Source organism: Passer domesticus, chromosome 2 (genome assembly GCF_036417665.1).
Source record: "Passer domesticus isolate bPasDom1 chromosome 2, bPasDom1.hap1, whole genome shotgun sequence".
In the NCBI taxonomy this organism is placed as follows: Eukaryota; Metazoa; Chordata; class Aves; order Passeriformes; family Passeridae; genus Passer; species Passer domesticus.
In genome coordinates, this window is record NC_087475.1 from 26238928 (window position 1) to 26383106 (window position 144179).

The 144179-nt window shown below is 42.7% G+C and overlaps 1 protein-coding gene and 3 long non-coding RNA genes across 7 annotated transcripts; 2 read left to right on the forward strand and 2 right to left on the reverse strand.

The window, feature by feature from the left end:
- Window positions 1-42571: 42571 nt before the first annotated feature.
- Window positions 42572-43792, reverse strand: LOC135293546 (uncharacterized). The gene is made up of 3 exons (XR_010355653.1): window positions 43668-43792; window positions 43164-43282; window positions 42572-43080 (listed from the first exon to the last, which is right to left on the reverse strand). It is a non-coding gene; the product is annotated as an uncharacterized LOC135293546 (long non-coding RNA).
- Window positions 43793-44302: 510 nt separating this feature from the next.
- On the forward strand, window positions 44303-100629 carry LOC135293542 (uncharacterized). Of its 4 annotated transcripts, XR_010355648.1 has the most exons (6): window positions 44303-45020; window positions 73002-74982; window positions 85797-85879; window positions 92489-92613; window positions 93932-94339; window positions 98300-100629. It is a non-coding gene; the product is annotated as an uncharacterized LOC135293542 (long non-coding RNA). The 4 variants fall into 4 exon arrangements; XR_010355646.1 differs by lacking the exon at window positions 98300-100629 and having other exon boundaries at window positions 93932-95412; XR_010355647.1 differs by lacking the exon at window positions 98300-100629 and having other exon boundaries at window positions 92492-92613; window positions 93932-95412.
- SOX1 (SRY-box transcription factor 1) lies at window positions 53527-59434 on the forward strand. The gene has a single exon (XM_064407831.1). It carries the CDS (start codon window positions 53543-53545, stop codon window positions 54659-54661), a length of 1119 nt encoding a protein of 372 aa, XP_064263901.1. The 5' UTR covers window positions 53527-53542; the 3' UTR covers window positions 54662-59434.
- LOC135293543 (uncharacterized) lies at window positions 82382-86636 on the reverse strand. Its single transcript, XR_010355650.1, has 2 exons — window positions 86498-86636; window positions 82382-84523 (listed from the first exon to the last, which is right to left on the reverse strand). It is a non-coding gene; the product is annotated as an uncharacterized LOC135293543 (long non-coding RNA).
- Window positions 100630-144179: the final 43550 nt, after the last annotated feature.

Consider the following 144179-nt stretch of genomic DNA (forward strand, 5'->3'; position numbering starts at 1 on the left):
TGTGCTGTGAGAAGCTGCAATGAAGCAGAATTTAATCCCCTCCTCACCATCTTGCAACACAGTCAGGATCTCATTCAGCTTTAGGGCGTGCATTTCTTAACCTTGTAGTCCATTACTTTACAAATTTGTGTGAAAGTGATGTCAGAAGGAAGGCCTCACCTCTTAAAAGTCTTGGTCTTCTATCACATCATGGCACTGAATTGATATCCTAGGTCACAGAGATCTTACAGAGTTATCAGATTCAGTTCTAAAGGTAAAGGAGTTATTTGGTCAGATCCATAATATAAAATGCCTTTGCCTTCAGGCATTTTTGACGTGCATACACTTTTCTGTGGGCAAAGAAAATGTGAAAACTTGGATTAAAAATGATGAAGTTAATTTTTACTTAAAAATCAAAAATTATTAAATTCAGTACAATTGCTGTTAGCACTTACTTTCCTTCAGTTTCTATTAGGTACCAGGTGACATTCAAATAATGCATGACAACTCTTTTTTTTTTTTTTTTTTCCCTATCAAGATCCTTTTCTAATTATTAGCTTCTCTTCAGTGTTTTTTTGGGATGGACTATGCCATTAATATTCCTACAAACCCTCTGCAGGTTAAAGCTTGATGTATTTAAGCCCCTACAGATAGACATTTTTCTTGCCCAATGCAGCAGCAGCAACCTGAAAATCTATGTTGATGGAGGGCATCTCTTGTGCTGTATGCATTTTCTCTACTTCAGTATTTAAATATATTCATTTATTTCCTGTTGTCTGCCACAATTTTTATACTTGCAGAATATTATGGGGGCTGACAATGAATACTTCTCTTCCCCACTGTGTGCTATATGGAAAACAAACAGGAGGGTTAAGACTGTATTTCTCACTTCCAGTAACTGTGTCCTGGATTCTGTTGCCAAAACTGAATATAACAGGGTACATGGTGAGTTTATTTCCGAGCACACAGCTGCAGTAACTACATCTTGATTAAGAAATGCCACTAAAAGCCAGAAGATTAGATTTTATTCCAGGCTCTAATTCTTATTTCCCCTTTAACCTGGACAGGAGTTCTGAAATATGACTGCTTGTTTGTTTAGAAGTCTTACCAACGCTTGAATGGGTGTTCCGGGATGGATGTCCTGTTGAGTTGTGTTGCAAAGCTCCCTGAGTATAGCCACTGCTTAGCCAGTGTTAGCCAGTGTTCATAAACCAATTCCCAACAAAAATATACTTTAATAAACATGGGTTTGTTGGTATTAATGTGCATATGCATAGAAACAAAATCCTATTCCAGAGCAAAATTTAGTATCAGCTATTTACAATGTCTGGTAGCATCCATCTTCTAGGTAGTCTCTATCCTATGACCCAATGCAAGCATGTGGGGACCTGTGGGCTTCACTTTGGAAAGTGTCAAATGTCTACCAGTAAAACACTATTTGTTTCATCAGCCTGTTCTGAAATTAAATTAATTGTTTTTAACATAACATGCAAGTGTTTAAGAGTCTCTGTATAACTATTGGTCAACATTTCCCCAAATTCACAATTTTCAAAAGTTTGCAGTTAAAACCCTATTTTTGTTACAAGCCTTCTAAAATTTGATGATGAATACAATGAATGTACAATGAATACAATGTACAATGAATACAATGAATACAATGAATGATGAATACAATGATTTTGTCACACTTGTGATTGGAGCATTTTCATGATGAAAAAATGGGACACACTGGCATTTTTGAAAATAAGAGGGTAATAGAAAGTTTTCTGTGGCATATTTTTAACATATTTTAGTAATTGTTGTTTCAGGTACCTCATGTTGTTAAATATATTGTGGCCATTTTTTCTTTAATAAAACTGGATTTATGAAAATCAGATTCCAGATAAATTATTAGAAGGTACAGGAAGTCAAATGTTGAGAAGGTACAGGAAGTCAAATGTTGATATATACAGATGTAGGTATGTAGGGCAGTATAGAGGGAACAGATACAGTGAACAGATATGGTAAAAAAAATTGGACAGATGGAGTAAAAGTGTAGAGTTTGGTTGGACTAAAGTCATTGAGAAGAAGAAAATTACCCAGGTAAAGCACAAAAGGACAGAAAGGATGCTTTGGAAAATGGTTGGGCAATGGAAAGTAGTATGACTGGGAGCTGATGGGATGGAAAAAAGATAAAGATCAGAAAACACTATGCCTTGTGCAAGAGGAAAGAAACAGAAATCTGTATTTCATAGGTTGAATCTCAACTATGTTGCATTCTGTTGTATCACCATAACTCAATCATCTTCACGTAAGTCAACATCAGGAAACTTAATTACTGAAGCATCTGCTGCTTATGTGGGGAGGAAGATTGTTGGACTTGGCATTCCTTGGGGTCTTTTGGCACATCAAAAGATGTTGGAGCAAGTCCAGAGGAGGGCCGTGAAGATAATTAGACAGATGGAGCAACTCTCCTAGAGGAAAGGCTGAGTGAATTAGGATTGTTCATCCTGGAAGAGAGAAGGTTTTGGGATGACCTATTTACAGTCTTCCAGTATCTGAAGGGAGCCTACAAGAAAGATGAAGAGGGCCTTTTTACAGGACATGTAGTGACAGGACAAAGAGGAATCAAGTAAAAATTGAAAGAGAGCGGGTTTAGATTAGATATTAAGAAATAATTCCTTACTGTGAGGGTGGTAAGTCAATGGAACAGGTTGCCCAGAGAAGCTGTGGATGCTCCATCTCTGGAAGTATTCAAGGTCAGGCTGGATGGAGCACTGAGGAACGTGAAAGGTGTCCCTGCCCCTGGCTGGGTTGTTGGAACTAGATGGCCTTTAAGGCCCCTTCCAACCCAAACCATTTGATGTTCTACAATACGTAACATAACAAACAGAAATACGGTTCTCACTGACATTTGCTTCAGTAGCTGTCCTTGGTCATTGTGAAGAAGAAACCGCAGAAGTCTGAGGAGTTCTGTGGCTTCCTGTTGAGACCGAACCTGAATCCTGCTATGAAGAAGGTAGAACAAGGAAAGGCCATTAAACCTTACAGTGAATTGTACTACATCTTTATCATCAGATTCTGAAGTGTTCTCCATTCTTGGATTTCATCTTCATGCTGGTTGTGTCTAGACCCTGTCTGAAGGAAAGCCAGGCATGCGTCAAACTCAGCCTTTACATCTCTGCATCCAGATGTCCATTCATGTGTAGAAGACATGAATGGACATCTGGGAAGTCTTTTCTACGTATTAAGACACTGGAAAGTCTTTTCTACTTGTTAAGACACAGTAATTCCAGGATTTATGTCAATCACACGTAGATAGGTCCATCACATGTAGACTTAAGCAAAGAAAATGAGATCCCTTCAACTGTAAGAGTTGCTTGTGTGGTTTTTTTTGTTGTTGGTGGTGGGGTTTTTCTTGGTTTTGTATTTTTGTTGGCTTTTTGGGTGGTTTTTTGTTGTTGTTGTTGGTTTGGGTTTTATGTTTTTTTCTGGCAGGAATCCGAAGTATTAGTGATTTCTCAGAGTTGTCTGATGTCTCTTTGGACATTCTTCTGCTTTCACTGCCAGCAGACAATAAATTCAGCTTACCTACATATGTTTAAATTTCAAGTAGTAATGTAATAGCAAGAGTTGGTGCACTTTTCAAGTTAATAGGCACAAGGTCCTGATTTCATTAATTTATGTGAGTACCTTATGACAAAAATTACAGTATGCTACCTGTTTTTCCCTGCTTTGCATATGATTTATATGTAAGACCACAGCAGGGTCCAGTGGTAAACAAATGTAGTCTGGACATTTTTTTAGGTATCAGTAGGATTGGGGTACAGGGACCTTCTGAATGACACCAACCACAAAACCTCTCTAGCAATCACTGGTTTCATTCTAGTAACATACTGAATCCCCTATACACATATAAATATATATACATATAAATTATATATATATATATATATATATATATATATAATGAAGTTACCCAGTATTGAATTTAAAACTTCAGGCAGTTTCTTGAAGTGAGGTAGCATGTGTAGCATGATCACTGGGTCACATAATGAATCTCTGACTCAATTATTGATGATAATAATGAGAGTAAATATTATGTTTTATTAGGTGTGTAGGCCTAACAGAAACAACACCACTCAGCCTCTACTTGTGTTTGCCATTTTCAGTCCCCAGAAAGAGAAAACGTGAATTAAAACTGATGAGAAGTGCATTCATTGGGGTATATGTCACACAGCTGCAATAGGGATAATTGGAAGCTTAAACCCTAATCCTGCAAACACTTAAGCGGTGCTTAACTTCAGTGCATGCAGGTTGACTTAAATGCAATTACTCATTTTTTTCAAAAGTGCACCTGCTAAATCATGTGATAGAGAGGGGCAGAAACAGGGCTTTATTTAGCATGAACTGCTGAAACTCTGTGCAAGCAAACAGACCTGTGGAATTGCAGTTGACTCATACAACATTTTCACATAGCACACAAGCCTGTGCATACATTATTCATTTCTCTAATATTCTTCAAGATGTTGAAATTTTTTGATGGAGTAATATACTTACATTCAAAAAGAACAAAATAAGTATAAATCCTCTAGCAAAAAGAAGTATGCTTAAATTAATCTATGTGTATCCATGTGTAGAGGCATGTGTCTTTGGTATAATGATTTCTCAGTGAAGAATGTTGGGTAGACGTAGTTATTAGTGTTTGTGCCTGTCATGAGCTCATTCTCAGCAAGCTCTGAGATATTTCATGTTATGATATTATTTAATTTTACTCTTTTAATCCGAAAGAGCAACCTCAGATCAGTAAGGGGATGGTTTTATCGTAATCATCACTCCTTTCTTCATAAACATGCAGATGTTCAGCCTTCTAGTAACTCCAGTGATTACTTTTTGATGCATGAGGACAATAGAATTAAGTAGTTTCACCTTAAACACTGTTAAAGCTGGTAGTCTGGATATATTAATACCAGAAGGAAATACTGCTTGTGCCTTTTTGGAAGTTGGAAAAATATCACAGTAGAATTTGGAGTGAGGTTGCTTTTTCCTCCTTTTACTCCCTAGGGACAGGGCATGGCATTGACACATTGCTGTGCTTTTTTAGAAGGATATGTTTGAAAATACTGTTCTTAGCTCAACTGTGATCAATAGAATTGGCAGTTTGAGATATCCTCGTTTTGCCTAGTGGGAAGTTCTTAACCAATACTGCTTCTTCCAGGAAAACACTGATGGAATTTTTTAGGTGTTTATCCTCCATGTATGTAAAACGTTTTCAGTTATGGGTTGCATATTTAATGTATGTAAAACATTTTAGTAGTCAAAAGATATTCTAATTCAGTGAGCTTTTGACTACATCTGATAGAAAACACAGACTTTATATCCTCTTGGAATATGGGGGAAACTGTCTTATGTTTGTTTTCTTAATTTCCTTATCTGGGGTGCCAGAGGAGATGAGTATGTCAGCAGTAAGAATAAGTGGCAGAGGAAGCTTGTTGATTGAGGGATGAACAGCTGGAAAAAGCAGTTTCTCCCAGCCTGTATTTGACACCTGGAAGTGTTTCTCTGTTTCTGCATCTGGATGCATCCTCTGGCTGTATCTCACTCTTAGGGGTAGATGAGAAGGTGCCACGTTTCTTGTCAAGTCACCTGAAATTGTTCTGGTGATCTCAGAGGGCAAAGTGTGACATTGGCCCTAATGTTACAGTTGGTTTGGGGTTTTTTTGTAAAACTGGTATTAAAAGAGATTTGTCTTCACCCATACCAGTAACTCATCTCCGTAATTTTCTGGGTTTCACTGGAAGGAAGGACATGCATGCATCTGGCTGGATACTACTGAATAATCTGGCCAGGCCTCCATCTGGATGGTGTGAGGGCACTAGAACTGTATGGTACAATGTGAGCATACATCCAACAGCTAGACAAAGCCTGTGCATGCGCAGGTGAGACACTGCCATTTTACGATATCCTAGACAAAGGCATGTCATTCATTATGTACTGCCATCTGATTGGGATATAGGCTACCAAAACACTTTCTGAGGTACACGTGAGCTAGGCCAAAATAAAGTAAGGGCCTTCGTAGAGTGAACTGCATGAAAAAAGTTGCCATTCTTGTCCTTTGTAATTAACATTATCCAGACTCTTGTGTTTTGCACTGGCTTTGGCAGTTCTACTGTGCATTGTCTACTATTTCAGACAAACATAGGTTTTTGACATATCTGTTCCTGTTCCTAAGTCATTCAAAAAGACCATTAAGAGCTATGTGAACCATTTCCAGACCATGAAAGCTTCTCTGTATGTCTAGGGAACTTTGTGGTCCTGAAACACAGGCAGTGCTTGACTTTGCAGAGTCACCTAGTAGGAGATGTTTGAGGGCAGGCAGAGGGGCAGCATCAGGAGCTCTCCTCATCAGTGAGCTCTCTTCATTATCTCCTCACTCTTTGTACTGCCAGTGGACAGGGACAGGCATGCTTGTAGCACACAAACTATCCAAACAGATCAAAACATCCAGTCAAGTTTTGAGTATCTCCAAGCAAGTAAACAGGCTCCATAACTTCTCTGGGCTATCCACCAAGGGTGAGCTAAGTTGTGCCTTTAGAAGTAACTGTTCCACTCTAGTGAACATGAACAAAACCTAGATGATCATTTAGATGGAGGCATCTGATTGAGGTGTAATGAGACCTGCCCCTATGATCACTTAAACTAAGACTTAGCACGAAGATGGCATAGATTTGGCTCTCTTTCATCATATTCCTTTTCCTTGCCTTTACTTGTCCTTTATTTGGAGGTAATTTTAACAATGTCTGTAATATGAATTATACAATTACTACAATTATTTTCTATCCATATGATACAAAATCAAAAATTTAATTAACCAGTCTAGGTCAACCATGAGCCTTTACCCAAAATACAAAATAACTTTTTTTAAAGTTGAAAATGAGTCTGAACTGCTATTCCTTTTGAGGGAGACATTTTTCGGTTCCTCTATGACAGTATGTGTACAGGTATACTTTGTTCAGCTTGTTCATCTAAGATTGACATATTTGTAAATATTGCATGGAGTAGTTTGAATTAGTTGTTGTTTGTGTTGCAGTACAAGTAGCTTTGGGCTCCTGAAATTATCTTGGCATCGTTTCATATGATCTAAAATCTAATACCTTTTGTCTTGTAGTTTAAGAATACAGCAGTAGAATTTCTGTCATGACTGCTCTGAAATTTAATGGAAGAGATTTGTAGCCAAATGGCTACTAACAATTTCTGAAAACTTTTAGGAATGTGCAAGCAAAATATTTGGCACTAGTGTCACTATAATTTGTGTGAATTGTACGTGTCTATGTAAGTATATATGCACATACACTGTGTGTGAACACATAGATATGTGTATGATCTAAAAATCTTGCTGATCTAAAAATCTTTAAGAGTGCTTTAATATTGGTATTTTTTAATCCTGGAATTTTGTCTTGTAGTCAACAGGAAATATGATCACTCTTAACTGGAATTCTTTCCTTGATGAGATTGTATTTGTATCTGAAGGATCTAGTACTATTTCAGGTCAAAGCAGACAAAGGTAGTACTCTTATAATTACTTTGTTTTCACTGAAAAGGGACACAAAGAAGCAAAGATACTTGCCAACCTAATATCGAAAGTCTGTAGAAATTAAATCTGATTTGACCATGAGCACATTATATATTTACCTGATGAGGGAGGGAAATGTTCATACCTGTTGGTCAAGTGGATACATGAGTTTGGGATTTGTTTTCCTTTTTTTTTTTTTATTTTTTACCTAGATTTTAATTTAGATGAAGAGGAATGAGAGTGTCTTTGTGGTGTCTGTGTAGTGTATTGATTTCAATGTTGTACCTTAAAGGGCTAATTTACCATGTGTATCTTATCTATATGAGTATGTCCTTCATGTCCAGTCTAATAAATGTTAAGTTCCTGGGTGTTTTTAGTGGGACTGGGATAAATCAATCTTTTTTTTAATCCCCAGGGCATTCTTCTCTGCATCACAGACTTGCCCTTTTACCTGTTCAGTGTAATTTAACCTGAGTCAGGAAATCAGTTAAATCTGTGCCTGGAAAATAAACAAATCTAAGACATAAATGCTCCTCCAATCTCTGAGGATTTAATATTTTCCATCACAGTCATATAATGCAGTATAATAAAGCTCTGAAAACCAAAGTAAATAAGAGAAGTCATTCAGTCACCAGTCCTCAGGGAAAACCTAGATTATTAAAATCAGTTTGGTGAAAGTCTGTCCAATGAAGTTGACTTTTTTTCCTATCTACCTGTATTTAATGATTCTCCAAACCTTTTTTGTTCTCCAATTCATAAATCTTGGTGAATTTGAGTATGGAAGTAGAGTAAATCCTGAGTTCTCCACTCTCCTGTGAATGAAGTCTTAAGCCTCAAAGTGTAGCATGGCCAAAGAACAGGCCTTTATCTCTGAATTAATTTCAAATAAGTAAGGAGGAATCTTTGACTCTTATTCTTCATAGAAGACTTGGTTTCAATCTATGTCAGAAGTCTTTAGAAAAAAACGTACTTGAAAAGGTGATTCTAGCCTTATATCTTGGCAAAATAGCGGCAAATCCCAGTTGCTTTCCTTTAGACTTTAACCTAGTTGTAGTTACCCTTCTGAATTATGCATGCGTAATGAAAAAAATGTGTCATCTTAAACTTTGCAAATCCTAACCATTGTTGATTTGTAGGTTTGGGAATGGGGAAGAATTATCTATGGATTTCTTTGAATATCAGTCACGTTTGACATTCAAGTTTATGTTGCTATTTGTAGCAATAGTAACAACAGCAATTCGAGTTCAACAGATTTCATCCATAGGTGCCATATTTGCATTTCAAGTGCAGTGTGGGGTGAGTGCCTTTAATACAGTCACTCCTCAGTGAAAACAGCAGCGGTGGTGGCAGTATTAAAGTGGTTAGTAAGGATGCCTCAGCCCAGGCCACCACATAGCAACCACTAGGTTTCTAAGGACAAATAGCTCTTGCCTGCCCTAAGCAACTCAGTGAGAACATCAAAACATGCCTTGTGAGAGACCTCTAATACCCATTAGTGGTAGCAACTGTTACCTCAATCATGAATGACACAGCCCTAATTATTAAGGTAATTAGAAGTTATAACACTGGCAATATTAAAGGGAGAACTTCTAAAGCCCATTAACAATGTTACTTTAAGTGATCTGGCTGTGAACTGTTCAAATCTCTAATTACATTATATGTCTGTCTTAAAGGGTGATGTAATTAAGTGATGGGAGAGCGAATGAATATATAGGGACAACTATACTATACTTTGTAAGTACTATTTTCACAGAAACCAGCCTCAGTAATGTCATTATGTCATTTAGGGGTAGGGTTTTTTGTTCAACTCTATACCACATGTTGCTAAAAAATACTTCGAATATATAAAAATTATATATCATGGTTTGGTATAGTGATATTATCAAAATGAATTTGGATTGGATACATTATTCAGGCATGACAAAACCATCAATGCAATGGCTTTGTTCAGACCACCTCAAACAGCACTACATTTCAACATCACCCATGTAAGTGGGTAAACACCCATGTCCTTTATATCCTACATAGAGGAAACCATTTTACATATTTTAGAAGAAAATATATTAAATGTTACAAAAATGAGTCAAGTTTATCAAAAGTTAATCAAGTTTATCAACAGTTATGCCTGCGTAAGAACTGATGACAGACTTCTGTATTTTGACCTTTATGTATTCACAAATTTAAATTCAGGACCGGAGAACAGAGGAAGCTTAGCACCAGTCCCTTCTTTTCAGATTGGAAGGTTAAAAAAATGGGGAATATAGTGGAAAACAGAGTTGGATGTAGAGAGGACACTGTAATTCTCGAGTCTTTGGTGAGTTTTCAGATTGCTTTCCATGAATTACAAGAAGTAGAGGATTAGTGCTTTCCCACGTTCAGTAAAATATTCATTATCTCAGCAAAGAGAAACAAAATCAAGTAATTCCCTCTTCCCAGTTCTTTTTATTCAGAAATTGGCTATTTTTCTGTGCATGAAACCTCCAAGTTTACAAAAACAGTGGGATCCAAGTGCTTCTGCCTTTGCCAAAACTTCATCATATGCATGCATATCAGCCATAGTAGCAAAATTCATTGTCTAGTTACATGGTTACATTTTTGAAATGTTTCTTCTAAATTCAGTGAAAGTAGAAAGGTCCATATACAACAAAGCAATTAAAATCTATGCTCTTTTATTCTGCTTATCTTTTTACATTTGATACCCCATCATGAACTGACAACTCTATTAATCATCATTTTAGAGGTGATTAGTAGATGACCCTTATACCCTTCCTCCAAATTCTGTGGGGTGTCTGAAGTGAGGAAAATTTGTCAGCATACTTAGGCATAAGAAGGTCTGGCTGTCACTTGTGTGTGGGGACACTGGCCCACATTCAGCCATCTGTGAATGCCCCCTGCTTGTACCAGAAGAATCACAGAATACTAGAAGGGTTTGGGTTGAAAGCCCAAGCAATTTTTGCAAAGACTTGGAACATAATCAAATGTAGTTCCAAGATCAGGCTAGAGTTGGATGTAGAGCCCAATCAGAGCAAGGCAAGTCAAAGTCAGGCAATAGAAGAGTAAAGATACACAAAGTAAGCATGTAGGCAAGACCTGGGATCAGAAGCCAAGCCAAAGGACAGGAAACTCGATATGGTTGTACCAAGTTGAAGGGCAAAACTAGAGAGAGGTCAGAGGCAACACTCAGAAAGCCAAGGAATTACAATGCAAAGCAGAGCATGGGAAGGGGAGCAAGACACAAGGGGAGCCAGAGGCAGATTAAGCAGTTAGGATGTGATTATTCCTTTGACACCCAGGCCAAAGAAGCAGCCAAGTTCAGCTGGTTGTGTTTTTCAGGGCCTCAAGGGTCAGCAAAGACTGGAAAAGAGGGGCCTGACAGGTGCCTGGAGCTAGAACAAGCTGGAAGTTTCTTTCTGCTTTCTAATACCCAGTCAAACATAAGGCTTAAACATGTCAGCCTGCAAATAACCATTATTAAACAACTCTTTTGAGATGAGCAACAAAAGGATTGAAATCAATGCTTTGCATATATGCCTGATTTACTCAGGGACATGTGTGGAGACATGGATATTGAAATAGGCAATGACCTCACCTTGGTCCTCAGACTTCACAGGACATGGCACTCAAGTTGTTTGTGTCACTGGTAAGCATAAGTTAAGTATTTCTATGAAAATATACTACAACAGTAGGGATAAAAGAGAGAAAATGAGGTGTGATACCTTGTTGTGGTTGATTTGATGATTATGAAAGTAGGTTTTTAACATTAAAGAAAAGGAGATACCTTCAGCAGATGGTATAATGTTACATAGGAAGGTGTATGTTCATGAAGTCTATTCAGATTTTTCTGTATTTTAGAATACATTTTGAAAGAAAAGTAACACTATGAAGTTATGTTACAGAAGTATTATGGTGATGCTTAAATTGTACTCAAATTGATGCTGAAAGTCTGAAAATTATATAGTGAAGGATTTTTCTTAGAGAAAGACATCCAGGCTCCCAGATGTCAGAGAGGAATTGAGCCTTTCATTCTGAGTTGTATCTTAATCCCACTGTCTTTTCTAATTCTGAGGTACTGATTCTGAGTGGAGCTCCATGACCTCACAATTTAAGGTTTTTCTTATCTTCCATGCACATTATAGTACAGTCCTTAATTTCACGATTGCTTATCTAGTCTCAAATCTCACAACATAAACTATATTATTTCTATGAACACCTTTAATAACAGTTGAAATGTTCAGTCATTCTGTTCTCCCTTTTGCTTCCACATGGAGAGAAATATGAACATTACTATTGATGTGTGGGTTTTGGGTTTTTTTTAACTGAAGCTTCTCAAAGATTATGACAACATTGTCTACGAGTTCAAAATGCTCTACTAAAATAAAATACATACAACACAGGTGGTTTTGATCATATGACTAATCAAGAGTTGTATAATCAATTCAAGTCATATCTCTCTGCTCTTTAGAGAAGAAAGGGGGGAAAGTGGCAGAGTGAAGTTCTGGTACAAAGATATGAAGTGTTGTTAACCAAATTCCACATTATATGAAGTAGAGGCTACTCAGTGAAAACAGTAGGAAATTGAGTTAAAACAAAGAAGTAGCCAATCCTTTTATCTACTGTATAGTGAATTTCCAGAGCTTGCTACCTCAAGAGATTGCAAATTAAACTATCAGAGGGTCTCCAAAACAGGAGTTAGAAAAATTCATGGACAAGTCCATAAAATGATTACAAGGACCAGACAGGGAGGTGCCCTCTCAAATCCCTGGTGTAATTATTTGTGTGCTAGGGGAATACACAAGAAATGGAGTACAAATAATGACTAGGCTCACATACTGTCCATAAATGACATCTCCTTTTGCCGTTGAGACAAAATATTGGGCTACAACACAGTAGCTTCATATTCTCATGCATTTTGCTGCTTGTGACTTTGGGTGACCTTCCCAGCATACTATCTGCTAATTCATTCCTTTTGAAGTAGTTTCAGCAGCTCTTTTCCACCATACACTAAGAATTTCTCTGTTGACTGGCCATAAGGTATCTTTAGTAAAACCGTTGTTTGGATGTAGGTGATGAGGTGTCTATTTGACTAAACTAATATGGGAAGACAGAGTGCACATCAAGACTGAATGGTGCTCTGTACAAATTAAGTGTGAGCAGCTTGTCAGAGAAAGAGAGAGGAAAAGACCATTTACTCAGCCTTGGGATAACTACATTAAACCTGGTTTTATTCTGTCTTCAAGGGTCTCCATTATCCTTTGTAAATATGTGGTCAAGTTGGAATTTTGTAACCAAAAAAAAAGAGAAAAAAAAGAAAATTGTGATTGTTTCTACACTAGCCAAACTTGCAGTAAGGGTAATATACAGACCAACTGGTACACAGCAAAGCACAACATTCCTAAGGGTGAGATAGTAAAAAAAGCTGAAATACTGGAGTAATTCTGAAGTTCCCAGCAATGGGGACCATTTTTTGCACAGGCTGGCTTGAGCACTAATGCTGCCAGCATCTCACTGACAGAGGCACCTTCCTGAAAACATATTTAGACAAATAAACTCATTTAGCTGTGGTAGAATAATGGAACTGAGACTTTGTGGGGTTTGTAATTGCACTGTGCAAAATCAGCATAAGTGTTGTCCTTAACTGACTGCTTGGTCCCAGTTTAAGTTTTCTCATGTTTTCACATTGATCATACATTCCTAGTTGGGAATTTATATTGCATCAGTTAACTAGGAGAATTCAATCACAGGTCTTCTCTAACCTGAACAAACTATAGGAGTGAGCAGTAAATGCAACTCACTGCAGATGGTGCTTGAGTGGGAATCTGGGACTCTTAATCCTTGTTTTTCTATCAGTCTGGCAAGTTACTTCACTACCAGCTTCAGTCCTGCTTGTTTTCTCTAGACTAGAAGAGGGAGATCATAACTTAGGAAGTGTGACTAGATGTTACCTTTTATTCTTTGGAGTTTGGCTCAGACTGTTTTCTGATTCAGAATTCAAATTCTTGTGTTAAGATACATGGTTCACATGCTATGTTTCTGTCTCCTGCTAGGAAGAGGGAAGTACTTAGGAATTAGGTGAACTTCTTCTTGCTGAGAACTTATTTTAGGGAATATTTTTCAATATATATTTAATTATATTTTATTTATTTGATTATATTCTTACCAATAAATTTTATTATTTGAGCATTTTTAGAAGAAAAAGTATATAGGCCTAAAAACATATGAAAAGAAGAGCCACTTAAAATATGAATGTTCATGGGTATCTTCTGTAGCTATAGTGTTTCATTTTCATTATTATCCCATTCCTGGCAAGCATAAAAAATTTGGGACTACAAACTTCAAAATTATAAAACCTTTCAGTTAAAGCTATGTCTCTTTGATGAAGCCCATGGTCTGGTGCACACTGACAGACCAGTCTGCACAATGTATTATGACCAGTTTCATCTGGTGAGTGAGAATACTATTATTATTATTAATAATAATAATAATAATAATAATATAATAATAATAATAATAATGATAATGATAATAATAATAATAATGTAACAGAGACTCCCACTTTTTGATCCATGTGACTCCAACTCCTGGTTCTTTTTGTTAAACAGGCTTCTGTGATAGCAAACACAATATGAACTGTTTCTTAGAGCTATGGTAAAAGCAACTTGAACTACTTCATGTAGATGTTGTTCTTGTATGTTTTATTTTATTAGAATTTTAGATAAGTTTAATATTAAACATTTATCAGAAGACTATATAGTTTACATAAAAAGTATATCCTCTTACTAAAACCTCGATTCACCTGAAGAGTCTGATAACACATATAAACCACTCAAGTTCCATTTTTGTTTGGTTATTACAATATCAGATCCCTGGTTGAACCAATCCTGCTTCTGCATTATCCCATATTAAATTTTTAAGCGTCCAGCTTAGTATTGTTCCTCTTTACTGTTCATCAAGTAGATAACTGGAAAAATGTTCCCTTTTTTTATTGTGATTTATATGTACTGTGAATACTTCAATCCATTTTCTCTCAAAGTTTCCTGAGATACTAAGTTGAAAGCCAATTGAATTTCACTCACTGAAGGTTCTATGTTGAAGTGCCTCAGCTTTTTCCCTAAACCATGTGTTGCTTCTCTTTTAAATCACTTCAACAAACTTTTTAGGGCTCATCTGCCAGTGCTACATGCAATAAACTGGCAAATCCCAGAAAAGTAAGGGAAGGAATTTCATATCCTCTGATGGGGTATAGCGATTTCTCTTCCTGGTCAGAGATCACTTTAACAATTCTCCTTAGTACTGTACAAAAAATGTGGTAGCCTTGGCTCTGACCTTCTGTCCCTCTTTTTCCCTCCCTTACCATGTCAGGTTCTTTGTTGGCTTTTGTTTTTTGTGGGGTAATTAGTAGTTGCAGACATTTTCTGTAGTCATTGGTTATGATGCAAAGGTGTAATTTGGTGGAGGGGCATTTGCACTAAAGAGAAAATGGAAGGCTGATTTCAGTAGTAGGGTGCTGAGTGATTATGAGGCAGAAAGAGTTTATGTTAGTTCCAAAGCAGTGTAAGGTCTACCAAAAAAAATCAAAATACAGTCTTGTATTCCAGGATACTGTCTGTGTAGGAACATAGAGATTTACACAAGCAGTAGCTGCTGCAGCATTATAATTTTACAGCTGTAGTTCTGCTGTAGTTAATTACCCCACATGGACAAACCCTCAAATTTTTACTTGCAGTCTCACCGAGAATTCTTATTCTGGATTACCTTCATGAATACCTGGCTTCTTTTTAAACTTTGTTTAAATGTATTGCTTTTTAAAACGTCAGTTGTTGTAAGAGCTACAAATTCTCCCCAAGGCATCACAATGTGCGGATTGTGCAGATTTGAAGCACTGTGCAGATTTTTAAATGCCAAAAATGCACTATTCCATTTTGTTACTTAAATGCTATGCAGATATTATAAACCCCTTAGATGAATGGACCTGACAGCATTAATAATAACAGCAAGTCCACTTTGCAAAAATTAGTATGGCTGCTAATTGCTCTTTAGACATTAGGCCTATCAAAGTAAGAGAGTAAGGAGTGTGCCACCAAAATGAAGGTGTTAGGTTAAGAACAGGAGTCTGATAGCCAGGCTGGCAGTTCCTTGGATAAACATCTTAATGACCTGTGTGATGAATGTTGCATGAATGTCTTTCTCAACCAAAAGCTGTGGAAGAGAAGAAATAGGAGAACACCACATTGCCACTGTTTTAGCTACACAGGTATCTACTTCTCTTCTAGACTGAGCAATACACACACACGCAAACCACTGGCTAAGAAGCTGGCAATATTTATGTAGTTATCCAAATCAGTTAGTTTGACCTAGGTAGTGGTAGGCTATGACTGGAATTATTGGAGGAGACCACCTTTGTAGGAGTGTATGCAAACTGCACTGAATCTCTGCATTCACTTATGCTGTACAGCTGGGGCACCCTCGTCCCCTTGTTGTTGTTGGACATTTTGTTTTCTTGCATATGGTGAGTGTTTTGTTCTGTTGGTGATAGGAAGACAGAGTATGGCCTTGCTAAAAGCACACTTATTTTGAAATATGTAATTTACTATTGAAGACAGTTGTTAACAACCTGGAGCCAAGAGGGAAAGCCATGAGACTCTATTGTAAACATCCTAAATAAACAAGAGTAAATGCCCACATAACCCTGATAGTACAACTGGAAAAAGTGTTTTCACAGTATTCTCAGGCGACTTCTCAGGCTCTTCAAAGAGCCTCCCTTTTTTCTGCTGTGCTGGATTTTGTTACGGTTCAAGGGCAAATGCGTATTTGCTTCGCTTAAAGCTCTGATACATTCTCCTGTTACATTAGGACCAAATTTTCAAAAGGGAACAGCCTTTGTATGAGAGATAACCAGCTTGAGAGCCTTCAGGGATCTTCACTGTCAGAAGGTGGGTTCTCAGGCCCTTTCAGATACCCCACCTACTAGCATCAGCTACCATCATCAAGTGTCACTGCAAATGGAAGCTATTCTTGAGCTTTTAGACTTATTTTTCAGTAATACTTATCTTTATAAAAACTTCCTGCTTCAAGCCAGCTCCATTGGTGAGAACATTCATTGTATTAGTAATCACTTACCCTATCCTGATCCACGGGTTATTATTGTGGATCTGAGCACAGCAGAAAAATGAGCTATTTCCTTGAAATTGTGTATCCTTATGTTTATGAATAGGATCATGTGTGTGGAGGCAGCTATACAGAGTAATAAACCTAATGATAAACTAAAAGGTCATTTCAAGTGCTGTTACTACCAAGAGAATAAAAAGATACATCAAGAACCATGCTAGTTTCAAACCATGATCCCCAAAGAAAGGTTGAGGACAAACTAGTCTGTAAGGATAATGGTCTGTCTCAATGGCATTGCTTTCATTAGGCTGAAACTTGCTCTGTAAGGTGCACTGACTTTGAAGTCTGTTTTGCTTACCTTAGTTAAAATGTTCTGCACTGTATCTCCTCTGCTGGGTGAACAGTGTTGCCCCCACTGTTTTATCTGATTATTCTGGGTAAAATTCAGAACATTTAAAGTTATTTTATAAGTTGTGAGTCACAAAATAGAAGCTGGGAATTTGGCAGGGGGAAATATAATTTTCCATTATAAATTCCTGGACAACAAAGTCAGAGTTACCACTGCAGTTGCTTGGTGCCCTGGAGAAATAGACTACAGAGTGTCTTGGAATTATTCTATATGTAATCAACATGCACTCTATTTAAAATTGCCAGTCTCAAACAACCCATCACAGTCGTTTGGCCAGTAAAATACCCTCATCCACTTTACCTCATTGAAATAAGGAGATCAAAATGGCCTTAATTTTGTGATTTTTAGACCTGCTAAAAATAAATGGGTTTTCCATCTTTAACAGCATTCCTGGGAGGGAGGTTGATTTTTCTTTCTTGTGGCTTTATAGGGGAGGAGGGAGATACAGTTACATAAACTATGCAAATAGGAAGCTGCTTATTTGTTAAATTCTGGTTTCAGATCCACAACTTACTGATGTGGTGGGAGTTGTAGTACCAGAGCTAAAGTTCGAGTTTGACAGTTCACGTTTATTTCACTTCCAGTGTTCCAGATAAAGACTATTTTACTTGCAGCCAGTGTTCCAGATAAAGACTTCTGGGAAGACAACAAAAATCCCACAGTGTGGTGTAAAGCTGACAAAACAGGAGAAAATTAGAGGAGAATAATATCAGAGCTCATAGGCCTCTAGTTTTAACAGTTCCACTCATAATGCTTTCTTCCTTTATTTAAGCTTCCAGTAGTCTCCCTGTGTTTACCTCTAATTTAAGAAACTGTCCCTTAATCCCATCCCTTCCTATTCTCTGTCATCCTGTTGTTACTTCCTTCCTCTTATCTTTTAAAAGCTTGCTCACTCGCTCTCCACCCCCAACCCTGGCTTATTCCTTCCATATTAATAATAATCTTAGTACTGAGCACTTATATCGCTCTCTACATGTTCAAAGTGCTGTACAAACCTTAGCTAATTAATCCTCACAACACACTCCCCTCCCTCTGTAAGATAGGTAAGTATTATTATCTCAGTTTTACAGATGGGGAAATTGTCGCAATGACTCAGTGGCAGAGACACAAGCACGGTAACCTTGTTCTTGCAACCTCTATTTTGAAAATACCTTCTCCAACCCAGCTTGCCTCTATAAATACATTCCCATCTCCTTTGTCTCCTAAATCATCAAGACAAATCCTCTGCCTACTCCTGCTGCCACAGCTCCCTTAATTGTTGCCATCTTTTGCTCCCTCAGACACCTCCAGCAGGAGCTTTGCCAATGCATTGCTCTGGTGCCTCTTTGAATGTCTTCCTATTATATATGCAGTTTTCATCTCACTTCCACCATGCAAGATGAAAGTAACCCCTTGCCAGCCTCACTGGTTTATGGCTCTTCTTTGTTTCTGTCCCTGGATTCCATCAAAATCAAGGTATAAGTGCCTGACTCAAGGCTGCGCATTAGGGATCTGGATCAAGATGACCTGAATTCCTTCTACATCTTTTCCTAGTACCTTGGCATTTCTGAAGGCATCCTGTACAAGCAGGAAAACAGCAGATCTAATTTTTTCAGTAGACTTTATTCCCTCTGTATATGTTCAGCTCCAAAACAGGTCTCAGGACCATATGTTGCTTGAGGTGCAGTCCACTGCTTTGTGGTTTCTCTCAGTGAGCTGCAAGTTCACCCCGTAGGCAAAGACCCCACTTGACCATTGAAGATGCTCGACCTCTCCCAGATGACAGCTTTGTGTGGCCTGAACCACCTTCCTAGAATCTGGCATTTTGATGCTTAAGTAACCTTCTTGAAGTAGATGTGCTGAATCTGGCCCTGAGAACAAGTGGATTTATAAGTAAGCCTATCCAGGATTTAACTGCCTCTATGGTTACCTGTAGCTGTTGTGATGCTTCCTTGTTCTGGTACATTGTAAATGGGTTGTAAAAGGGTGTAAATGGTTGTCATGTTTGTGTGGTCACAGAATATGTATGACACAGTGGACCTAACTACTAATTACTTAGATATTATCCCTGATTTGCTCTCTCTTGTAGTGGTGCTGGTGGTCTTATCTGTCCGAGTAACAATAAATCCTGACACTGTATTTCACTGAGGATCTTGCTTAACTGCAACCGTAAGCTTTGTCAGTCTCTTGTTTCAGACTAATTAATTAGACATGACTACATGAATTTGCTCTTTAAAAGATTCTGCCCTAGTGTCATGCCCTGTCAGGAACAATCTTTTTAATGGATCAGTGCTCATTTTGTTATTTTGTGTTCATGTGACAAAGTATCATACTTTTGCAGGTGAGCTATCAGTATCTATGGTACCATAGTGAAGATGGGTTTTTTTAAGATACCTTTGAAGGCTTGTAATAAGACTCCACAGCAAGTTCTTACTCATGCTTATACTAATGAAAGCCTAATAATGATGAACTGAACATGAAGGCACATCTGTTTTTTTAATCAGGTTTATGCATTAGTGTCATGGAGGTCAGAGACTTGGACAAAGAAATTGCTGGAATTTTACAGCTAAGTTTTGTTGACCCATATCCACTTCTTCTGCTACCCTTTTTCATTACTTTATGTCAACTTAGGTTATACACATACTGTCAGTCCATTACTTTGTCATGCATTGGGTCCTCACCTTCTGCAAAGAGTGAGCAAGGAAATTGGCCAGCCTTGGCAAACGTTCTTTGGGATTTCAGTCTCTGTGTCAAATGTTATTTACTTAGTGTTTGGCTTGGTACCCACAGTTCAAGTGATGGACCCATGTGTAGCTGGATGGGCTGCTTACATGTTAGTTTAGGTTTAAAGAGGTCTCTGTTATGCGAGGTTTCAGGGACAGAAGATATGGCATCACTGCACAATTTGCATAAGTGTTTGTTCTCAGAAACATTTGCAATTTTTGTTACCCCCTTCCTGCATTGTGCCTGCCTCCTTCTGCTAAAAATTTATGCTAGAGGGCATAACCCACAAACCTCTCATCTCTCCAGAGCTCATTCACTTTGGTTAGGGTTGGCATCACTTTCAGACATAAATATTCTTCCCAATTTCCCACCTGTACCTCTGTGCCTCACAGTACCTCTGAGACCAAGTGACCTTGAGTACTAGCTCTGACTTCATCTCTTTTGCTCTTCCCCCAACCTAACCTTCTTTCTGACTCTAACTTTTTTTAGGGAAAGTAGAAAACAGCTGTTTAGGTTGCCAAATACCTGGGTTGTTTGCCTGAGGGGTGGGAGAGACTGTTTTTCCTAAGGGCTAATATTGGGTCTGCATGGCAAGGTTTTAATACTGGGGAGGCTAGAGGGGTGACTTCTATGACAAGCTCCTAAAATCTTCCCCCATGTCTGATAGAGCAAATGTCACATGACTCCAAGTCAAAGCCAAGCAATGACAGCTGTAGCATCTCTGTGATAAATGTATTTAAGAAGGGGCAAAAGTTACTGCAAATGCAGCTGAGTGAGAATATGTGAGACAAACTGTCCTGCTGACCCCAAGATCATTGAAGGAGGAGGAGGAGGAAGAAGAAGAAGTCCAGGTGCTGAAAAGATTCCCCTGCAGCCTGTGGTGAAGACCATGGTGAAGTAGGCTGTCACCTTGCAGCCCATGGAGTTCCAGAGTGGAGAGATACCTGCAGCTCCTGGACAACCCCACACCAGTGCAGCTAGATGACCAAAGGAGGTTGTGACTCTGTGGGAAGCCTACCCTGAAGCAAGCTCCTGGCAAGACATGTGGATTCATAGAGAGAGAAGCCCACATTGGAGCAGGTGGTCAGGACCTATGACCCCGTGGAGCAAGCTGTTCCTGAAGAACTGCATCACTCGGGAGGACCCACACTGGAACAGTTTGTGAAGAATTGAAACCTGTTGAAGGACTCCATGTTGGAAAAGTTAATGGAGGACTTGACTCCCCTTGGAGGGACCCCATGCTTAAGCAGGGAAGCATGTGAGGAGTCCTCCTCTTGAGGAGAAAGGAGCAGCAGAGACAGCATGTGATGAACTGACCACAGCCCCTGCATCACTGGGAGGATGATGCAGAGGAACTGGGCGTGAAGCTGAGTCTGGGAAGAAAGGAGAGGACAGGAGGAGTTGTTTTTAAGATCTGTTTTTATTTCTCATTATTCTATTCTGATTGGTTGGTAATTTTTTTTGTTCACAAGCCTAGTCTGTTTTGCCCATGACAGTAACTGGTGAATTATCTTTCCCTGCTCTTATCTCTACTCACAAGGCTTTCATTATATTTTCTCTCTCCTAACTCCCAGCTTTCTCTCTCTCTCTAACTCCACAGGAGGGTGGTGATAGAGCAGCTTTGGTGGGCATCTGGCAGTCTGCCAGGGTCAACCCACAACAGTTTATTCAGTGGCCTTAGAGCCTTTTAAGCCTGCAGATGGAAAACTGCATTATTTTCTGGGAGCTAAGTCAATCATTTGTGGCTCTGGAAAGTTGTTCTGCCCAGTGGCAAGTGCAATGATCCTTAGTCTTTTCTAAGGCTGGTTCTGACCTCAACATTCAGTATATTCATTGTGCTGTATGACTACTCTGTGGAAAACCTAATTATGAGAAGAGCAGTCAGGAACCAAATGAGCTCAGCACAAGGCCCAGGGAAAGAATACTTCAGGAATTTGAATGCTCGTCCCGCCCCCGTGCCTTCAGCCATTTTAATTGAATATTTTTTTTCTGCCTTTCTTTCCTGCCTAACAGAGAATAATTAAAGGAATTGTGGTTTTAGTGCATGTGTATATGCTTACCCATATCTATTAGCCATGAGTGTAACGACTGCTGCCTGGTAGAGTGGGTCCAGGACCTTCTAGATGCTCATTCAGCAAGGTGGCTGTAAATCCCATTGGAAAACAGTGACTGAGTGAAACCTGTTCATTGCTGGACTTTTTCGATTCTGTTCTCACAGGGAGTTGTGTGTGGTATTTCACTGAAAAGCTTTGTTCTCTGGACTAGAATTAGTGGGAAATATAGATTATCTCTAAAATTTGTCCTTTTTTCTATTTGCAGTGAATATTTTCCTTTTTAATTTTTCTAAATTCAAATGTAGTAAGTATATTGCTGAAACCAAGCTAAATGTTTATTAAAGTCAAATGTGAAGTAGCAGGGAGAATCACATGCTTTCAGGGCTACTAGAAATACTTTCTTTTGAAGAATAATGACAATAGCTACATCTCCTTATTCCACCTATATTCTTCATGGGTGTCTAAAAGTGCCCTATGCACTGGTGCTTGTGTTTTTACTGATTTCTTTACAGCCAAAAACACTGGTTGGTGCTTTTACTGATTTCTTATCAGCAGTATTTACCTCTCAAAGTACTGAATGTTTCATTCCAAAAAGGTGCAGTGGTAAAGGATTTTGGTCTTTGCCACTTCTTTCGTAGCAGAAATAATTTCTTACATTATTTGCTAGCAAAGTAGAGAGTCTTTACGTTTTTTAAACAGTAAAATTTCTCTAAAAGGTTGTATATTATGACCAGCACACTAACATTTCATTCTGTTAATTTGTTAGCCAACATAAGCTGTCTTTCAGGCTACAAACTGATACTTAAATGGCAAACAAAGGAAAAAGAAAACAGTCTAGAGAGGTCAGTGCTTTGTATCTAATATGCTTTTGCAGTTTACTTTTGTTCTCGTAAGCAGATGCTTTGAAAACTGTTCAGCTGCGGTTCAGGCAAAGGTCAATCAGGCCAGTCAATATATAATGCAAATATCCAAATCAATAGTCTATGAAAGGAGGCTCAGCACCTTCTACCTAAAAAAATGTCTGGAATAGAACTTACTTCTCAGACTCATGCTGTCCTGGGGGATTTCCTTCTTGTTCCCACTGGAGAAGCCCATCATCATATTGCAGTAATAGGTAATATTTTAACCACCTAGCCATGCGGTGAATTTCATGATGTAAGGAAGCATATTGATAGCCAGCCTTTGCTTTTTAGTACATAAATGCTAGGGTGCCAGGCTTATATTTTCCACATAAAAGTTCAGCAACTATTACCTGCAAAAGGTGGTTATTAGGGACTAAGACTAGAATTCATCATAGTAAGTATGGTTATTTACTTTATACATTTATGCAGTGTATCAGCCACAGCTTTGACAGTGCTCTGCAATTTTTTTTTTCACATGAAGGCATTCAAAGCTAAGAAATATATTCATACCTGCTGTCAACAAGTGTAACTCCCTTGGAAAGCTCTGAGCCAATTTCAGCAGTGACGTGAACGGCAGCATAAATTTTAGTTCTAAATTAGTCAGAAAATAAGTGAAAGTGGGCATAATTTGCATGCTGAGGACTGAAAAGGGAAGAGTAGCTAGCAAAAAAAGTGTGCAATTAAGTGGGGGGGGAGAGGAAATGGAGGATCTACTGGCATGAGTGTAGTGCGTCAAATTTGCTTCTGAATTCAGACAACTACAAGCAAATGTAAATGTTATACTTAATGCAACTAGCCATTTATAGTGAAGTGAACACACTTTCACTACCTCATTGCTCATTGCTATGCTAATGGATGGCCTGGAGAATGTCATGTCTAGGCTGGCATTCAGCACATGTATGTGCTGAATACATTTCTCAGTTCTCCAGTGAGCTCAGTAGTATGATTGCAAATATACTGACTCATTATGGAAGGGAAATCTTGAGAAATTAAAACAAGTTACCTTGAATCAGGGGTCTTTTGCTTAAAGCAGCCTTTCCTGTATTCCAGCCTACTTAGACAGATCATGGAAGGCGAGGGAGAGATGTCACTGAAGCACCACTTCTTTGGTACCTGCTCAAAGGAAATGGCCAAGAACTGTGTCATAAAGTGAAGGCAGTATTTGAACTGTCAACAGGAACTGCTCAGCTTGGGTACTGTCATGCTTCTAGGCAGCCCCTGGCCCAGCAGGATGATTCAGAGCCTCTGAGATAGGCATCTCCATTCCAAATACAATGGGTGGGGAAAGGTGGCCACTTCTGAAATAATTCAAAGCAGCTAGGAACCTTTCTTTCTCCACTGTCTGAGCAGGTCACTGAAACTCCCACCTACCAATCACCTGGGAAACCTCTCAGTTTTGATCTGAACAAGTGTTGAACCTCAATCACCTTCCTCCACTTGAAATGCAGAGCACTGAGTCGTCTCTTGAGAGCAAGCAGCTGATGATGGGGGGGAGGAAGAGGTAGCAACCACTTCAGAATAACTTCATTGTTTGAACACTCTTACAAGAAGTGGGAAACATGGATTTTAAGCCTTTCTTGGACTGAAGGGGTTTGAACTGCAATTCCTTTTTCCTCAGAGTTTATCCTATCCATCAGGCTAGAGAAGTTCTTCATTCTGCTCACTGCGTGAGGCTATGGAGCACAGAAAGAATAGGTAAGAGGGAGCTTGATTTTTCAGCCCATTGGTGAGGGCAGGCATGAGAGAGTCCTAAGTCTTGGTCCCAGCTGTCACTGCAGTTTAAGTATTCTTTACTGTTAATTTGTAATACAGGCACTCATACAGTCAAGTAGACATGGTTGACAGACTGTAGAGACTGTAGTGTTTAATTCTGCCTGAATTTGTACTAAGCACCAAAAACATGAACATATTTCCTGACTTTTCACACCCAGTGATAAGCACCTGAGACTAGCAGCAGAGTTGCCTAGTTAGGAGTAGAGTTGTTCAAGGCCTTCTGCAAAGGTAGTTGAGAGAGAAAGGAAATTGATGAAGGAAAAGTGAGACCATTCTTCATTCAAATCATATCCTGGAAGTGCCTGTTCTTCTCTGTTGATTACAAAGTGAGCCTAGAATGATAATGTTCCCCAAATAAACCTCTTGGTTGGATTTAGTATTCCTATATCAAGGAATGTGATTTTTTTTCTCTGTTGTTTTTCAGTTTATTGCTGCTGGTTTCCTTTGTGTTCACCTCAGAATGGTGTACACCTCAGAGTGGTGTACACCTTTGGAGAAAGATACAATTGATTTGTCTAAATGCAACCTAAGTGTCAAGACTGCTATCTAGCACCAACCTTTCAGGGTGAAGTGTGGGAGATTTTAAACCTTCCCTTTGCCCCAGGGAATTTGTGTACAGCAAAGCCTTCACTCTCACAAAACTGGCACACAAAAACCAGACCCCATTGGAAAGATACCCTCAGTAATCAGTCCTGAAATGTTACATCAGCAGTTCTACCTTCTTTATGTCATTAAGTGCATCTTCTCCATCAAAGCAATATGCAGTTTCAAAATATAAAATGAGTTCATTATGTTGGGATTTTTTTCACCTCACAACATTTTCCTTATTCCAAACAGTGGCTCTCCCAAAAGAAAAAGCCCTAAAAAGGTAGTGACAAGATATGCAACACTACTGTACTGCTGATGTAGTTTGTGGAGGGATCTGTAGTGAAGAATTCCAGAAATCCCTTTTGAGGTTCCATCTTACTTATTTTCAGTATTTCATGGTCTATCAGGAACACACCTTTTCTTATTAATGTGCTTCTGTAAGAAAGGTTGTTCACACAAGAGAGGAAGAAACTCATTGCTGTGAGAGTTTAAACTGGTAGAGTACCATTTAGCTAAAGATTTCTTCAAGTACAAGTATTTCAAAGTGACCTCTGTATTGCAGACTTGGGCCAAATAGGGAATTCTGTGACCATAAGGTCTTTGGTGGCAAGTAGTGAATCTTCTTACATGTTTCCAAAAGGTGTTATTTACATCTGGGGCGTCATGTTGTTATTGTAATAGTAATCACAGCAAAATCAAAATTAGGCCACTATAGATTATTTTCAATTTTTCTGAGATATACCTCCTAGGAGCTTTGAGTGGAGGAACAATGTTTTGTAACTGTAATCCAAAATATACACAATTAAACCCTGTCCCAGACAAAAGATTTTTCTAAATCAGATGTCTTCATTCCTCTCCAGTGGTCTAAATGGCCTGTCTTTCCAGCAGTAGAGCTGAAGGGAAAATATGGCTCTATAGGGACATTTGCAGGGGAAATGGTGGCTGGTGATGAAGACTCTATTAACTTTGGGATAGCCAGTTTCAGCAAACTAGCAGAAAAAGTGCAAACACTTGCCATTTTTGTTTGGAAAAGTCTTTAGTAATAATGTCACTGAAATGACTCACCAGTGTTTTTAACATTTTTCATTCTAAGGGCATGTTAATTTGTTAGTGAAAATCAGATAAAGGTCATATAACGTGAGTTCTGTGATGGTCTTCACATATTCATCACCATCCTTCATAACCATAATGATCCAGAGTAAATTATACACTCCTTAATTGGCCCAGGGAAGCTTCTGGAAGAGCAGGTTACAACACAGCTAACATCTTCCTGTAAGTAGTCTGCCATGTACCAGCACTTCTACTACAGTCTGAAAACAAAATTTGAGCCTTTTCATCTCTAGTGCCTTTAGGATTTAGGAGTTGTGCTTTCAACAGATATTCCTAGGATGATATATATCTTTGTAACTTTAGACTGACTGTGTATTTTCCCCAAAACTATTCCAATTCTTGAAGTATCTTTTTTTTGGTGATCAGCTCAAGAGATATGGTCAGGGTATTTCCCTGCTCATTTCACTGTATTAGTTGACTTTAGTCCAAAATTAAGTAGCACTGACTGGAGAGGAAGTACTAGGGAAGAAGCAAGAATATACTTATTTAATCTGTAACATAGCTCTTGTTGTAGACAAAGAAAACACAGATGCTCTCTTTGATTTACCTTAAACCACCTCCTTCTGTGTTACCTTTAAAAGCCTTCATGTGGATCATATGGATAAAAACTAGGGCTAATATCTTCCCTCCTATCTAACTATCTAATTTAAATATGAGTTTGAACAATTATTTACATTAATAACTGCAAGTTAAATCTACCAACCTTGCCAGAAAAGTCAGAGAAGCAGCAAAGGCACCAGCTGAACACGATTGTGAATAGGCAGCTTCTCCCACAGCTTTCACCTCATTTGAGATCTCTTTCATACTGGCAGCTTCCCTTCTGACTGGCTTTTTTCTTTGTGCCAGTGTGTTATGGAAATGTTTAATTTCATTTAGCAGGTCTTGTTTCCTGTTTCCTATACAGTAAGTAACATAGCAATTCCTGTGCAGAGTGTTGAAAAGTTTACATTGTAACTGCTAGGATCAAATCAGAAGGAGACTTTCTAAGAATAGCTATTCCAAAAAGGTACACTGAATTTATCAATAATTTAGTAGCTTGTGTGCTAATTCAGACTGTGCTTTCATCTCAGTTATTGCTGTCACTTTGCTATTAAGCACTACAGTTGCTTTCTGCTGCTTTCTTTATGGTACTTAGGTGTCATAGCCTTTGGCATCTCTGTGAATAAGCTTTGCTCTTCCAATCCCATAAAATTTGATATCTCTTCCTACTCTGTCCTAAACTGTCCTGGCACTGCACCTCCTGCCAGAGTTCCATCCCTACAGCTGCTCCACTCATATCCTGGGGACGCCGGCAGGGCTGTGCCTGCCGGGATGCGCTCAGGCAAGGAGGGTCTGTGAAGAACTGGGAGCCTGCTCCTGCTCAACGAGGGCTGCTCTTGCAGGTTCAGCCGTCAGGGAGCAGGCAGGGTTATCCCAGCAGCCTCAGGGTCACTGTAAAGGCAGTAAAATCCTGAAGCCAGTCGTGTGCTCGTTGGTGTCAGGATTTAATCCAAAGGCTTTCTCTGGCTGGCTTCCACACAGTGGTCCTGAAGGCAGAGGTCTGTACTGAGGCAAGGTCTGACATGTGATCTTTCCTCTTCAGAAAGTTTGTGTTAATTAAATCTATGGGGTTTTTTTCCAGGTGCAAGGTCACTCCCACACCATTTCTGTCAGTCTGATCTCTCCATATGGCTACATGTCTCACAAAAAATGTCCCATTGTTTTGTGATGCCATCGTGCAATACAGATTATAGGCTCTCCAATGCCTGGCAAATTGATTTGGATTTTAGGCCTCCCAGTGCATGGACATTTACATGAATTTTATCTTTATCTACATACCAGTGTTTATTTAGTGTTTTTATTTGATATTATTATTTTTTACAACCTTGCCCCATTACCTTATTCACATCACTTGCTCTTTAGTATTTGTATGAGCTTCAAAGGATTACTTTTGTATTCCTCAGTCTATCTGTGATTGTTACAGCTTTTATCCTTCAGTATTACCCATTCTAAAAAATGCTGCTAACTTCGAATGTCAAACAGATGTCTTAATAGAACCTCAGTGCTTCTCAGAGCCTATTTCTTCCCACTCCGTGTTTAAGTACACATAGTAAGTCAGTAATAAGTCCAAGCCAGTAATCTGGGTTTATTTTTGTTAGGCAAAAATCTAACCTTGCTGTACAGGTATTCTCTCTTAAAGGGAAGCCCTTAAGAAATGCCTTACAATATAGTCCTATTTTCTTTCTACCACATTCACTCTTTAAGTGAGGATTTTGACACCTGTCCTTTTCATCCCGTTATATGGTCCTTTGTAGAGAACTGTTGGAGAAAACTGCCTGAAGGTCTGCAGCATCACTGTACGATAATATAAGCTTAACCCCTAGATCCCTGAATTCCTGTCATTAACATCAATCTATATCTAAGAGCAAAGATACCTGCTCTGTCTATAAATGTAGACATTAACTGAGATCCATAGCCTGCATAATCACAGAAATACTGATATTTCTACTAAGGTCACTATTTTAAAAACTCTTCTTTAGCAAGACACTTTCTTGGAAAGTCCATCTAAGGATAGAAGCACACTTGCTTTCTTTTCTCTGTCCTTTGAAGTAGCTTGTTTCTTGTGTATGCCTATGGCCCTCTTTCACCATGGAGAAAAGGGGATCTTTGGGATCAGCAAATTGAGAGCCCTGGTTTTACAAGCAGCATGCAAAAACCTTTCAGGGACTGTTTACAAACAGGACTTTTAGACCATGTGGGAATAAATGCCTAGAGTGTGAAGATTCAGTAAATTAAAGAGTAAATTCAGTATATCAAGAAGAGATATAATTTAGTAGTTTTTATACAGAAGACTTTTTTAAAGATTATTTGGCCCAAAGAGAGTGTCAAATCAGTTCAAATTTCTTAGACTTGACTGGAAGAATTTCAATGCCTGTATCAACAGTATTTTCCCAATCCAGTTAAATTTGTAACAGCATTATAACCATTCTGTGACATTTGGTCATATCACAGCATTAGTATATGATAAAGGTAACAAATTAACACAACTAAGTTAGACAGTAAACAAGCTAGATTAAATAAATAATCAAAATCTGGGCTGCAATTCTTAGGTATCTTCAACAATGACATATAATTAAGATACCATAGCACAGATGAGACATATGCCAGATTCTGTGTGCTTAAGTAGAAACAGAAGGGGGAACTTTACCTGACACAACTGCCAGCATATGAAATTATGACCTTTTAAAGCATTTGTTCACTAGAGAAAATAAAGAATAAGAAGTGTTCTTGCCCCAAGATAGCACCGGAGAACTGATAGAAAAAAAGGTAAGAGTTGGGTTTTACTGCCCAGTGGAGAAAAATCTTTGTGCATGTTGGTGGTTTGATGAGGAACAAGATGCTGAAGGGAGGAGAATATGTTGTTCAGCTGAAGAGAGGCCTAACCTTCTATTTTGTACTTGTGAAAGAGCCTTTTCAATTTCATGATCACAGTATAAATACATGAATATTTATCTGAATACTTGCACTTTCACCTACCTGTTTGCTCATGGCCATGGCCTGGGAACGCAGGCTGGTGCTCAAGAGTGAATTGTGAGTGCAAAGCATTAACATTTCAAATACCCAAAGAAATGAAAATCACAGTGGAAAAATATGTTGGTAATACTGTAGAATACAAAGCACTGTATTACAGTGCATTCCCCAGATCAAAAGAAGCGCAATAAAATCAGCAGGACATGTAAACTTCTAAATAAACACCTCCAAAGCCTAACTTGAAAACAGCTGAAGGTCTTTGGGAGTCTCTGAATTAGATTTGTCTTCAAGGAAGCTTATGACCATCCCTATCTACAGACAATGGCTTCATCTCAGCATATACTTTTGAGGCAACAATAAAAGCAAGACTAATGCTTCTTAGGAGCAAAGATTTGTGGTCCTAGTCCAACTGCTTCATCCATCACTAACCAGTGTGAGAGCATATGTTGCTTCCTGAGAGTTTCTCCTTTCAAGACTACTTTGATGCAGACTGCCAATTTAGTACTTCACACAGGAAGTTTGATCTAGAAACAGAATCATGAAACAAGGATCTTCTTTCTAACTTCAAAACCACAGTATATAGTCTGTATATATTCTATGAAACCAAGGACTAGAAAAATTGCTAAGTTTATGTAGTGTCACTGGACAGTGGTGAAGTTCCCTGCTGAAGATCTGGTGTGGCAGCGGTTGGTAGGTGTCCAAGGCTGTTACTCTCTGGTCTTCCCTTGTCCTGCCTACACTGCTAATGGTTTTCCAGCATCAGACATGCCTTTGGTAGGATTTCTGTCATCTAGTTTAGATGTTCACATCTGAACTTGTTACCTCGAGGTCTCTTAATTTCCAGTGAAGAAAAACACATGTAGTTCTAGGTAAATACATTTTAGACAAGTGCCTTAGTAAGAAACCATTTGTTTCCACTGACTTTAGAGGGTGTTCAGATGACCAGCTCAGGTACAGACTTTGAGAACACAGGCTTCTGGCAAAATACATCTCACTCACTTTTTCTGTATGAATTGTCAATCATAGAATCATCTGCTACTTCAATTACCTGAAAATAAGAAAATGGTATGCTATTTTTCATTTTCTTCAATGCAGGTCACCCATATGTCCGTTCTTTGGCAGCTATTTCACTTCCTAGTGTTGCCTGCCCTGGTTCTGTTAAATTGAGCACAATCCTTTTCATTGACCTTCTAGCAATTAACTGGCTCTCTTTATTACACCCTATTTTAATGTCAACAGTTTTATACTAGAGTTCAATCACTTGGACACTCAAATGACTTCACAGGAGACTAAGAATGATAAAGAAGTCCTTTTCATATATTTAGATTAGAATTATAGTAGATAATTAACTTTAAAATACATTTGTATAAGTGAGATTTACTAAGTGCAACCAAACCAAACACAATTGAAGTTATTCCATTCATTACTTGAACTGTGTTTTTACTTTCTGTGTTTTCTAAGATATACAACTGATTTTCATAAGATAACTTTTTTGCCTTTATTTCCAAGCCAAGCCAACAGGAAAAAAAAAGGCATGGAGTTTGAAGGTCTCTCAATTCCTAAAGATTCTCCATGTACTCCCATGTCTTTAGGAAATACCTAGTTTCACTTTGAGGATCAGAGCTTAACACATAAACTGTCTTGGAAGTGTAGACAGAAATGGAAGAAGCAGAAATGGAGGTTAAGAATTTACCTATTTTGAATAAGATTCCTTTCTCATTACTGGATATCAGCCACTTCTGGCTGCTCAAAGGAATCATAAACTTTTTGTTATCACAAAGCTTTAGATAAGTAAAATGCAAAGATGCCTCTCACTTACTTTGGTGTCTTTAAATAAATACTATGAAAATCATGAACAAGCACTGTGTTCCCCGTAATTAACCTAGTGTCCTTGCATGCTTTTGTAATTTTTTTTCTAGTATTTGTTGGGCATAGATGGAGTGAGGAGAATCTTTATGAATTTTTCATGGACTTCGCCTGAAATAAAGCACCCAAAGAGAAGTGCATTTAAAAAAAAATCTTACACTCTTATTGTGGACCAGGAGTATATTACACTATCTGTAGTACTGGCTTTCACCTTCTCCTCAAGAGAACATTAATTTAATTCTAGATTTATTCTAGTATATTCCACTTCATCCACTCATGCCTTCGTTTTCCCCCATTGAACTCTCTTTTGCAGCCAGCAGGAGTTCTGAGAGAAAAAAAAGACTGATAAATCAGGACCATAAAAGCCATTTCAGGATTTGGGAAATATCTTTTCTTCTGAGATATCCATCTCAGTTCCTGTCCACAGGTAACACTGGCCAGCAGCATTTTGCAGGTACAGCCAGGAGTGGTATTTAATGCAGAGGTAGTCTTGAGGACATTAATACCTCTTGGTCTTGTTGGAAGTTCAGTTAATTGATCACCTGTGTAGCAGCTTTCATTGCTGATCTTCAGAAAGAAGTAGGCTGTCCTTAATTTACAGATGAACAGCATAAAAGCTTTGGTGGGTTTGTTTGTAGTCTTGGCTCAGCAATGTCTATGTTGATATGAATTTATGTTGGTGCTTCCTTTTATTATTAAGTCATAGTGCATTCACAAAACAGACTTCCTTATAAAAATCAAGCATGAAATTATATATCTGTTCTTCTACCACTGACAAGAGATAGAATATTGTCCCTTGTTGTTCCTGAACAATGCACTGTGGCTTTTTGTAACTTCATGCTGGCCACAGAAAGAAACCCTTTGGTTTTAAGACAAACCCAGTGCAAGCTATTTTTTTTTAAATCATATGTTACCATGTCACTGAGATCTGTACATTCTATCATCCAATAAAGATTTTAATAAACAGAAATACGTACCCTCCCCTTAAAAATTTTAAAATAGTTATTAAAATGCACAGAAAGCTGCACAACAGATGTTTTAGAATTTTGTAATAAAATATATTCTGGGAGAGATAAGATAAAACATAACATAATTAGTTTTCTTTATGGTAGTTTTAGGTTTGTTTTTTTTTAAGAGACGAACTGAACTGAGATAATAAAATCATTAAAATCTTGTTTAATAACTTTGAATTTTTATCATGATCATTTCTACATTTTGAAACATTTAAAGATTATTTTTATGTAAATTTTAATTTGTCTAACTAAATGCATGTAAGTTCTCTACCAATGCTCATGCCCCTGTTGAGCAAATGGCAGGTTGTTTTTCTCATGTGAAGAAGCAGTTAAGCATCTTAAAATATATATCCTAACATGGCAAAGCAAGCACTTAAAGCTCTACCCTTTTACATGAACACTAAACAAAGTACTCTTTGAGCATTACCACTCAAATAAGAAACCAGCAGTGAGATGCCAATGCTGTCTCTTATTTCTCATAGCCTCAATTAAAACAGCAGGGTTGTGTGGAGGGGGGAAAAAAAAGCACAGGAAAAATAAAAAGGTTAGGTAGGGTAGAACTGTCACTGTTTGTGACTCCAAAAACCTTAAATGACAAGAATTTAATTAATGTGATTTGTGTTGCACACCGGTATGTGAGGAGCTTGTTAGCCACCATAATTAGCAGGACTGGAGAGCTGGTGCTTTGTGGCAAGCAGAGTGTGAGGCAGCAGCAGTGGGAGCAGGAGCAGGGGCACAGCCCTCCTGCACTTGGGGCCCAGCACTCAGCCAGGTGGGCTGCAAGCTCCACACCTGCCCTCCCTTCCCTCCCATAAATCTGCCTCCAGGGGAAACCTGGCCAAGGCAGCCTGCTGCACAGAAAGGGTTAGCTGCAGACAGCTGTTCAGAGAATTCCTGAATCTTTGATTTACTGTGATCAATTGCATGATTAGGCTGCATGTCATTGAGGGTGGTGATTATCTAATGGGGGCACTGTGATCTCTGTTGTAAAGAAACTCTGCTGGGGGGGAAAAATTCAGTGAAGACATCAATATGCATTTATACAAAATACCTTGGGGCATCTTTGCAACCAACAGACTATAAATTAAAAGACCTTTTTCTATGTTAAACCAGTGGAGAAGACATGCTTGCATTAGATTTATGTCAGAAAGTGAATCTTAGTGTTGGTGATTTTCTTTCAGCTAATGCATTTAGCCACACTAAGGTATGAATTCAATCACTGAGCTATTTGGGAGGTATCAAGCACAGACATTAAATAGGATTATGCAACAGCCGTCTGCAGTTGCTAATTAAAAAGTGGAAAACAGCCAGTATCAAATTATTTTGTTTAGACAATTCATGGCTGGGTTAAGTAGTTCAGCTTGTATGCAGTGGTATCGCTCTTTGGTAAGACTTTTACAATTTCACAATGACCTGTATCATTCTAATATACAGGCTCTAAGTACAGCAAATGTCATTGTGCCCAAAAAGAAATTTTAAATTTTTGTACTGAAGTAGTATTTCTAATAAATAAATGTCCTTTTATTTGTGTGGTTTGGGAAATATATTGAACACAATTTATAGAGTCTGCACACTATAAATTATGTTCTCCAGTAGCTTCAGCTACCAATTTCACCTACATTTCAACAATGTATTAGGGTCAATTCTTGCTTTTAGAATATTTTCCTTTAGTTTAAAAGAAAAATAGTGAGCTATGATTTTGCTTTTAAATCGGCTCACATGAATCCTAGAGAATTTGCTTTCTAATGGTACCTTATTCCAGCAAAATTTCCTTTTGCAAGACTGAGTTCTAGTCACAAGTTGCATTGATGTGCTTTGCATGTATGCAGACAGCAAGATCCAGAAAAACATTCATTCAATCCTGCAGCCTATTCCCTGTGATCCACCAGCTTGCCCCAACCAGGGAGCTGTAATCCAGATAAGTTGTTCTGGCAGTCTGTGTCCTGTAACTCTTTCCCTGGTGCCCCAGTGCACACTCTTGCTGCCCTGATACCATGACCAAAAATTCATCCCTCACCAGACATGCTGCCTGCAGCCCCTGCTAAATGCCACATACATGTGGGAATGCAACATGCTACAGGGACCACCTTCCTTTGTGCTTTTTTGTTGCACATTGTCCCACATCCTTGCGTGGCTGGAGCTGTATCCTTTGTTGTAGGATGCCCAAAAGCCATTAATCTCAGTATTTTAGATGAGGAGACTCACTGCCATATATGCCACAGCTCTTTGCCAGTACATCTGAAACAAAAGCTGAACACAGGGGTTGCATGGTGTGCACCTCAATCTACCCCTGTCGTGGAGCTAGGCCATGTTTGAGTTGTCTCACCAAAGCAAAGGGGTAGGAAAGCACTCCTACATGTGCAAGAGCACGTGTGACCACAGCTAGGGTTATGATGACCACTGTGGCTGCTTCAGTGACCAGCATAGGAGCTCTGGTCCATCGGTTCTTCTCACAGTTGTTTTGTTGGGTTCCAAAAAGAAAATATCCATTGCAGTTAGTTTTCTTCTGAAGCCATCCTTTGTCCAACTCAGAATTCAAGTAAGATTGGTAGGTTTTTTTCATTAGGAACACCACTGAAATGATCAGCACAGGAGCACAGCTTAAAAAATTACCTTTCCATTGTGACCATTATCCTTTAGAGCCAACACCTGCTACAGAGGAAGAACTTCTGCCCATCCATCTGCACTTCCCTTGCACTCTCATGAACAGATGATTTTGCATCCTTCTAACATTTTGACAGTTACCACTAGCAAACCCAAGTGTTAAAAACTTTTTAAACTAAACCTTGAATTTCACTTCACTGTTTTGTGGCAAAATCAATTCAGTGATAAAATTGCAGCCTCTGCAAAGGAGTAAAAGGAAGCTGGACTTCTTCAAACTTATGAGTTAGAAGAAAAGATGGTTTCAATAACTCTTCTGACAAAACAATCTCAGTTTTAAGCAACATAGATTCAAAAGAGAATCTTAAAATCGATGAGCACCATGCTTTAGGAACTTCCACAACTACTGTTTTTCTCCTTGCATGAAAATGACTCATTAAAAGGACACATCAAATTGCTTTCCATGTCTGTGAAAGCAAACACGAACACAATCAGAGAATTTGCTAAACTGTTGCATTGAATGTGATATATAACAAGAGGGTTAGGAAGCTGCTCCATTTACATGTGGGAGATGGTAAGAGAAAAACACAAATGTCGATGTAAGAATAGGCAGGAAATTCCAATTTGCAATTATGCTTTAGTTTTTCTTAACAGACATTGCAGTTTGTAAAACAGAAAGAAGCCTAGTTTTGTAGTTCATGCTCCCAATTTTCAATATAATTTTCATGTAAGTGTACAAAATGGTTGGTTTCATGCCTTAGGTTTGTTTAGGTTTTGTTGTAGTATTTTTGCCCTGCTTCCTACACAGAGCACTCATGACATTCATCTGTCTCAGCTGGAAACCGAACCTCATTTTTAGGCCCACATATAGACACAAAGTGAGAGCTGATGTTTATATTTAGTGATTACAGACTGCTAAATGTAGAGATTTCATAGTAAAGAAGTCTTTTAAATGAAGTGTCATATTAATCAAAGAAGATGACTTCTACCCATCCTTCTGTAGGTAAACCCCTAATAAGGCCAAGTGTCTGGACTGTAAAAAATAGGAAAACTGGACTGTAAAAAGAAGAAAACAAAAAAATCTGACTCTGTCTTCCAAATTCACAAAGTCCCAAAGGGACAAGGGGATTTTTTTGGCTGAATAAGAAGTTGTACTGTGCTTGGATTTGGGACATTGGCAGGAGCATGGCAAGCACATCAAAGAATGCCATTGCTTGATAGTCAAACACTATCAGAGCATGCACATCAGCTGCACTCATGAAGCTTCTCTGTCCTTCAAAATAGCCATCTAAATCATCTAGCTGAGGATCAAGCTGAGGCTTCCCTTTCCCAAGCCAAAAACGTTTCTGCTTCAAGCATGCAGAATTCATATAAAATACAGTGTGATTTCTTTGAAAAAGCCACAAAGTATTCATATTGCTCTACAGACTAGTAGGAAGAAAAGCCCTTAGGGTCTTGCTCCACACATTGTGGAAGGAGACTTCTCCAGTCCTTCCTCTCACCATTAGTCCACTTGGCAACATTTGTTTCAGGCTGTTGGTCAGTGAAAAGGGAGTGAGCTCACAAGGACCTGAAGACAAATGGAATCAATAGGAAGTCCTGGAAGGGTGTCACCTCTTGAAAACATTGAAAGTGTGTATTTATGGCCATGATTTCACACTCCATTTGGAAGTTGTAAACCTTTTGAGATTCGGGGCAGTTGTTCCTTATTATTATGTCTAGCTGAAAGCAGCAGATGAATCGATGTTTTAGCAGAAAAGGCTGTTCACACTGGTAATTAAGGGAACTCAAAGGGTTAACCTATCAATAAGGGCTGTGCCAGTCAATTCAATAGCTCTCATTTTCATAAGGAATTCAGATGGAATACTCCACATGCTATTCTCTTCCAGAATAAGATCTAGTAATTCTGCATTAAAAATACATATGTCTTGAAGAAAATATTTTATTATAATGACCTATATCTGACCACATTTGTGATAATATTTTTCATAACACAATAATACCAGTGAATTTTACAACTTGCCAAGGGACACATGTTACTATCAGGATGCATCCCAAACATGTTCAGCTAGTTCAGCTCAGAGGAAACAATGGAGCTCACAGACATGGTAGGCTACCATTCAAGTTGGCAAGGTTCCCATTACAAATATTCCTTCTTTTGAATATCTCTTGCCATCCAAGTCCTACATGATGCATATAATTTGAGCATTCTCCTTAATGAATGACAAATGAAGAGCAATGTCTACAAGGGAGTTTCAGGGGAGCTGTGGGTAGGATCCTGCCTTACCCTGGGTGAGCATCTTCAGAGCAGGCAGTGAGAGTAGAGGCCCTGATCCAGAGATTCTTTGTGGGAATATGACCATAGAAAGTTTTGGTTCTAGGCCAAGAAAGGCACAACACCTCTCCAGAGGTGTTTAACTGCCAGCAGGATAAACCCTCAGATAAGTGTAGATAAAACTAGAAACTTTCTGCAGTTTTTGACATTTAAGGATAGTACTGTAGAGCTTGACAAGACAAGCTTTGTCAGATTAAAGAGAATGGCATGGCACCCTAAATTACCAAAAATAAAATATGTATTGTTATATATTACTACTATATGTTTTCTACAGTTTGTATATGAGAAAGTATGATTAAAAGTCGATGAGAGACTGTTTATAAATTTTGATTGCTTCATAATTTTAACTCTGAGCAACATTTTTATCATAATTATAGGCTTTCTTAAAGCATTTATGCAGATTGTTTTATTCAAAAGGGGTTTATTCCATATAAACTCCACTCTTTTATCTCTCCATAAAATCAGTGTGTGAATTCCCAGCAACCACAACTCCACTAGACAGTCATCACATTAGTAGCAGAGATATTTTCAAACAAGACAATATTCCTCAGATTTTTCTAAACATTATCTCCTGCTTTCCCAGCCAGTGAGTGTCATGGTGATAAATAGTAATGATAATCCTGAGTAGATTTGTTACCTCTCTATGTCTCTTTAAAAGTGTGAGGAAGTTTGTTCTCATAATTCCCCTGTGATGTTCCTGTGTGCTACAGTAGCCAGTAGAGGCTGTGTGAACTGTGCTACAGTTCAGTGGAGGCTTGGGGAGATTAAGCCAGATATCCCACATCTTCAGATCAAGGATATGTAAGACCAGGAATTTAGATGCAGAGTTTGTGTTCATTTCAGTGACGATTTTGTGTCTAAATATTCTGGAGCCCTACAAATGCTGAAATCTAAAGGACTTAGCAGGGACCTCAGGCTGTTTCTTAATCATTATTAATAGCCAGTTGATTGCAGTGTTTCAATGCATGTGAACAGCTTTTGAGAGCTGAAGCAGGGTCTGAGTCCATGACTCCCAGCTCAGATTGGCTCATATCCATATTTTGCCTTTGAGAAGAGGGCTCCAGAGAAAACCATCCTCTCTCCTTCCTCCAGGTTTTCTCACAAAGGATATGAGATGTCCAGCCAAGCCAAAAGCCCAGGATTTCTGCAGTAGTGACAATCAGAGCATCGGGACACTTTGGAGGAACGTAAGGCAACAAACTGACAGCACGGCTGGACTTAATGCAACAGAAAAGCAATTGAACCCCCTGGGTGACCCAGGGGCAGTCCTGGTAAAGCAGCAAAAGTAAATCATCCTCACTGGAGGAAGAGCTGAAAGATTTGAATAGTTTCATAGAAGTCACTGTCTCAGCAAGCTATGCCTGATTGTGATCTACTCATCCCAATGATTTGAGAAGGAGCTTCTCCAGCACTGGAACATCTACAAAGTAAACAGAAGAAAATATATACCCCCATTTTGCATATACTGCTGGAGTACCAAATGGAAAATATACTGTCACCTTCCCCAGGAAATACAAATATATGATGTTAAATATATACAAAATATATGAAACCATTTCTGCCAATGACATAAAAATATGATCTTTTGGTACATGTGCTTGGATACTCAGAAAGAAACTGATTTCTTAAAGCTGTAACATGTTCTGGTGGGTTCATGACAATGATGACAGTCTCCAAACACTTCAGTGAGCAGTGTTAGGTTGCCTCAGTCTCTTTGAAGCTAAGCCTGATGCTAAGCTGTGCTCCATTTTAAAGCACTACCTTCAATTTTATGATTTCATCAAATGACTGGATTGCATTGCAGTGGGATAACCTAATCTTCGCTCCATACTTTCTACTCATAAGCCATTTGAAAAACTGTTTTGCACTTTGGTCTTGGAGTGTATATTCTGCACTTGAATTGGTTTCAACTTCGGACCCGATTGAAAGGGGAAAGAAATCTAAGACCTAACCATGTCCACTCCCGCTCCAAAAAAAAAAAAAAAAAAAAATTTTTAAAAAATCCACACCACACTGAGAAAATAATTCCATTGCTGTCTATTGCTCTAAAATTGAATGACAGAAGCAACACTAAAACACAAACAATTAGATTTCCCCTGTTGATTTTTATAGCTTGCATGTTACAGAAGTCATAGCTTCCCTCTGATTTCACTCCAGTATGGATCAGGCATCATTCCACAGCAATCACAGGAACCAAACCCATGGGAGACACAATTCTGGCCAACTTTGTTTTTCCTGTCTACAACACAAACCCCATTTAATCCTGAAACACTAAAATTAGAATCATCTTTGTTTACATTTCCAATGTAGTTTTAGTAATTTTCCAGCTCTATCACTTGAATTTGTTCAATGATATTTCCACCATGAAAACGTGCTAATATTAACATTTGAAGTATTGGAATAAGTACAAGTTGAGTGCCTGGATTTCCCATGACACTGCTGTTGGAGAGGGTGCTGGTTTGTATTCCAGAGCAATTGTAGGACAGGCAGGTTGTCACTGGACTTAATTTCAAGACTTGATAAAACTGCTGCATTTGGGAAAAAATATTTAGCTTGGCAACTACATTTTGACTTCTGAGGCTTGCAACTGTTTCATGGCAGAATGCTGAAAACAGACAGCTGTGTCTATGATGGAAAGCATTCATATAAATATATTGGTAAAAAAGCAAACACATTAGAGGTAACAGAATGTCCATTTTTAAGCAGAAATAGAAGACTTAATATCTATCAAGGATGGCAATACTTTCTTTTCTAGATTTGTTGATCACTTGTTTGAAAATAAAGGTGACGTTCTGCCATAGCCTTTCTTTGCAGGCAAATGGGCTGGATAACAGCTACAGGCATTTTTCTACATGAGGAAATTGAATAAAGACAGTGCAGGCTCCTCTCTGGAGCCAGGGACCAGCCGCAGAGCCAGCCGCGCTGCCCATCAAAGTCGCAGCTACAATTGATTCAAAATAACTCAGCGGCAATTATTGCGGAATAAAACCTTATTTCTTCTTTGTCGATGTGATCTGACGCTAAGCTGTAGTCAGTGTTGCCAAGGCATGGAAGAGACCTTACCTCGGGGCTGGTGCTTGGAACCCGAGGAGTCCCCAGGGCCCCCAGCGTGGGGCACTCCAGGCGAACCGCTGGGGGCTTTTCTTCTTTTTTTTTTTTTTTTTTTTTTTTTTTAAATCTGAGGTTTCTGAAGCGGCAACTTTCAGGTCAGAGCCAGCAGCACAGTGTCTACTGTAGTGACCCAAGAGCCCTGGTAGGGGCTGGGGAAGGCTCCGAGCCCCGCTCCGACAGCCGGGGGTGCGGCCGGGGCCGCTGCCCGCCGCGCTCGGAGCGGGGGCAGCTCCCACCGGGAGCGGGGCTCCGGACATCCCCTTCTCCCCGAGCTTCCCTACACCTGCGGCAGGATTAGCCAGGCTCAGGCATTCATTGTGCTTCTGCAAACTAAGTGTCGAAAGCCCCCGCAAAGCAACAAACAAAAACCTGCAAAGGGGAAAACGCTGTAATCAAGCAGCAGAGCTCTGGGGATTTGGAGAGGAGCGTGGAGAGAGTTCGGATCAAATGGGATTTAAATGTAAACAGCAGTAACTGCATATGATCAATAATCACCCCGTGTGCATTCCTCTACTCATTTAACATCAGCTAGGACACTGCAAATATTGCAAGTGAGTACTCGACAAGGAAATCAGCTGAGCGACTGTTTAAACTGTGGTTAATTATTAATATGAACAATTATTTTCAATTAAATGTTTCGTTTAATCCCCTCATATCGACTTGTCTAGGAAGCTGCATGTCTAGTTTCCAAAACGATAATGTGGGTGCAGACTTATTCTGAGGAATTTGATATAATCCATATCATATCATATCATTCGTGCAATGAATTATCTTTACTCTTCTTGCTTTGTCCTAACCAGCTGAGGCAACAAACAATTTTTTGCGTAAATACGTGTGACAGTTTTTTGGTGCTAAAAGGAATTTTGTCAGGAAGTACAAAGTACAGGGGAAAACCACATCTCGGTGAAGATACGAGTCTTGGAAATGTGAGTTCAAAAGGAAAAGCGGCTCATGTTTCTAACAGTAACTTCCGAAGAAATCAATTGTGACTGATCTTTTCCTGCTACCGCTCATAATATTTTGCCATGTCCTGGAGAGTGCCCTCCACCCTTTGCAGTGGCTCTGGGCACTTCATTGCATGGTCCGTCGTTCACCCTACGGAGTCTGTGCTTCTGCAGCTGCCTGATCCCTGCATGTGCGGTCTTTCCTTCCCCTGCCTCCTTCTCCTAAATCAAATCCCTCGGGTCCCACTGTAAAAAACAGTCCCTGAAACCTCTGAACCTGCAAAGCCCTTTCCTTCCTTCCTTCCTTCCTTCCTTCCTTCCTTCCTTCCTTCCTTCCTTCCTTCCTTCCTTCCTTCCTTCCTTCCTTCCTTCCTTCCTTCCTTCCTTCCTTCCTTCCTGATTTGGAAGAGTGACGACAAGTTTAATGAATTAAGAGCCTTGGTTTCTCTGTACACACGGCAATCAGACCCTTTCAAAAGCCGTCATATTTGTCCTTAATTTCGACTTTCCCAAGCACTGTTCTCATATTCCACATGTTTGAAATGTAGGAAGATTTAGCATAATTTGGAGGTCAGATTTCTAAATAAGCCTACTTTAAATAACAAGCCCACACGGGAGATTGTCAGTATCTTTATTTTGTATACAGTTTACACACTGGCACCGCTTTTTAAAACCCTATATGTGGGTTAAAACTCAATTTTACAACCCCCATTTATATGAGATGTAGGTTTGACATCTGTTTGCCAGAGTGTTTTGCACTTAGCCTAACACCCACTATTAAATGACAAAATTGTGGCAGGCTGTCAAAGCCAGCTGACTGACAGCTGCTCTACTTTACAAAAAAGCCCCATTCAAATATTTGCAGGGTTGAAGCTTTCTGTAACGCTGTCGCCATTCTCCCCGTTATTTAGCATGTAAAATATAAGTCAAAGTTTTAAAGCTGCTTTCCAAAATGTTGCCATTTTTCCATATAAAAAGAGCGAGCGGTGGCTGCTGGCGGGGATCCAGCGCCAAACGCATTGGGTGGATATTTCGCCGGGTCCCCGCGTTCCTCCTATCTGCACAAACCCGATAAAACTGTCATTTAGCAGCGTTTCTTAATATTGCAGCTAATTAGAGCCGGCGTGTTATTGAAGTGAGAGCAAAAATCCACTTAAAAGAGAGGGGAGGGAGGGGGGTGGAAAAAGAAGGGAGGGGAATTTTCCGTGCAGGCAGAGGTACGCAGCCGGGCACGGCTCACAGCGAGACCCCCCCGGGAAAAGGGACGGGCTCTGGGGAGGGGACACCGCGGGCATCCCGGCACTCCCACAGAGGTCGTCCCCCGCTTTTTGCCCTCACCTCCAGGGGTCCCTCTGGGCAGCTCTGGAAGGACGTGCAAGGATCGGCTCTAGCGGAGGGTGAGCGCTGAGCCTTGGCCGAGATGTCTCCCACTTCCAGCGCCACGGATGAGGATGTAACATTTAATTCAGGTCCTTAATACACGCCCGTCCGTTGCCCTGTTCCCCCTCCGAGCGTCAGTACGAGTCTGTAAAGGGCAACGGTGGTTGAAACTTAAAAGCAATCTGCTTTTTATTCCAACATCTCTAATGATTGTATGTGACTGAGCACCTCAGAATAGCTGACGAGGTAATAATCCGTGCATGCCAAGGAGTCTTTGCAGCAGTTGCTGGGGTTTATTTGAAACTCGGGTACTTCCCGCAGGTTTTGCGAGACAAGCAAGGCTCTGGCTGGCAACAGAATCGGAGGTTAATGTTGGGGTGGGAGGGGTGGGGGGGTATGTATTAATTTATTTTTGAATGAGGACTAGATCCACCCCCTAATAAAAGAGGGAGACGGTCCAGCTGTAGGAAGGCGGCTGCCCGCCGTGGCCGTTCCCCGCGCTCCGGCCCCGGCTCCGCTGGTCCCCCCGCCGGTTCAGCCCCGGCAGCCACGACCCGCCTGGGTGCTGCAGCCGGCTCCAGCGGCGGCCAAAGCCATCCCTCTGCTCCCCTCCTCCCTCCCTCTCTCCCTCCCTCCCTCCCTCCCTCCCCGCCGCACATCCTCGGCACAGACGGGCAGGCACACACCCGCACAGCCGGAGCAGAACGGAAAACGGGGCACTCTCAGCTTTACCTGAAAATCTTTAGCTGACTTGTGTCCATTTTAATAACCTCTATCGACTTGCTTTCCTAGAGAGGTTGTCATATTGGCAGAAAGGGACTGGAAAAGAGTGTTTTAGGGAGGAAAGAAAAAAAAATGCAAGAAAACTCACGGCGCTGTCTAGGAAAGGGGAGGTGATGGCAATGAGCGGTACAGGGCGGAGGAGGAGAGGACCCTCCGCAGCGATCCTGAGCGGAGAGGGGGAGGCTGACAAAGCCCGGCTCCATCCCGAGGGAAGGCCGGGAGAGGGGGAGCGAGAGGGTGGAGGGGAGCTCTGAGCCTCCCTGTGAAATCCAAGTTTATTGTCAACAAAGGAGGGTCTGGCCGGGCTCGCAGCCTCCGCGGTCCCGAGCTGTCGGAGGCAGAGTACGGCCGGGGGGCGCGGAGGGGGTCCCGGGCGGTCGGGGACCTCCAGGGTACGGGGGAGGGCAGGAGCGGGGTCCCGGGAGGACGCGGTGGGGGTCGGGAGAGGCGCGGGGAGCCCCGCGGTGCCACACAGGTGCGGGAAGGAGCACCTAGGGGAGGCTGTGCCCTTTCGGGAGGCATCTCTCCCAGAGAAAGGGACAGGGGACAGTGGCCCAGCAGGAGCAGAGAGGCAGAAATGCAAGGTTAGAGGAGAAACTGCGTGTGAGAAAAGGAAAGGGGAAGAGAAAGAGGACGGAGGCTACGGGCTCCACCTCCCCGCTCGGTGCGGCGCTCCAGCTGCTCTCAAACCAACTGCTCAATTCTATTCACTGCCGCGACGGAACAAAAAAGTGGCTATTTATTAGAATACTTGTTTGGTATTGTTCGGTGCCACACAAAAGGCGTTTCATTATGTTGGGGTGGGGAGAAAAGCCCCTTTCCTTTTTTTTTTTCCCTTTCCTTTTCTTTTTTTTTTTCTTTTCTCTGCAGACCGAAACAATGACTTGAAATTGTCTTTAAAGTCTTTTCTATCAATAATAAATTTCATTTTCTCCTCTGTCTCCCGCTCTCCCTCTCTCCCCCTCTCCTGTGCGGTGTGTATGTGTGTGCGTGCGCGTGTGTGTGTGAGGGGGAGAGAGAGAGAGCGAGTGAGCGACAGAGCGCGGATGGTGAGTGTGCGTGTGTCGCCGGGCACTCGTGGCTCGGGCACAGCCGCCTGGGAGCTGCGGCTGGGCGAGGGGCGAGGAGGAGACCGCCGGCTCCGTGTCGCGCTGCCCTGCACCCGCGGGCACGGTCGGAGGAAGGTGTGAGCTAGGCTAGAGCAGAGGAAAAAAACAAACAAACAAACAAACAAAAGTAATAATAATAAGGCTGCCCCTTCAGATGATATGTTGGGAGGAGGCTGGAGCTGGAAGAGCAACTGTAAGTGTGCCTCTAACTTTTGAGGGGGTCTTCACCCTGTCTCGGGAATGGAGGAGGGGAAGCCGGCGAGGGGAGGGCTTCCAAGTTACTTTTGCTTCAAGGAGGGAAGAGCCGGTTGCAGTCACTGGGTTATCGGCTGTGACACGGATTTGGGGGGTGTGCGGGTGTGGTGTGACAGCGTTTTGGGCTGCCCCCCTCCGCCTTCTGGGGAAGACGCCTCACTGGGTTTGGAGGGGGGAGGAAAGCGGCGGCCGGGCAGGGGCAGGGGGCTGCGGGCGGGCTGGGGCGGGGAGGACGCGGGGGCGGCGGCGCTGCCTCCCGAGCGCGCAGCGCCCGCTCCGCTCGCACGCTCCAAAATTAACATGTCGGTGCGCGGGTGCCATTTAGTGAAAGGTGTCTTGGGCAAAGAATCAATTTCGCTGTGACTGACCGGCGGGCTTGGCTGTATTAATACTGCCAAAAAAGGGGGAAATCAATAGGCAGAGCAGCCCTCAGCTATTACAACTAATGCCTGCTTAATCTCTCCCCCTGGGAGAGAGAATTCACATGGGCTCCCAGCACTGCTACTGCGGCCGGGCTGAGGCCGGCTCGATCTTCCCAAGGAAAGGGGATCCCCGGATCCGGTCCTCTGTTGAAGTGACAGCCGGGACCTCTCGACAGGAAGGTTGTGCCCAGCCTCTCGAAGCCAAGCCCCAGCCCGGAGGTTAACGCTATCTGGCGTGGTCCCACCCAGGGTCTTACTCTCCCTCCCCAGCTTCAAAGTGTAGAGTTTCTCCCTATTGCTATAAAGTATTGGGATATTAAAAAGGAAAAAAAAAGAAAAAAAAAAAAAGGTGAAATGGATTTTCCCTCTCGTAATTGAGGGTGGTATTTGAGGTCGATCAACAGGCAATGCAGCAAGGTTGTACATCTATCGATCAGGGAGGGGACGCGTTTTGGCTGAATCTCTTTTCAGAAACAGGTGTTTAAACATGATAGCGGCTCCAGTCAATTAACCCATTAAAACCCCGTTTTATCGCATTGATTCCACAGACTGCCATAAAAGGTTATGTTTTGAAAGCCTCTTTGTTAAGGGGGGGTGGGAGTTTGGATGGATGGATGGATGGATGGATGGATGGATGGATGGATGGATGGATGGATGGATATAGGGAGAGTAAATTGTTCCCAAACGCACAGTAGCGGCAGGCAGTGAGTGGCCGAACTACCGTTTCTTCCCAGCAAGCCAGGCTGCCCCAGCTCTCCCCGTCTTCCCCCGCCGCTCCCGGGCCCGGCTCCATGGAGGGGCAGAACGGCCGCTGCGGGCCGGGGGGCTGACGCCATCCCCTCCCCGCCGTGAGCCGCCCGGTTGCGCTGACCCTAGAGCAAAAATTGACATATCCACCTCGGAAAAGGCATCTCCCGTGGGGGCTGCACTTCCCATCCGGGGAGGAGGGGTCCGGCCGGGGGCGGGGGCTACGGCCCTGCACCGGCTGCGGGCTGGGTCAGGCTGTGGGTGCTGCTAAAACTGTAGCCCCAGCTATTTGCAAGCGCTGTTGTTCCTAAAACAGGACAGTCCATGAATAGCCTGCCTCCTTCCCCCACCCCCGCTCCGCTCCAGCACCTTTTTCAGGTTTGCCGGTCTTTGCTGTAAATGACATATTTGCTAAAGGTGTCAGTAGCGGTTTGTTTACTACCCCGCTTTACGATGACTACTAGGGAATCCGTTTAAGGACAGTGTGAAGTAACAGTCAGTAATTTGCTGAGAAACAGATGACAAACACACCTTTTCCAAAAGGCAAATAAAGACGGGACTCCAGCACCGACCAAGTAACCGGGATTTCCCTTTGGTGGGAAAGAAACTGGGTTTTTCTCTTCCCTTCACTGGGGTTCGCTGTCTGCCTTCCCATGTCCAGAATGCTGCACTGGATGGAGCAAGAGGATCATGTATTTCCTCTGGGTACCTTTAATTTCCAGACCAGCGGTCTGAGATTATTTAGATGTTTCTAGTTTTGCCCTTGTTTGCTGTTTTCCTAAGTAAGCACTGAATGAGCGACCGAAAAGGTTTGAAACCGTGTCAAAGTGATGTTTTAATCTCATTGAAAGGTGTATTAAACGAGAAGATGTAATTTGTGTGGGATGTTTCGATGAAAGGAGAGATTGGAGTGGATGATACTTTCGCTCTCCTCTGAACCTCATGTCATGTTTATATTGAAGCCTGTGTAGCTAATCTAATTTACAATAACAGGCTGGCCTGCAAAAAAGAATCTTCTATATTATTTAGGGTTTTTTCTTTCCTCGTTTATTTTTTTACACAAATTCATTCTGACTTGCCCTGAATAATACCTTTGCAGTTTGGGGATAACTGACGAGGATGCAAACCAGAAATACTACCTTTATGGTGTTCTGAGCGACACGCCACAGCCATAACCATCCAGGTTGCCCTGCTGTAAATGGGATGCCGCATTTGGGCTTGAGAAGCTCTTTTCCCGTGACTGACATTTCAGCAGTTCAATTTTAAAGATTAACTACGTAATAACTCCGCATGTCGTTCTAGTCCGACAGACTCTCCACCCCCACAGCTCTTCCTTTTCCTTTACAAGTTTACAATTATAAAACTAAACTCTTTTAAAATATTTTTCTTTTGGTTGAAAGTAAATCGCTGGCTATGTTTTCTGTTCGTGGGGTTTTTTGTTTTTTTGATGTGAGGTATTTTTGTCTAAAGGACCACTCGATAACTCGGCTGTAAAAAGTAAATGGTTTGGCTATCCCTTTAGGTAGAAACCCCAAAAACTGTGAAAAATAGGATAGTGCAAACCCTCATCTCCCGCGAGATGCTGTGCCATCTGATCAGCACATATTCCCGGTGTGTGCCTTATAATAATATTTAAAGACAGTAATTCAAAGACAATAATAATTTTTAAAGACAATTTTAAATTTGAACAGACTTGAAAAGTACGACTTTTGTGTAATGTTGGAAGGTGTATTCAGCCTGTTAATCAGAGGGAGTTGTGTCATTGGAATGTTATCAATTACTTGTTCCATTTAACTGTAATTACTAACAAAATTAGACGAGGATGGATCACAATACAGGATATTCGTCTTTCGGAACAATATTGTGCTGGGAGTCGAACTGATGCGTAGCACAAACATTTTAGAAAATGCTCCTGCTGGCAAAACTTCGTAAAGAGACGGTTCTGGTTTTTCTACCGACTGGAAAGTCCCACCGCGGGAAGGATCGGGGCCGTTCCAAGGCGAGGGGACACGCAGGATGTCCTGACGGGAAAAGGAGGGGGGAAGACAATCTCTGTTTAGGCGCGGTGTGACCGTCCCTTGGCAATGCCGGACACCCCCGGCACACCCGCCCGCCGGGACCCGCTGTCGCCTTGGGGCGGCCGGCGGCTGCTGCGGAGATCAGACGTGCGGGAGATCGATACTACTTCTTTTAGGAGCAACGGAAATATAAAGCTTATTTTCAAAGCCAGTGAAAACTAGAAAGGAAGGAGAAAAAATAGAAAGGCTGGGATATACAAACTCTTCGGGAAGGCGCAATTTATCGACACTGTGGAGAGAGCGGTGATGCAGAATTCCTTTAGAAAAGTGGCTTCAGCCGCCCTTTTATCTGGCACAATAAATACATAAATAAATGGCAGTACCCACAGGGAGCGGCAGCTGCCCTCCGGCCGCTTTGATTTTGCCCGGAGCGGGCTGGCCCTGAGCACGCCCTTGTGCTCCGTGTCGCGCCTCCTGCCCAGCACCCGGCCCCGCAGGGCGGGCGGCTCCCGCCAGCCGAGCCGAGCCGAGCCGAGCCGAGCCCGCCCGGCTGTGCGGGACAGCTGCCTGCTCCCATTAGAACTTCAGAAACCTTTCGGCCCCGTCCCGTACCACCCCCGGCGTTTCCCCGCCGTGCTCCCGACTTTGCCCAGGGGCACCCCCGCGGGATTGTCTCAGTGTTGGTGGCCCTGGCTGCCCCCTACCCGCGTGCTCCCAGCGTGGCGGTGGGCGACCCGTTGGGTGGGGTGAAGACAGAGGGAGAGCGGCCTGTGAGCCACTGACCCCCGCCCAGGGCGCTGCGGGAGCCGCAGCGAGGTCCCGCAGCGAGGTCCCGCAGCGAGGTCCCGCAGCGGGGCCGCCTCTCGCGTCCCGCGGGTGCCGCAGCAGTCCGGGCTGTCTGGGAGCGGGGCGCGCCGTGGCGGACAGCCCTCACTCTCCTCACGCTTCCAGTTGGTTGGCACGGCTCTCCTGGGCGAAGGGGGGAGACATTTCTCGTCAGGGAATTTTAGCCCTTTCCTCCCCCCCCCCCCCCTTTTCTTTTTCTCCCTTCCCTTTCATTCATAAACCTGGTGGCTATAGACGCAGCTTGAATATTGACGTCTCTTCCCCCAACTGCTCCTCCGTTAACCCAATTACAGAATTCATCAAGAACTGTGTTGAATTATCTCTTTCCATACAGTATCAGCATTAGCCTAATTAAAAGCTATAATGTCTGATATAATGATTAAATCGTTAGCTCTGCTGTAGGGAAGCAATATTTTGTTTTCCCTTCAATTAGAAGCTGATTGAGGTTTTCAGAGCAGGTCAGCTGTGAAATTTGAATTATATGTGTGAGTACCGTTCACAGGGTGAGCCCCTACTCGAAAGCTCCAGAGATTCTCCATACGCTTTTACCCAGCAAGCTGAGAAAAGACAACAAAACACAGAGAGAGCCTGTAGCTGATTTGGGGCTGATGCTGTAGGATGGCACAGAACAGTTGCTAACGCTGCAAAAGAAAGCGGGACTTTATTCAGGCGCCCTTTTTCCAACCATTCCATCTCGACTGGGTAGCAAGCAGGTCACGTTGAAAGCTGTGATCCCCGAGTCGCCAAGTCACCGAGGCAGGAAGATGCTTCCTCTCTCTCCTTTGCCTGCCCTTTCTGCTCCCTCCCGGTTCGCTCGCTTTGGCCCAGTAATGGCACCCCTGTAGCGAGGGAGTGTTTTGCATTTCTTTCTGGATAGTGGGTTTCGGAGTGAAGTGCCAGAGGAGCTGCAAGCGATCCCCTCCCTCCCCGCCTCACGTTTCAGACAGGGCTGGCGAGGGATCAGCATCTCCTCGACCCGGGCCGAGGGCAAGGGAGGCCGGCGGCAGCCAGCAGACGGCGATCGCCGCCTGCTCCGGGCGCCCGGCCCGGCCCCGCGCCCGCTCCCGCCCTGCGGGGGCGCCGGGGGCGCAGCGCCGGCCGGGCCCGCGGCGGGAGACCCCGGCCCCGAGGGGGCGGCCTCCGGGAGCGGCAGCGGCACGGCCCGCCGAGCCCCGCAGCGCGGAGGTTGAGGGGGAGCCGTGGCCGGGAGAAGCGCTGGCCGCTACTTGTCCCCTCCGCGGGCACGGCGGGCGGCGGGGCCGCGGCCAGACCTCTCGCCCGCCCCGGTCCTGCTCCCGGTGCGCGACCTCCTCTCCGCCTCCCCTCTGACTTCCCTGCAGCGTTTACCCAGCACACACCACACCCCCGGCCGTCCCCAGCTATTCCTTCCACCACCCGACTCCTGGGTCTTTGCAACCCCGCTTTCTGCAGGGGAAAGTCCAAGGAGCGCTCATCTCCGGCTGCAGCCCCGGCCTGCTGTGCCCCAGCCCCGCAGCCCTGTCCAAGGACACTCGCCAAAGTGCTTGGCCTCGTTCCCAGTCCCGTGAATCGGGATCTGCACTGCCTTTACCAGGGAAGAAGAGCCCCTGGCTGCCCCCTCGAACTGGCTTTTAGACCTTCCTCCCATCCCTTCAGTCCATAGACACCCCCCGGCCGAAGGTGACACCTGGGCTGCACCTGGGCCAGGGGCACTCACGGCAGCAGCATAGCCTCGCTCCCTGCCCCCTGCCCGCCCACCGTGCTCCTGGTAGTTCGGCTGCTTCTCGGGAAATGAATGTGTTTATTTGCCGGGGGTCAGGGGAAAGGGGGTAAACCCCACAGCGGGAAAAGTCCAGAAGGGGGCAGGCCCCGGGAGGGTGTGGATTAGCAGCTGCCTCTGCACCAGGGAAGGGAAAATTCAGCCTCCGGCACAGTTTCCCTGAACGTGAGGGGGAGGGAAGCTGGTGTGCATCCCCAATTCCCAGGGATAAGGGTGTGTTCCCACGGGATCCACTGCCTGGCAGGATGCATAGGACTCATCCGGAAAAGACTGCCCCACAACGATTCGACACATTTATTTGTCAAGGAGGCCTTTAGGTGCCTTTCTATCAAATTTCTGGGGAAAATACCATACAGCCTTGGGTGGATAATTTGCAAGCCATGCCATCTTATCTCGCAGTTTTTACTCCTCATACCTTCATTTGCCCATCCAAATGGAAACGCGCTTTTCTGTGGTAACCTTCTCCCCCACTCATATCTCCCTCTCCCTCTCCTCCTATTCCAACCAGTTGTATTTTTAATACATAACCTAGCAATCACAAGGGCCTCCCTTGTTTTGCCATGGCAAATATGGCATCTTAAGAAACCATCAGCTGGAGAAGCGCGGGTCTGTTCCTGCAACGTCTCCCCTGCCCTCTCTGCACCCTTAGGGCTGGCTGGCAGAGAATAATGTCCTCCCAAAAGGAGGCACTGAGTTAACAGCATCACTCAGACTAAGCTCAAAGGCTGGAAGCAGGCTGAGCCTTCGGCCGTCAGAAGTGGAGAGGCACTCTCCTCCCCCCAGCAAACCCATACTATCATGACGAGTCATTGGAAATGAGAAAAAAAAAGTCTAATCCTAGCCGAGTGCCTAGGACCGGTGCTTTGTGCACAGTGCATGCTTCTCCTGCAGAAAACTTCTGGTGGTAATAACAGTAATTGGGGGGGTTGCAGCGTGATTCCAGCCTTGGATGGCCACTGGGGTCAGGAAAATTAACACGGACCGTGAAAAGAGCAGGCACGCTGAGCGTGCCTTTCTCACCTGGCAAAAGATGATGGGGTGGCCGTTTATACATGCGTGGGCATTTGTGCAACGGGCTTGCCTTTCCTATGGCTGCAATCAAAGCCTGCAGCATGAATTTCCATGTGGACTATTTTCTCCCCCCTATAAAAATAACTATAATCTCACAGGACAGCCAGAGCACAAAGGTAGTCTTTTAATGTTTTCAAGGGGAAAAAAAAATTCATACACCTGTACTTACTATATACAAAGATAACATGTTTCCGTGTGCCTTCTTGAGTCGCAGGTGCTTTTACCTCCCCTAGGACTAAGTGAAAAACGACTGCGTCCAGCCTCTTCCGCATGCCTGGGCCTGGCAGCAGTGCTAACACCTGGCAGAGACGTCTGAGGGGGCTCCGGAGAAATCTCCAGAACGAAGTCCCGCGGCAAAGGCACGTTCACCTGCCGCTCGCACGGCTGCGGCAGCGGGGCGGACAGCCTGGGCGCCTCAGCCCCCGCAGTACTGCCCGACGGTCGGCTCAGCGATGGGCGCGCCCAGCGGGGACGGGGCGGCCCGCGGCTCCAGGGCTCCCTGCGGCGGTGCCCGGGGGCGGAGGGCTGCCCGGGGGCGGAGGTGTGCCCGGGGCTGCCCGGGGCTGCGGGGTGTCCCCGCCTCGGGGGCGCCGTCGGGGGACGCGGCCCCTCCGCCCGTCCTCCCCCCCCCACCCCTCACACCGAGCGCGGCGCGCCCCGGCGCACGTCACCGCTCGGCGCGCGCCATATGCAAATGAGCGCCCGCCGGCGCGCCCCCATTGGCCGCCGTCAGGCGATTTAAGGCGGGCTCGGCGCGCGCCGTATGGCTGCGGCGCCGCTCGCCCGCGCGCCCGGCGGCTCCTCCTCCTCCTGCGCCGGCCCCGTCCCGGCCCTGCCCGGCCCGGCCCGCCCGGGCCGCGGGAGGGAGACCACCGCCAGCAAATTACCGTGCCGCCGGCCCCGGCCGCCGGGCTCGGCGCGTGTTTTGGTTGGGCTCCTTCCCCCCCACCCCCTCCCTCCCCCGATCCTCCTCCTGCCTTTTTTTTTTTTTTTCAGTTAACGTTGAAATACTTTTTTTTTTTTTTTCCGCCTCCTTTTCGCGTGGCGGTGGGTTCTCCTCTCTTCTTCTCCGTTCACCTGCGATCAGCGGATGCAAGTCACACACGCTCCCTCCCCTCCCTCCCTCTCTCTCTCCAAGTTAGCAGCAAAGAACAAAAAAAAAATAGCTCCGTTAAGGATAAGAGCGGGAGCGGAGGGGTGTGCGCGCGTCTGCCGGGGAGCGCCGGCGAGCGGAGGACACCGCCGACGGCTCCGCACACTCCTCCCGCCGCGCCAAGTGAAGCAGCAAGTTTGCCGTGCACCTGTTTGAGCAGCTCGAACCCCCGTCGCCGCCGAGCCCCGAAAGTGATTTGCGAAAGGGAGAAAGTTTTTCGCCGGCAGGGTCGCCGATCGCTCTCCTCCTCGCGGTTTTCTTCTCCTCCTTTTTTTTTTTTTTTTTTTTTTTTTTTTTTTTTTTTTTTTTTTTTCCCCGCACGGCGGTCGCTGCCTAGATACAAACGGGTTTCGCCTCCTCGCTCGCTCCCCGGCCTCCCGGGCTCCTCTATGTTTGATTCATTTTTCACGTCTGGCACCGGTGGAAAATAAAAAAGCTATTTGAATGTACAGCATGATGATGGAGACGGACTTGCACTCCCCTGGCGGAGCCCAGGCCCCCACGAACCTCTCGGGGCAGACCGGAGCGGGAGGCGGCGGAGGAGGCGGCGGCGGCGGGGGAAACAAAGCGAACCAGGACCGGGTCAAGAGACCCATGAACGCCTTCATGGTGTGGTCGCGGGGCCAGCGGCGGAAGATGGCCCAGGAGAACCCCAAAATGCACAACTCGGAGATCAGCAAGCGCCTGGGGGCCGAGTGGAAAGTCATGTCGGAGGCCGAGAAGAGACCGTTCATCGACGAGGCGAAGCGGCTGCGAGCGCTGCACATGAAGGAGCACCCGGATTATAAATACCGGCCCCGGCGGAAGACCAAGACCCTGCTCAAGAAGGACAAGTACTCGCTGGCCGGGGGGCTGCTGAGCGCCGGCTCGGCCGGGGGCGGCCCGGCCGGCGTCGGCGTGGGCATGGGCGTCGGCGTCAGCCCGGGCGGCGTCGGGCAGCGGCTGGAGAGCCCCGGCGGCACGGCCAGCGGCGGCTACGCGCACATGAACGGCTGGGCCAACGGCGCCTACCCGGGCTCGGTGGCGGCGGCGGCGGCGGCGGCGGCGATGATGCAGGAGGCGCAGCTCGCCTACAGCCAGCACCCCGGCAGCGGGGGGCACCCGCACCACCCGCACCCGCACCACCCGCACCACCCGCACAACCCGCAGCCCATGCACCGCTACGACATGGGTGCCCTGCAGTACAGCCCCATCTCCAACTCGCAGGGCTACATGAGCGCCTCGCCCTCGGGCTACGGCGCCCTGCCCTACGGCTCCCAGCCCCACCAGAACTCGGCGGCGGCGGCGGCGGCGGCGGCAGCGGCGGCGGCCGCCTCCTCGGGCGCGCTGGGCGCCCTGGGCTCGCTGGTGAAGTCGGAGCCCAGCGTGAGCCCGCCCGTCACCTCTCACTCGCGGGCCCCGTGCCCCGGGGACCTGCGGGAGATGATCAGCATGTACTTACCGGCCGGGGAAGGCGGGGATCCGGCGGCCGCTGCCGCCCAGAGCCGGCTCCACTCCCTGCCCCAGCACTACCAGAGCGCCAGCACGGGGGTGAACGGCACCGTTCCCTTGACGCATATCTGAGCCCCGCCAGCACCGGAGCGCCGGAGCAGGCACGGACGCGGGCACCGGCTCGGCCGCCGCCCCGGCCCCGGGCCGGCCTGCAGGACTGCGCGCCCCGCCGCTGCCGCCGCACGCTCAGCCCCGGCCCCGCGCCGCTCCTGCCCCGCTCCCAGGTTCCCCCCTCTTATTTTTGCCTCTCGCGCCCCTTCCCTCCCGCCCTCCCCGCCTCTCTCCTTTTTTTTTTTTCTTCCTTCCTTTTTGTACAGAAATGTTTTGATGTTCTTGTAATAATAATAATAAATAATAATAATAATAACGAGAGAGAAAAAAGGTAACGGTTGCTTTACTTACCTTTTTTTTTAGAAGGACTAGTTTATGAAACTAGTTTTAGACTGAACTTCTGCGTTTTATCGAGACTTTTTGTACAGTATTTATCATTCACCCAAGAGACATAGAGCGTTTATTTGCAAAAGAGGAGAAAGAGAGCAAGGGGGGAAAGTGCGGCGAAAAGAAAAAATATCAATAATAAACACACAAAGTTGTAGGTGATGCCAACTTTTATACCGCGCGGAACCGCTACGATTTCAGTCACGGATCGCTTCTTGCGAAGATTTTTTTATTGACTAATTAACTCGAAGTTGATGAGGAAACAGTTCTCATTTATTACTCATGTACTAAGACAAATCCAAAAGAACACTTAAAAGTTTTTGTAGATATTCTCGAGGGCTTTTCGGGTTGGGTTTTTTTTTAGTTACTTGTTTGTTTATTTATAATTTTTTGTTATTGTTGTTTTGTTTTGGAAGCTCCATTTTTTTTTCCGGGGTTCGTAAAACTTTATTGTATCTGGATATTTTTGTTTGTTTGTTTCTCTTTGATTTTTGTTTTCTTTTTGTATCATTTCTTGTAAATGCATTGTGAAATAATTTTTATTTAGGCGGCACGAAGGAAATCAGATTGTGTATATAGTTTACTAAAAAGCCTTTCTGCTAAACAGAAATCCTAAGGATGCGGTCCTCTTTTTTTCTGTTTTGATTAAATAAATTTCAAAGCGGAAAAAGTCACCTATATAAAAAGAAAAGCTAACTGGCAAACATAGTGATGTTTACCCTGGTAAGCCTGGAAACACAGCAGGGAAACAGATTTTGGGAAGGAAGTTTTAAGCAGCAGCGGCAAACAGAATGAAGTGCAATCTGCAGTAAATGTCGATGTTCCCTAACCTGTGTAAATCAGAAGGGGTGAAGGTAGATTTATTTTAATACTCGTTCCTTGCTCCAAGGGAAGGCAGTTTATTGCGTTACTCTTCTAGCCGTGACCGTTCATTTTGTGGATTTTAGGGCTGGGCTGGTGGTCCGGACCTTGCCGGAGCCTTGACTTTTCCCCTGGGGGGTGACCGGGCGCTGCCCGCCCCTCTCGGCCGGGCCCCCCCTCGGCCGGGAATTCCCGGCGGCCCGGGGACAGCCGCGGCCCCGGGAGCCGGGAGGACACCGGCCAGCGCGGCGCTTCCCCCTAACTAACACCATGGAAAGTGAAAGGGCTTCTTTTTGCGCGTCCCGAAAAGAGAAGCGACCTCTAAAGCTCACGCCCTAGAAGCAGTCCCATCCGCCCGGAGCATTCCGGGGGGCGAGCGGCAGCGGCGGGGTCACACCTTTCTCCCCCTTCCCCATCCCCCGCCCCCCGTTTTTAGCGACTGGTGCGAAAGCTGTCGAGCAAAACGATGCGTGTCATTTCATTGCAGAATGTTGTTTATTGCTTCGAGATCTAATTTAATTTTTTTTTCTAGCTGTTGAGAGATACTTTTCTATATGTTAGAATTAAAAGTTTGCTGTAAACTACTGTAGCAAATGAATTTTTAAAGTAGTCATAACTGCTTAAACGAAAGGAAAAATAATTAACTTTCAGGACTTCAATGTCGATCCCAGCAGGCTGTAGGACTGTTCGTCTTTTAGCTCTGGTGAATAAGTACTGCATCCGTCCAGGAGTGGGGAAGTTTTAGTTAGCTAATGAGGAGCGGGTTTGGTCCGTCTTAGCGATTGCACTTCTATAATGCTGACATGTCAATTGACATACATAACTCTTCGGACTCCTGTCGATAATTTTGTATGAATCTCATACTGAACGCAAAATTTTCATAGAGGCTGTCCATTGATTTCAGCCCAAAGTTTTGGGGTTTTTTTTCCCCTTTTCTTAACTATTCGAGCCTTTATTAAAATGGAGGAGTGTGAGGGTTCAGACAGTCAGCAGACGACTTTTGGAAATGCTCAGCGACCAAAGAGTGCATACAGAAAACAGGAACCTGTAGGAAACTTTCTGTGGTGTTGATCGCCTCCAGCCACCGTCCTAGATGAGATTTTAAAAATACCTTTAGGTATGCAGATTAAGTTGGGTACCTGTTGAATTGTTTCTTGAAACGTGTTGTCCTTCATGTGCATATACTCGCAAATACCTGTACACACCATAGATAGCATCGTGACAGAAGAGAAGTGTGTGTGTGCGTGCACATGCAGACACATACACGTCTGATGAACCCTTGTTACGTTCCTTTTTCTTTAAGGGTCATAGCTTTTGAAAATCACATTTAATGACAATGTAGAATAGAAAAATCCCAGCGAGACGATTCTGTATCGCTGAACGCGACTGATGGAACAGGATTGGAGCGGTCAAGGGAGAAAAGCAAGTAAATATCTGTTCATTTGTGTCCAAACAGCAGAAATACTATGGGGAAGTGCTTTAAAAAATTATAGCTCTCTGAATTAGCTCCTTTTAATGAGTTTTCCCTCCTACCATCACAATTTAGCGGCTCAATGGCGTTATGCCTAGAATAATAGGAATACCTGCACTTTCAACACAAGGGGATTAAAGAGACCCAATGTCGGCTATATTCAAATAAGCTTCAAACACCCTCAGCCCGCCTTTCAATGTAATGAAGTTCGTTCTGCAAATGTCCACCCCCCCAAAAAAAAAAAAAAAAAGCCCAAAAAAGCAAACCTTCGCCAAAAACAAAACAAAACAAAAACAAAACAAAACCAAACAAAAGAAAAAGAAAACAAAAAAATCCGAGCAACCAAAAAAAAAAGTAAAAAACCCCATCTCCTCGAAATACCAAAAAACTATCCACCCACCCCATTCCCTTGAGAAACCATCGGGGTAGAATTTTTTTTACTGTTCATGGTCTATTGGTTGGTTTGGCAGTTCAATTTAATTTGAGTTAAACTTCACATTTGGGTATTTAAACAAAACAACTTTCCTAGGCAGATGAGTTGGGGTTAGGTGCAGTAACATAATTATGTCTTCGGGCTTTTTGCTATGAGAGTTATATATAAGAGAATAATTGAATATGCAAAACTAAGAATAGGTTTAAGCGATTTATGGTTTAAGTACATTACATCTAAAATTGTATGAAATGTTCCTCCTATAGCATGATTGACAGAGCTATTAAAATCACATATGTGGAAGAATTAAAGCAAAAAGTCATCTCGTTTTCAGTAAAAGGAAGGAAAATCCAGGGAGTGAGGCGAACGGGAGCGGGGCCGAGGTGCCTTCTTTGCAGTTAGGCTGCGGGTAGCGTGGGGAGCTTGGGGTCAAGGCCCCCCGTGGGCCAGAGCGCAGCGCCGCGGTCACCGCGCTGCCGCGGATCCCTGTGCCCCGGGAGGCAGGAGGGGCAGGAGGCACACAGAGATAACAGGTTTGATCCGCTCCAAACTTCGAGCCGAAACACAAACTTGGCCTGAACTCCACAGCTCTTTTCCCAACGGCTTTTCTGTTTTAAAAAACATTTCGCCCCCCCCCCCCCCTTCCTCTCCAGCGTGCGTGGCTCACTGAGCTCGTGGGAGTGGCGCTGGGCCCCGGGGAAAAGCCGCTCCCTCCAGCTCCACTCCCCCGCGCCCTCAGCCGGAGTCACATCGCAACAAGCCCCGGGGGGAGCACCGGTGGGACGGCTCCGAGCCGGGAGGAGGGCACACGAAATTGTCCATGAAGATAAAAAGAGGGACGATTCCAGAAATCAGACCCAAGGCGCCCGTAGGGCTACAGCGGGACAAGAAGCTCCGCGAAATGCTCCTTGGTAGGGCGGGGTGGGGGGTGGGGAGGACCCTCCCTCCCAGCTGCGCCACATGCAGGCGACATCAGGCCGGGTCACCTGCACGTCTGACGCGATTACAGCATTTTATTATTACGTGTAAACTGCCACGGAAGGGGGAAAAATCTATAAAAGAAAAAAAAAAAGCACCACAGCATCACACAGACACGCTCCCCCGCGCCGAAAACCAAACCAAAAGGCTGATCTCAGCATTGCTGTAAAGTAAAACGGAGCTAAAAGACGCGAACTGGCAGGTGTCTGCGGGTTTGATGGGTTATCTGGACGGGATGCTCTCCCGGGGCTGGCGCCGACGCTCTCCCACGCCCCACGGTTTCCCCGCCTTTCCCGGGCACTCACCGACTCTCCCGAGCCCCTTTCTGCCCCTCCCTCCCCCTTCCAGCACACTTTCTGTCAGCTCGCCCCAGTGATCTCCAGATCTCCCCTTCCCTCCCACACTCAGCATCACGTGGGGAGCGCCGGGACGGGGCAGTCCCGTGGGGGCGGACAGCGGCAGTGTGTCCCCGTGTCCGTGTGTCCGTGTCAGCGTGCAGAGGGCTGATCTCCCAGGAAGGGCCCTCCTTGCTAAGCCAATCCCCCCGGAGTCGTGGAGCAGTGGGCCTGGGGGATGTTGTTTGTGGGTGCGAGCGGCGGCCCGGGAAGCGAGGTGCCCCCGGTGCCGTCAGAGAGGCTGCGGATGAATGATGCAAGAGGAAAACGGGGGTGGCAGGAGGGGAGAGGGGTGAGAGAAAGGGAGGGAGAGCGTGGGGAGGAGGCGGGGGGTCGGTGTTTGGAGAGCGAGGGATTAGCGAGGAGAGCCCTGACCCCGAGATCAACGGCCAGTCAAACCCGTTTACAATCACCCGGCGGAAAACCGACGGCTCCCGCTGCCAGCCAGCGGCCGGCCGGGCAGACAGCGAGACCCGACCCCCCCGCGGAGCGAGTGGGGTCTGGTGGGGGAGGCCCGGCCCCGCTGAGGGGAGAAGGGAGACGCCGCAGTCGGGAAGGAGTGAGAGGAGAGGCCCCAGCGGGAGGCCGGAAGGCTGCCCGGGGGGCGGCGGCGGGAATGCTGCGGTGCGCCCCGTCTCCCGACCGCAGCCTTCGAGTAGCCATGGACGAGTAGGAGAGGAAGGGAAGGAGGGAGAGTTCCAGGCGTGAGGGGCGGGCCGAGTTATCTGGGAAAAACAAGAGCATTGCCGTCGGCCGGGAAAGGCCGCTCTTGAACTCCACACGGGACCCTCCGGGCTGGGCGGCACCAAAGCCCGGCTCCAGCCGTGCGTTCAGCAGCGGGCGGGCGCCCTCCCGGACCGCGAGCCATCTGCTGCGGGGCGGGGGGTGGCACCGGGCGGGGGACAGGGCCCCCGACGTGCCGCCGAGCGGGGCCAGCCCTGGGCACCTCGGCTGCCGCTCCGCGCCCCGCGGGAAGCGGCGCCGCCGCTGCGCCGTGCTGCGCACACCCCACGCACACAGACACTGCACGGCGCGGGAGGCGACACAAGCGATCTTCCCCTTCTTTGGTGGGGGGTGGGGTGATGGAGAGTGAAGCAAACTGTCCCTCCACCTCACGGCGTTTTGGCTCCTCCCCTTCCAGAAAACTCAGCACCCCAAAAAGCGAGGGTGCTGGGTGGTTCGGCGCTACCCCACGAGAAGCACCGAGCTTCTCTGTGCACATCGTCCGAACCGAAGGGGATCGGAAGCCAATGGTGCTTGCCCGGTTCAGAGACACCCCGTGTGAAAGTGCCGAGAAACCTGCGGCCCCACTCTGCAAAACGCGGCTCTGTCGTGCCCCGCTGCCCTTCCGTGTCCCCAGTGCCACGGGATCACGCAGCTCCGCAGAGGGCTGGCAGGCGGGACAGCCAGGCTGGGACCGGAGGGTGCTGGTCAAAACTAAGCGGCTCTCTGTTTGTTCTGAGGTTAGGGATGGATGCTGCTTTCCGTGGGGAAACTGAAGTTTGAGGCAAAAGGTTTCACACGGCCGAGAGGAGTCAGACAGCCAAGCTTGGCTGAAAAGTCACTTCTGAAGACGCAAGGGCAAAAGAAAGACAGAGGAGACAAAACAGAAAATGTGGCAGGACATGGTCTTGCAGAGCTCCGGGCCGGGAGGCTGGTGTGAACGGAGTACCTGCAGCGAGGGGCGTGGGGGAGCAGTGGGAGCCGGCCCGCTGCCCGGGTGTAGGAAGGATAGCAGGTTGTGGGTGCGGAGCGGACACGGCCTTGCCTGCCTGCCTGCTGGCTCCAGCCCCGCAGTGCCTCTGCTTAATGATGTCAGGAAAAGCTGGAACACTGGGGTGGCCCCGAGTAGCATGACAGCTGGCAGAAGAGCTGGGGAACTTGGTGTGCAGGTACAGATGTAATGGGAGGCTTTCTTTGGAGGCTGAAGCGAAAGCCCATTGACTTTTGCATGCACTGAACCATTCTACTGTTGGAGGAAACTTTGCAAAAGTAAAGATTAACAAACTAAATTTTGGAGGATCTTGAGGATCTTTGATGTAACAGCAGTGTGATGTATGGGGCCCACTCTTGTAGCTGCATGGCCAAAATGCTAGCAGGAAACCTGGAAGTCCTTCCCAGTCTTTATGTCTAAAACCAGGAGATGCCTCTGTAGGACAGGCAAGAAATTAGTAGCTGACTGAGGTGAACCACACCGCTATATGTGCCATCAAAAAGTCTGGAAGTTCTAAAGTGAAAACCCCATCCCTTAACATGTCCGGAGCTTGTGGTGAGTGAGCAGCAACCCCCAAGGTAAAGCACACTGGTGCCTGGCTTTGGGGTGGAAGCAGCCGTGCTTTGTGACAAAGGACACACACCCCACCCCCAATTTACAAAGCCTTGGGTGCCCCCGTGCAGTTTCATGCCTATCTTTCCTAGATGGTGTATTTCTCTGAAGGGAGGAGCCTTCAGAAAGGTCTCGTTTCAAGAAAGTAATTCAAATGCTTTAGCACGGCCTGTCAGGACGGGTTTGGGGGTAATATGCTTCATGCTTGGTAAAATCCCATTGTCCACGCTTTCAGCCCGGACACCTCTCATTGATTGGGAGAAGACGTGTGCCACGGTTAGCTGCGGCTCTCAGATAGAGGGACTGTCCCTCAGAAACCTTAAAAAAAAAAAAAAAGTGAAGGACAATAAACCCGAGGAGAAGCAGGAGAGCATCTGTCCGTGGTCAAACAATTGGGCAAGTGCTAGAGGGTGAGCTGAGATCCGAGTGGGAAAAGGCGGCTTTAGCCCGGGGCAGAGCAGCGTGGGCTGAGGAAGTGCGACCGACACGGGGGGAAGGACAGGAGTCTGCAAAGTGTGCATTTAGGGAAAGAATAGCTTTCACCGGGAGGAGGTGAAATATAGTTTACCAAGGCGTAAAACTCCATAGCAACTAGGAACTAGTGGTGAACAAAGGCACCATACATCCAAGGAGGGGAGTGAAGTTGCAGGAGGGGTGCAGAGGGAGTAGGGAGAAGTTTATTTCCTACCCAAAAATTGTCTGGCACAGATTTCAGAAGAGTTTGTTTTGGTGTGGTGGTTTTTGTTGTTGTTGTTGGTTTGGGGAGTTTTTAAAAAATCGCTCCAATGCCGAAAAATTCTATGGGAAGATTGTCTTGCTAAAACCACTGGTGAGTGGATAGTTCAATCCTAATCAGATTAGAAGAATGAATGGCTGTGCAGTTTTGGAGCTACAAACACAGGAAAGACCTAAAACCCCAAGCACGAGAGTTCAAAATGAAGTATAGACACGAAAACACAATTCCCATCTGGTGAGGAAAGTTCTGAAACCATCTACATTTCAAACATGGTCTCTCCTTCTTTCCTTGTTCACTGGCTATCTTTACCTTTTGGAAAAATCTCGAGTAATTCCTTGATCAAGTGATCAGATTAACGTTCCATATTACCTTTTATTTTACCTGTAGGTAGCAGAAGAAAGAAAGAGGGTTTGCTTTTGTTAAGGGTTTGTTTGTTTGGGTTTTTAAATTATCTGTGCATTATCAGTCTTACCTTCCCTTAAATGGCTTTTCAGTCACAGGGCAGGCGAAAGCTTCGTGGTTTGTCATGGTCTCCCTCCCTCCCTCCCCGATGACAGAATGTAGGAAATAATGCAAGCCCCAAGAGGTTGTGCAATCGAGTCACTGTGAACATGGGCATTTTCTACCTTGAAAAACCATAAAAAGGAAAACTAAGCCGGAAACGTCTTTTAAAATATACAGCTGTAGGTGAGCTCAAACCTACATGTTTTAGGACAGAGTACAAATAAGGGAAGCATGGAGTTTAGCCTAAAAAACTCCTCAGCGGTGTTTTGAACAGCCATAAGAGTGAAGAGGGATACGGGCATGGATTGCATTTTCCAAACGGGAAGTTTCTGTGCTCTTGTGCCAAACAATTACTTACGTGTCGTATGGAACAGTCGAGAACGAGGTAATGGGAGCAGAAGATGCATTTCTCCCTCCAAAAGCACTTCTTCCATTCATCTTCCTCTCAGTTTCTAACTTTCCAGCAAGGCTGAGGAAGTTTCTGCTATGCCTCCAACCAAAATGTGCGTTTAGCCGACTAAGTTTGGGTGACAACATAGGAACAAATAATCTCCTATTCGTTTTGCTTGAACTAAGCAGCTGCAGGGAAAAGTTCTGCCTGATTTTCCCGAATATAGCAACATCCCAGTTTTAGGGGCCACAGAGCAAAGCTGACTGGATAAGTGAGACAAGCTGATCATGATGAATGTGCCACATATCCACATATTTAAGAACAGGAAAGCAATGAAGTGGCATTATTGCAAAAGGCATCCTTGTGTGACCAAACGAGCCCAGTTTTGTACAATTTGGTAGAAGAGTGCTATGTAGCTTTGCTATTCAGTGGGCAGTTTCAGGTAGATAAAGTAGATGTGTCTGTGCGTCTCAGACATGTTTTATATATTTTATAACGTCTAAACGATGTGTTCATGTTTTCACGGTTAAGTGTTCCTATTTAGACGTCTGGATTTATCATCTGTCTTAAGGGAGCCTTAGATGCTCAATAAGAGAAAATACTGCATTTGAAAGGTAAGCCTATTGTCATGAAAATGGACGAACTCAGAGTCCGTTGTTTAAAACACAGTCTCTGCTCCTTAGGATACTCTTGTTGATCTCCTTTAACAAGGAGACACATTAAAAAATAAAAAATGTGTAATAAAAATCAGTGTCTGCTTCACAAATATATGCAATGACGTCATGTCCCTGGGAGCATCCCATCATACTTTCCGGAGGTTTGCTGCAGAATGCAAGTCCCTCTCCATACATACATGGCTGCACACCAGATTCAGGTGTGCACCGTCGAGCCGAGGTGTCTTGTCGCACCTGCTAGTTTTATTATAACATTCTCATTGCCTAACAGGAAGAGGACTCTCTACAGGCACGAAAATTGAGTGGAAGTATGGAGAAAATCAGAGCTAAAATTCGCATAGGATCGTGTTTTTCTTTCGTGGTGCACGACATAATTTCTAAACAAATGAAGAACGGGCAGAAAAAAGTATTAGAGAAGTTCCGTTTCTATTCTCTGAAAGAGGTGGACAACATCTGGAACGGAGCTCTTTCCCTCCATGAGCATCAGATTGTAAGCGCAGCCGCAAAACCCTTGACAGGGAAACTTGGGCATTCCCTCCGCCGGTGCGCACGCCTCGCTCAGCGAGAGCACCAGGCTCACAGGGATCTCCAGTGTCTCTGGAGACGACAAACGGAACTCTGAAATGCTGATTTTAACAAAACTCTGAGAGTTTGCCGTGGAAGACGTTTGCCTTTTCCCTACGAAGAGGGAGAAAAAGATCTTTCTTGCGGAAAGGAGGGTTGGAGGCAGCTGCAGCAGAGCTCCCTGCCGCTCTGCCTCCAGCCAGAGGGGCTGCAGATCCCAGCCGGGCCGGATTTCAGAGGCCATTACTGCCAAAATCCACCCGATTAGACAAGCCAGGTGCCAAAAGTCATTTACCGAAGCCCAGGACCCGGCTATCCCGTGCACAGCCCCTCTCACCCCCCCGATATGGCCAAATAGTTTGTCACAGAAGGCGGTGTGACACCCGGGGGCAGCGGCCGCTGCCCCGGCGCTCCTGCTGGGCCGGCTCAGGGCTCCCCCTGCCCGCATTCCCGTGGGGAGCGGCATTCTGCCCTCCGCGGGGACAGGCGGCCGGCTGTGGGACAGGCGGGAGAGCAGGAGGTGGGGAGCGGCGGCCAGGACGGGAACGGGAGCCCCCCGTCCCCGGGGAGCGGCTCCGCGGCCGGGCTGTGGCGTTGCCGAGGAGATGAACGCCTCTTGTCCCTGGAGAGGGGACACGGCACAAAGGTTCACCTGGCGTGGGTCAGGGAGCCGGCGGCACTCCGTGCTCCCCGAGCGGGACAGGCGGGACTGGCCCCTGGTGGATTTCAGCGGGGGGTGAATCCCAGAGAGCCCCGGAGCATCTCACGGGCCAGCAGCGACTGACCCGCAGCCAGGCTCGTCCCCAGGCTTGTCCCGATGCCCTTCATTTTTGTCCACTAGTGACCAAAAGGCAACTTCTATGACCTAAGTTGCAGTCTGCCTGCTTGCCTACCTTCCTTCCCTAAATGTTTCAGGTCATTTTGAGGGAAGTCAGCTATTTATGGGAATTTAAAAAAGTGTTACTGCCCTTAGAAATATTTTTTAGGAAACCTGTGAAAATGTTCTTGGTACTGCAGTATTTTTGCCCCAGCACAAAACACAAAATACAAACCAATTGAAAGGAATACCTCAGAGGGGAAGAGAAACAAATCCGCAGTCATTCAAGAATAAAACAAAAAGTCAGAAAATTTTATCCTCTTAAATGAGTAGTCACGGAAGAAATGTCTTTTCAGATATCAAAAAATAGATATTTTTAAGAGTGCTCCTAATGGAAGGGCCTTGGTATTTTCTACTCCAACGGCGGGGTTCTGTACTTTGCAGAGTATCCTCCTACCACCAACACAGGAAAAATACCATTCAAGAAGCCAGGAGTGCTGGCACGCAATTCAAGAGTGAATTTCTTAAAGAACAGTTTACCTCCACCTGACAATAAGATGCTAATAGAAACAACATTTAGAATTTTGCCACTGTACAGAATACTTTCTGAACTTGTAAATAAAATTAAACTCAAATATTATTCTCATTTTGGAATCTTTACAATACAATTACTGCAGACTGCTAAGATCACTCCACTGACCCTCAACCATACTACACAGATACTGCCAAACTGAATTCCCTTATTATTTCTCAGCGCCAACACTTGTTAAAAAGGGGAATGCAGAGTCACTAATTTAAATGTTAGCTTTCAAGAAAAAAAAAAAAAGAAAAAAGAAATGAGAGGGAAAGAGGAAGCGAGGAAAATGGTGGTAAGCTGTTTTTTAAAATTAAACAAATTTGAGAAGTCTGTAGGAAAATGGCCTAAGGGTGACTAGACTAGTGTTGTCTCTTCTTCAGCCTACTAGTCTTCTGCAGGTTATTTTTCCAGTATAAATGTAATTTAATAGCCGAGATGGATATTGTTTCACTTTCAGTTATCTGCTCTATACTCCGGTCTCATTCTACATTAGATGATTACCTTACTGTCCTATATGCACAATTTAAAGGGAATTACCTATTACTTCAATTATTTGTTTCTTATCAACTGATGTTACACTACAAGGATTTGCATTGAAAGGACACAAAGAAAGAGCAAGTCATGGCACATTGCCAAATAAAAGAGTAATGTTCTGGTGAATTTAGCCCAAATAATTTACTGCTATATAAAAGTGGAAAAGTGGAAGGTGAACCCTTTGACCAATAAATCTCTTCTGCATGTGAAACCCTTATCTTGTCCCCTCCAATATATTCCACACTAGGAAGCCATCATCATTGGCTCTGGTTTGTTATTTGTAAACCTTGATCTTCTGCACTCGGTGTCCTAAATATGGATAATTAGCATCAGTTTATCACGCCTCTGCATATTTTCTCTTCTCTCCAAACATGCATGCTTCTATTGGCTGCCATTCTGTCACAGAAGATTATGGAGACAGATTGCAGAGAATGAATGTGCTAAACGAGATTAGGAAGGAATAGAAATAGCAACTTGGCCAATAAATTCCTCGTGAGAGCCTTATCATACAATTACACGTTGACTTGTTTCACACTCTCCCAGCCTCTTAATCCAACGCCCCCACCAAGAATAAAATTTCACTAATTTCTGAATTACTGCATATCCTCATGACTTGTCACTGAGAATGGTTGGAAGGAGCAACACGGTCGAAAATAGCACATCAAACTTCCAAAAAAGAAAAGAAACTTTACAGACAGAAAGAGATGTGGCTTTAAACCGTTTGTGGCCGTATGTAGAAGTTTTTGTGCAGCAGCTGTTGGAAGGGTCAGGACTTAATATCCAGACCTGGTCGTCTGCGCTTTTGCTCCCTAACTCTTTACATCAGAGGTTACCTTATCCTTAGAGTGACTTGGGGGCCAGGATACAGTGCGTTGATGCAGCTAAACTACTCACCTACTGTGCAAGAGACTGTCCAATGAGCTCTACAAACTCGTCAGAAAGCAATGGCAAAAACACCTACTGCCGTCATCAATTTCCGGGGCATTCCTGAAAACTGCGGTAATTGAGAAGATGCCAAAAGCTTGACAGCAATGCAAGACAGAATTCTGCTGAACCCACAAAAAAAATCTACCAGCTCTAGTGCAGGTAGTTTTGCCCCTTCTGCCACAGTTATTTCAATGTGGACGACAAGAAAACATGATTTCCATGACGTAATTCAGAGGCATGGCTAAAACCTTCAGGAGACATCATCTCTGGAAATGTTGGAAGTCTCCATTTCCCCCCATATAATAGCCCAAGAGGAAGGCTTGCAAAAAAGATTAATGTTGTCATAATGTTGGTTTCATTGTTTTAGATACATGTGGAAGAGGAAGGACATAAATGGAGTTAAAAGTCCCAAGACCGGAAGATAAAGCCTTGCTCAGTTGGCCTATGCTCATAGACTTGATGATACAGTGCATTTGTCTTAACATTTTAGATTTAAGAACATTTCACAGCACTTATGAACTTGCTTTAAAAAGGAATGGGTTTTTATAACTCGAGTAATTGTTTCCCCTAATAAATGTGAATCTTCAACCCCATACAGAACCTGGATGAAAAGTGTGATGAAGTTGTGCTACCTATCCCCGGGTTGTTTAGCGTCACTTCTGCCTGTGCAATTAGATGCTGGGAGTAGGAGTGAAGGGATACATGTCACAAGTGTTAAGGATGTTAAAAATAAAGGGGATTCCCTCGAGTGGGACATTTCCTGAACACTTTTCCCCAGTAGGGAAGTGACGCGGGCTGCAGTGGAGAATTCCCTCTTCCCCCAAGCTGGGTACCATGGGGTGGCCCTGAACCTTGGGCAAGGGACACCCGTCCTGCGAGTACCCCAGAGCCTTGTTCCTCTTGAGTTATCCTGAAGTGGGTTTAGTGATGGTGGGGTTGGTAATTTCTTTTTTAATCTGCCCGTTATTTTCTTTGCACTCCTCCAGAGTTTTGTTTGCTACTAAACCCCTCCAGATGGAAAACCTGACTGAAGATGAGAGTCACACTCATCCAGAGTCTTGAAACCACATGGTTGAAGAAAAGACTGAGATGAGAATAGCGTGACCCTGTGGGATAGTAAAACAGCCTGCTACCTGTTTGCTGCCATAAGAACTTCTATGGTCACATAAAATTTTAATAACTCTCCCTTATTTCCATTTTAATGTTATAGCCATAGGCTTGCATACATATTCATATGCACGTATATCTATATGCATACACACACACAGACGCACACAAACACACATACATATATATATAAGTACATATATGTGTGTGTGTGTATGTATATATATATGTACACACACATCACCCGAATGAATTGGTTAGCACCGGGCAGAGAGGCGTTTGCCATTAATCTGGGAACAAACCGCTAACCTCGGTGACTGGTATTTTAGCTTTTCTTTTCTCGCTTCTCTCAGTGTGGGGAGAGCAGTAAAGCTTGTGTGGACTGATTGTGAGGGGCTCTGCTGGAATTTGGCAGGCCAGGGGCTTGGAGAGAAGCCCCATGCTGACTCCTATTCAGCGGGCCAGTTTTCTGCGAGCTTTGGAAGTTTCACTCAGCCGTGCACTCAATGGCTTCACAAAGCTGATTACAAGCTTCAGCGCATTCCTGAAGGAGCCAAAAGCGACGCAGGTGCAAACGAGCCGAGGGAGCCCCTTATCCCGGTGACAGAATGGGACAAGCTGGGAAAGGCTTGGACCACACAAATCCAAGGCTCACCAGGCAGCAGCAAGCCTGCCTTGGGAACCGGGGATCATTATCCGCTCCATTCAGCGGGGACCCAGCGGCGGCAGCGGCACGTCCCAAGGCTGGGGACGGGCTTTCCGTCCCGGGTGGGAGCAGAGCCCTTTCACCTGGCATCCCCTCTCCTCTGCCTTCGCGGCTGCCTCAGGCACGAACCGGAGGTGCCCCCGCTCCCCCGAAATGATTTGTGTCCCAGCATCTGTCAGGCTCCAGCCTGCCGCCTGAAGCACCTTGCCGTTTTGTCCCCCGTTGCCCCATCCCGCACGAAAAGCCTCCCTCCTGCTCCTCTTCCCTTCCCCAGATAAACACGATGCTAAAGGTCTGCCTGGAAACCCGGCACAGAAAACGCACTGATCCGAAATGGCAGGTTTCCTCCCAGCTGAAGTTCTCTAACAAACACCCTATTTTGAAGACTGCCTTTAATTCCAGAGAGAAGCCAGCCGGGAGTGCACCCTCCTCCCCTCCCAATTACTCGAGCCACCCGATTCCCACAGAAACCTCCCGCAACACAAACGCCTGGTGAATGCTTTCTGACTCGGTGAAAGCAGCCCACGGTCCCTGCCCTTCCTGCCTCCCCGGCGAGCGAGGGGGTGGCGAGGAGTCGAGGGGGGTCTTGGTGCCGGAGAGGGTGAAGCGTGATTACTTTTAATTAGGGGTTCTCTCGGAAGGAGTTCCTCTCGCCTCCGCTCCCTCGCCCCCTTTCCTCGCTGCCAGCCCTTCCCCTCCAGCCGAGAGAAGAAGCTGCACTTTACTTCCCTGAAAAATTAATTACGGCCCTTCCCCGCTATCAATTACGGAGGAATCAGCCTTTCCTAGGGAGAGGAGAAATAATCAAAAGGCTTTTCAGTCTTGCTGTGGGGGGGGACGACCTCGGACCGCCGAGCACATAATGCGGCAAGGGGCTGCCGCGCTTCTGGCCGCTGGTTTCATATGCAAATGGCGAGCTGCCTCCAAGTTATCATTATGGTTTTATTTTTTTTCCCCCCCTTAATGTTATTATTGTGTCGGGGTTTTAATAGCCACATGCTCTACCCTTCCCTTTCAGCGAGGTTTCCTTGGCGATCAGCCACGCCGCTTCTTCCCCGGGCGCGCTGCCCCCGCCCCAGCGCCTGCCCCACGTCCATGTTAATTTCGCCCTATGGAAATGAAAGCGGCCGGGCCGGGCAGCTGATATTAAAGCGATCCCCCGGGCCGGGGCTCGCCCTCCCCGCTCGGGCAGCGGCCGTGCCTCGGCGGGAGCGCGGCGTGTCGGAGCCGCGGCCCCCGGCCCCAGCCCCTTTCATGCCTGCGAGATGCTGGGGAGGCAGCGGTGCGTTTGCTTGTGCGGAGCACACCGCCTGCAAGCGGTTGCCTTGGCAGAAAGGTGCAGCTTTCTGATGTTCTTTTGTCTGATAACTAATTCAAGTTAATGCGATCTTTATGTAAAGCTAACAGCGGATAATTGTCTATTTTCTCGCCAACAATCTCCATCACAATCACTTATCTGGAAACCTGCGGTTGTATTAATCGTTATATTCCCCGAGATAAGCGTCTCTCGAATTATCAGTAAACACTGGAGGGAAATTAAACAAACTCCAGAGCCACTTAAGTTTCCTCTGCAGCTTTTAGCCACCTTCTCGGGAGGAGGGGGAGCGGGGACGACGGCACCCCTCAAACCAACCTGGGACCGGAGCACAACGTGAAAGGGGGGTGTGTGTCAAACAGGGAAGAAGGGCCTGAAATTTTGGATAATTTTGAAGAGCCGATTCCCGCTGAAGGCGGCTTCCCTTCGAGGTGCCCGTGCAGCCAGGCACGCACCTTACGGTGCGCCGCTCGCCGGGCGGCGGTCGGTCTTCAGCGGCCCCTGGGACCTTGTCGGCAATTCTTGTAAATCATGTAATTAAGTGTATTAGTCCCTGCAGGGGAAAGACGAGCAGCTAGGAGAGAATACACCCAGAGATTAAGCAGGAGTCGCATCAGTCTTTAGGTCTGATACACGAGGAGAAGAGAGTTCTGCTGCCTTCCGAGAATCACCGTATTAGCACAATTATTGGCAATATTTATGCTAGAGAGTGAGCTGAACCCCAGGAGGGTAACAGAGAGTGCGAGAGAGCGAAACTACTGTGGGAATATGTTTTACTGCTCAGATCCCATCAGTTCCGTTAGGTGTAAAGAAATTATAGCAAATTGTGCTGGAAACCCCTCCAGGGAAAACATACTTGTACGACAAAGATTTTGTCTTTTTGAAATGAAGTCAAAACATCGGTGTCAAATGAAACTCATTTTAGGGGCGCTACCGTGTGTGTGTGTTTACTTGAGAACCTTAGTATGGGGGGGGGGGGGAAGAAAAAAAGCGAAAAAGCAGCCGAAACCATGAAGTTTCAGTAGTGAATCTGTGCCAGCAGAGAGTTTGCAACTTCTTGGGGAAGCCGAGGCGTCCTCCAGCCTCCCGTCGCTGCCCGCCCGGAGCCCGGCTGAGCCGCGGGGCTGCGGACAGCGCCAGGCGCGCCGCGCCTGCAGGAGGGCTGGCCACGTCCAAAGCGTTCATGGACCTTAACTGGGTAATCCCAAACTGGCCTCTAGTTACGGAGCAGGCATCAAAGAATTTAAAAACTCGCCTCTATGATGAGCTTTATTTATATTCGACTTAAGATTTTTTTTTTTTTTTGTAAACAAACTTTTATTCACGAAGGTTTCCAGTGGCACGGTTCGCCTTCTAGCTTGAGAAAGGTGAGGTCTTGGACGGAAAATACCAAAAAAGAAAAAAAAATATATATATACCAGACCAAAAAACAAAACAGAAAATAAATTCCCCCCAACACAACCGAACACAAATAAAACACCTCAGCGAAACACACAAACCTCCTATTACTTATTTGTGTGTTATGACAGCGCATTTCCAAATATGATCGTTTTCTTGAAAAAAAGAAAATTAACTGCTTAAATTCTCGAATTATTTCACTTGAGCTCAAAGTTCCCAGGGTAGCTTTTTCTTATGGCATTTGAGAATCATCCCACTTCATCTCTCACCTGAATCTTGTCATCTGTGCCATCTTGAAGTGATCTGTGAACAATGCTGGTCCCTTGGACAGCCCAAGCTGGTCAATCAGGCAGAACAGACTATGCAAATGGAATGGAAAGGCGAAGCGATGAAGAACAGTGGCCCCCATTGTCTTGGGCATTTCAAAGCGAAGCCCAGCTGCAGCAGGCGTTGCTGTCTCGGACCCTTGGTTGCTACTCTAATGTCATCATTGCAAAACATCACATTTTGAAAACACTACAGTCTGAATGCATGATCAGCCCTCCACAAAGATTTCACTTTGCCGTGACATCTTTCGAAGTCACCAAAAAAAAAAAAAAAAAGAAAAAAAGAAAAAAAAAGAAAAAAAGTATGGAGGGGAAAAAAAGCAAAAAAAGTACCACCACAACTGGGGACTGGGATCCCAGCCACACTGGCCGCTCCGTCCCGCAATCCCGCTCCCTCCACTCCTAACTGCGGTGCAGCTGACGCCTTTTGCAACCTTTTGGTGAACGCCTCGCCTTTCGTGTTGCTTTTAGCGTCGAATGGGATGCTGATTTAAGTTGCATTTAACTTATTTTCTGTCGGGTCTCTTTCAGGCACTCTAATGAGCTAACGCCGGGGAAACGTCGCTGTGAGCAGGCAGTGAAGTATTTATTCACAATTCCTTCCAAAACTTCAGATACGCGCGGCTTTAAAAGAGTCAGGCAATGTCTTTGCGAGTGATTAAACCAACAACTAAGCTGGGTTTTATGGGTCCGTTAGGAGTTTTTGTGAACACTCTGTTTCTTAATACACTCATGCAGTTGTCGCTCCTGAATATTGCTGCCAGCCGTGCTCCAGCTTCGCCTCCCGGCACTGGTCCCAAAGTTAACTCTGCCATGAGAAACGAACTTTCAGTTCAGGAAAGCTGAGGGCTGTCAGATGATTAATGTGCATTTTCAAGAGACTAAATCATTGCCCGTGTTTCACTTATTGTTCCTTCTCATTTTCTTTTGTCTGTAGGTGACATTTGTGATCACCATGTGGTGAGCAGAGGAAACTCCCCTTTCTTCCACCCTCATGTCAGGAGCCTGTGCTCAAGAAGCAAAGGTCTGTGCCATCGATATCTAAAAATGCTGGGGGTTGTGTTTCCTCTTCCCAATCTCTTATCTCACAGGAGTCAGTGAATCCAAAACTTCTCCAAGGATAGTCTTACTCCAGTGAGCCTACAGAGATGGATACTGCCCAGCCTCTGACACTGCCTATGACACAGACACAGCGGTCACACATGAGAGTGCAGACTTCACTGCAGACTGTTCAGTGTTCATGAAGAAGCCGAGAAGAAAATGTCATTGGTCTGAGAGAGCTGGGCTAAGAAACTCTTAAATGCATTCTTTGCAGGACCAAGAATAATTCAGCGCTTCTTTCCTACCCCTTAAAGTGGCTCTTTCCCTTTAGCTTGGTTAGTGCATTCTGTAACAACACCACATAAATTACAAAGGAAGAAAAGGATGGAATTATCTAAAACTAAATAATTATTCACTGTGATTTGTTTGATTTCCCAAAATTAAAGTTGCTCCTTTCAGAATGCAGTGGTGGATAAGAAGGAAAAGAGGAGAGTAACAAAACCAAAGACAGATGGAAGTGAATGGGGAAAACAACCAAATGAGCAGCCACCATTTCATCTTCTGGCTGGAAGATCTTTCCCCTCACCTGAGAGAGTTTTCCAAGGATAAATACTATGTCAAAAGAAAGCCTGTTTTCAACTACATCAGCCCTGTGGTCAAATGAGTAATGCAAGAACTCAGACTGCTATCTGCCTCATGCAAATATTTCAGTAGTGATGATATGCACTGTAAGCACCCTTCTCTGCCAGGTATTTGTTCACTCAGCACCTCAAAACTTTACCTCTTAGACAAATGGATCCCCCAAAACCTATGTTCTAGGAAGTGTTGGACATGCTTCAGGTCTGGGTAAGTCACTTACTGGCTTGAATGCAGAAACCCAGAGGAAAAACAATCTTTTGCAGCCAGTGCCTACACAGAGGACAGCAGCAATGCACACAGCCAGGGGCCAAATGTCCTGTTCCTGTAACTGGGTGCATCTCTTCCAGAAAGGAGGAACTCCAGAGAGGAGCAGCTTCTTGTCATGCCTTCCACATAGGTGTTGCCATGGGGCTATGCAGAGGGTGTGGCCACCACAATTCCCAGCAGATGGTGAGATGGACGATGTACTCAGGGTGCAGAACAAGGGTGGGAAACGGGGGCCCACAAGGTCATGTCAACACTCTCCACTCAGACATTCCCCCTCCTACAAGAGCCCTGTTCTAAGCTCATGGTGCCAGCTGGACCTTACCCCTTCCCAGCAGCCTGCCAGCCTCACATGCCAGGGATGTCAGCCCAAAGGTGGGTCAGCCACCTCCACTCAGGCTTTTTGTCCCTTCATGGAACCAAACCAGTTCCCATCAACCCAGCTGAATGCCCTTGGCTCTCCTGGGAGGGAAATAGCCCCAGATCTGTTCTTCAGGCAGGGTGCCCAGATAAGCAGGGACCACCTCATTTCCCACTGCCCAACATTGAGCGGGGGAACTAACTGGAAACAGGATCAGCTCCTCCCTTGAGAAGCTGAACTTTGCTTTTCCCTCACAGCTGGAACTTCTGCCCCATCCCTCCACCAGCCCTAGTCCTGGTACATTCAGACACAGATATCCCTGCTCATGCACTGACTGTATTTTTTCATGTTTATTATCATCCAGCCCAGTGTAGTGCTATCTGGCACACACTGGAGGAAGAAAACCATGTATTCAGCAAATGGAGCATACAGGGTTTAGGTTTTGTTTTGTCTTGTTTTTCTTATTCCAGTTTCAATATAAAACTATTTGGAAAAAGATAGCCAAGTAACTCTCTGTCATGAAAAATGATCCAAACTCCAAGTTATGAGATTAAAAATTACTGGAGAGCAGAGATGCCAGGAAGAGACAAGAGCCCTCTCTGCTGAAATACAGGTTCTTCTTTTCCTCCTTCTGTTTCATTTCACTTCATGCTCAGATAAGGAATAGAATTACTTAAAAATGTTTACATTAACTCTTTTTATTCAGGATTTGTTCTGGCCTTTCAAAGAATTATTTTACAGTAAGACATGTGTGAGTGATACCACGCATAACTAATCACACTTCTCCAAAGCAGCAGAGAACTACAAGACATCCTGCAGTCCTCAAAACCTTTGCTTTGCTATGTTTTTATCGCCACAATAAAAACTGATGCAAAATGCATCTTCAAGGTAGTATAAAAACCCACACAAACTATTTTCAGTGATCACACCCATTGCATTCCCACCTTAATGCAAAGACAGTTTTGTAACAGAGTTGTACAATCAGAGCAGATTTCTTCCCTGATAATTAATGAACTGTAAGATTACCAGTTGAGTTGCCCATGGAAAAAGTACTGCACCACGTATTGTATTACTGGATTCATTTTCTTTCAAATTTTACTTTAATTTTAACTTTGGGTAATTACTGTATTGTGATCTAAGTCAGTAATCTCAAGTTAACTATCAACATAACTTTTGAAGAAACTCTATAAATGCATGATAATGATGAAATTTAGGTTCTGTCAGTTATTGTGTAATGCCTACACTATGGAAAAGCAAACCTTCTGGTATTTTAATTATATTTGCATATATAGTATCGTGTTTTTCCTACTTCATTTTTCAGAGTAGAATTCTGAGCTACAAAAAAACTACTGAAAATATGTTTGGGGCATTTATTTATTTTCTTTTCCTAAATTGAATTATAGATTGGATGAAAATGTGAAAGGAAATAGTTTTGGGGAGCAAATTGTCAGCTACTCAGATTTCTTTGGAAAAGCAACTTGTTTTGCAGGTACTGATACACACAGTTAGAATTGTTCTCTGATCCTACTAAAATGGAGAAACACATTTCAGTGCAGTTGATATTGATATATTGAACTTGATTCTGGTCTCGCATCTGTTTAAAATTCAAAATATCTTTTGCTCAAGCCTTAATCCAACCCTGAGTGATGTCACTGTACAATGACTTCTGGTGGACTGTGGCTCAAGGGCTTTCACACCACTGTGCCTCTTGCCACTAGGCTGAAAAAGGTTATTTTTGCTACATCTTTCTTTTCCTGTGAAACCAGATTAACTTGGAAAGAATTAGCAATGCTTGAACAGAGATGCTCAAGGTTATTTTTTATGGCAATACTTTAATTTTAAATGTTTCATACAAATAAGTGTAATTTGATGGCAACACAAATATTTGCATTTGCTGGTATATTTCCACTAATTTTTTATTTTTTTGGTGAATCGCAATTTTACATGTATGCATTTATTGCCTTATATCTATCAACACAGCATTGAAATTATAATGTAAATAACAGGTGAAAAAAGAATCTATTGTAAAATACAATGTATTAAAAATTCATTGACACAAGCAAAAAATTTAAATAATAGTTATTCAATAAATGCAATCATATCTTTACTGATCAAGACTTCTGTGTAACTTGAAAGAAAGTGATGAAGGAGGACTTTTTATGCAATAATATATGGAGTTTGTTCCAGTTGTTAAGCACATAAATAGAAATTCAACAAGTCTTACCAAAGAGGGTCATGAACAACCACAGCTGAAAACTCAGATCTCCCTCTGTTTTGTACTGCAACATGTACAGGGGGAAAAAAAGATTTTTTTTTTTTTGGTGATGACTCAGATTAGGTTGTATTAAACTTAGCTTTGACTCTGGGAGCTGCAAAGCAACCAGAACTTTGCTGCTCACTGTTAGAGGTTGTTTCACTTACAGACTGGCAGAGTTCCTTTAAAGCATCTTCAGAAAAGGAGATACAAAAAAGAAATCAAAGTGGAAGAAGCAGTCAGAATGCTACTGCATTCTGAAAATATAGTGCAGAGTCCTTTTGTGTTGGTTAGCATCAATAAGCAATAAAGCAAACTTGAATCTATCCATCATTTTTCTTCATCCTGTATGCACTGAACAGGTGAAATTATAAAAAAAATAATCTTGTCACAGATGACAGCTTTCAGATTTTACAGTGTTTGCATAAATATTATGAATTTGAATATCCAGAATCAATGTATCTTGGTTAAGCATTTTATAATCTATAAAATTTTGTCAGTGATTAGACAGAATGGCAGAAAGATCTTTCACTGTGTTGAAACCATCTTTTGCCACGTACATGGACTGAAATGGCTGAGCAGGCTTGCCTCATTAAACTCCATCTGGGAAGAAAACCTGTGGGGAAGGCAACCCCATGGTGATTTAACATCCCATCTAGTTTACCCTATTAGTGTTAGGTCATCATAAATGGTGGGTAAGTGAAACAAAGCTTCTTTTCTGTGGTAAGTGCTTCTAAAATATTACAGAATTAAAATTCTTGGAGATGTTTCCCAGCTCACCTACTTTCATCAACAACTTTAGCCCTCAATATCCTTATTTATTCCTCTAACTCTCCTGAAGTGGCCTTCAAAATGCATAAGCATGGATTTATCATAAACTTCACTATTGCAGCTCCACTGTGGTTGTTCTGATCATTTCAGGACAAATGCGACAGTTTAAACTAATGACTGAACATCTATTGTGCTACTGCTGTTTCCTGGTTATCTGGTTATTATTTATTTCCTGCTTGTTCTATTGTTTCTTGCCTCATGAAGACTCCTGTTTGCTCTGATAAAATTCCTTATAACATGGCAGCAACACCAAGGGTTGGGTAAAAGGGCTCCTCTGAATGATAACACAAAGAGCATATAAAGAATCCATCACAGCAGTCAGTAGTATAATGTAATTTATTTTCAGCAGACATTCTCTTCACTACTGGATTAGTCACTTTGTTAATGAGCAAATGACCCATAACTCACAGGAGTGGGAACTTTATGTGCAGGTCTTGCCTTTACCAGAGCAGATGAACTGCAGCCACTTAATATTATGGCTCCTTCCAATCTTTCTTGTGCATTCCATACATTGTGGGAGTTTCAGGTGGGTGAAAAATGCAGGACCCAGTGGTAAAACAGACTTATATGGGATTTATATTTTGTATTGTACTAGAAAGCATTAATAAAAGATGCCTCTTGCATCTAGAACTCATCATGATCCCGTAAGCAGACAATGAACCAGTTTTAAAAAGCGAGCTTTGTACGTGCTAATACATTCAAGATGCTATTTGCTGCCACTATATACTAAGCATCTTTGGAATTTATTGTCCAGATTTCACTTCAGCATGACTTTAAAGAGAATTCATCAGGTCATTCTCTGTGTGAATGCAGCTTGTCTCACTGTGCTAGGAGAAGTTGACACTGTGAAATCGAAAAAAAATCAGTTTGTCAGTAAAAAGAGAGTTTACAGTTCCAGTAGAATCTAAGAGCCTGTGAGATTTTGCTTTTAAATGTATTTTTACCCCTTTCTTTAATTTCACATATAGAAAACATTTGTTTGCAGAGCCCTGTGACATCCCACCTTTAAAGGTGGGATGACCTGAGATTCATAGACGTCTGTGGTCAAAAACAAACTACAAAAGTCAAAGGGTCTGCAAAAACTTACTAAGTTTTATTGGTAAATTATACACATGGCCTGGAAATCAATATCTAAGTCTCTTATCCTACTGCATAAACACACAGTGATTCATTTTGCATAATGGGTAGGGTCAAAGAAAAGAGAGGATTAAACAGTGAGAGAGAGAAAGAAGGGAAGAAAGGAAAAAAAGAAAGATCACAAGTCCTGGCTCCAGCACTGATCCAGCTGATGGCTTGCCCGGGCTCCTGAGGGGATGCTGCCCAGGCTTAACAGGGCCACCTTTTTACAGACAAGTTTTCCCAGCCTGGAGTTAAGTTTCTCACTTTTGACACAAATCAGTTGTCATGGGTGTTTCTTCTGCTAGACCTTTCTGGAAATGGGTAAGAGGGCTTTGGGGTTTTTGTGGCCTTGATCCTCCCTTACTGGGTCGGCCTTTGCTTCTTGACCTTATCCTTGCACTTGCTTGTTGTGTTTTTCTCCAGGGGCCAGGACAAGATTATTTGTTCAAGACAAGTGCTGCCCTACCTTCATATGGTTCATTTCTCCAGCCATATCCTGCTCCTTCTCACAGACTGTTCTTACCAAAAATCCTTGGTTGGCTCCATAGCCATCCAGCTATCAGTGTTTGAGGCATACACATTGGCCCCTTATCTTCTGGGCTTTACAGGACCAAAAATTTGAGTCCATGGCTCTGTTAAAACCTCAGATTTCAGAACCACATTCAGTCAAAAATATGTAACATTCAAAATTTTAAGTTAGTGGATTACCCTATGAGGTCAGGGAAGCAGAAATGGAAGCAGAAGTACATTCTCTGTCTCATCTGGTAAAAAACAATGAGAAGATTTCCATACCTGGCATTATTTTTAGCATATAAAAGTAAATTCTAGGACTCATCTTATACACTTTTAATACATTTAAATGAAATAATTTGCTACAGACAAAATAACTTTTAGCTTTGATGATAGGGCTGAATCTCTTCTTCTGAAATACCCAAGTTTATTCCTAACTTTATACCTGAGAGATCACAGAAAATTTATCTGCCTGACACAATAAACCCCATGGTAATTAGAAGGATTCTAAGCCTTTATAAATATTCTAAACCTTTACCCATTTACACATGAGGCCAGAATAAAAATGTTTCTGTTTTCTCAAATCCTCAGTAAGACCTTGGACCAACTCCCACTGAAGTCAATTACACTCTTTTCTGTAGATCTGAAATCAGGATGTACCTCCAATTCCCTTCTCTTGCTCTGCATCAGTGACAGTTTTGCACAAAACCTTGGACAAAATGTTGCCAACGGCTCTCTGGATAGAATTAACTGAACAGTAAAATGGAATGATTGGCCCACTGCTGTGTTTTGCATTGCATTTTATTGATGTAGCAAATATTATAGATGTTAGGTCTATGAATACCTCTGATCTTTCCTGAATTAATTCTGCTTTCAAATCAAAAGCCTGTGGTTAAAATGAAGTATACTTTGGAAACATGTTTTATTTGGAGAATTTTCAAGGAAGAACATTTCACCACAACTTTCAGTAGACAATTTCATTGGTTAATTGCAATCATCATTGACCATTTTGACCTTTCTTTAAGCAAAATTATTTCTACCTGGAACTTCTAGGTGCAGTGCAACATGAATACCCTTTCCTGATAGACTGAAGAGTCCTCTATAGCCATCCCTTTGCTCCCATACAGACATGACATGGCCAAGTCATCCATCAACATGGGCTTTAATATGATTTATCTAGGCTGAACACTTTCCCTTTCTTCTACATACTCTGCCAATAGAGCTTTCCAGTCTTTTAACCATGCTACTTTTTCTCCTCTGAAATATTTCCTCTAGGTCCATAGCCAGATGTTCTCGAGCAGCTGTACAGAATTAGGACCATTTTAAATCCAGAGCAGTGGCTTCTGTTAAGTTTCATTAGAATTATATTAGTCATGAAGTCATTAGAAATAACTAGCAAAAACTGTAAAAAACCAAAAAAGAGTCATATCAGCTGTTACTTCAGGGCTAGAGTTTTAGATACAGGGCCTTAATGGGAAAATAAAAGGTGTTTGTGCCTTCAGTGCTTACAGCATCAACCTCCTCACTGGGGTTTCTAAACAGAGATGTAGCACCCTGGAAAGAGGCACCATTTGAAAATCTAAAAATCTTCTCCTTTCATTTATTTGCATGTGTGCTTTAATACACTGGAATTTTCCATCTTGCTTTGGGTGAGGGCACTGTTCTCCATCTTTCTCTTGGAAGGTTGCCTAGTGTTTATGTCCAATGCCAAGATCCAGCAGCATGGCTGGAGGACTGATGTTGGGCAAAGAAATGGTAGACTAAAGTTTGCAAAGCACTTTGCTTGGGGGTAAAAAGAACACATTAAAATTAACCAAATTTTCATTCTCTTTGAGTAATTATACTGTTATAATTCATACATGCTGTATGAATTATCTCCACTGCAACTCTTTCATGAAAATGTTGCAGCAACATGTAAGGAGACTTATAAAACTTTAGGTATTTCAGCCTGTGATTGACGACTGGTAGACTGGTTGATGGCACAGATATTTCATGCAATGAATAAGCAATATGCATTTCTCACCTAATCATGCTTGTATTTTATGAAGTTGCTTAATAAAAAAAATTGGAAGAATGACATATTCTGCTTTGCTGAAACACATTTTACTAGTAAAACAAGCAGTACCTTGTAAAACTGTTTATCTGTCAAAGCAATCAAGCAAGCAAGCAAACAAACAAAGTAGTTCAATGTGTTACTTAGTCAAAAATGCTTAGTTGCTCAGTATTTCCCATGATTGAATTTTTGTTCTAGCTTTTCTGTCAGACTTTTTACTTCTGCTTCTGTTGGTTTTATGCATGCTTTCAGTCTGTCACTGTTTTTTACACTCCTTCAGTTTTCCTCTGTCCTCTATTTTGTTCTGCCTTATCATCCATGCAGGATGAGCAGAAATACAGGCTCTTCTGACCACCCCAGTTTTCAAATGTTGGAGTTTTGGGCTCTAAATACAGGTGAGATAGCTGAAATCAGGGCTAAGTTGTTTAGAGAATTAAATATACGATACACAGGGAAAGAGGACAGGACTGAAAAATAAATCTAAGCAGAGGAGGTTTAAGAAAACTCTACGGTCAGTATCTGAGACAAGACTACTAAGCAGTCCTACTAAGCCCTGGTCCTGTCAGGGCAATTTATCCCATTTTATAACTTCAACACCACATTAAAATTTCACTGTGTTCAGTGCACAGCCATTTCACTTTCCCTCATCCCCCCTCACTCCTGCAAGATGAGTCTTAAGGTGCAGCAACAGCCATGAGTCAATCAGGGATGGTTCTGATTATAAACGCCTGCAATGGTATAAATGACGGCGCCGAAGGAGATCGTATTCAGAGCCACATACATGCTGCAGAGGTCCCACCTCGAGATTAGCCTAAAATACCACCCAGATCTCAGGTCCCTCCCAATTAGCGCAGCCAGGCAATCTTCCTGGCACTACAGAGGCAAAGACGTATTTTTAGCTCAGTGCTGTGCTCTCTCCCCTGACTCCGGGAGCCCCGCTGAGCCGATGGAGTCCCAATCAGTGGGCTAGCTCTGATGCTGCCCCTTCACAAAATTGCCTGTAAAGCCAGTTCAGTGAAGGGATCTGTAATGAGCTCAGCAGCTTGGGGCTCTCAGTAAACCGCAGCGGTGAAGTGAGTTCATGGCTGAAATGCCAGCCCTTTTATTCATCAGTAGCACATCAATTAGTAGTTTAACAGGCAGAGGAAAGATACAGTGAGTGTTCCTTTAATATTAGGCTGATTGTAGTCTGTGTTTGTGATAATTCTGACAAATTTTCCACATTTCAGTTCTTGAGCAGAGCTATTTTCTTCTTTTTTTTTTTTTTTTTTTCACCATTACCCATACTACAAAGAACCAGCCAGCTAGGTTCCGTTGTAAGGTATAGAATCAAAATTTAAAGATTAGTAAATAAGAAGTTAAAGACATTATTTTTACAGATTGAACCATTTTCTTTTCAGGAAAGAAAAAAGATCCTGTAGGATTCACATATGATTTGTGATATTGTTGTTATGTTTATGGTTCTGGTTTATTAGTCTCAGAGACCACTAAGCCTTAATGATTTGCATTATACAGAAAACACTTGTGAGTTAATCAGTGCCTCATGTTCTTCAGTGGTTCTACCCTTTCTTCCCATCTTACAAAGAGCTGATTTTACTACTTAATTAGTTCCTCTGGTCAAGGACCATGGACCCAAGTGTTGTCAGAGTTAGCAGGAAAAAACATCTGTCCACTCAGCCAGAGCTCTCTTCCACCAGCAGGAGGGATGGACAAACAGTTGATGGCAAACAGTATGTTCACCAAATGATGGGCTATTATCGTTAACAAACCGATTGGAACAGTTTAGGGGTTCTTGTATTTTTTTGTTACTTATAAGTATTCAAGAAATACTTGCTGGGAACATATTTCAGCCAATTTCAGCCCACTGCATGTTGGATCTGTGCCTTCACTATTCATGCTTAATGCTCTCCCACAGTAACCAGTCCCCCAAGTCACACGGATTTGTTTCTTGTCCATTACTGGTGAGTGGAACTAATAAATAGGGGTTTGGAATTATGAATTAATTTCTGCTTTCCCACTGGGAAATAGAAACTCTTTTTCTTTGTAGGCAAGGACAAGCCTAGCTAGCTCAATCTTCAAGATTCCTGGGCCTTCAATTCTGTCAGAAATATAGAAGAGTTCTTTGAAAGTCAGCAGGAATAACAAATAATTTTTCTGATATGCTGTTCCTGGGAGTCTGTGATGCGAAGTCACAAGCTTAGGACAAATTTAATGCTCATTTTCATTCATTAGTATTACAAAAAGGTCTAATTCTCAAATGATTCTATGCTCTGCTCTCAAGCACAAGAAGAACAAAACAGTTCAGAACTTTCTGCTATCCCCGTTCTTTAATGTAACTACATAATCACTGCTTTTTCTGTTATCTTAAAATGTATTCTGGGGATCAACTGCAGTTCTCCTGACATCTGCTGCATGACAGAATGCTGACACCTTTTTCTGCTAAGTAACCCTCACTCCCCAGCAGTCTTTAATATTATCCTTCAGTCAGTTTTACTGGGCTGTACAAGCATCTCTGTGTCTCTGCCATGCACTGAGGCTCCCTAGAAATGTGGCTTTGTCTCTTCACCTGGTTCACCTTTGATGTCTCTGATTTTCAACAAACCCTGACATATGTCTTATGGTCCCATTTATGTGTGTTTTATGAGACTGAAATAATCCTTTCCAATAATGATATCATATTCCATACTGTGATATTTTCATTTTTTACACGCCTGTTACTCTGATAGTTACATATTTTCTACTTTCTGAAAGTAATTTCTCACAGTTGCTTCACCTATTTGACTCATTCTTCAGTCCACATGTCTTGACCTGTGTCTGTCATCTATGAATTAGAAGTTTTTTCTCTTTGTCATTTGTCTTTGTCGCTTTCAGATCGGCATCACTTGGCTATCACCTCCCTGATGAGGTTGGTCAGAATGATCATCAGACAGTGTTTTTTTCCTCAAAACAAGCTCCTTTTTTTTTCCCTTTGGTGAAGATGGCTGAGTTGTTGCCAGTGAGAATAAAACTGAGTGTTGTAACATCGGAAATTATCAAAATACAAATCTGTTGCCAATCACCACGTCTTCTTCCACCTTTTTCGTTTGTTGTCTACTTCTTTTTCTGCTCTCCAGCGGACATCAGATCCAATATTCACTATATTTTTCTTTTTCATAAACACTTACATTCAGTCTCTGAGATGAGATTTTATATCAGGAACATTATTTCCCGTAATTTCTGCATATTTGGGTTCCTTTCTTAATTCTCATCCATTTGAAGAAGAACACGTAAGGAGGGACAGCTGAGGAAGATGTCAATGTCTTACTGATGGAACTCATTATATGATTTTTTTCTTAGATCCATGGTCCCAATGCTCTTTTTCGCCTTCAGTTCAGTCTTCATGCTATTCTGGGAAAGGAACATACTGTGATTCTTTGGGCTTTTTCTGGCACGTCTTTCACATTTTTGAGTCATTAAATTATTAATAAACGTTATAAATTATATAATAAAAAGTATAAAATATAATTATATAAACACATGTCAATAGCATCTACTAATATGAGCAGTTACATGTGACACTTCTATGTAAATTTTCTGAAAATTTATTTTATGTAAATCCTCCTTCTGAATGGTATGACCAGGCCTTTGCCCTTCAGGCCTTCTGGGAGAGGCTCTGAGGGAATTCGTGGTTATGAAAATGATGCCCACACAGTCTTGTCACTTTTGCATAAATGCAGAGCTACCAAGTCTTTGATGGGTGCTCAGCAGGATCTTTGCTCAGTGGTCCTGTTCCTCGCTGCGCTCCCTCACAAACTGCAACTCGGTAGCAATGTAAAGCCATGCAGAAATGTGCACACAAACTGAGTTATGTTTGGTCCAGTCTCCAATCTATGGACAGACAATAGGAACAACTACGCGGAATCCCACACCAAGGAAGGAAAAAGATGTTGTGGGGACCACACCAAAATTAATCCTATTTTGTAAGGACCTGCCTTGCACCCTCAGAAAGCTGATGCTGGCTGCACTCTTGAGATTGCCACAAACATTTGCCACATGCTGTGGATCCCTCTGTATCTTTTGATAGGGGAAGGACACAGCTAGCTCCCTGCAAGGGCTGCCCATCCAGTTCCAGCTGCGACCATGGGGCTTGTTTTCTGCTGTACTATTGACAAGTGAACAAGAAGCAGCAGAAAATTAAGGACATGAAGAGAGGTGCAAAGTTCTCTTGCAGGTGCTGCTGGCTCAGCTTTATGTTCCTCTGCTGCCCAGATATGAAGGCTTTAGATGAGTTTTCTGAGGGAGGAATGGTCAGAGAGAGGAAAGTTTCTTTAAGTAAACAAGATACTGTAAGATTTGTTGAGTAATTAAAGGAATCTAGTGGAGACAAGTTCAACTTAACAGGAGAAAAGTAATTTATGTGTAGATGACAATTCTAATGTGAGTCTTTCTGAGGGAGAACATCATTAGTAGGAGATACATATCTGGGAAAACTTCTTATCAACACTATAACACACATGTAAAATTATCAAAACTTTTGAAATTATGATACCACTTTCACCTTGATACAGGGTGCAATTGTCTTGCCTTATTTATTCTTATAAGTTTGTCAGCACTTTGTCTGGGATAGAAATGTAATACATCTTTTTAAATTAATAAATAAGAAACCTCTCTCTTTATACAGCAATGAAGATGAGGAACTGTGCAGCATAATTCTAATACAAATGGTATATCCCACTTCAAGAAGAATTAAGTGAAAAATATAAAGTAAGTCTGTCAAATGTATTTGGATAATATGAGTAAAAATACTTGACATCAGATTGTTATATATTAAGATAAGAAGCTGCTACCTCATTTTGACATTGCCAGTGCTTCTTTACACATCAGAGGTCTGTTGCCAGTTTTCAGAACATGTATCATAATGGCAACTGCCCTGTAATGGCATCCTCAGTGCTGTGTGAATGTGGCACAAGTACTGGTATAAATGCAATACTCAATGACATTCTTCAAGCCACCAAATAATCACGAGGGATATCTTTGTTTTAGATTGAGAAACAATCAGAGTTTAACCAATCAATCACAGCTCTGCTCACCAGTGAGTAGCCTAATGCTTTAGACAAAGTTTTGGGGTGTCCAAGGCTATTTTTTCTCTATTCTTTGGTAACTACCCAAAACTGTTCAGCCTCAGTTTGTTAGGTACCCAGAGTTAGCTTTCAACAATCTTTAAAAATCCTGAGTCTGGAAATTCTGGTGACTAACCTCTTGCCTGAGCTACCTAATGATCTGAATGCATTCAAAGTAATCTAAACACCACCTAATTGTGGGATAGAGGATAAATTGTCTTTCTCTCTCAAAAGTAAACAAAACAATTAATGCCAGAAATACCTGCTCCTCAAAGAGAGCCTAATCATTAACTTGAAGTTGCAGAAGTTGCTGCTTGCAGAAGTGTTGAGGAGCTCAGGCAAATCTCTTCTCCTGTGGCATCTCTAGGCAGCTGCCTTTGCAGTATGCAGTCTTTGGAGATCAGCTCTCTTCCCTCCACTGAATTCACAGAAATCTCCAACAGTACCCAGCTGGGTGGGCTCTTGTCTCTTTGTCAGTGCCAGGTGCTTTCAATCACAGTGCTCCACAGTAGGGAGCTTGCCTCTTGAATACCTACAGGAAAATGTGTGAGGTTTCTTTGGTGATGTTTTATTTTCATTCTTCTTCCTCCAGTTATATTTATTGCCAATTAGGAAAACAGTATAAACTAAAATGCACAGACACAGTCTGTGTTTTACACTGTATCCACATCTTCTGGGGAGTGCACTGGGAAGGGATCTTGGGACCCTTGTAAAATGTGAGGCTGGCTGGTGACTCCCCTGCCCTAGCCTAATCCAGATGTCTGCTGGTAGCCTGTGACTTTGAGATATCACTCTTCACAGAATTTTGTGGACTTTGGTGCAAAGTGACTTTTCAGTGTAAAGCAGGTCAGAGCCTACAGCAGAGGGGCTGACAATAAGTGATGTGTGACATGGGAGGGGGCATGATGGCATGGGGATGCCAGGTTGTGCAAGGACATGTGGGAGACTTTACAGGATTGCTCAAGACAGAATTAGCAACAGCCAGGTGGTTTGTTTGTCATGTGTCCTTCAGAAAACTGGCCTATCAGCTACACTAAGATTTCCCTCCACAGGGAGACAAGTAACTTACTGGAGAAGGGATTTGGGTGTGAAATATCGTGGATACAGTAAAGATGTCAGGGTGACCATGTATGTTATGGGAGTAAAACTAGACTAATAGTGTCTAGTGTCACAGCCTTCATTACTTAAACAGACTTAAACACAGCTGCCACACTCTCAATATCCAACCCATCTATCCCAACAAGATCTTGTCTGAGTTCAATGGTGTTTTCAACCAAGGCTGACAATCCTGTCACAGTGCTTGGTAGCAGCACTAGCAGTACCTTCCCTTCAACTGATGCTTCTCCAGGTCTGCAGTTAGACATGATGACAGGGAATACCATCCTCTGGGTCTTGATATGCTTTTCACTTCATCACAGTTATCCCCCGGGCTACAGAAACACAATGTGGTAGCCCAGCGTTCAGTGGAAAAAAAGTTACAGTCAGATTTACCAGAACTGAATGTGATAAGGGATGGCAAAGGCAGCAGAATGGATTCTACAAGTACATGGGTAAAAAAAGGAAGGCTAACGAAATTGTGGGCCCACTGCTGAGGGAGATCAGGGACCTGGTTATGCAGGACATGAGGTACTTCATGTCTTCTTTGCCTCAGTTGTTACTAGCAAGAACAGCCTTCAAGAATCCCAGGTCTGAGAGACCAGAGGAAAAGCTGAAGCAAGAAAAATGTACCCTTGGTGGAAGAGGATCAGATCTTGGGGCACTTAAACAAACCAGGCATATGTAAGTCCTTGGGACCTGATGAGATACACACTCAAGGGCTGAGGAACCAGCAGCTGTCACTATGAATTGTGAGGCCACTCTCAATGATCTTAGATCAGTCATGGTGTTTGGGAGAACTTCCCAAAGGCTGGAGAGCAGCAAATACCACTTCAATCACCAAGAAGGGAAGAAGGACTCAGGGAAGTAGGTGCTGCTCAGTCTCACTTTGATCCTTCGGAAGGTGTTGGAACCATTCTGAAAATAAATTCCAGACACCTGAAGGAGAATAAAATTATCAAGGCGTAGTCAGCATGGCTTCATCAAAGGGAAGTCATATTTGACCAACTCAGTAACTCCATGCTGAAATGACTGTCAGCATATATAAGAGGAGAACAGTGAATATTTTTTTAGCTGGACTTAATAAAGGCTTTTGTCACTGTTGAATTTGAGTTTGATGAGCAAACAGTGAGGTGGATTCAAAACTGGATGAAATGGCTGGCCCCAGAGGGTGGTGGTCAGTCTCATGACATCTAGTTGGAGGCTTCTCACTAGCAGTGTACCCCAGAGATCCAATCCTGTTTAACATCATCATTAATGATCTGGATGACAGGGCAGAGTGCACCCTTAGCAAATTTGTAGATGACAAAAAATTGGGAAGATTGACTGATATGCCAGGGTTGTGCTGCCATCCAGAGGGACCTTGACAGGCTGAAGAAATAAGCTGTCAAAAACCTCATGAAGTTCAAGAAGGGGAAGTGAAAAGTTCTGCACCTGGGCAGGAAATACCTCAGGTACTAGTGCATGCTGGGGGCTGCCCAGCTGCAGAGCAAGTATTGCTGTCCAGTGGGTCAGGGGAGGTGATCATTCTCCTCAGCACTTGTGGCACTGTCCTCAGCACAAGGGGATGGCTGTGTCAGGCTCTGGGTTCTCCAAGAGAGAGTACAAGAGGACGCAGACATATTGGAGGAATTCCAATGAATGCCCATGCAGATTGTTAAGGGGCTGGAGCACCTCTGATATGAAAACAGGCTGAGAGAACTGGAACTACCCATCCTGGAGAAGAGAAGGCTCAGTGGCATCATATCAATGTGTAAAAATACCTGAATGGAAAGTGCAAAGAGGACAGAGATGGGCTCTTTTCAGTGGTGACAAGACAAGTGGCAAAGTGCGCAACCTGAAGCTCAGGAGGCTCCTTTTATATATAAAAAAATGCTTTACTGTGAGGATGATCAAGCAAATGCACAGGATGTCCAGAGGATTTGTGGAGTCTCTGTCCTTGGAGATATGTCAGTTTTCCAGGCGTGGTCCTGGCCAACTGGCTCTAGGTGTCCCTGCTTAAGCAGGAGCATTGGACCAATTTCTGGAGGTCCCTTAGAACCATAAACACTTTGTGATTCTGTGAAGTTTATGCACCTAAAAGAAGCATGTTCCTAATGGTTTGAGGAGCTCCAAGCCAATGAAGATGACATGTCACAAGTGCAGCAGTTTGCACATGCTGGGTCAGCTCATTGGCTACACTGTAAGGGAGCCTTGGACCTTCAAATGAGGGCAAATCTCACAGCCAAGGAGGGTTATGTTTGTCACAGCAAAGACAAAAAACACTGTTTCTGAGGTCTATTAGCAGAGTTAATGTTTACAGTAACATGATTTTTCATAAAGGAAGGGGTCAAATTAAGAGCATCGGCTACTGTATTTTCTTTGTTCAGCAGCTGAGGATCAAAACACACTCTTATGTAAACAAGGGGTGAAATTACAGACCCTGTTTCACTCATTTTTGAGCAGACAGAATTACAGCACAGATTGTGTTGTGAAACAAAGAATAGCTCCACAGGAGCCATGACTCTTTCTATGAATCATTCTGTCCCCCCTCTCGCCTTCCCATATATCCATTTTTTCTGTAATTTTTCTTAAGGGTAAATATCTTCTAGATGGGAATGCCATGCTAACTGAATGGCTAGACTAAAAATGGCTAAAGTTGGCCGTTTACTAGCTACAATTTTATTTAATAAGTAGCAACTGAAAATGGTTATTTGCCTTCCTACTTGGAGACAGAAAATATCCTTTAACCATAAGCATATGCATTATCAAAATTATAAACATATCCTTCCCCTAAAGTGGCAAATAGAAATAGAAGTCATAATACACCTTCAATATCAGGGGACAAATTAGGGTGGAGAGCCTGGAGAGATGGGGTATATGTTTTTCTGCATAATGTTAAGTCAACAACAGCTTTGTGTGAAGAGAAATGATGTATGGAGCCATGGTGAAATTTACAGGAACTGTTGTGGAGAACCTGAAATGCGTAACAGAACAAAGAAAAGATTTGGAGTTTAAAGCTTACATCAGATTTAGAAATCAAAGGAAACAAGCCAATGCAGTTAATTCGTGCTAATACTGGTGGAGAAAGGATAACAGGTGTATCTAAGGACTGCTTGGTGGGCATTAATGGACATGGTTTCTCTCTAACTTTCAAGGGGCTGTTTGTCAAATACTCCCTGACATGCTTTGAACTGAGTGTTTCTTTTTGTGCATCTGAGGTGCTCAGTTCACATTTCCAAGGGCCAGTTTTGCTCCTCAGAGCAAAGCAGGAGAAGTTATGAGTCTGCCCTGACTGGAGTGGCTTTTTTGGTCTTAGCCTAACATCCAGTGGTTTACAAAATCTTCTTTTTCCTACCTTCTCTCCTGAGGACACAGCAGTCAGATAGCATGGAAAGATAACTTCAAGAAAGAAAAATGCTATTTTTCTGCTTTCTGTAGCCTGCTCCTTCTCTTCTGAAATTCTCAGTGGTTGGCCACAATCTGGCCCAAAGCACATTCACTTGCAGTAACACTGACAGATATTATGTGTCACATATTACTTTGCAGTAATTTCCTGGATACGGCAATTACTTCTCTAATGCTTTGTTTCATCTCTTAAAAATGTCTAAGTGAAAAAATTAAATTTTTCATGCATAAAAGTAGTTTTAGGAAGCTCTGGCCCTTTTGTACTGAGATGATGCTTCCTGAGCTCATTGCAGGATGAATATCTGCTACAAATATTATTTCTGTGTTTGTGGTCATTAAAATGTGAAAAGGTAATATTTGAATGCATAGACATACCTCAAGTATTTTTCTGCAAAGTGTTTTTCCAAATTATTCTCACTGACTTACTGAATGACAGAATCATTTAGGTTGGAAGAGATGTTCAAGGTCATCAAGTGCAACTGTTAACCCAGAACTGCCAAGTCCATGATTAAACTGCGTCCCCAAGTGCCACATTTACATCCCTTTTCAACACCTCCAGTGGTGGGGCTCCACCACTTCCCTGAGCAGCCTCTTCCAGTGACTCACAACCCTTTCCATGAGGATATTTTTCCTAATATCCAGCCTAGACCCTGGAACAACTTGGGGCCCTTTCCTCTTGTCCTGTTGCTTGTTTCTTGGGAGAAGAGAGCAACACCCAGCTCATCACTGCTTCCTTTCAGGTACTTGCAGAGAGGGATCAGGTTGCCCCTGAACCTCCTTTTGTCCAGGCTAAACAACCCCAGCTCCCTCAGGCATCCTCCAGCACTGGTGCTGCAGACCCTCCACCATCTCCATGGCCCTTCTCTGGACACGCTCCAGCACCTCAGTGTCTTTGAGGTGCTGCTGGTTTACAGATCAGCAAAGAACAAGGGCAGATTCTTATGTGTATGGAAAAAGAAAAAGGGAAAGAAGGAAGGAGAGGAGAGGTGAAGAGAAGAAAAGAAAATGGAGAAGAGATCTAACACAGTGATCAGTGAATGCAAGCCTTAAAAGAACCTGAGGACTGGTCACAAGAAAAACACAAAGCAGGTACAGCTTTATGTAGGAGATACAGTCACAAACAAGACACTCAACTCATCAAAAGACATTTCTGCATTTCTATGTGCTCACATTTCTGAAGTACCATCTCCAGAAGAAAACAAGGTTTTCCTTTTAGTAAGTACACAGCACACCAAGGCTGAACAATTTGTTGATGTGAACATTGGAGAGAAGAGTGATTACAGCAATCAAGGTTCTGACACATCAATTAAAGTAGTTGGGTTAGACTAAAAGAATCTTGTAAAACACCCATGTGCCCAACTTTGTAGACAAAATTCATATGACTGGGGGGAACATGTGGCTTTGTGATCACATAATCAAGGACAGTGAGGGTGGCAGCACACCTGGGTTAGTGTGAGTTTTGTTGCTGGCTTTGTGAATTCAGATTTAAGTGCACACGCAGCCCCAGGAAGCCCCTGTTCCCGGGGAGACTGGAGACAGAAGCTTCACTGTTATGTAGGTTTTAACAGTTTTGCTAAGAAAATCTAGTGAGGGTTTTTGGACAGGAAAATTGCAGGATTTAGCTGGAATATGAGGGATCTTTGAGTCCCTAGTTTATTATGATTTGCTTTATTAGAGTAACAGAAATATTACTAGATAAAGGGAGATGGTTCTTGTCTTAAAGAGTATGCACTGCTATTATTGTCTTATTTGTACTCTTTCTCCTTAAAAGTAGCTACTATTTACAAAGTATCCACAGTAAATCCAAACAGTGGGATGGAAACTGAGATTGACTAAGTGAAACCTGCCCTAAGTGTGCACCCAAGAGATCAACAGAAATCAATTTGTCCGGCAGAGGTAGGTGGTTATACATCAAAGCTGAGAAAAATCATACTGCAAGCCATGGGAACACTTTCAAGCTTGAAAACTGTGGGTTGCCTACAGAATACGCCCTTATTACTAAAGAGTGTGTGCATGTGTGTGCTTGCCTGAGTCATGGAGAGACAGAGTGGAGGAGAGAGAACAAGAGAAAGGGGGAAAGAAAAAAAAGGAGGAAAAAAGAAATCACTAGAGACACGCAGATGCGAAAGCACAGTGGTTGTATGAAATTATTTTGAGCTTTTCGTACAACTTACATAATTCTCAAGTAGAAGGAAATAAAGCTGTAATTTATGCAGTTCTCCCTAGCATGTAAAAAAAAGTTATTTTTACAACTCCCTATATTGATTTTATTTTTAGAACACTTTCTAAAACAAGTGGAGAATTCAATCCTACTCTCTGAGGCATGTCAATTTTTGCCCACATAGTCGATGGAAAGATTGAGCCCTAAGTGCAGATCATGACATTCTGCTGTGATAAAAGCTGTTTCTGTTTGCTTTAACTCTCATGCATAGTGGCAAATGCCACCTGTGACATAGTGGTATAAGAACAACTATCTCTATTGCATCCAATAATGGCAACACACTGGAAGTTGTCTCTAGAAGTTACCTGACTCTCTCTACTCAGATAAATTAATTTTCTCTAAGTGTTTTAATACAAGAGAAAATAGTCAAGTTATAGACACAAACAAATTTTGCCTGCCAGGGCTTTTTTCCAGAACATGATACCTATTAACAAAAAATAATACATATCAAGAGGAAACCAGTTTGTGATCTGCTGTGGAATGTGTTTCTTTCTAACCCTCTTCAGGAAAAGCCTTGAATTTTTGCTTAGATCCTCCCTAATCATGCCTGTAGGCATTGCTTAATCAGTGCTAAACAGCCATTCTTCCAATCTCTGCCCTCCATGTTTTTGTGCATTTAAGGACAAGTGCTCATCAATAATGAAGACCTGGCCAGAAAAGCGTCCTTTAGTCTACTCTTTTCATTGCCTCCCACACAAAGGCATTTTCTTGTACTCTCAAATGATCTTGTTTCCACTACTACTTAAGTTGCTGTGGCTATTAAAGCAGAACCAGAAATTGCCAGAGCCATCTAAATCAATAAAAATCTATTGCTTCATAAACCTGAATATCTTATTATGTTATCTTTCCAGAGATATGGGTTACAAGATTGCTACGCTGCTAGTAGCTAATTTCTTTTTGCATGGTGTGAGAGCCCAGAGAGGGCAGCAGGACAGCAGACTGCCTTCCCATGACAGCTTGAGCAACATTTCCATCTGTCTCTTTGTCTTCCAGATGCCTCCTGCTTCAGAGAGCTCTTCACAGCCTTGGTTCTCCCAAGGAAGCCTGCATACCTGGTTTTTATTGACTTTGGTTGCTACTACAGCTATTATTTATTGGTCAGCTTTTCGGATGGGGAACCAACTGTCTTGCTTGCCTGGCTGAGGTTCTGGTCTCCATGCCTGCTGATCCTCAGCATGGTGCCAGCTCATGTATTGGGAATTACATGGCAGGAGCAAATTCTTTTCTTCTCCAGCCATGCTGGCTGTCCAGGTCCTTGTCTGCCATAAGAATGAACAACTGTCAGGTTCCAGCTCCAAAAATCCTTCCTGCTCCCTCCTCTGTGCTGCAGCCCACGCTGGCCTAGTTTTGAATCATGCTGGAAAATGGATATAAGCAGCTAAAATTTCTTTCCTCTGCAAGGTAATATGCCCTTTCTAATATTAATATCTAGAAGACCTCTAGATCTTTAGTAATTTAATAAATCCAGATGAGTACTGAAAAATTGTGAAGATTGACAGACCCTCTAATAATGACAATGAAAAATAAGTGAAAATGTCTGTTAAAATTTTGCCAAGAAACTATTTTTGTCCTCATGCAACATTTTGTTACTCTGCTTGCATTCTTCAGTGTGTTTCCTTCCAAGCTGGCTATATAGTTCTATAGATATAAAAATACATATGCATGTGAGCATTATCTATATACCTCTTGTTTCCCAAACCTGAAGTAATTTATGTAATTATACACATAATGTATTTTATCCAAATACACAAAGAATATTTTTTTCTAAATGCCACTTAGTATCTAGATTTAACTTAAACCACTACTTAGTCTATCTTCCTTAATAGGATACTAAAAGGGAATTTTATGACAACATTATCAGTAGCATTTTGCTGATAATTAGAATAACAATAATAATACTGAGATATTTCTTCAGTAATAATGGTGTTATTAATGAGATTTTTATGAAAGACAGACTTCTTTAGTATAATTATGAAAATTGATCTTTTTCATTTTACTTATTCACTGAAATCAGATAAGTGGCTTAACTACATGTATTATTTCTAATAAATATTCAAAAGAATGCATTTAAACAAGGCACCTCATTCTATTCTTGCTCATATTCCTTGCATTTAAATAAAAGTGTAATTGCTCTGCTTTTTTAAACTGCTAGTTTGGATTAGCTGTCTAACCTGTACAGTGTAGCTGTTTTCTGTTTGCATTTTTAATAGCTTTATTACCATTTGGTGAAGCCTTAATTTCTCACTCCCTTGAAGAGTCCTGCCTTTAAGTCAGCTCTACAATTTAACCAACAATAATCTGTCAAGATAAGATAAAGACCTGCACCAGATGAAATGCAGTATTTTTGTGTAGCATTCTGTCATTGTTAAAGGAAAGATCTGAGTATGTCAAAATGTAACACCTGAAAGTTTAATAAACTTTGTAGCATAATTTTACAGTTCACATTTTAAAATAAATTGTTCTCGAATACATTAGCTTGCTCACTAGTGAAATCAGTTAAATATCTATATAAATATGTTTGGGTGAAGGGAGCCAGCAGTTTCTCAACAAGGATTAAAGTTCTTTCAGATTTCAAGCCTCAGATTAAGTCACTTCTGAAAATCCTTGCTTCAATTCAGTTCTATTAACTCTGCAGTTTCCCCGTAGTTCCTTCATAATATTTGGCCTTAACATCACTGCAGAGGTTCATTCAATATTACAAACATTCTTTTTTTTCAGAGTTGCTAATACTGAGGCAATTGAAGTGAAGCATACTTAAGTCCTCGCTTTCAGGGCTTGTACTGGTCTTCAAGTATTCCTGTTTCTTTTCACATTTCTCTTTCATTTACTCATGCAAGTAATTTCTTTTTTAATATATGAAGATGAGATCCTAATCCACATTAGTGTTAAACAGTAACTGAATTGTGTCAGGTATATATGAACTAATATACTTCCAGGACAGAAGAGTGAAGAGTGAGTTTCTCAGTTATCTTAGCCAAAGTTGCTGTTCCCTGGGCAAAGGAGCATAAATGCTTTTCATTTTAGCAGGCATAGTCAATGCAAATGGCAGAAGCAGGGGGTCTGTGGGTTACTTCTGAGTCCATGACAGCAGATACAGGGTCAGGTACACGGCTGGGGAGGGAAAGCCAGAGCACTGTGTGTGGAACACTTTGGGCACCTCTCTGTTCTCTGGACAGTTTAGACTGTGCTGTGATCTTTCTCTGCTCAGCCTTAGAAGGGAGGTTCCTCAGGAAAGGACTGTTCTGCAGTGCTCACATGAGAAAGGCCCATACAATATGGCCTTTCCAGGAAGCCTTAGGATTTTACACCCAATATTTTAAATACATATCTATTTTTAGTAACCGAACTCTTAGGAATACTTTTTCCTTTTTCTTTCCCCCTGAAATAAAATCTGCAGTAAACTAAAAAGCCATTACTAGTATCTGTTTGCAGACGTTGAGCTCAGCTCACTTCTTGGCCTCAAGCTGCTGTCTCTTTCCACAATGACCAGTCCTCCTCTCTGAGGTTGGGTTAAACTCTCCCAGGGCAGCTTTGCTAAAACATAGACTTCCATAAAATGGTTCCATTTTGATGAATCATAATTTTGAAGTGGAGAATATCTTATTGGATGCCAAATTTGCCAGTCTGTTTAACTGCAGTGTTCCATCTTCCTGAGCTGGTGCTTGGAGGGCTCTGAAGGTTTGGCACCATAGATCCTGTATTAATTGCAAATACCATAGTACAGTGTATTTTTATTTCTCACAGCTAGTGATTCAGGTACTGCAAGGTATCATTGAATAGACTTTGACTTATGAGAAACAGGCCTGAGGCTGCAAAGGCTGTTCATAATTTAGCTCTGCTTTGACATAAACTTGGCGATTCTGAGGGCCTTGCTTACTAGTTATGAGACAAAGAATCTGATTTTCTGAACAAACAGGGAAGATAGTTCTGCAATAAAAACATTTAGTGGGTGGTTCATGAAACACACTGCTGCCAGAAATTCTCTCTGTTTTAAGGTTAAAGCCATAGGACTGTTCTGTATTGCTCACATGAGAAAGGCCCATACAATGTGGCTTTTCCAGAAAAAGTACTGAGATAAAAACCTTACATTTAAAAAATAGGAGCACTGAAAATTAGGCTCCAACATCTGTTGTTAAGGTCTTAAAAATATTTGTGACTTAAGAAGTATTTACCAGTGGTTGCTAATTCATGGCAACCATGGAAGGTAGCTCAGTGATAGTCATTATCCTTATTCAACAAACAGTAATTCTTTTTGTGCCTGCATATTTGGGAGTTGAAAATGGGAATACAGGCAGCTTATGAACAATGTCACAACCCGATAGCCTATAAAAAATCATGGGAGAGCCTGCAGTGGGTGCAACCCTTAACACATGCTGGGTGTCTGTCTGAAACACACTTGCTCCAAGCACAATCTCCACTGAACAAAGCATGCAATCATATTTCTAAGTCCATACTTGTGCTTAGGGCTTGATCTGTGTCTGAAGGACTTTTTGGAACTGCAAACTAACATGTGCTCTGACTCCCTCTGGGAGATACAGTTTAGAGCAGGGGAAAGGGTTCTTTGGCAACTCAGTTTGATCAGCTCAGAAGACCACAAAACATACGAGGCAAAAGAGCTTTTCTGCCAGCATCAGGGGCCAGGAGATCAGCACCTCTTGCATGGAGGCTTGAAGCTGTGTAAGATGTCCCCTCTTACTGCCACGCTAAGTGACAGCAGTACTGTGTGGAGGTGCTGATCCCTGACCATGCTGGGAGGTTACTGCTCCAGCAGCTCTGGTTGTGTGAACAATCCTGTAAAGCACTTTGGCAGAAAGCAGCCAGGTTAATGCCAGCTGCCCAGCTCATCCAGGCTAACCCAGCCAGCTGTGCCCATGCAACAGCAACAATGGTGACCTCCAGGAACAAGTTGGTGACACCCTTCTCTGACACAGCTCTTTCCACAGTAATTAATGACTTTTAACCTGATTATCTTTTCACAGTCTGAAGTGAGTCACAGATGTGCATATCTCTTCCGACTAGGAGCCCAAGCCTTTATTGACCTGGAAAAGCATTTATATGAGTATAAACCAAGACAGAAGGAAGGGCAGGTAGATGCTCCCTCTGAGCAGGAGAAATGGTGCAACTGACAGAGCTGAAGCCCTCAAGGTTCAAAATGTGCCTGAAGGCCTTCCTGGACTACAGCCTTACAGATACTATCTCAAACTGGCCTCAAAACAAGATCTCATATCCCATGTTTGTGACAACTCTCCACAACAGATCAACCTGAATTTAAAACTAGTCCATGCTGGAAACAGGTGTTCCTTTGAGGCTAGCATAAGGGACTCTGAGTTTCTGTCTCTCAGGTAGTTTTTTATTTTTTAGGACGCAGAAGCAATACACCACGTGTGTGCGAGACTGTGTATCAATGAAAGGTACAAAAAATTATTTCAGCAAAAGGCTCTGACTGGAAGAGCAACGGAGAAGCCAAGGGCCTCGCGGTTCTATAACAAGTTCATTCAGAAAATCACAAGGCAATGTGACAGCTGGAGTGAGGAAAGACTTGTGGCAATATTTTTTTAAGAATTGCATGATGAAAAAATAATAATAAACATTAACAATGTTTTTTGGTTGGTTTTTTTCCCCCTTTTTTCTTTCCCATGACATAAACAATAGTACTCTGGTCATAAGCCAAAACCTGACAAAGGTCCAAGGTTGAAAAGGGTTTCTTTGAGCCTGTCTTCCTGGTATAATTATTATAGGTTCAGAGGAACCAGATCTGGAGTGTTGTAAAACTCAACACAATGAACTTGACAGACAGCCAGATTTCTGTTTTCAGCCAGTTTAGGGTTACTATAATCTCATTATTATGCTTGAAAGACGACAAGTAATAGAATCTCAGGTAGCTGTTCTGTCTTTACTCAGCCGCATCTTCTCTTTTATGCCAATTTCCCTTGATTACCTGAACTAGTGAGGCTCGGTTTTCAACCACTTATCTTCCAGCAATAATCATCTGATCAGCCTTACAAGGTTCTCACTGCACTCAACGGTTTTAATGGGTCAAGCGTTAAATTAACCCTTTAACCATACCCCAGGAGAATACAAAACTTATTAAAAAACAATTTACTATTCAGTCATTGTTAACTTTGCAGAGGAGGAGTTCTTTAAACATATTTGCTTGTTGTTCCATCCACTCATACCTTGTTTTGCTGTACCTTTACCCTTACTAACACATGAAATTTTTTTAAAGCTTCTTAAGGAAACATTTTTCTGGGTTCTTACTTCCAAGGAAACACAAAATGAAGCCACAGAAAAGCTGTGTGTATCTTATGTTCTATTTCAAGGCAACTTCTCACAAAGGTTAAATTAATTTTTCCATGTATGGAAAAACATCTGCAAAAACATGATTAATGTCAGTCAATGTTGCATCTCGGGCAGAATGGCAAGGGTGGTGGAACTTTTATGGACCTATCTATACAAAGGGAAGGGGAGAGTATTTGTACCAGCTACAGCAGGGAAACAGCCAAGCAGGAGGTAATTTACTCATGGAGATCCATGTTGGTGTGTAGGGCAGCCAGCAGCTGTGATGCCACTCCCAGCTTCCACAGAAAACTCTGGAGTCCCCTCTGGAAGGAACCTGGAGGCAGGAGTCTGAAAATGTTTTCTGGCTTTATACTTCCCAAGGATGGTGCACAGCCAACAGAAATATGTCTTCTGCCTTAACTCACCCCAAAGTTGGGGAAACCAAGGGGTGTGTCTCTGCAGGAGGAGCTCTGCCAAAGCTGCTGCTCAGAGTAGGTTTGCAGGTCAGGGAACGACGCCGTCAGGAGGGGCTTGAACAGGAGGCAAAGGGCATCAGAGGCTTTATCAGACCTCAGTTCTCTTGGAGAAGCAGGGATCCCTGCAGGCAAGAATGGACTTAGCAGAGCAGGCTATCCATTCCACAGTAGGACAAACTCTCCCTTTCAGCAAAGATCCAACAGCAAAAAAAAGAGATAAGAATAGAAATATTTCATGTAAACCAAGGTGAGAAAATGCCTCAATTTACTAGTTGTTATGAATTAAGGATGTCATACATCCCAGTGCTACTTCTTACAACAATACACAGTAGAGATGCCCAGGGTGTAGATCTATCTTTGCTATCTTCAGCCAATTCTTACTCACACAAAATTCTCACTGCTGATCACAGTGGTATTGCCAGGAAATGACTTGAATGAAAGACATAATTTTTTACAGAGACATCTCATACAACACTTTCATCACCTGTAGTTTGTACAATCCCATCTGATCTTTGAAGACAATTGGAACTGCTTAAGGGACTTTACTAGCTCAGGTCAGTAGTCATCAAAGGAATATTATGACTGTAAAATCTGCTGTGCATGTTAGTCATTATATGTCTGTATCAAAATAATGTGGTGATTTCAGTCTGCTTATAATATATTGGTCTTTTGCAGTGGATGTATGGAAAGAAAGAAGGCACAGTGCTTAAACATTAGATGATGTGATGATTTTGGGTACATGGGCTTTCAAGAGGAGTCTAAAAGGAGAGCAAGTGTCAGAGTTCAGTGACTCCTTTAGCCTGAAAGTGTTTAGTCTCTGATCTCCTTTCTACAAATTTTTGATCACTAGTCCACAAACAAATACTCTTCAAGCAGAAAAAGTTCTATCAAGAGATATTTTCCCCCAGTAATTACTAAAAAGACATGTATGTCTGGTACTTTACATGTGAGTGATGTTTGGGAGTTGCATCTTCAGTCACTTTCTGTGCAACCTCTACTGAGAAGTGCCTGAGACCAACCAATACTGTATATATATCAAAGACAGAGAAAACCAACAATGGAAATAGAGAATTAGATTAAAAAAAAAAAGACACAATGGCAAATTGCCAGAAATGAAACAAATAAGACAAGGCGAGATTCACTTTCCAAACACAGGCACACAATGGCACTTGAAGGCATTTTCCCTAGACTTTAATCAACTACTTCAGATGCCAGTGTCAGATGCTGGCAGACATGTTAGAAAGCCTCTGAGTGGAGGAGTAGATGGAGGCAACCAAATAGGTACCATGCATGCCTAAAATAACACTAAACATTTCTGTATGAGCAACTGAGTCCCACACCTTGATTGTTTTGCCTTTGATACCAGAGATCTATTTTTAAAAACTATTAAATTAATAGCTTTTTCCCCCCCATCAGTTTCCATTTGAGAAAAAAAACAAGCTGTTTCCTCTTCATCATCCTCTACATTCAGTTGTATTTCTGCAGATCCTCCTAGCAAAAAATGAACATGTTCTTGTAAGAAAAGCAGAGAGGAGATGTTTTTGTGGAGTCTGAGTCTGTATATGAAAAAAAGGAAGAGTAATGTGAAATTCAAACTAGTTCTGAAGGCAAGTAGAATCTGTTTAAATGTAAAAGGAAAACCAGATAATTTCCATTTTGAAAAAGGACATATAAATTATTAATAAAGGAAAAGGGCATATTTGGGACAAAAGAAAGCAAAAGAGAAAAATGCTGCAGTTTACAGACCTTTATCAATGGATGTTTAGCCCTGGGGAAGATGGAGTGAGACCAGCCCTGGGGTAAAGGTCTTGGGGGAGTTTGTGGAAGAGAAGCTCAACATGACTTGGCAGTATATGCTCACATATCACGAAATAATAAATCAGCTTTCTGAGAACATGGAGTCAGATTCACTCATCTCTCACCTCATCCTGGGGACCCCTACAAACTCAGTGCTTGGGAGTGTTCAGCCTGGAGAAAAGAAGGCCCTAGGGAGATGTTGTAGGACCTCCATCCAGGAAAGCCCTAAAGAGACCTTACAAGAAGGGCAGAGAGAGACTTTTTGCAAGGGCATGTAGTGATAGGACAAGGGGGGATGGCTTTAAACTGAAGAAGGGTTTAGGTTTAGATTAGGTATTATGAAGAAGTTGTTTAATATGAGGGTGACAACACACTGGAACAAGTTGTCCAGAGTGGGTGTGGATGCTCCATCCCTTGATGTGTTCAAGGCCAGGCTGGATGAGGCTCCAGGCAACCTGGTCTAGTGGAATATTCCCTGTCCACAGCAGGAAGGTTGAACTAGACAACCTTTAAGGTCCCTTATAACCCAAACCATTCTGGAATATTCTTGGGAGCATCTTACCCAACGCACATACCAGGTATTCATTTGACCTAAAGACTCCCTTGGTAGACAATGGGAAAAGACATATCTAGGGACTATTTTCTCTAAACAATTTTAAATACATATTTTGAAGATGTACTTTTGAGATAACCTGTGCACATGGAGATTGTGGAAAAGGGAGAATGTCACAAAATATTTGTAGGCCCTCGGTCATGTTAAATTGCATAATTAGCAACATGTCACCTCCATTCAAATCACCCTTTCATTTGTAGAATCAAAGAACAGTTTTGGTTGGAAGTGATCTCTACTGTCCAATCATTTGCAATGAGCAGGAACATCTTCATGTTGATCAGGCTTCTCAGAGACCCATCCATCTTGACCTTGGGTGTTTCCAGGGATAGGGCATCCACTATCCCTCTGGGCAACCTCTGTCTATGCTTTCCATCCTCAGAGTCAGAGTCTGTTTTTCAGGAACGTTTCTATGTAGACCTAATGCTCTCTTGGAAGACCATTAAGTCCATTCAGTTCTCCAAAAGGCATAAGGTCCTTGAAACTCAAATACAAGATTCTTCTCCAAAGAATACCTCAGTATAGCTCTGCACCAGCTTGGGGTTAAAGGCCAGTATATCTTATTTCCTTTAGCTCAAACAAAGTTCTCAGTAATTTAAGGGAAATAGCCAGTAGTTAAAGGATAAAAAAAAAGGCAGTAAACAGTGCCCAAAAACTACACTAACAAGTGCTCCTGAAGAAGCAGTGATTTTCTAGTATACATAGTGGTTACATTATAATACCTAACATGGAATCAGTGCAAAATCTTAGCAATTTTAAAGTGTTCTAAAAAAAAATACATTACAGTAGACAGTCTGCAACTCAGGCATTGTATTTCTGCTTTTTAAAACTAATTGTCTGCTTTATGCATGCACGGAACTTTATCAAACTGAAAAGGTCTTCTATAAGTCAACAGTGTTTCTTATGTTTTCAAATGGGGTACAACCACTTACCTACATAAATATATTGTAATTCACTTTGAAAAGCAAAAATGGATTAAAGGAAGTTTTTTTTTTCAGTTTTATTAAATCCTTCCATTGTTAAAGCTTTTAAGGATGAATAACCTGAAAATAAACAAAACATAGACAGAAAAATAATTTTTATGAGTGAGGCTGATGACAAACTCCATTCTAATTACTGGGCTCCCACAAAGTTCAAGTCTTCAAAAACTTGCATGAATTTTTGAGTGAGAAGACAGATTTTAACCTATTGTGTGATGTATTTGTGTGCTGAATATAGAGATATTGTATAAACAGGAATATTAAAGGAGTGAAACCTGGCCTTACTGAAGTTAGAGCATTATTCTCAAAGCATAACTTCTCATATCAAATGTAAACTGTCTAAAAGTTGGCTTTCCAGACTAAAGTACTTTATAACAAAGGGGCAACTCAAGTCTTCCCTAGATTGGTGTCTAAACTAGGTAGCTCTGTTTCTCTCCATTGGTTCTAGTAGAGACATAGACCTCTGGCTTAGGTTGTCCATCTAGATGGCTGAAGACAGATGAGACAAAGCCTGCTGCCCATCAGGGTACCATTTGCTACTGAGGTAGTGTAAGTAGACAACAATTTCAAAAGCTTGCAGTGCAAGTTGGTTCTTCTTTGGATGATGTTGGATTCTTTCTGTGTGTTTGGTAGTTTATCACAAGCTTTAATGAATCAAGGAAAACCCTACACAACATTCCCATGTTCTCCCAGACAAAAATACCCAGTGACTCTGCCCACAGAGATTTGGCACTGGAGAAAATAGATGGAGTTTTGCCTAGACTTTAAAGATACTGTTCCTTAGTGAAACCCCAGCAGACAGTGAACTCAGGAGATGAATCATTGTGGAACACAGGGATGCCTGCTCCACTCTCGCTTCTCCTGCTGACCTCCTGTGTGGCCTTGGGCAAACTGCTCCACCATCTGTTTCTCCACCCTCCTTTGTGAAGGGGATGGCTACAGGCCATTTTGCAGTCAGATGGGAACCAGCTGTCTCTACGCCCTGACCCAAAATGGCATGACCAAGATGATGTGGTGCCAAGGTAACATACCTAGGACCTTGGAAACACTCTCTAGCTCCAGCTTTTTGCTGTGTTAGACGCAGTAAAACTCTTCCTGCTCAGCTCGTGGCACCAGCAGTACACAAATCCAGGTAGGCATATCTGTAGACTGAAAGCACCTGCTCACTTGTGTCTTTTCTTCTGTGAGTGCAGAACAGGCAGCACAAAGGGAGCTGTAAACTCTGCCCTAGAGATTTACAGCACTGACTGCATGTGTATCTGCTGGTCTGGCCAGACACTCAGTTCATGCACCCAGGGGTAAAGAGGTGGGATGGTGGAATGCCTCACTTCCACACAGAACAAAAGAAGATTTTAAGTAATTATAGAGATAAAATTTGAAGTAATAATATGAGTGGAACTGTTGTGTGTGTGTATGGATCTTTGTGCATTTATACAATGTATTTAACCCTGTTTCCTGAAGTGATAAAAGAGGAAATTTCCTTGCCCCATCTTTACCACTGCTTTCACTTAGAGGTTTTGATTCATTCAAGGAATACAAGCCTCTAGTCTTTGAAATTAGTGAGTTACTTACTTATTACCCAGAATGAAAAGGTCACAGGGGTACGGGAGTCTGAAGCACTGCTATGAATACATAGTGCACAGGAATCCTGTGCTTCTTAGCTAGTTATTCAACTAGCTGGAAATGTTCTTAGAAATAAAGAACGAGTTTAACCTAAAATCCACTAATCACAGAAGAGCAGCCAGCCATTTTACTGCAATGGCTGCACTCTCACTCCACAGTCCAGGCTTGGAGTCTTTCAACATGTTTTCAACATGTTTCATTTAGAAGAGTGTGAATTCTGCTGGGGAAGATTCACAAGCATTGCATAAACTGGTCCTTAAACCTTAACAAAACTTCCCATGGGATAGATGCTCTGTACCTCTTTCTGTCAGAGCATAATGCATTACCCTATCACATTACCAAGAAGATGCCCTTAGGTGTGACCTCCCAACAACAGGTTTCTCTTTGGGGCATGAGGGAGATTTTAGGTAGGAAAGCTGGTCCAGCTCTCTGAGCAGAGAAAGACCTCACTGGTCTCTTTTATCAGCCTGCCCTGATTCTGGTGGTTCACACAGTTGGAGCATGATTGATAAAAGCCAAAGTGGGTTCCTCTTGTGTGTGGTATGCCAGAGTGGTTGTTGGTGTGGCAGGCTTAGAACTGAGATGAGAGTTTGTGGAGAAAAGGACAGGACTTTCTTAGCTTGAGATACAGGGTGAAATTTTGAAAATCCATATTCTGGATCTGCAAAAAGACCTGTTCAGTTTTGAATATTATACTATTATGAATATTCATAATATCCAAAACCATACTTGTTTAATAACTGGGCTTGAATCTAGGGCCTGTAAAAGCAAGTACGTGCCACAGCTTGAACTGAGGCTCCATGCTGGCAGATGTACCAAGTGCATGTAATTTATGTTGCTGTCATTGGTCTAAATGCCAAACTCTAATGCTGCTCATTCTTTCTCTTGAAAATATCTGCAGAGGAAGTATTGAAAGCAAGGAATGAATCACTCTTTCCCACAGAACCATTCCTATTGCATTTGTCCAAAATAATCCTATTGCATTTGTGCAAAATGTGTGGAGTTTGGCTTCTTTTCCTTTCAAAGTCGCAGCCCTCACTTTCTCCCTGCACAACAGACAGCTTATATCTCCATTCCACCTCTGGGATCCAGGAATATGTGCTGGACAAACCTTCAGTATTGGCAGCCAGGACACCTTGATATAAGGTGCAAATTTAGCACAGCCACAGACTTCCTGAGGCTTTGAGCTGTGACCTTGGCAGTGCTAGCCATTTCCAGGGAATTCCCACCACATATGCCATCATCTTCCCATGACACAAATAGCTGAATCCATCCTAGCTGCACATGCACCCAGTACATGTCCATCCCAGAGGGTTTCTCTGCAGAACAGGGAAGCAGTGTCTCCACCAACCTGATCCTTAGATACAGGAACTGGAGAAAAACAAGGAACAGCAGAGCATCAGACCTGCTCTTATGTATGACAGCATCCCATGAACTCAGCCAGCCACATCAGTCAGGCAAATGTTGACTATATGGCACAGATGGAAGAGAGACACTGCAAGGCAAGTAAGGGAGAGAAACTAGCTGTGTCTGCCCTGAGGTCTGGAGGAGTGGGAGAACACAGACAAGCAAGCTGTAATCCAGCCACAAAAAGCAGCAGAGGCTCAGCAGCATGATCCCAGAGATACTGGGGCATAGCCACCACCACGAATGACAAGATAAAAGCAAACTACATCAATATAAGAAGTCTGGGCATGATCCAGACATTCCTCTGGCATAACCTCCACACAGAGAAAACACTTGGTAGAGATTAGGTTGAGTGGTAAGGGAAGCACTCCTCTTGCCTACTCCCCTGCATCACTTCTAGAGAGGGAGATTTGTTCCAGGAACACTTCAATGCTCCTAGATAGTAAACAGAGCTACAGCAAAATGCATTGGAGCAGATCCTCCTTTCTTTCCAAGGGGCTGCAAAGGATTTGCAACAGGAAAAAGCCCAGAGGACAGTCTCCTCTGATCAAAATAGTCCTCTGATCAGCTGTGACCCGCCCATCAACTGGGCACTGCACCTTTGCTCTCATCCAGCTGACCACAGGGTGGTTTGCCTTTGCATGTCGCTGATGGAGAGCTCTGCAGGACGTCACACGGGAGCTGTGGTGACACCTGAGACTATCAAAAAGTTGAGGAGATAAACCATTCAGCTTGTCCACTTTCCTACCATAGGCAAGATTTGTCTTCTGTTGCAGCTGGTCTAGCAAATTCTAGTTGGTAGGAAATGAAAGACATGAGCAAAGTCTGCTGAGCTAAATTGGTTTGTCATTCCTCCCCTTCCTTAAACTTCAGTTGCTGTGGTGACATAAAGAGTTTCCCTCACTTGGACAGGCCAGCACTAAAAGAAACCTAAAGTCTTGTAAGAGTCAGACATACAAGTAATATCCATTCAATATAAAGTCAATGTATGCGACTTTTGTAGGGGTGCTCACACTTTCCCTGCCAGGAAAAGAAAGACTTTGTGAAGTTTACTCACCCCCTCCTCCATTTCCTATCAAAACTTAGTTCTAGTAAAAATGTGGGTTGCTATCCATACAGGCTTATTCTTGCAAAATTTACTTTTCAGAAATCAAATTTCATACAAAAATCCCACAATCCCAGAACAAATAAAAACACCACCACCACCAAAAGAGAATATTATTGAGTTTTCCAATAGACATATGGGATTTTACAGCTTTCAGAGCAACATCTCTACACAGCATAAATTTATTTGAAAAATAACCACACCTTTAAAAAAAAAAAAAAATTAAAATTACCATGGTAGAGGAAACAAATGAAATAAAAGATTTATGGATCCCTCTTTCTCATGGGGAAGGAGAAAGTGATCTGTTTGCAGGAGTTATATTTTCAGGCACTTTGCTGAGACACCCCAACCCCCCTCGGTTGCTGACTGTAAAATAAGAAAACTATTACCCAGCTGGGGTAACAATAGGCTCCCACAGTGCTTTTCTGCTCAGCCCGCAGCTGCCAGTGAAAGTGGAAACTACAGCAGCAGGATAACATTCTTTTCTTACAGCCTGTTTCTATGGGCAAGGAGCCCTCCCACTGCTTCAATGTATTTTCTATGCAAAACTGTAGAAGAAGTGACATTTTAAAAGTTTTGACCTTTGTTTTTTTTTTCCCCTCCCCCCTATTTTTTTTTTTTTTTGCATGAACCAAGGCATAAATTTTTTAAGCCATCTGACAGGGTATGTGTTAGGAACAGCAATAGCCATTACTATAATAGCAAAATGTTTCAAAATTTGAAAATTCTATTTTGTGTGCAGCATACTGGTAACCTTTCTGGAGAAAAAAAATTGTGATAAGAGATGCAGAACTCTTCTGTTTATTGTCATAGGCAAGTATGATTGTGGCAGATCTCATACACCTTTGCAACATAGTATCATTGAATGCCACTGATTTCATACTTTAAAAGCTAAAATTTCAAAGTATTTTGCAGGCAAATTTTTTTCCCCATCCCTCTTCAAGGAAAAAGAAATAGCCAATCTTATTAAAATTGCCTGTGAAAAAAGTGTTTACAAGAGAAAAAATTGTGGACTGAATAACGCTAGTGAATTGTTGTAAATTAACTAAATATACATATATCGAAATTATATAGATTGAATCTGATAAAAAATTGTCATTGTTTCCAGTTAGTTTACAAATATAACAAAAAAATAATATCCTACAGGTTAAAACATAAAATAACACGTTAAATATCAGGAAATTATAAAGGATGTTAGTGATGTAAAACATATTTTCCCAAGCACAAAAATAAATTAGAGCTGTTTAAGTGAGATGGGGAGGGGGAAGGGATGCCCATGAGCCATTGAAGTGAATGAAGAACAGATTCTAAAAACAAGCCTAGCAGGTTAATCCATGTGAGAGTCTTCCATTTACCACCAATTCCCTGTGCTAGCTGCCACTGCTATTACCAGCTCACCCTAATGCTCACCAGGGGCACTGGCCCTGCTGCTGGTCCATCTCCATCTCTCTCTCTCTGGGTTTGACCCCAAATTCTTTTCATACCCAGCACTCTTCCTATCTGACCTTGAAACCAGTGGAAATTTGACCAGTGCAAATGATAACAAACATACCTACAGGACAGCAATGTTCTGAAATAATCAGTTTTAAAAGCTGTTTTAAAATTCATTAAGATTTGCAGGAGAAAGGAGAGAAATCCCACATTTTAAATTGGCGGCTCCACTGGTGGATTGATAAAGAGCTATAAAGACTTCTTGGTAACTTGAGTCCCCTGTCAGAACAAGATAAAATCATCTCTCACTCTACAACACACACACACTGTAACCAAATCCATCATTAGCAAACTACATCATTCATCATTAGGCAAGGATCTACTATAAATTACAATGAGTCCATTAAAAGATTGGGAAACCAAACAAAAAAAAAAGTGCAAAAGCAAAGGAAAAAAAAGCTCTCTCAGGAGGGTCTATGTCAAGACAGAAAATTCTTTCAAGTCCCCTTTATCTGTGTCTGAGACACTATAAACTCCTAGGACACCCCTTGAATTTCACATCCTATACAAGGCATCTGCAGGTAAACAGGGCAAAGAAGGTCCTAATTTTTACCCAAACTGTATGGCTTTTTGTTTCCCTGGGAAGAACATGCCCAGTAGATTTTCAAACGCTAAGTTGCTCTTTCTGGTGTGTGAATCAACAGCTTAAAAAAAAATATTCAGAAACGTTTCCATGGCAAGCCTGCCACCAGGGAGCCAGGGACCAGTGCTACCCTAGGGAAGTCACCAGGGTACCTGCACCTTTTCTGAGGGCTCCCCAAGGGCTGGGGTGCAGAGCTCTGGAGTAGCTCCCACACTCTGCATGCAGGCAAAGTGGCCTCCTTGCCTTGGTGGGGGTGCTACCAAATCAAGCCAAGTTATCGTTTCAAAAGTGTGTCTGTCGTCATCTGCTGTATTAATAGTTTATTTGCATGTTTCCAGAGTTCTTTGCTGCAATATGTGGGTGCAGGCAGAAGAATTCTAAAGGATTTTTAGGCTGATAGTGCTTCCATTATTCAGGATAATGTGCTATCCAGGGCAGGCAGCTATTTGGGATAAATAGCCTATCCCCATTTGTCCAAAATAGCCAAATGTCTGGCATGAGTCATGCCAAACAGGCAGCTGCTCGGCAGGAGTGTAGTACTGGCATACTAAAAAGCAGAAGATATTGAAGGGGGCAGAGAGAGCTAAAGGTGGCACCAGTGTATAGTGACAGGAGGTTTGTGGGGTTGGGAATACACAGCTATCACACTCCCTAAAACTCTCAGACAACACCACCATAAATGGCAGCATTTGTCTGCAGGTTGTGCACAACAGTTTCCAAGACACCACTCATCTCCTTAACACTGTAAACTGACAATAAACAAGTGTCTTAGAGGCCACTGTGTTGGAGGTGCTGGCAGGTATTAACTCTGGAGCACACATGTTGCAAATGTAATAACACCCTCAGCATGGACAGGACAGTTTTGGGAAACAATTCCTTCAGGAAGTGTGCTGCTCTGTGATTTGCATAGCCCAGGGCATTTCCTCAGCTGTCTGAGATGGATTCCTGGGAAGCAGTGGTTTTCACAAGGAGCAGCACAGGTATCACAGGGAGGTACATCAGTAAATTTACAGATGAGTGAAGGTAGCCGGCTCCCAGGTAAAGTCTTGTACATGCAGACTTGTGAGCACTGCACATATCCCTCCCTGTGCAGGCACCCTTTCTGTCCTTTTCAGGCTGCAAAGTCCCTTCCTCCCTCAGCATTGCCTAAGTACTTATAATTTACACAGCATATATTCCTGTGAAGTAGGTAATGAAATTCATTTCACAGAGAAAGAAACCAAAGCTGTGAAATTTGTGCCATACCCAGCATGGCAAAGAAATCATGGGACAAAGTCCTGAATGAAAACAGTTACTGAGAAATTCTCCTATGACAGGAATATCCTTTGTCACAGCCACCATGATGCAAGCTCAGCAGGTGTCATTTCAAATTCAGTATCTTGGCCATCTACTTGTCTTCTAAAATAAGGGAAAACAGTCCCTGGCATGTAGTAAACTTCTTGCCAGACTTCAGAATTCTCTAGCTTACATTATCTTTAGCACATTTAAGTGCCAAAAAAAAAGAGAAACTGGGTAAATGTGTAGTTAGTCATGCTTGTAAAAATGTCAACGCTGTCAAAAATATTTGTGTGAAAATCATAAACAAAATCTGCTGCCATGAGAAGTTTTTTGGTTCTTAATTATTGGACAAAATGACTTCTTTTTCATGAAGACCTAAAAAAAAAGAAAGCTAACAATATGATGGAAATATTGGCACAATCTTGACTCAGCTGCTTCCCTGGGGTAATAAAGTTGCTCCCAGAAAGAAGAGGATTATGATCTTCACAGAGTACCTTAAAAATCCAGCTGGTATGCCAGGCTAGCTTAGCAGGTTTTTAATAGGATGTGCAATCTTGCACCTCTAAGCATGTTTGTAAGGTTTCAGGTGCTTAAAGGCAAGAGAGGCCTGGTTAGCAGTCCTTTACTTGTCATTTTTGAGTGGATTTCTAGAACTGCAACTCTCAGATTTGCATGCTTGCTTATAGAGGGTGGATAAGCATATTTTATAACCTAAAAAATAAACAAAAGCAGTAGGTCACCAGACCAAATCATGTAGGTCAGTGGAGAGGAATACCTATAGCCACGGCGAGGTTTGTGCTCGCTGACCTGTGGGAACTGTTGGTGGTCCCACTCCACTTCTGAAGGACAGATGTTCTCACCCGCATGCTACCACAGGTGGCCATGCTGGGGTCAGCAGACCCCATGGGCACATCCCAGGAATGAGCCCCCACAGAGAGGGTTCACTGGGGCAAGAGAGTTGTACTCTCTTTGCAACTTGGTGAAAGCAGACTCACACCCTTATAACTTGTGGTTAATTGCTAAATTTTCACTGATAGCAAAGTCATGAGAAGTGGAAGTGAACATTCGATGGCTGGGTCATTTTTACTTAATTTTCAAACCATGCAGTGAGTTCAGGCCTTGCTGTCTTCTGAGAACAGGATCATTTGTGTTTGCAAGGTTGTAAAGTGTAAGACTTGCAAATCAATACTGAAACAGCCAGCCAGCCAAGCCATTTAAGATTTTTTTATGATTAAGGTGGTGAACATTGGAACAGGTTTCTCAGAGTGGTAGTGGAAGATCCTGATCTGGAAATATTCAAGGCCAAATTGGATGGTGCCCTGATTAACCTGGTTGAATTGAGGATGTCCCTACGTATTGCAAGAAGGTGGGAACTAGATGACTTTTAAAGGCTCCTTCCAACCTAAATCATTCAATGATTTCTCTTGTCCTGAGCTGCAAATACAGCTTGTTTAAATCAATGTCCAACTGTACTGCTATGGCAGAATCTGGAAAAATGACTCTGAAAGGTCTGTCACTAACATGGCAAGGAGCAAGTTACTAGAAAGAAACAAATTCCAAAAAGGGCTCCAGCAACTAGTGGTTTCAAGACCTTTTACAGAAATGGTTTCCCATCCCTTAATACCCCTGTGATTCCAGTACCAATGTGCTATACAGCAAATGCAAAAGATTGCTTGAAAGAAAACAAAAATTCATAACATTCATCTCGTATTACTCCATTCCATGTCAGTTGTTATCTTGTCTCCTCAAAGAATTTCAGACTACTGCTTGAAAAGGCAAGGGGAAACAATCTTACAGTAGTACTCACTAGATTTATTCATGGGAGTTTACATTACCCTATTTATAATTGAAAATATCTGCATGGAATTGAGACACTATCAAAATTCAAGTAATATTTTATATATCCCAAAGGGAATAAAACCTGAAGCAGAAAAACATGACATTAGATGAACAAAGGCCATGTTGGCTCATTACAATCATGTCTACCTTCTTTCCTCCAAAGCTCTCCTGAGAGAGTCCAGGTGCCTCTTCTCTGCTATCCCCATGAAAACAAGCTTTTGCTGGTAGAACAAGTGCTCTTATGCACTGTCTTAAGCCTTACTCCTAATCAGATAGAAGAATTTCTAAAATATTCCATGCTTCCTGAAAAAAAGGCATAAAACAAGAACTGTGTAAGTTTTAGCCACCCATTTTTGGTTTGTCTTGTAAAAAAATTCCATTGTTTTAACAACAAGTAAGAGCAAATTTGCTACAGTGTTCAGTGAGCATGAGGACTACGGGAAAAGCAAATCAGGAATAAATGGATTAAAGGAAAGACAGTCTTCTCAGCAAAAGGACAAAATATTGCCTGGAGAATATATTGAAATGTTGAGTAAACAAGCAGTCTGTGACCTGCCTTGCACAAAGGGCAGCAGGGAAATGAAAAGTACTCTCCGCCTCTGGCTGTCCTTGCACAGAGAGAGAGAGGCCTTGAAAGCACTGTCTCCTTGTCAGGACTTTCACCAAGCCATTTGCTTTCTGGTCTGTTCCAAAAACAGTACAAAAACACATTGCCCATGGCTCACACAAGGGAGCCTCAAGAGGCATCAGAATGGTTTTGCATCTCTTGGGAAATGGGCTCTTCCAAGGCTATCTTTTTCCAAGGTTCTTAGAGCACAAAGACAAGCAAAGTGGGTTCTTTTACATGAAAAGTATTGAGAAGTTTGCCTCAGCCTTGTTGAAAGCGTCATCAAAATTCAACCTATTGATAAACTGTTTGTTTGTTTCTATGTAGAAGCTCTCAGCTTACTCTCCTCAGGTTGTTGGGAGACAGAAGAGGGAAGCAGACACCCTTCCAGATGGCTATCTGAGACATCACTAAAATTTTCTATAAAACCTTGGCACCTTCCATCAGTTTTCTGGGACCCTGAATATTGGATATTCCTTTCTTTGCTGATGACATTTCATGATCCAGAAGTTGGGTCCCCTCTACTGGGCCTGAGAACAGTACAGTATCACAGATATTCACACTGGTGCAAAGGATGAGCAGAGAGGATGTGTGAGACAGGACAACATGATAAAGTTTCCTGGTAGGAAAGTTCAAAGCCATCTCACCAGTCCATCCAGTTTCCTGGTGAGTCCACAAATGAGGCTGTTGCCCTTATCTGTCCCATTCTTCCATTGCTATCTCACATCCAGCCAGGATATGAGAATAGGTGCCTGGAGACATGGTCAGGCTCTTTGCTGGATCTGAGTCCTACTAATGCAGTTCTTCCAGGGCAATCTGGAGGATTGTTGGGTGTAGTTATCTGTCTTTATCCTGCCCACAGCTCTGAGAAGCTGTTGGAGCAGCCTGTGGGGTTGGATGAGAACTACCCAAAGCTGTGGAGGGGGATGGTTAAAGAGCTCACTGGGCCACTTTTCAATCTTTACCTGCAGTTCTGGCAGCTCTAACTGGGGAGGTCTTGGGTGACCAGAGACTGACCAATGTGATGCCCATTTACAAGAAGAGCCAGATGGAGCATTCTGGGAACTACAACTCAGGCCAGCCCCAGTGCCTGTGGGGGGACATGGAGCAGATCATCCTGAGTGCATCACACAGCATGTGCAGGGTAACCAGGGGAGCAGTGTGTCCAGCAGGACCAGGGCAGTGATCATCTCCCTGCACTCGGCACTGGTGAAACCACACCTCAAATCCTATGTTCAGTTCTGGGGCCCCTCTGCAAGAAAGACACTGAGGTGCTGGATTGTATCCTGAGAAGGGCAAAAGAGCTGGTGAAAGGTCTGATGCAAAAGGCTCATGAGGAGCAGCTGAGGATGTTCAGCCTGAAGAAAAGGAAGCTGAGTGGGGACTCTATCACTCTCTACAACTACCTGAAAGGAGGTTGTATTGAGATGAAGGCTGGTCTCTGTTCCCAAGTAAGAAGCAATAGGACAAGAGGAAATAGCTTCAAGGTGTGCCAGGGGTGGTTGGTAGTTTACATTGGATATTAAGAAAAAAATCCTCAGGATTGTAAAGTACTGGAACAGGCTGCCCAGGAAAGTGGTGGAGCCACAATCCCTGGAGGTATTTAAGACATGTAGACAGGGTGCTTAGGGGCATGGTTTAGTGGTGGAGTTGTCAGCACTAGATTAACAGTTGAATCTGATGGTCTTAAAAGTCCTTTTCAGCCTAAGAAACTTTATTTGTCTATCCTAACAATTTGCAACATTTCTTGGTGGTGTTACTGTCAAAGTACATACAGGAGATGCCTATGCCTAATGCTAAGATTAAATGAACTCTCAGCAAAATAATTAAAATCTAAAATTAAAATGGTATAATTTTGTGATAATGTTGTAATCTGCCTCTTTGGAAATTCCTGAATCTCTATTCAACAATGAATTTACTAACTTTAATTTATGTAAGGCACCCTAACAATAGACACCAACAAAATGTAGACATCTGCACCAAAGCTGTTTTGCTTTGCCTTTTCTTTGTTGTAATCCATATGACCTATGGTAGCTGTCTAATTCAGGTTGAGCCAAATTACTGCTGGGAGGTGCTTACATCTTTCCATTGACTCTAACAGGGCAAAAGAGGAGGTGGACTAGTTCACATGTCTGCATTGTACATGTCTTCATTTCAGTCATTCATATATAAATTTTAGTTACTTAGTCTGCCACAAGAGTCTCTATGCAGTTTAAGGGTTTCCATTAAAACTATCTTCACAAATGGGGCAAACCACAAAGGTAAGGTGGTGAATGAGTGGTGTGAAACTTTTCCAGAAACTTTTCCAGTTTCAAGCTCACTTCAGTAAATAGTTTAGGATGGAAATCAGCCTCAGAACAAAATGTAGAGATTGCTTGTTTGGCATAGCTTTCCCACAGTAAATAATAGATACAAAATTAGCTAGTGAGGGAGGAAGGGAAAAAAATAAATCATTTGCTTTCACTTGCAAAGCCTTTAAAGCATTCAGAATATAAATCTTGAGACAGACAGAGACTGTCCTCTACAGATGGGCACTGGGCATCTGCAACAAAACACAATCATGACCCTACATATAAGTTTCTGTGAAGGGCCATTAGATGAGAGACAGCTCATTGTGTGCACATGTGCTTGGATGAGAAAAATGAGTCACTCCCAACTCTGGATCAAGCAGGTGATGTAAAGGATTGGCAGGGAAAATGATGCAGACAAAAGCTCTGCTTTCTGAAAAGCACTGAGTCACATCCTAGAAAAAACATAAAAAAAGAAAGCAAAACTGGATGCAGTGATATCCGTTGAGAGTTGGGAGCAAGTATGAACACACCCACTTCTGCTATAGAGCATGTTCACCTATATCAACCTAGAAGCCCAAACTGTGTTTTTCAGCGTCTTCTGTAAGGTCCTAGAATTGAAACTTTCTGTCTGTTTAGCTTCAGTTTCATTAGGAGCAGTCTTTTTTTGTAATTTCACATGTCAAAATGATGTACAATTTTCTGGAATGACAAATTCTTCAGCAGTCACAGGGCTGGCAAGAAGTAGGCTGCTGTTAAGAAGAGTCAGGTACACCATTTTTCCAAAGCTTTGCTGTCCTTAGCAATATTTCTAACTTGGTATCAGTGAAAGGATAACCAGGAGCTATGCCATTGCATTAATAATTTAAGAGATAGACTGTTACAAACATTCTAGGATAATAAAAGCTGTTAACACAGTGAACTCTTAATTCCCCTGCTATGTTATACCTAGATTTTAGAGCAATAGGAAGGCAAGAAGAGTTTTTTATCTCTAGGCTGTGGGACAGCCATAGTGGGTCTGGTCTGCCTTTGCATTGAGATGCTCAGATATCCTGCTCTCCTCCCTCCTAAAGTACTTTTATTACCCTTACATCACAGAGCCCCTCTACTTACTATGGATAGTGGACATTAATGCTGTTAATTTCATGGATTTAGAGGAATTCAGCTCACATAGTAACACCTTTTTTGCTGATTTTATTAACCCCTGTTCATTCACAAGATTGAAACAAAAAGCTGAAGGCATCTAAGCTAGAGCAGGGGGGATAGCCACTAGCTCAGTCTTGGATGTGGCAGGGCAGTTAATTCCAGATAGCCCTTCATGGGACTAGCTTCTGATATGAATAACAGATTCAGAAACCTAGTTTCTGAGCTTGGGACCCCTCAAAGGAGGCAGCAGGTGTCTACCCTTTAAGGCACAGCCAGAGTAATTCTGCAGGACAGCTTCTCTATTGCTTTACAAGCTTCTCTCCCTATGCACATATAACAATTGGTGCAGCAGATGCTCTGAGAGGTAAAAGTCACCAGGAAAATGAATACAAATTGAGTTAAAGATTAAGTCAAGAAGTGATGTTCAGGCAGCATAAATTGATTCAGTTATTTTTTAAATTTTTTTACCCATCCAAGTCCTGTTTCCTCAAATCTCAAGTCAGATTTCATTAATACTTCATGATGCCCTCAGAAGACCTTGCTACTTTGCATCTGCTCTGGCTCTGCTTCTGTGAAAGTAATTTTTGTGTATACTGGTGAACAGATGTGAGTAAGTGATAGATCTGGGTAGATTTGGGGATTGTCATTCTCTTGACACTTTTCTGCAAGTTCAAAGAGGTACTTGTCACTCAACCCCAGCTTTTGGGAAGAAACATTGGCCAGTTTTGGGACACCACACATTTTTGCTGGGCTCTGACAGATGATCTTTGAAACGTTCTGGAGGGACCAGGCTGAAGCCTGAGACCAGAGTGACATACGAGACAATTAACACATTAGACCTCCCCAACCCCCAGTGAACTTTTGTCGGCCTGTCCTCTTCCTGAAAGGAAGGGGGGGAAAAACATCCTTTTTGTAGTGGCTGCTCATTATATAAAGCAAATCAAGAGTGAAGGGAGGGAGCAAAGAGATGGCACAGAGCCCGATAAGTGCACCCTTAAATCTATAATTAAAACCAAAGGCAAGTTCCCAATATAGCCAATCCAGTTATATAAGATCTTACAAAAGCTTCACACTGTTTGCTGGGTTTCGCTTTATTACTGTTCCCTCTCCTCGGAGTTCACTTCAGGTCAGTAGCGGATGAGGTATTACAGTCAGGGTTTATGGCAGGGTAGAAATCTAACAGTGCCCTGTTTGTAAAGATATGCAAGTGTGCACTCAGAGGGAAAAATAATCACTGGCTCCACTTGAAAGAGAAAAAGTTAATGGTCACTTTGGAGCTCAGTTTAGACCACCTCGAGCTCCGGAAGTGAATTGCTGGTTACTAAGAAATTACTTGATGTCCTGAGAGTCTGTGAAATGCTGTTCCTTGTCCACTGGTCAAAGAATTATGGTAAAACTACATGTAAGACAGGAAATCAGGCTGCATATGGCCTGCTAGCCAGCCAGACTGAGGAATTTGGATACAGAAGTTTTCTCAGAAAGCCCATGACAAGTCTGTACCACACTTTTTTGTGCCTAGTAAAAGCATCCTGCAGGAAAACACAAGATCAGCTCGATTATTTTAGGTGTAGGCAGCTCGCTGCAACTGTACTGAGAGTAGCTACTTCCATGTGGGAGTTGGAACATGCATCAGAAGCACTAACTAAATAGTATGCAAGCTAGATTTTGGAAATATAAATAAAAAGCAGTTATCATTATGGATAAAAACCATCACTGCTGCATCCTCCTCTTGCATTCTTTGCAACAGCAAAGAATTCTTTGCATTCTTTGCAACTGCAACAGTAGCCAGTAGCACTCCTAAAAGCAATGGTTTCCTAGGGCCATGCTGAAATGAAGCTGTTCCTCTATGTAAAACCCCCCAAAACACAAACCATCAAGAATACCACACTGAAACACAGTACAACCACTCAGCAGTAATCATGCCCTGCACAGACATCCATGCATTTCTGAAGTAAAGGATTCCAAAGGTGAGGAGAATATGGGAGCCAGGAGAAGGCAGAATTGTGTTCTCCACTTTCTGTTAAGTGACAAAGTTTAGACACATTCAACATTCATTAGTTAATGCAATTTGCTGAAGTCCCAGGGTGGTAAATGTCCTCAAGAAGAGTTTACCTGGAAGAAGCTGATAATTTCTGAGTATAGCACCAACATTCACCTATCAAAACACCTTCATGTTCTAAGCCCCAACTATATTTAATTTGTCCCACAAAAATAGAAGTATGTGAAAAAAGAACACCTTTTAAAAAATTCTAAAATACTACTCTTTCTTCCCAGTGACAACCAGAGATGCTACTATTTTTTTACCAGCATCATAGGTATCAGAAAAATGGGAAGAACTATTTGCAGAAATGTTTGTGAAATCTATGGCCATGTTTTCTTTGCAACATGAAACCCCTATGAAGTATACCTTTCAAAGATTAAGTTTTAAATGGTATGTTAATTGTTTGAAATCTATTTGAGCTGTGACAGTTCCCAGCTTGCAAATGCTATATGCAAAATCACCATGGGCAAAACTGCATTGCTGAGGCAATATAATTAAAATATGATATCTGATTGGGTTCCGTTCCAGTTCCTTCTTCAGGGCTCCATCAGAGGATTTTTACAATTAATAACTGATAATGTCAGGCACTAAAATGGTTATCCAAAGAGTATTTTTTAAAGTGCACTGGTTTGAAAGCTGAGGCTCGGCTCTGCAAAGACCTGTGTGGGAGGGCTGTGGGAAGGAGAGGCTCAGGGGTCACACTTTCCTCATGTACCCACCAGCTCTCATAGCAATGTGGGTGCTGGCAGAGCTCCAGCCTCACAATGAGAGCAGCACAAGGTCCTTCAAAGACAGATTGGTCCTTCCAGGACAGTGTTTCTACAGCTACCACACAAACCCTCAGATCTGGTGGTAGGCAGGAGGAATGACTGCTTACTCTCTCAAAAGCTTACACATGATGCAGAGACACTCTGGATCCCAAAGTACATCTACTCACAACATAAATGTGGTGTTTTCACAAAGTTCTGTGAAGCCATGTCAGATGTATGGGGCATAAATGAGAAATGGGCTCATTAGGTTTCATTGGGATGTAGTATCAGCTCAGATTATACCTGCTGACACCAATCGAGCCCACAACCACCACCAAGTAGCTGTCTGCAAGAAGGTTGACATCTCTGTATTAAAATAGAGGATTGACACTCAAATTAGGGCTCACATGGTTACTATTTTCATCATAAGAGTGTGACATGAGCTGTTTTCTGAGCAAAGACAACGATCAGTTTTTGTGATGTTACCACAGAATCACAGGTCAGAATAGACCTCTAGGGCTTATCTCATCCAACCCCCCTGTTCAAGCATGGGTACCTAAAGCAGGGCCATTTCCAGACTGTTTTTTGATACCTTGCTACATATGATTTTTAATATCTCCTCATCTATATATCCACATAGTCTGCCAGCTGTAAGAAAACATTGTCTATTTACCAGGTAACATTCTCAGACAATACATAATTTCTGCCCAGGGAAATAAGAAAAATGGATACAACACAGGCTCTTCACACTAGACTCTGGCATGTCTTTCTCTTTTCAGAAAAAAAGAAGAGATGCTTACAGGAACATCTGTAAGCAGCTTGTGTCTCAATGTGATGCACCATCAGCAGTTCCGTGTACACAAGCTCTTGTCTTGTGTTTGTCTAGAGTGTTAAAACCATTTCTCTCAGTATACCTCAATTTTTCACATGTTCTTACAGATAGAAGCTTTAGGAAAAAGTGCATCTGACAACTTATTCACAGCCAAAAGACAGTTAAAAGGCCCTGTGCAAATCTCCTGAAGAAGAATCAATGTCTGTGTCAGTCTTTTGTTGCCTTCTCACGTGACGTCCACTCTGAGATCACAAGGAAAAAAATCATTTGATGGTTCTAAGTGTCTGTTAGTCTTGTGGTGTTTTTTACTAATGAAATCAAGATAATCAAGCTTGAGCTCTAAAAGCTAATCAGGTTCTGGATGGGATTGACTTGACTACAGGATTTTATTTCCTTGAACACACTTGATAATCATTACAGTCTATGAGCTTGGTAAAATAACCTCATTGTGTCAATGTTGGAACTAATTGACTGACTTTCCAGGGCTCAGACAGTCTAATAAGTATTTAATTGTTGATATTTGTTTCAAAACAAATTTGCACTGTCTCATAGATATTCAGCTTCAGGTACCATGGCTTCTCCTCCTATAATATGCTGAAAAAATAGTTTCAGTGCTATGTTGACATCTCATTCCCTTCTTGTTTCCTTTTTTATGTTTTACATCATGAAACAGCACGAATGATTTCAAGGGACCATTTAAATAATGTACACAACATGTATATGACAGATCTTATGTGCTGTGACAAAACCACGACAAATATTACAAAACAACCTCAGATTTCTCAGTAGGGTAACAGCCTCTTTCTCATTAGTCATCTTCTCACATACCTTTTTTTTTGTTTTGATTTCTCCATGTCTTCCACTGTTTCTTTTATTTTCACCTCTGAGGTTTCTACTTTAGATAGATCAACTGATAAAGAAAATACCAAATTGGGTTTCACTTTCCATTCATGCTATTTTTTGCTTTAATGTTTTAAGAAACTTTCCATTTATCATTAAACGACCCCCTTGGAATGTCCATGTCCAAAGTTTTGCTTAGTAACAGTGAAAATAGAGATCACTATGGCAAAGTTCAAAGCCTTTTCCAGGGTTTTTTCTGTCCTTTTTCAGAAAAACTGCCCAAGACTTTCAAGACTTTTTCTGTTTCTGAAAATTCCAAAATCTTCTCATGTGCCTTTTTTTTTTTTTAGAATGCATTGTGGAAAATGAATTTTTAGATTGGTCGCGAGATAAGGAGTAAGTAAACATCTTCTCTTAAATAACTCAATTAAAAAGATTTTTATCATGCCAGTGCTGTGCACCCTTTTAAAATTGAATTTTAATTTCTATACACTTGTGAAGAACACTATGAACAAATGATGCAACAATGCTCCTGCACTTAACATACTTTTGAAATGGGCTCAAGAGAAGAGCTACTCATGTTCTCGGGCCCCTCAGATACAAGAAGAGAGAAAAAGAAAACTCAGTTCAGTCTTTGAAGCAAACAAAACCCATAGAAAAAATTAAATATGTGGTCCTCTTCTTGTCTTCTTCCCAGGGAAAACATGACAAATGAGACCCAGGAAGATAGAAAAGATTTTTCTCAGTGCTTCAGAATTATTTGTTCTTCCTGCTTGTGGAGATAAAACAGACAATACAATGACGGGTCCTAGGCAGATCTGCACTTAGGCATGGAAATTGCTTCTCTCCAGTGACTGTACAAAGGACCAGGGTTTGTCAGTAGCTGTCTGAATCACTGAAGATTTTGGATGCAATAGTAGTCAGAAAGCCTAAATCAGGCACCCCAGGTAATCAGCTGAAGTCAGAAAATGGGAAAAATAAGGGAGACAGAGCACCATAAATTTAGAGGGCAGATATTTTTCTATTCTAAGTCTTCAAATCTGGCTTAAATCTATGCTATGATTGTAACACATTGGTTCCTTTCGCTGAGGGTAATAAGGTACCTTCTGAAATCTCTTGCTAATTTACACAACACCTGAATGCAGGAAGGTATTATGACACCTCTCTGCTGTTTTAGCATTTCATTTTCAGGCAGCAAATGCTCTTATCTACTTTCATGCTGTCAAAAATGTGTGCATCTTTTGTGTCCACAGAAGTTGTGTGATGAGAGGAGGTTTCTCCCTAGAATCCACCCCTTAACCTGCAGATGTTTGAGCTTTCCAGCCTGCTGGTAGCAGGCAGACATATATTATTGGTAGTGCCAGCAACAGCTCCCTTGTCTTAGCTCAATGTGGAAACAATTGCTCAGGGGTACTGTAAATAATAGCTCTTTGGAATCATCTGAAAAAAAAATTAAAAAAGCCCCTTGGTACACTGTAAGCTGGCAGTAATTTCACATTACTCCAGACAGTATCCCATTCACTGCCTGACAGATCTGTTTTTAATTCCAATTTCTCCTTCTCCTTTAGCTCTCCTCTTGCAGGTAGACAATAGAATTTAACTGTTTGTGTCCATCACCCATGGCTTTACTTGCTGCCAAACTGTTTACTGTTTCAGGAGAATATCTAGCAAAAAGCACAGACTAGTACTGTGGCTGTCTGTCCTTCAGAGAGCACAGAACTTTGGGAAAAAACAAAGGAAAGCTAAGGAGACCTGACAGTAGCTCATGTGAAGCCCACTGCACATGCCGGAAAATTATCTTTAAAAATATATCTGCTTGATGTACTCTTAAATGCTCTCCCTGTATGATCTCTCTGATCGGATCAGTGACACAGTACCACAAATAATGAGGTTGGAGAGGAAGCTATACTGTTCTGAGAAAAACTGCACTCCAGCCTAGTGCATTTAAAAACTGTTCCCAGAGTGACTTTAAGTAATGCAAATTATGCCAGGGAACAGAAAGTGCTCATACCTTAATCTGCAGTTCTGTTAGCTGCACAGAATCTGTTGCCTGAAACCTGTCTAGCGAGCCCTTGATCCACTTGCACACGTAAAAAGATGCTGGTTTTGTGGAGGCAGAGAGGCAGGCATCAAACACAAACAAGTTTTGAGAGAGGCACTGTTGGCACTACAATCCCTGCTATGTGGTACAAAAGCAGTTTCTGAGGACTGATGGCTGGTCTGTGTGCAGGGAAGCTGCTGGAAAATCAGAGGCAAGGTTAGATCTCTGTCCATTAGAAAAAATCCCTCTTTCCAGCTGCCATAAGATCAATGTATTCCCATTACTCTTGCCCTGACTACCACGATGTAATAAACTTTCAGGAGAAACCGCGACCAAGTGTTGCACGAGGGTAGCAATCGTGTCTGGCTGAATTGTTCCCTCTAGATACAAAGGCTAGTCAGAGGTTCCTGAGCTTTTTTTTTTTCCCTGCTTACCACAGCAACTGAGATGCAGGTGTTCTTCTCAGAAAAATTCCTGCCTAGGATATCTGCAGTGTGCAGTAGTGTCTGCAGAAACAGATGATCCTTGTGCTTGTGTCAGCAGACCTGCGTGGCTGGGCAAAATTAGTTTTCAGAGCCACAATTCTGAGGTGCCATCTGCAAAGCACAAGAATGCATCATACCATGAGAGTACAAAATATATGCATCTTCATCCAAGATGCTGGCCTATCTCCCCCTGCCATATGCTCCAACTGCTAAGCTAAGTTGCCATTCCTGAGTATGTGCCAAGCAGTAAAAACAGCACAACCCCTTGAGTTATATCCAGTAGTGCAGGGCTACTGGATCTTCAGCTGGTCATGATTCAGCAGCTGAAAATTCAAATGAAGGTGTAATATTTAATGATGATTGTGAAAAGTGAATTAAAAAGTAGAAACCAGAAGGAGGTAACCCAAGACACCCTTAATTTTTCCTTGTTTTTTTTGGTGCTAGAGTCCTGTGTCCCACACAGGGGGAAGGAACTCATAAAGAAATTAAGAAAGAGCATAAACCAATATTAATTAAGGGGTAAGTAACTGAAAGGCTGTTGAGTAAAAATATGAAGCAATTCACTGTTGATTCCTTACTGAAAAGAAAATCAGAATTTAGAAATGAGATTGATAGCAACTTAAAAAGAATTCAGATAATTGTTATAACATTCATTAAAGAAATAAATATCCCATTAATTTTAAGTCAATATAAAGAATCTAATGGAGAATTACAGCCCCATTTTCACACTCCACTACCTTTGAAACTTTTCACTCTATTCAAAGTGACCCAGTCTGAATTCTGTGTTTTCAAACCGGAAATAATAAAAGTAAGCCAACAGTTCCTACTCAAAAAACTACAAGGGAATTAATGTTGATTCTCAATCACATTTTATCCAAATTCAGTAGTGTGGGGTTACACTTTCACTGGAATGAAGGTTTAACAAGCACAAGAAAGAACCTTGGAGCAATAATTAGATAATTACAGAAATACCATCTCTTTAAGTACCACTGAACTGCTCCCACAGGGGATTCACAGGAAGACCCTAGTACAAAATGAGTGGAAATACAGCACCAGTGCTGAGAGATTTTGGCCCCACTGATATAAATTACCTCACACAACAGAAGCCCAGGCTGTGCTGTTAAATACCTGTGTTCACATAGGAACTGCACACAGGAAATGCTTATTATTCTTTGCTGGAAAAATTCCTGCCCTGGTTACTGTTCTTATGAATGCCTCATTTGCAAAGGAAATAAAAGTTGCCCTGCTTTACTGGGGAAGAGGGCAGCAGGTATCAGCAAGGGTAGGAATTTGGGTGGTTAGGGGCATGGGATGACAGGAATTCCAGCTCCACTGAGCCCCCTTCCTCTTCACAGCAGGTACAAAGAGAGCTGTGAGATCTTGGGGAGGACAAAGGAGAGAAGGGAGGAATTCAGAAACAGTCTGGCTTTGGCTACTGCAATTGCCATAGAGAAGCTGCTGACCACCAGCAGCAGTGAGCAGGCTTCCAAACCGCCCAATGTCCAACACATGACTATTCCACAGGATCCTGAGTAGGATAACAGGTTGTCCCTTGTACATTTGTGATATTCAATTATGAAAGAAAACACTGTTTATTAAGCGGTGCAGCTTCTGTAGTTGTTTAGCTTTGATTAAATCTTTAGGAAGAATGCAAAGACCCAAGCAGGGAAAATCAGAGGCACACTTTTCAACATAACTAAACCCACATATTACATCACATGTTGCCAGCAGAAGTCAGTTTTAGTCTAGTAAGGGTTTGTAGTTCTTCTGTTTTTAACATGTATTTGACATCTAACACACTGTACATGTAAATTTTTTTTTAACACAAATCAAGAAAAGTGTTTCAGTTAGACTTGGGCAAACATTTCACTTTGTCTCAAAGGTCATAAGACCTCTTGGTTTTGCCGTCCTTACCTTGGTGCATCTTCAATGTCTATGTACAGGCCTGCATAATTCCCAGAGTCCAGATGTTGCTGGTGCCATGTGTCAGGATTTACAGCAGCAAAACAAGGGGTTGTAATGTGTACATCATTCTCAGAGTGTCTATTTGTAAAACAGGGGAAATAGAGTAAAAATTCTGACAGATAAAAAACGTTCAATGAAAAGAAAAGCAAACATACAGGAATCAGTTTTATGTGTATATCAGATGTTTTTGCCCCCAAAGGAGAGGAAGGAAGGAAGGAATGATGAGGAGGACTCCATCTTATTAGAAGGCTAATTAATTACTTTATTATACTATATTAATCCATATTATATTACACTATATTGCATTACATCTAAACTGAATCTGCCGAGCGCTCAACTCTGCACACAACTGCACTCATCTCATGACTCTCAGCTGACAGTGGCGACACACACACACGCTTGGCCTGATAGGCCAAGGAAACAAAACACCATCACTTTGGGTAAACAATCTCCATATTGCATTCTACTTTTGCACAAACACAGGCACAGCAAATGAGATAAGGATTGTGTTCCTTTCTCTGCGGTTCAGAGAATGTGAAACCCAGAAATATTCTTGGGAAGAATTGTGTCTTGCTTTTCTCTATGAAGAGAAATGTGGCTACATGTGTACAATACAAGGAGGTCATTAGAATCTGGGACAGGTTGTATGTAGATACATCTACTATTCTTAGTCCTCTTTAGTTTAATTAAGGCAATTAGAGCTCTAGTTACTGTGCAGAAAGTGCTATCTTTTTATCTGCTAAGAGTGCAAGAGTAGACATTTCCCCCTATCTCTTAAGAAAAATGTGCAGGGTTTTGCATGAGTTTAGTGATCATGCATGTTGTAACACCTGTGATTCCAGAGAAATATTTGTACACAGCTGCCTTCTTCAGCACAAGCCCCCTGAAAGTGGAGGGCTCCTGGCACGTTGCTCCTGGGCTGGAGTGCCTGGAGGAAAGCAGACCTCTGGCAGCATCTCCTTTAGTGATGGAAAGTCAGGTTTCAGGAGGAGGCCATGACTTGGTGCAGCACTCAAGCACCTTCTTGGATCCAAGCATGTGTGTGCACTCCCGTGCTTATTCAGCAGCTGCTGGAGGCCAAGCCTGTGTTACAGCAGCTTAAATTACATGGAAGCCTCTTGGACTCCAGCACACATTTCAGATCTTTGTGAAATAGGATCCACAGTGATTAAGAACCCAGAAAACATTCTGAATATAGCCAGATTCTGACAGTTATATTTTACTTGGACAAAATTGTCTTGGGCACAACACTGTAGCAAGTGGATTTGAACATAAACAGATCCAAGATGCTTAGTTTTCAATTTTCTGAAGACAAGTACCCTGCATCTACATAATTTTCCCCTGAAATAAAATTTTCTAATGAGTGGTAAATAGATGCTAACCTTCAAACTTAAGGCATGAGACCACTGCACCCAGAGATGTTCATTAGCTTAGAAAAGTCTCTAGAGGGATCGATGCTGAAGGTGCTGAAAGGGACTGCTGCACAAAGTGGCATATTATGTGTGACTCATGGTTTTTACATTAGAGTCCTGCCCCCAGGCTCCCCACCACCACCGGCACATCATTTGGAGTCATTTAAGAGATCTGTAAAGAAGAAATCCAGCTAAAGGCTGGATTTCCTTCCAGCACATTCAGATGGGCCAAGGGTTGAATTCATTTGGCTTTGCTGCGCTATGGAATTTCCTGGGAGGAAATCACTGCTCGTGAGCAGCTCAGCCAGGAGGCTTGTTCTGCAGCCTGCAACGAAGATGCCTTAAAAGACTCACCATTTTATTCTCTTTTTGCTTATTTTTAAAACACTCTAGCTTAAGTACCTTACAAATATCTACCTGAGTGTGCTCATGTTACTGTAGAAAGTGTTTAAACATTTCAATGGCTTTCCTCAGATATATATATGTGTGTGTGTGTGTGTGTGTGTGTGTGTGTGTGTGTGTAAAGCAGACTCATATAAAAATAAATGAACCTATATTATGTAAGTATATCATGCATTCATGAGTGTAACCAAAGACACAGTTGCACAGCACAGGCTCTAATATATTGACTGGTCTTACTTTAAGCTGTCATCTTCAATATTCGCACAGGATCCATAGATAGGAAGAACTATTCTTGCAAAGACACCACTGAAAATGCCTTTGTCTACTTGACTAGACAAAAATAAGAGTATACGTACCTAGTGTTTCTCCTCCCCCCACCTTTGTGATTTTAAATCAGATTTAAGAGATAGATGAATGCTGGAAGGTCAGTCCTGCACCAGACAGACATCAGAAAGATCTAGAGTTTTGTTTCTGAATGGTGTTAGTTTTGACATAGAGGTTGTTTTAAAACATGACCCCACACAGGCATTTTTCACAGATACACACACACAGACACACTGCCCTCCACAAAATGGTGCATCTGCAGGACTCAATTCAGATGTGCAAGAGGTCAATTTTGTGCAATTTATTCAGAGCTATTATATGCAGTAATTAAGCATCTTTCTTCTCTCCCATATCCACTCTTCCTAGTAAGATTAGAAAACTAATGTTTCCTTTGGTAGGAATACTGACAATGGTGCATGTCACTGTAGTTGCCCCACTGCCACATCCTGTATATGAGGGAGAAGGTTACTTTAAAAAGTCTTTTAATTCTTCATTTCTCTAGGACTGGCAGCAGCCATAAGAAATAAATGCAGTGTGATACATTATTTTGGCCCATGAAGTAAATTAATCTTAACATATTGGTGATTTAGAGATTAATTCACATTTTGACATGTAAAAAAATGCTGTGGCAATGACACAAAAAAATCCAACCCCCCACCCTCCCAAAAACTCATTCAAATCTCAGATATGTAACATTTTACCCAGGGTTATTTCCAGTAAATCTTCATAGTTCCTGGCTCAATTTCTGTACTTCAAAATTGTCTTTCTTTTTAAACACACAAACATCCCAGTTTTCCCTGGCATCTCTTAAACTGCTACATATCTTTTCCTTCACCCCTCCTCCCCCTTGCCTTTCTTCTGAGTTCTCTTGTCTTTTTTTTCCTTCCCTCTCTTGTTCTCCTGCCTCCAGGACCTCATAGTTACTACTTCATGCCCAATCGCTCCTATTCAGTCCTGTCTCCTTTTCTCTCTCTCCACTGGTAAGGAAAACTCACCAGAATGTGTAATCTCCAAGCACTCTTTTCATTTAAATGTGAAGAAGAGTCATTTGAGATTCTCTCCTAGCAAAGAATTGGTCATTTGTCAGTTAAATAAGTTTCTTATCTTTATGGACTTCTGAATAACTTGAGTTTTTATTGTTTAATGGTTTGGCTGTAAAAGTAAGCATTTTGCAGGAAACCACGAGTGAAATGGTATTTTTCTGTCTAACACAAGCCACGACCAAATCTTTGAGAGCTCAACCCCCCCAGCTATGCTTTTGACCACAAATTGCTAGCTAGTAACTAGTATATCAGAGGAAGCAGAAAGTGCTGGTTCCCCAAATATGCAGAAAGGCTGTCCCCAAACTCTGCACTGCTTAACTTTCAGACACACTTTCCCCAGTGCTGCACACCAATTCCCTCCCACCCCGCTTCCATGCATATTCAATGGACCATATGCTTGATCTCAAATATCTCCAGGCATTATGGATCCTATTCATCAAGAAGTGGCTTCTACACTGGTGAGCAAAGGGAAAAAAAAAACCCAAACCTTTTCAAAGAGCATTCAAGAGTTTTCTGAGAAAGAAATCCTAGTACACGGTGACCTGTATGTACCGGGCTGAGGTCCACTTTAAACTAAACCCACATATTTCTACTGAACACACTTGCATTGGCATTAAGAAATTCTCATTATTTTGCCATAAAAGGAGGCCTGTATAGAGATCTCATGAGAGGTTTAAGCAGAAGCTTATTGAAAAACACAAACCTAGTGATTCCTTGGAATCCAAAGGGGTTTGTGGGGTGACAAGGCAGTTCCATCACCAATCCCTGGTACATGACAAAAGCAGAGGCTGCTCTAAAGCTGATACACCAACTGCCTCGGGATCTGCCATGCAGCCAGATGCCGTGTTGGGAATTTTTCCCTGACACCACAGCATATGGGCTTTGCATTGCCATTTGAAGAGCATGAGACAGACAGAAACAATCTGGAGGGGGTGGGACATGGATGACATGTCAGCCTGGTGCTTGTATTTGGTCTTTGGTTATTAGGTGCTGCTTAAGTACCTATTTGGCCTTCAGGCAAAAGAAAATATTGACCCAAAGGAAGCCCTGTTGTTACTGTATTACTTGCAATGCAGTTAGTATGGGCATTAATTTGAAAGTTTGCTTTCACTTTTTTTTTGTTTGCTGTTTTTAAATAAACCAAAGTAAATTTTTTTTTTTTACCTCTGCATGTTGTCAAAGAAATGCAGGAGCAATTCAGGATTGTGTTTAAATAGAAATTAGGATACTTGTTTTGAGAAACACTTGTTTGTCAAAGCTGTGGTTCCCCATTTGCTGTCTTGTCAGCTCTGGGTAATCCAGTTCCTATAGCTCATTCACCTACTGCAACCAGTCCCAGCAAGAGCTAAGAGGATTCCAAGTGTGAGTGACTTGCAGGTTCATGGAGTTGTCAGATCCATCCCTTCCTTTTTCATCAGGGGTTGTCTGACACTGCAGCCCTACTTTACTTTTTCTAGAGCATGAAGAAAAAACTGTACAAGCACTATACAAAATATTGGTGGAGCCAGAATTGCCAGTGGGAGAAGGTGATGAGGCAGGAGGTCCAGAGGGGGAAAGCACCACATGCCAAGGAAACATGTACCAGAAGAAAAACACCAGAGAGCAGAGGAACATATGCACTGCAGGAAGGGTATGGAGAAGATCAGGAATGTAAACAGCACTGAAGAATACTTGAAAAAAGGACATAAATTCTCCTGAGTAAGCAGTAGTGATGGGATACACCACTGCTGAAGGGAATCCTTGAAGCTACCACATCAGGTGTTTCAATGTGCCATGTTGGCTTTCTTGTTTCCTTTCCAAGAGAGCTTGGTCTGATGGCTGTAAAAGTAGCTCAAGTAGTGTTAGACTTCACAGCCCCTGAGATGACAATTTCCTTCTTCCATTTTCCTCAACAACTCTTCACCTCCATGTGGGCACACCTGGCCCCTGTCCCCACCCAGCCTCTGTATGTGTGTGGACACATGAGCCACCTGTGAGCCCCCCACAATCAGGGAATTCTCTGCTCCAGATGCTTTCAAAACTCTGGAGCTTGGAGAATCATGATCACCACACATGTCTTGCACAGTAAGTGAGGGTTCTGCCATCTACCCATTTCTGACTGAACCAGCACTATGTGGAAAGGAAGGAAGATCGTATTTGTCCATCAAATGTTCCAACAACATTTGCACAAATGTCTCTCTCTTTTAATTCAGTGCATTCTCGTGAAAGCAGTCACAAAAATGGGGTTTTGTCCTGTCTTGATGGCCCCGTGTACTATTTGCACCTCATATTTGGGGTTTTCCACTATAAGCAAGATTTCCTTCAGTGGTATTCATGAACTGGAAAAAAGAAATATGGAGGCAAAAAAAATATTTGTGAAGAGACAGAATTTCATTTTTCACCTGCACTGCTTGAACTGCAACATTTGTACTTACAAATCCTGAGTAAGTGCTTGACCTTTTCATTGTTTCTTCATTTATTGTTCTCTCAGTTCCGCTTCCCTCTCTCTGTGTTACTGCATGTATTTAGGTAGTTGCTCTTCAGCCTGTTTCTTCTTGCTTTGTTGAATTCTAACTCTGCAATCAGATGTTTGTGCAAAAGCTCTTACTGCCAGCAGGATGCTGACACAGATTTGGGTGTATGAATGTCCTGTGTCTTCGGTAGGGTGCTTCACTTTGCTTTAAAAAAGAAAAAGCCTTAGGGTAATAATACATTTTAATTAAACCATGCACAACTCCTTTGGCAAGCACAAGGAAAACTGTACTCTATCTCCACAGCAGTGCTGCATAAAAACAGAGAGCATCTTTTCATACCTGTGTCTTTAATGGCAAGCATCATGAGACAAATACAATACCATTTAAAAACTGCACTTATACTTTCACCCTGTGAGTGGCTCCTTGTTATGGGGCTTACAATGGATTAGTTTTATCTTTAAAAAGGAGATAGAAAGATAACTCCTTGAGCACACTGTGAGGTGTATGAGCTTGTTGTGATAAGGACCTGGTATTAGTTGATTGGCATCAAAGATCATGGATGTATTTATAGCACACCAAGAATGATGACAACATGGATGCAGGCTGTCAAAGGAAGTCAGTTCCCAGAGAAAGCTAAATATTTAAGGCCCACATTTTCAGATATATTTGAGCTGAGAGCCTGCCTGTGGGCTTAGATCAGATCTAGCACAGCTAGAGGTAGAGCCTTTCAGGGTTGTTTGCATGGACTGCAAGCACTGATGCTACCAAGTGACAGGGAGGACTCACAATTAATTGGAAATCTGAATCACCTTCATTACCTCCTCCTTTACTTCCAGGACAAGCTGTTGCCATCCAGTTTAGCAGTTCAGCCCTAATTCATCCAATACACACAGAAGCTGCTTTCTTGTCTCCTTCTGGGCATCTGCCTACAGGTGCATTGCAGAACGTGCACAAAACTTATTAGAAAAAAAACCTGAGAAGGATTTTTTCATTCTAGAATTTTCTGAGAAGTGTGAAGGAGATAGTAATTTTTCAGTTCCAAAAGATGCATTTTACCTGTATACCTGGGCATTGCATTATAACATTTGCTTGTGGGAAACACTTAAATAAAAAATTCCAGAAAGAAAGAACAAATACAAATTCCTTGCCTAAAACAAAGCATCCTTATAGAAACATCCTTATGATTTTTATCATTTCAACTTAGTGCTTCATGACACTTTGTAACCAAGGTAATATATGAAGCTGCCATTCCAATTTACATTTCTTACACTCTTAAGAATGGGAAAAATAATTCCAGCTGACTGATCAGAAACCAGAAGGACTAAGCTTACAAAGAGCTAATGAAATAAATTTTGCAAGGTAACTCTTAACTTGTTGTTAATCAGCTCCACTGATCATATTTGACTTGACCAGCAGAGTTAACATGTCCACTAAATTAGAAATAGTCAGATGACCAGGTAAAAATACATATTTTCTTAATATTTGCTGAAGCCGTTTAAAATTTTCTTTTGCTTTAATAATTTTGTTTTGTTTTCTTTCCAGACACTTACAAACTAAAACAGGAGGTTTGTATTTGGCAGCCTCACTGTTCCTCACCTCAGTTTTGCAGTGTGGTTTTGTCCAAGCAGTAGCCAATGAAGTCTGTGTGCTGAACAACTCATGCTGAAGGAGAAGCAGCTGCTCACTGACACCGCACTCTACAGCACACAAATCTTGCACTTTTGCAGAAAGAGAACAAATACTTGCAGAAAATACACATGGAGTTTGATGCTCAAGGGGTATAAGATTAGGTCCAGTGTATTGACTAGGGAAATAGCCTGCAGGCCTTAGGCCAGTGAGGCTGAGTGCCAGTGACTTCATTAGGGCTTTTGCCTATGAAAGGGCTGCCTGTTTGGATCCTGGAAACTTGCATCAATACGTCATTTTGTGTGACTGAAGTAAGCAGAATGTGTCCAAAGCACTGGCCAGTTACAGACCTCAATCTGCCTCCATTGGTAGGCAATGTCACTCTCAGGAAAGCAGGTTTTGGTTTGATCCAGAGGCTCTTTTCAATAGGACTTTCATCACTGACTTCAACCGACAGTGGCTCATGCGAGGGGTCCCCATTCTCTCTTATAACTTCCCACAACAGACACCAGCAGCCAATCTCCTTCACAGACTTGAATATCAGAAACCCAAAAATCTTTGCAAATTTCTTTTGCATCCTCATGATAAACTTCCCCACTCTCCACCCTCACCTCATGGCAGTGGGTCCACCATGATGCCAATAACTCCCAGAGTTCCTCTGCTGGGAGTGGAAAAAGGAAGGAACGGGCTGTTGTAGCAGATGCAAAAGCTCTGCACTTCTGGCAGTTTAAAACTACATACTTACATTGCAAAATCCTATGAGATACAGCTCCAGCAGTTCAAGGGGAAAAGACAGGGAGAATCCAGCAAACGATTTCCTTCTTGAGCTTCAATGCTCTCTGATACAATCAGGACAGTAGGAGTGATTGGCTAGTTTGGTGGGCTTGGTAAAAATGGTTTGGGAATTAAAAGGTTTTGTCAAAGAGCATCAGTTAGAGGAAGCAAAAAGGAGCAATGCCCTAACCCCCTGAAAGAGCTACTAGCTATTACACACAGCTACCCACAGCATCCTGGCTGATGTAGAACAAAACCAGGAAATGCAAGAATTCTTTGCTATATGCTAAAAAAATAATTCTTTTCTTAGGTATATGGCAAATTACCACTCCTCCACTGCCTTTTTTTTTTCAGAAACTCCACTTTTTTCTTTCCAATTTGCTTACTTTCTTGAAGTTCACTGAAAATATGTGCTTTAGTTGCTTGAAGTAACAGCATAAAAACCTTCATTAAAGGACAAATTGAACGTGATTATGCTACTAAAAAAGTAGTAGAATTGCTTCTGGAGACTTCATCTACAGCTCACAGCACAGTAGGTCTAACAATTTCTGAAAATTCACCATATGTGTCATTATAAACATGCTGCAGGTGCCACACACATATAGTTACTACTCTGCTGAATCAATATTGTTTTGATCAGCTTACCTTTGACATCAGCATTTCATAAATTTCTTAGTCATTTCCTCATTATGACCTCACCAAGCATGCTGTAAAGCAGCACTAAACTATCTGAATGCTTCCCATCCTTTCCCCGAGCAGCCCAGGCCCTAAAATCTTATTTTTTTTCCCCCAGTCTTCTCTCTCTTCCCCATTCCTTTCTGCTCTGACCCTGCGTGCTAAAATTCTGATTTAGCTGCAGTTACCAGCTTTCCTCTTAAAACAGATATTGTCACAGTGAAGGGAAAGGACAAACAAACCCCACAAAATCTATTTTTAGCAGATGGTCCCAATTGTACAAACTTTAGCGGGGGTTATTTCTCTCTCCCCCTCTTTTTTTTTTTCCCGACCCCATGCCCACCCCCCGCCCCCCAGTTCCTGGGTTGCGCTCCCTTCAATCTTGTCAGCTGTAAAATGGGTCTCTTTTTAACCTATAATGGATCAGTGAGATTAAAGGTGAAGTCATGAATTAGTAGCAGTGACAGCCCAGCACGATGGCCCCGGCAGCAGGGGGTCCCTCTTTGTGCTCGTCCACTCTGACCCCCCGTGCCACTCTCCGCCTGTGGGAACCGGACAAGAAGAATGTCGGGGTGGGGCCGGGGGCCGCCAGCCCCAGCCCGGCCCGGCCAGCGCCCCCCAGCACATTCTTTCCCTGGAAATATTCTGACATCACCCCGCCATACCTCCTTGCCGGCTCCTTCGTTAACTCCTTTATGCCTTGCCGCCGGCAGACAATGGGTCCTGCTGCAGGGAGGAGGAGGAGGAGGGGAGGGGGACATCTTTCCCAGGACAACTTTTTCATAAGCTGCGGGCCTAAGGCGAGCGTGGATTTACAGACAGGGAGCTGGGTGAATTTCCTAGGCTGTGCGGTTTGAGATGCCGCTCTCCATGACAAAAAACCACAAAGTGAAATGTGTCAGTAATGCGGGAAGATTTCTTTGCAGTTTTAAGCCTGAATTCCTAGAACAAAACCATCCCTACCATAAACACAGCTTATTTGGTGGCTGCGTTCTGCTTTGGGAAGTATGTCAAAACTGCTCATTAGCACCTTTGCAAAAGTATGATGCATTTCCAGCCTCCCCCGTGAAAAACTGTGGTAGGGCAATATTGGAGAAAACCACAAATAACAGGAGCTTCCTGTTGAGAATTCCTCATTTGGGGAATACCTGAGAGCAGTGGGACAGCAACAGAGCTACCCTTTTCTACAAACGTGAAACAGACTGGTCTTCCTGTTCATGTCCTCTGGGATATGTTTTGTCCTTACTGAAATGTAAACTTAGTGTTGGCTTCAGCCTGTCTTCTAGGATAAGTAGCTAGACTTTTCATATGGAATGGAATACGGAATATTCATTTCCCAATGAATGCACTAATTAATTAATTGCAACAGGATTTGTTATCCTGACTGACTCTTAGTGAAAAAAGTTCACACTTCCAAATGTAATTTTCTAACAATTTTAAAGCTCTTCTCTGCACCTGCATCAGTTATCCCATCTCATATCACTTCTCTGAGGGATATAACATATGCAGGATTCATCCAGAAAGGATGGTTCCAGAAAACTTACAGAGGATCTTCCCAACACCATAAGAGGATCACTAAAAACCATTTCACTGGGTGAACAATTTCAATTTCATTCTTGTGATATTATAATTTCTGGTAAGAATTCACTATCTCTGTGCCTTGAAGTTCTCCTCAAGCGGGTCCTAATCATACCCCAACAGAGTCAGGTGGGATTTAGGCCCCTGAAACAATATAAAGTCATTTTAAGATGTCTAAATTAATAATTGTAATTCCTGCTTGGAGGCTGTCTAGCCCCAGAGAAACATTAGTGTTTGAAGGATCCTTTCATTTTGCTCTAAAAGATGCCAGACCACTCGTTTTTCTGTTCCAAGGTGAGTGGTCTGGAAAACAACCCCTCCTTTAACTTACTTTGCAGATTCTCCTGGGATTCACAAGAAAATTCTTGATCCAGTATTGGAGAAGAGGGTAAGGGAAGAAAAGTGTGCGTTACAGCCAGATCTCTTTTCTTATAGGACCTCATTTTGCGTTTTCTATGGCTCACGAGACAAAAAATACCTGTTAAAGATGCAGGGATATTTCCTGTAAAACTAGCACAAAAAAAAAAAAAGAATGAAAGGCCCAGGGACAGGGCAGACACCATGAACCTCTTCATCTCTTGAGACACGTGTACTCACACAACCTGCATCTGACTGGAAAGCTCACCCCAGCTTGGCATCACCCTGTTTAGCCCCAGCCCACACCACGGGACTGTGCAGGAAGTCATTGCCAAGGGGAAGGAACAGCTCTGGCCCTTCAGAAGCAGCAGGGCTGTGTCCAGCCCTGAGCTGCAGCGGGCAGGGCTGGGAGCAGCCAGTGCAGGGTGCAGATGGCACAGGCTCCAACAGGTTTCTGACTAGATGAGCTGACAGCATTTCCACATCAGTTCATGTCATCCAGTTGCACTTTCTGCGGGTCTGCTGGACCTATTCCCCAGCAGAGGCTCATCCCTGCCTGGCATCTACAAGGCTGCAATCCATAACGCCACATTTTGAGGACAAAGAGGAGAGCACATTGGAGTTGTACCTAACTGGCTGCAGGATGCACATTGCAAAGTGTCGCTTGGCAACAGGCACAGCGAGGACCAAATGGGACGCTCCAAGCTACCAGCTACAGCCCCTTCCAGATAACACCCTCCAAGCCCAGGGAAGAAGAGCTTAGACTGCAACCAGCAAAGGTCTTAGCAAGCTCAGCAAGAGTCACAACCCAGCTTCCAGAGGCACTCTGGAAACAGCCTGCTCCAAAGCAACACCATCAGCTTCCAACCATGATACCGGGCAGCCCCAAAATGCACTGCCTTGACAAAATAATTCCTTCCTCTTGGGAAGTTAGTATGTTACAGTTGAAACTAGAAGTTGTTTTTCAGTTTTCTTGCAGTGGAAAATTCTGAGACCTTTTTTCACATGCAACATCAGCAGTCTTGTTTGCCTGTGCTATCTTTCTGCAAGTGCCAGACCTGATGTGTCAGACCGGGATCTCTGTAATATGTGGCATCAGTGTCTGTCCAGTATCCACAGTGTTTTTCCATTTCCTTAGGAAATTGCAGATTTAGGTGCAATCTTTTCTCTGTCTGAGAGAAATCAAACTCATACCTCACTGAAGGGTTACCCAATCTCTACATAGTTGCATGTGCTCAGAAGGAAAGCTGGGAACAAGGCTGATTTTAGCTCTCAGATCTTTCTTTGAAACAAGAAAATCCCAAGTATCTGCACTCAGTCCTTAGGCTACAGGGTCATGTTCTTTCTCTTTGGCATGCCACTGAAAGCAAATGACTGGATGTTCTGTGGCAATGCTCCAGCAAGCAAGCTCCTGGCCAGGCAGCAAGCACACTCTGGGAATAGAGGAAAACATCTTTCCACAAAGGGGTGGGACCAGAGCCTCATAAACTCAGGAAAATGCACTGGACAGTAGGTGTCTGTAAAGGATTATATAAAGCACTGGCCATGTCCTACACTTAAAATTGTGTGTATTTATTTTTGTTAGAAGAAATGTTTTAGCCTTGGAGGTGAGCAAAGGATTGTGCCTAGGCAGGCAGGGCTGACTCCAGGGTAGTCAGGGGAAGCTGCCTTGAGGAGCACTTCACTCTGACCCTCTCTCTTACCTTGCTGGCTATGACATGTGTTGTGGGCTGTCCAGGGGTCTGTGGGGATGTAGAGGCGAGGCATAAGGCTCAAGACCCCACTGTGAGGAGGAGTGGCAGATGGAAAGGAGTTTCTTCCCTTAAAGACTTCAAAGAGCTTTTCTGTAATTTGTTCATTGCCTCACCCAAACAGAAGGAGTAAGAACAGCATTAAACTTATGGAGCAGTAGTGTTGTCATAAATCATTATTTCATTAAATATAGAGTATTTCTTCTTAAAGTCTGGGCTTTTTTATTCTCTCTACTTTAAGGAAACAAGAAAATATATGTTCTTAGGATCTGGAGAATAGCTTGAAAACAGTCACCTCTCTAATATTAACATCAGATAGCAAACAATAAGGCAACATCAAAACATACTTCCAAGTGTTGTTGTTTAAAAAGCTTTATAAAAAGTTAGTTCTAGTTTTGTTCATTTTGAGATTTTAGACTCCATTTCAGGTTTTGTTGATCTTGACTACTGTCTGTTGAATAACAGAGCTTGAACATCCTCTGCCTTCGCCACAGCCAGGAACATTTCACAAGTATCCCCCTTTGGAGCTGGGGGAGATGCCCTTCAGGGCTGGGGAAGCCTGGAGCAGGAGAGGAAGTCTTCAGCCAGGAGCTATGGAGAGCAATTAAGGAAATCACCTCCCAGAATCACAGAGGCATCAGACACCAGTGTATTTTCCCTGGACAATTGTCCCCTGTACCATCTGACCCCATATCCAGCCCAAGAGTTCTGTTCATTCCTCCACAAGCCAAACCCAAGCCCCAAGCAGTCCTGGGAACAACCTGATTCTCCTTGGTGGCTCATTAGCAGCTGAAGAGGAAACCCAGTGGGAAGCAATCCAGTCCCAAGTGACAGTAATCTCCAACTCCATTTCTATGTGAATTTCCTGGGGGGCTGCAGCTCCCCATTCCCTCTCCCTATTCCACCAGAGTGCATTGGCTGGGGCTAGCACAGAGATTTGGTTCCTTGTTGTGTCTCCTGCCTGCAGCCTCCTCCTGCAGCCCAGAATCCACAGTGGGGATCCCTGCCTGTGCCAAAGCATCTTCCTGCATCCCTGCTCTTCTCTCACTGCAGACCCTGTCTGTGCACACCAAAGACACTGCTTTGCTTCTTTGCTTGGGTCTGGGCAATTTATAACCACTCATGAACTTTGAGGACACACATTTTGGCTGAGCACTGCCTGGAAATAAGAACACATTATTTCTCTCGTGCCATCTTCTCTGCTCCTGGATGTGCAGCCCAGCAGCAGCTCCTGCTCTGAGATCCCTCCAGGGTTATTCCTGCCAGCTGCCCTCTCCTGCCAGCGTGAGGGAGAGCTGTGCTGCCTGCGGGGAGGCATCAGCAGGGCTGGTGCTCCCCCGTGCTCCCTGCAGGCTGTGACTCCCCGCTGTTGCACACGGATGTGTGCACAGGCACACGGTTATGTGCACACACGTGTTCCTGTGTGTGCCAGCAGAGCCTGGGACATTGCCTCTCTGTCTCTGTGCAGAGTGGGTCAGCACAGCTGAGCATCATTTATTCCTTCCCCTACACACTGCCATGGGAGAGAGGGAGGTGTGTTGTCTGTTATCTGTGTTATCTGACTTATCTGTTATCTGTGCTGGACATGGGGCTAACATGGACTATGATAATCTCAATTTTTGCTGTTTCCTGTTCCCTGGTAAAAGGGGGAAAGTGAAACCAGTCCTAACCACTGTGGGATGTATCTTGCCTTACAGCAAAGCCACAGTTCAATAGCAGCATTTTATTGAATCACTCAGGTAGTTTCTTTCTGGAGGAAGGATGGGATTAAAAGCAGATTAAAATTATCAATGCTTCTCCAATATTTCACTATCAATCCAGTTCTTGATCTTCAGGAAGAATCTAGCTTTGAAAAAAAAATTGCCAAAAATATAGAAAGCCAAAATTTTAATTATTATGTCTCTGCCTGTTTCTCACACTGCTCACTTAGAAAACAACACAATGAAACATTTCATTACCCCTTACTAGCTGCTGAGAAAATTCTGGAGTTACATTGAAACATCAAGCTTTCAAATGACTGCAACTTCTATCAAATACTTCTAAAGACAACAAAAAATGTCTCCATTAGAAATACAAAAACATTTTGTGACCAATACTCTCCTAGGAAGGTTTATTATAGTTATAAAGTCAATTCCAGCTAGTTGCTTTTTTTTCAGATATCAACTAAACTGTATTGTGAGAAAAGTATAAAGAATTATTTTTTCCTTAGATTTTTATTTTAATCACCTAAAAATCATTCTTATGGAAATGAGAAAGACAAAAAGATTCCCCAGGGACTGAGAAACTTCACTGATTTGCATCATTAACACTGAAAAGAACTTGCCTGGAAATGGCCCCTTCACGTTTTCTTTTATTTACATTTCCAGACAAATACAAAATTAATTTCAACAAGAAGGTTTCTTGTAGATTCATATCCCATTTTGATTAGTCTAGCCATTAAAACATGAATATAGCTTGCTGTGCTTTGATGGACTGATTTAGTCTTTGTTACACTGGAATTCTTAAATTTTTTTTAATTTTTTTTTTTTTTTTTAGTTTTTACTTCATTTATAAAGGGTTTGCAACATGGGGGCTCTGAGTGATCATTGACTGTATTAACATTCATAATTAACACCAGTAATTATTAAGATGGAACAATTAGCATTTGTGGCATGGAATGAAGAAAAGTGACATTCATTTAACAAAACTCTGCGGTTTCCATTTAACGAGTCTGTCCAAGCATAAGCAAAAATGAAAAAACCAAACCTGAGCACACTAAATATATATTTAAATGCAGATAAATTTCTATGATCAAGTAGTTCTTTCAAAGCTCGGATCAAAATTTTAAACAGTTTACCTTCTTTGTGTCTTCTGAAGAGTTTTACGTAACAAACTTTCAGTGTCATCACTAATAGCAGTTCATGCCAAGGATTACTTTCTTAAAACTGCTACTCAAGCCCGGTGATTTGCAGTACACTTCTTATTACAGGATACATTATGCAGAAACCCTCTGCTATGTGATGGGACATGGCAACCCTGCTGTGAGAATGCCTATCAGCGCTTCTTTTAAGGCCCTTTCTCAATTGTCAGCAAAGTATTTTTTAAGGTTAAAAGGTGTAAAATTATTCTGAAACGCTTTTCTGACCTGTCGCCTATCACTGCAAAAAGCTATAGTTCATTTTTTTTTTCTAAAATTGTATTTTTAAAATGTGATATTATAAGAATAAAGCTAGTAAGAAAAATATAGTTTTCTATGCTTTTCATTATATTTTTTGTAATTTTTTCAGTACTGATACACATTAAGATCGTGAGTCCCTTTTTATTTTTGATTTTCTTCATTATGATTCTTACTTTTCTGTGAGTCAGTTATGATGTGCAATTAATGAGAAATGAGCAATTACAATGAAAATATTTTAATTTATATTTTTGTGGATTTTCAAATGAATTCCTGAATCATATTCTCTAATGTAAAAGTCAAATACAGCAGGGTCATGAAGCATAATCTCATTTTACTGGTATATAAAGCTCACAAGATCTGTCATTCTTCAAGTACTACCTGTACTTTGATTGAAACAACACTGAATATCAGCAGGAAAACTAGAAGAAGGCTTCTATTCTTCAAGCTGGTGGCTGGCTTTTATGGCTTTGCAAGCTGCTTAACTCTAGATTTCCCAGGCTACATGCACAATTCAAGGTCAATGATCCTATAGTTTTAAATCCCATGCACAAGAGGTTACCATCTCCCATTGTCTGTAGCTTAAGATTTCCAAAGGCAGCTAACTATTTATGTGCTGGTAAAATGCTGGAAGGTATCTGAAATCACTTTACACTGCGTTTCATGGACTGTTCTATAGCACAATCTTATCAGGGGATACTGGAGAGCTCAGCCCCGCTGTAAAGAAGTGTCAGACATGAAGGGGCTGATTTTCCCATCTGATATGTGATACATGCACACCACAACGTGAGTTGCAGCCGGAGCCAAGAAGAGAAGCACAAATAGGTGGTGCAGCTGAAAACAGCTGCTGTGCTGGGTTTATGCACTGAGTTTTGTGGCCTGCAGCAGAACACCAAGGTGATTACACCCAAGAATTCTTATAGCATAGCTACAAGAAGTGACAAAAGCAATAAGAAGGCATCATCATGTGGCACACATGAGGAGGTTTGTATCAGTCCTTTCCAACATGGATTCATCCACTTTTCCTGACACCCACCTGAGCAGTCTGAGCCTCCAGAAAGGGTTTTTTCCTGCATCCTTCATTGCTGTTAGTGGTGAGGTGTGCGAGTCAAACAACTATTGTGTACTGTGCTGGCATTACCAAAAGGCAGACTGCACATTCTGCTTCACATTGATTTTATCATATCCTCTTTATTAACTGACTACATCTCATCAGCAGAAAGTCTCACCTTAGCCTGCTTGCTAGTACCTTGATAACCAAACAGGAGAAGGCTGCCATTCACACACACATAGCTGAAAAACAAACCTCATGTTTTTTGCACCACACAAGTATAAACTGCATGTTCCCCAGCAAGGAACACTCCAGAGGTCTGCTCTTTGAGAGGCACAGCCTGGCACAGCATTTCTGGAGCCTTCATCCTTGTGTCTGTGCAGGGTAACAGCAGGGCTTATCTTCAGCCAGGTCCTGGGTTCAGGAGCAGGTGTTTAGGTCTCAGATATAAGAACAGAAAGTGAGATCTCACATCACAGCACAAAGCACAAGGCAGAGGAGCACACACACTGAGCTCTAAGGATGATGACTATCCAGCCAGCATTGCCTAGAGAAGCTTGCAACATCCAGCACATACAGCCTAAAACTCCTACCATGGATGACTGTTTACTGCTATGCAAGATGGAGTGATTCTTTCAGACAACAAACCAGCAAATTTCTAAAACTATGCCCAAGGATTTAAAATTCTATATTTTAAAGTTGCTAACAAAGTGCAAATGAGATTATTGTAGTTTAGAACTAAACATTTAAATCTTAATACTGGACAATTCCAGATGAGATTGTTACAGGCACCGCAGGATGATCTTGTAAGTTAGACCCTGAAAAATATGGTATTTCAAAATACATATATGTATACCCAAAGTAAAATAAGTCTCTCAAACTGAACAGTTACTCTTCATTCCCTGTCAGTCTTCCTGCAACAATTCTGAATGCACAACAGCCTTCTCTTACTCAGCTCCTTAAAACTCCACTACTTCCACAGGAATAAATTCAAGGAAGTTGTGAAGTGAAACCTGCCTTTGACACTGTCTAGACACTTTGTTCTTGGAGAAGGTGATTTCATGTTCATCCTGTGCATTTTTAGAAATGGCCAGAATCTCAGGCATGAAGGTATGGAGTGGTCAATGTCACACTAGCCAGCTCTTTGGGACCAGACTAAGACACTTTTTAAACTTGATACTTGCCAGACTCTCCTCACAGAGGTCTTGGGTGCAGTAAAATTCATCTGTTTTAACATTTAGAATTAATCTCTCTGGAATTAAAATAAGAATTCCTTATATCATATTGAAAGGAAATGTGAAAATCCAGAGGCATCTCATCCTAAAGTAGTTATCTATGATTGTGATCTTATTCCTGGTTGAGGATAAACAAATCATAGACCTACAAAACTAAGATTTGGAAATATTTACAAGAAGCTGCTATTGGTCTTCTAAAGCTCCACATTCAATTTCTTTTGCATCCAAGTTCCAGCTGTGATCTCTGGATAAGTGAGGAATAATAGGCAAGATTATTGTCTTGATGTCATTTTAACTCTATATTTACACCTCTTTCTATGTTATAACTTCCATGACATTACCGATGGAGATGATAGGGAAGAAGAAACCTAGAAGGTGCAATCCTCAGGACAATGAGAATCTTGTTGTTACAATATTTCAGAGATGCTAGCCAAGTATGTGCCGAAGGACTTCCCTATGCAAAATAGAAACCATCCTGAAAATTCTTATTTTCTAAGCACCCACTGAAGCCAAAGGTTGGGTTTTGCAGGAAGTCTGGATTGCAGGCATCTGTGGGAAGTCATGGTCCACACTGTAGAATGGTTAAGAGAACTAAGGCTCACCCATTAAACCCAGAACATGACTATGGCCATAATTCCAAATAAACAGAAATCCTGCTGCTAACTGCAGAGTCACAGGCTGTGGCATTTAATTATCATCAGTTAATGTTAAGGCTGTATTTTGGCCCCCAGGTCAGAGTGATGACCTGGTCATGTAAGAGCTCAAAGCACGGCAAACCAGCAGCTTGAGGGAAGGGCTGTTCTCCAAAGGTACAGCTGGACAGCAAAACCCAGTTGTGCCAGCTTCCCTCATGGATGGTGAGGAATACAGGCAGCATGCCAGCAGTGCTGGGGACAGCCTGCAGGCTCAGCAGGATCCTTTGCTTCTGCAGCTCTCACTGCTTA

Bases quoted from the DNA above. Each gene is read 5' to 3' on its own strand.
- SOX1 (XM_064407831.1), top strand. From the start codon at position 53,543: ATGTACAGCATGATGATGGAGACGGACTTGCACTCCCCTGGCGGAGCC.